Source organism: Carex rostrata, chromosome 13 (assembly GCF_964058835.1).
Source record: "Carex rostrata chromosome 13, lpCarRost1.2, whole genome shotgun sequence".
NCBI classification, from domain to species: Eukaryota; Viridiplantae; Streptophyta; class Magnoliopsida; order Poales; family Cyperaceae; genus Carex; species Carex rostrata.
Window position 1 is genome coordinate 1,482,460 of NC_135930.1, and position 144,179 is coordinate 1,626,638.

Below are 144,179 nucleotides of genomic sequence, written 5' to 3' on the forward strand. Positions count from 1 at the left end.
CACAAAGAGAATGAATTACAAATTAGGCAACAGTGTGCATTTAAGTTTGTTGTTAGGAGCCAATACATTGACGAGGTGACATGTGAAGTGGTACCTCTCGACATATACCAAGTCATACTTGGGAGCCCGTATTTGTGGGATCGAGATGCCATATTCTATAGAAGACGACAACAATGCTAGTTCATGAAAGATTGTAAAAATTACATATTCTCTCGTGAAAAAAAAACCAGGGTGCTGATTTGATCACAACTTGTCAAACAAAGAGGATAGTTAATTCCTCTCAAAGGTTTATATTACTTTAAATTGGCCCTTTCAAAAAGAGTCTAAAGCCAAAGTTCCAATCAAGCAGGACTTACAAATGTTGTGTGGAAAATTTTCAAGCCTTCTTAACGGTTTGCAAGTTCTTCCACCCAAACGAGAAGTGGAATATGAAATCAATCTCATTGCCGACTCAAGCCGAGCAATTCTCCATGTGGCTCACTTTTGGTCCTAGTTGCAAAGAAAGATGGAAGTTGAAGGATGTGCATTGATTATCGTGCACTCAACAAAATTACAATAAAGAATCTATACCCACTTTCTCGAATTAATGATCTACTCTACCAATTAAAGCATGCATGCTACTTTACCAAGCTAGATTTGAAGTCCGGCTACCACCAATTTTGAATTTGAGAAGACGACACTTGGAAAACTACATTCAAGACAACACAAGGTCTATTTGAATAGCTAGTCATGCCATTTGGACTTTATAATGCTTATGAATGATGTGTTGAGACCTTAGATTGATAACTTCGTCATTGTTTATCTTAACGATATTCTTATCTACAGTCCTACTTGGGAGCAGCATCTTGAATATGTTGAAAAGGTGTTTGAGGTGCTACAAAATCATCAACTTTGCTTGAATGAGAAAAAGTGTGAGTTTCGACATCAGGCTTTAATGTATCTCAGATTCATTGTTAGGAATGGAGAAATAAAGATTGATCCAATTAAGGTGAAGGCGATACGAGAGTGGCCTAGATCTTCAAATGTGACAGAGTTTAGAAGCTTTATGGGAGCTTGTCAGTATGCCCGGAAATTTATTTGAATTTTTTCGATCATTGCTACTCCTTTACTTGTCTTAACAAAGGCAAATCAACAGTTTGAGTAGACATAACAACATGATAATACATTTTGCCTTCAGAAATGTTGTATCATGTATTTTGATTGGAGTTTAGGGTTTAATGCATTCATTAAAGTCTAATGAGTGATAAGGAGATGTGAAACTTAATGAGAGTAAATAGGAGGTAGGGATAAAAGGGAGGGGGGGGGGGGGGGGGGGGGGGGGGGGGAGGGAGGGGGAAATGAGGGACCCACAAGGGCATTTTGTTAAATATTTTAGAAGAGGAACATTTTGTTTGAAAATTTTGGAAGGTAGCTAGGGCAATTTATAAAATTTTCCATTTGTGAACATCAATTAGTAATTCCGACTTGGATTATACTTTGACCAATTATTCAAAGCAAGCTTAAAGATGAATTAATTACTAATCATTATTATTTGCAAAATATTCAATATATACTTCTAATATTATATATAGTAAAACTTTAATCGTATTCAATATATTATTATCAAATGTCAATTTATTTTCATTTTTGTCTTTTTTGCATTGAATAAGATGCAGGTGTATGAGAAGGACCGGGAGAAAGTACTGCCAACACGAATCAAATGTCAATTTATTTTCATTTTTGTCTTTTTTGCATTATATAAGATGCAGGACAATTGCAGGTGTATTGTCATTTGTCATTTCCAAAGCTTACAAGTTATAGCATACAGATTGAAGTCAAAGAAGATCAAAATTGGTTGGACAGAGCGGATATAAACAAATTGATGTGATGTAGTAGGTGAGGGCTCACAATGTAAATACGTACGGTGTTTCAGGAATAAAACTGAAAGATATATCGATTACAAATAATTAATAATCAGATGGAACTTCAATTTGAAAAAAAATAATAATAATCAGATGGAAGGCGTACCTATATTTTCTACCAGATACATATACTTCTTAGCACCAGTCAATAAAATGTTAATTCTTGTTTCATTTTCATCCGGTAAGAAGTTAATTATTTGCTTCATTAATTTTCATCTAGTCAATTCTGAACGGAACTCCAATTTGAAAGAAACTAATTAGATAGCAGCCATATATACATATACATAGACTTCTTTCCAACTGGCAATAAAAGATTAATTCTTTGATTCATTTTCATCAAGTCTCTTCTTACATAGTTTCAAGAAAGAGCTTTTACTTTTAGAATTTTGTTGTGGTAGTCATGTTGTATATTTGTGGACTTTGAGTTGCTCAAGCAACATAATTCAAAGGGAAAATTTATTATTTGTCACTCCAAAACTTTCAAATTGTAAAAATGTCATTCCGAAATTTGAAATTATAAAAATGCCACTCCAAATTTCATTAATTTGTAATTTTGTCACTCCAAATAATTAATGACTAAAATGCCCTCCTCTTCTTCTTCTCATGCCTCCTCTTCTCCTGCCATGGCGAAAACAAGAAGCCTATTTCTAAGCAGCCTGTGAATATTTTTTTTACCACTCCAACCAATGACAGCTGATTTGCGCTTATCCTCCCTTATTAATTTTGGGCGAATCAGGAGGAAGGGGGAAGGAAATATCTATTTGACTATTAGAAGGGATGGGGAAGTGAGTGTGACCGTTGAATTTTTTAGCAAATATCTTCGTTTTGGTTTAGTATATGTCTTGCAATCTTAAAACGGACGACAAAAAAATATCTGGCTTGTTAGTTGTTACAGCCTGACAACTGTTATCCTTATCCCTTATCCAATAAGGCAGTAAGCATATTCTAATTGATTCCTTGTTCGCTCTAGGGATTTTTGGATGAGTTGACAGGCTGCTTAGAAACATGCTTCTTGTTTTCGCCATAGCAGGAGAAGAAGAAGAAAGGAGGACATTTTAGTCATTAATTATTTAGAGTAATAAAATTACAAATTAATGAAGTTTGGAGTGACATTTTTACAATTTCAAATTTCGGAATAGCATTTTTATAATTTGAAAGTTTTGGAGTGACAAATAATCAATTTTTCCTTATTTGAAACATCACATAATAGAGAAAACAACAACAAAAAAAAATCTTCTATTTAAAAATAACGAAATACATAAGAAAGGTACTATTTGGACTGTTTCACTCTGGTGCAGACCTATTCAAGTCCTCAATCACCAAAAGATTCTGACTGGCTTGCGTTCGGCGAAATCTTTGAAGTTTGTAAGTTGCTGCAGGAAACCAAATCCTTTGTGTGTGTTCAGGAGCATCGATGCCAGAATGATATGTCTGATAATTTAGCAAAAAAAAGGGAGATTTAATTATTGCTTGGGATCATCTAGGACACACTTTTCCGTGTTTTGATTTATAAGTTTGATATAGCACGCGTGCTGTAATGCAGTAGGCAGCGGGATGTTTGATTTAAATTTCTGAAACTCACTCCTTGTCTGATGCAATTGACCTCCAGGTTTTTTTATAACAAAAAAAAAGTGTGCATACATTAATAATGACTGAAAAATAACAATAATTACTGATGTGGAATTAACAACTTCATCTCTTTTTGAAAATTGCATTTTAATTTAATTTATATTGTGGTATCCTAGTGCATAGAAAATATGAGTTAGCTGAAGAGTTGGCCCAATGAAAAACTTCTCTTATTTATATTTTTGGATTTTTTACTATTTTAAATAATCGAATTTTACGAGAAAATAAAGTGAATGTTGTAAATTAAGGGATTGTTGTGAAAATAGTAAATACATATATGAGGTGATGTGATGTAGTGAGGGATTATTTTGTAAAAATACACATTGTAAACCTTTTGTTTCAGTAATAAACAGATAGATATAGTCACTTATTACAACGTTGTATATATTTTGCTGCTAAAATCTTAATTAAATCCCTATGTATTCACCGGAATTTTGATCAATCCAATAAATGTTACTTATCTCCTTTTTATTTTGATTTGAATTTTGTCAAGTGGGACTTGAACGGATTTCCAATATGAAAGAAATTAATCATATAACAAAATCTTCTATCAAATACATATACTTCTTTGCACCTGTCAATATTAAAGGTCAATTCTTGCTTCATTTTCATCTAGTATGATGTTAAGTCTTTGCTTCATTTTCATCCAGGCACTTCTGAACTGAACTCCAATTTGAATGGAATTAATCGTATAACATACAAACATATATCTTCTTTACACCTGTCAATATATAAAAGGTTAATTATTAGCTTTATTTTCATCAAGTCACTGCTTATATCTTCTTTAGACCTGTCATGTTGTATTTATGCGAACTATGGGTTGCTCAAGCAACATAATTTAAAACATCACAAAATAGAGAAATAATCTTCTCTTTGAAAACAATGAAATATGTAAATAAGGGCACTATAAACATCTAGATTTGTGCATAGATTAATGATACATTAAAAACAACAACAATTGCTGATTAGGAATTAACAGCTTCAACTCTTTTTGAATATTGTATTTCACTGTATATTGTGGGTGTTGTCCTTAGCAACACTTAGAAGAATGAATTGGGGACTTATAAATTTTAAACCCTACTCGGTTGATACCAAGTGTAAATATATATGTCGTTTTAAAGTATAGTCATGTTATATTTTTTCAAACTATGGGTTGCTCGAGCATCAGAACTCAAAACATCACATAATAGCGAAAACAAAACAAAAAAAATCTTCTCTTTAAAAAAAAAAACGAAATACATATAAAAGTTACTATAAACATGTAGATTAAAAGTGAGCATACATTAATGATGGATGAAAAACAACAATTATTATTGACGAGGAACTAACAACTTCAACTCTTTTGGAAAATTGCATTTTAATGTATATTGTGGGACCCTAGCGCATAGAAAATATGAGTTAGCAGAAGAGTTGGCGCAATGAAAAAGTGTTTTCTTATTTATATTTATGGATTGTTTTATTATTCTAAACAGCCGAATCCTATGAGAAAAAATAAATTGAATGTTGTAAATTAAGGGATTGTTGTGAAAATAATGAATACATATATGAGGTGATGTGATGTAGTAAGTGAGGAGTTACTTTGTAAAAATGTACAGTGTAAATGTTTTGTTTCAGTAATGGAACAGATAGATATACGATAGATATATCATTAATTTCAAAACAAGAAAAAGAAACCCATAACAATCATCGTATATATTTTGCTACAAAAATCTTAATTAAATCCCTATGTGTTCACTTGAATTCTGATGAATCCAACAAATGTTATTGATCTCCTTTAGCTTATGATTTGAATTTTGTCAAAATAGGACTTCTTTGAATCCAACAAATGTTATTGTCCAATTTGAAACAAATGTTATTGATCTCCTTTAATTAGCTTATGATTTGAATTCTGATGGATCCAACAAATGTTATTGTCCAATTTGAAACAAATTAGTAATAATCAGATAGCAGTCATACATATATCTTCTACCAAATACATATACTTCTTTGCACCTGTCATTAAATATGTTAATTCTTGCTTCATTTTCAATTCATTCGGTATGGAGTTAATTCTTTGCTTTAGTTTCATCCAGTAACTTCTGAACGAAACTCCAATTTGAAAGAAATTAAATAGATTGCAGACATATATATATCTTCTACCATATACATGTACTTCTTTACACCTGTCAATAAAAGGTTAATTCTTTGATTCATTTTCATGAAGTCACTCCTTACATCATTTCAGAGAAGTACTTTTACTTTTAGAATTTCTTTGGGTAATCATGTTGTTTGGATTGCTCAAGCAACATAATTCCAAACATTAAAAATAGAGAAAACAAAAAATATATCTTCTATTTGAAAAATAATGAAATACATAAAAAAAAGTACTATAAAAAATTAGATTAAAGGCGTGCATATACGTTAATGATGGATAAAAACAACAATAATTATTGATGAGGAATTAACAACTTCACCGCTTTTTGAAAATTGCATTTTAATGTATATTGTGGGATCTGTGACACAGAGAGTTAGCTGAAAAGTTGGCGCAATGAAAAAGTTTCTTATATATTTTCTTTTGGATTTCATTATTGTTCGAAATAACCGAATTCTAAAGAAAATAAATTAAATGTTGTAAATTGAGGGATTGTTGTGAAAATAATGAATACATATAAGGTGCTCGCTCTTGGTAGCACAAAAATAATGAGTACTGCTGCTGTCCCTTGTGACCGTTGTGCCTTACGTATTCCATTCTTGACTTCCATTTGCTTCTTCTCTGATAGATTAACTACATATTATAATATATATATATATATATATATTTTTTTTGCCAAGTATTCAAAGATGCTTGAAGATGCATTGTAAGTCCTTATATAGTTCAAATTGCTAATTGTATTATGTATAGAAATTCCAACAAATTTTATGGGCCCCATGTGTTGGGGTTTATAAAATGAAATAAGATGCCACCATAAGAAATTCTGACGGCCTACCTATATAATTGTCAGTTTAATTAATTAATTCATAAAAGATACATCATAATAAAAAACTAAGTTAAATAAGTTGATAACCAAACAATTTTGTGGTCTATATACATATGTCGTTGCAGCAAAAACAACCATATATATGATGCCTATAGCAATTCAGAAGTTATTATTCAATTGCAAAAGCAAATTCTAAAGATGTTAATTAAGCTTAAGACATGGTAGAGAACTGTCTCCAACAAAAAAAGAAAAAAAAGAAAAAAAAAAAGAGCAAACAGGAAAGAATAGGGAAGAAACAAATAATGCATGTAACGCTATATGTAGATATTCAATATATATTACTAAATTGTCCTGAAAAATATAACTCAAAATGAGTAAATTAGAAAGAACTACTCAATTGAGAAAAAGTAATTTAGTGCCCCTAAAGTTAATTAGCTGTAATCACACTACAATTTTCATCTTACAACAAAATTTTAAATTTGCTATAATGCATGAATGAAGCGGATTTCTGGACACATCTACCACAATTTGGTACTCGTATAATTAAATGGTGGAAAACAAATTTTAGTAAATGAGCTATGCGGTTTTCTTGCAGTTATCGAGGCAAATTAAATTAATTGTAGTCATGAAAAGTACTCTTACATTTTCTTATGCAAGTTGCCAAGTTTAACATGTATAGACTCATATTAGTGTCTTCTATTGAAAATTAGTTTCTATTGTAATACAAGAACAATATTTTACTGCTCTAGCCATTAAAATATTTAGAAAAATTTACGGACTTCTATATACAAGAGCAATACCTTTAGGATAACTGAAACAAATGTGTGTGTGTGTTTTTTTTTTTAAATATGGGTTGGGAGTTGAGCCATCCAATACATTTCAAATCCCTATGTATAATATAGATGATTTTTCTCTGTGAATTTTGAACTCATGACCTCCTATAACCGAAACAAATGTGGGAGATAAATTGAAGAAGGAAAGAAGACGAAACCTTAATTGGTTAATTTGTTAGGAGAAGTTTGGTGGATTAGTGAATAGCAGGAAGGTGTTTATATAGAAGAATGAACTGGTATATTTCAACGATGTTAATAACTACAGGTGGTATCGGAGGTGCCACGTCGATTTCCAATCCAATTATATATTTCACCTATTTTTTTGGCCAACGAGTCATGATCGCCCCCATATTTTTTCAATTCTCTTCCATCTTTCAAGGAAGCAGCTAACAATCCTCGGCTCTCAGTCTCTCGAAAATTCCCGGACTTTTTACACTAATTCTATAAACAAGTTCATTAGATCATGTAATACTATGAAAACAATCATATAAATAAGTTCAATGGATGTTCTGCAGATGAAACCGCGTGGTCCCAGATGAAAACGCGTGACAGCTGTTGGGGACCACCTTCTGTGAACATACACATAGTATCCTGTGAACATACACATATTATCCTGTAAATATACACATATTATCCTATAAACATACATATATTGTACTTGAAATTATGGCAGTTGAAATTATGACAGTTGTAGCAGTTGAAAGCGCGTCAGAACTAAGCTAAAAAGGAAATACTTTTATATAGGGAGATTTTCGGAGGACTGTAGCCCGGGAGACATTACATTTTCTCTTCTTTCAATGCAAAGTTTCAATCACAATTGCGCTTGTTTAGTTATCCTTCATTTACTTTTTTAGTGAGTACATTTTTTTTCATACCCTCCATATTTTAGGAAAACTCGTCCTACTTCCGAAACTTTTATTTTTACTATCTTTAAAAAAAAAAAAACCAATTAACTCTATTTTTCAAAAAGTCCCCATTCTATATATTATGTCCGCCAATTAAATTGACGGGCCAACTTGAGCTAGTCGTCAATTGGTTGTGTTTTCTGTACTAGTAGCATTTGAACTCTTGTCTTAGTTTTCTATAATACATATAAGTGTATTAAAATTTTGAACGTAAAACTAAATTATGTGAATAATTTGTGAATAGTTCGTAAAATTTAGATATGATATTGAAGAATAAAATTCGTTTAATTGGTATATTGATTCTTTTTTTCTTGACCATTCGGTCTATTGATTCTGTAGGTGCCAAAAATGAATAGTTCTCAAGTTTTGTACCATGCATTCGACATCTGACGCACCCTTTATCATGTACAGACAAATCCGTATTAAATATGTTTCAGGCCGTAGTGATAAATTAAAGTGACGTGTCGTGCTATTAAGAGCCGTGCCAATTCATATTTGGTACAAGTGTCGTGTAGTAATAAAAGTGACGTGTCGTGCTATTAAGAGCCGTGCCAATTCATATTTGGTACAAGTGTCGTGTAGTGATAAAAGTGACGTGTCGTGCTATTAAGAGCTGTGCCAATTCATATTTGGTACCAGTGTCGTGTGTATTGACAGGCTTATATAATTACAAGTGATGGACCGTGCCATGTGGCATTAAACACAGACAACACTTGTATTAACGTACGATACATATCATGTTTAGGGTTAATTTGGGCGAGTTTTTTTTTTTTTTTTTTTATGTAAAATGAATTAGTATGTTTTAATTATTAAAAAAAATTGAAAAAGTCCAAAAAATGTAAAAAATTAGTGAATAAAGTCAAATTCATAATTTGAAAAGTTATTTTTGTTTATCATTTTTTTTGCTGAGCTGTCATATTTTTTGGTGGTACTATTTTTGTTTCTGTTTTATATTTTTTGTTATGTCGATCTTTTCAAAAGCCGGAGAGGCATTTTGGGAGTTAGGCTGAAAAAACAAATATGAAAATTTTAATTTAGCCTCTCCGATCAATAAAATACATATATATTATCAAACATGTACTTTTACCAATTATATCTGTCTTCTAATTGTCTTATAGATAAGTCTTTATGCGGCCAAACATGTTTAGCTGTGTTCGGATTACATGTGTCGTGTTGTGTTGTACTGAAATTCACTAAAATGAACACAACACTTTTTACAATACAACACAGACACGTCTTAACACGACACTTCAAACGCCGGGGTGTTGTTTTCACGTGTAACGTGTTTTTTGTAATTTCCTATTCAAGAGAAGTAGGGTTCAATATTGATATTTAATTGTCTGCTCTAATATTCACGTGGATCAAGCGTGCATGCATCCTGAAGCAAATCGGATGGACGTGTTGATGATAGAAGATAGTTCCCTTATTATAGCGGTATTATAAACCTAATCGCGATATAATCAAAACAAACTTGTTATGTTGGTTGTGTTTTGAACTGTTAGAAGATAGAGCCTATAATTTAACTCATATTTACTGGATTGAGGTCATTAATTTTCACACTGCTTCCTGTCTAATCAAATTAATTTCTCTCGTCTCTATCATCTTTCTATTTATTTCTTCATCATATCTAATCATATTTCATCTTGTCTTCAAATTTGTTACCGTGACATTAAAAACAATTGCTAATTAATCAATTGTATGGATATAGGGGTTTTCAAATTAATCTCTCTTTACTCTTTGACAACTATTTGAAATTGCTAATCAATTTGATGGATGAAGAGCAATTAAATTTCATGATAATATTTGTAATGATAGTCCGTTAAATTTGATAAAGTCAACAATAATATAAAAACATAATGAAAAATGATACGTAGATATATATTATACATATATTATTCTTATCCTAAGTTAAAATCCCACTATTCGGTAAAAAAAATACAATGCAATTTTTTTCTATCACTTGCAGTAAAAAGGAAGCTACAACTTACAAGATGGTAATTGCAACATGTAAAATAGGATTTGTAAGGAAAGTATCTAAATGGAAAATAACCAAGGAACAAAGGTATAAAAATAGGGCTACATGGAGCTAGACATGGAAATAGTTGAAATCGGAGGGAAGAACACAAGTGAGTCCGCATCCTCTGCATCCGATCAGAATCCAGGCCAATCCGTCATCTACCTGTAATGCACGGTTGCTTTGAATATTCGTGCGGTTTTAATCGGTCGGTCCAAAAACAAACAAAAAATTTGAGCCTCAAAAAATATTGTTCGGATGTCAGTTTTGAACAGTCTAAACAGTCTAAATGTAGCTTCATTTGAACAGTACGCGTCTTCTCACACAGATCCTTTGTTTTCACTTTAACACACTTTAAGCAGACAATTTTTTTCCCGAAATTTTTATTATTACCATATTAAAAAAAAAAATCAACCAAAATACTCATGTTTCTGAGGTTTTGATTTTTACTTAGGCCGCACAGCTCAAATACTGTGGTCCACATAGACAATCTGCGGCCCCGGACTGAGGTCCAAACAATTTATTTTTTTGTTTACACAAACATTTATTAAAGTTATTGAATCACACGACGCGAATTCCAATTAATAAAATTATTTATAAATTTGGTTCTCAGACGACGCGAATTCCAATTAATAAAGTTATTTATAAATTTGGTTCTCAGACGACGCGAATTGTCAAAGTTTATTTCAGACAACGAATGATTTTACTATTAATCAATTTTATATTAATAAATCATAACGGCTTGGAATACGTACGGAGGCAATAAATCATGAATGCATAGGTTTTGTCATGTGGGTTTTGATTCTTTGAATTTGTTTCACACATGTATGAATTAAAAAAAAAACTACATAGAAAAATAATAATATCAAAAGTACATGTCAAAGACAAATTAATTTATAATTAATAATAATATCATTCCTCTCACTCCTGTTTCTCCATTTATCTCCGCACTATCTCTATCAATATTAATTTCCTTAACTGCCATTTATTCCCCATTTATTCCGCTAATAACTTCTATTTATCTCCGCATTAAATTATACTGTCCCCTAATAACAATCCCCGCTAATAACTGCCTTAATTAATTTTTGAATTAAATTATACTGTCTCCTAATAACTTCCATAACTGTCGATGGTCCCGCTAATAACTGTTGTTTGCCACTTTTGGATACAACTATTCATGAGACTTCAAAATTAGGATGTTTCCCAAAATTCACATATCATCAGTTCATCACTTTTTTCTTTTTACAAATTTATTTTACAAAATAGATTGTCTTAACAATGTGAATTTTTATCAGTTGGGCCTTGATTGTGGGCCGAAAGCCCGAAGAAATATAGAGGTCTTGGATAATGAAGTATGAAAAAGGATTTGCTCAGAAGAGGGAAGTTAATCAAGATTTGGGAAGCAGATGTTACGCTTGATTTTAATTTATTTTGTGTAGTATTTTCGCTCTTTTGATTGAACTGTGGTTTTTTCTTCTAGTGGATTTTGTTCATGCACTCAAATCTCACTTTGCCATCGCCGTTGAAGTAGTAACGTGATGCAAATGTTCTTCCTTCAAAATGAATCTTATAAGTGACAGAAGATTCTCGATCACGAAAAAGAAACTGATTGTCATCAGTACTTGCTAGATTAAGTTCAAGAGCCATGGTTACAAAAAGAGGAGTAGAGGTTGAGTACCGTAGTTGGTATTTGTAGACTGTTATCAGTTAATTGCTACCTGATTAGATTACAATAATGAAAAGCTTTAAGGGATGACTTGAGATGGCGATTGAAGCGATATGAAGTTGAGCGATGCGAGCAAGAGGAATGAGGTTTAACTTTTAAGCAAAGGGCAAGGTGATGTAACTTTTGAGCAGTACGCTTGAACTTCTTAATTAATTAATTAACTTTTGAGCAGTACGCTTGAACTTCCTCCGCTCAAAATTAATATGAGTAGAGATTACACGAACAAATATATTAGTCACCTAACCGGATACAAATTAAATAGTTGCATTACTCACATATAGGGCTGCAAACGAATCGAACCAAATCGAATCTGCCTTAGTTCGAATTCGAATTCGAAATAATTTCGAATCAAACCCAGTTCGAAATTGAAATAGATTCGAATCTAAAAGGCCAGTTCGAATTTGGTTCGGTATAATTCGAACTAGTTCGATTTGATTCGAAATTAGTTCGAAATTGGGAGCAATTCGATTAAATTTACACTGCAGTTCGAAATTGATGCAGTAGTTCGAAATTGAGGCAGTTCGAAATTGATGCAGCAGTTCGAAATTGAGACAGTTCGAAATTGATGCAACAGTTCGAAATTAAGGCAGTTCGAAATTGAGACAGCAGTTCGAAATTGAGGTAGCAATTTGATTACACAGTACTTTAAATATCAATAGAAACAATTCAAACAAATTAGTATAATCTATTACAAATAGGATCCAGCAATTCGGTCAAATATCAATTCTATCCAACAATTCGATTAAATATCAATAGAACAATCACAACAGTTTTAGAATTATTACAAACTCAAATATTAACCTAAATAAAAGCCATTTCTCTAAATCAACATAACAATCACAAATTAATACTAAACCTTTTGGTTGCACATCAGGTAACCTGCACAGAACAAAATTAAACAACTTTCAAAGCTGTCCTGATTTTAAGATCTAGCAAAATATCACATAATAATACAAAAAAACACATGATATTTTTTTTGGTTGCCCATATGCATCTCTCAGATTGTCATCATCTGCTGTAAAAGATTTATAAAATTTGACAGAAACTAATTGAGATAAAAAGATCTGACAGAAGCTAATTGATATAAAATTAGATCATACAAAAATAAAACATTTCTGTCTAATCTTTTCCAAAATAAAATATGAGATAAAAAGATCTGACATGATTAAAAGGGTTCTTTTGCAAATAAACCCTATATGAAATTCATGCTACCAGCAAACCAATCGCTTCAACTGTACCAGTAAACCAGTACAGCCATCTAAGCAAGCATCAAATTGAAATTGCAACCAGAAACTGAGAATGTACCAGTAAACTAGTAAACTGGTACCGTCAACCAAGCAAGCATCAATTTTTTTTATATAAAAAGCACTTGTCATCATTTCAATTCAGAAATCAGAAAAACTTATCAGTAGCACAAATTAAGATCAAAATATGCACATGACTTTGAGAATGGGATAGCATAGAGCCATAGAGGTTAGGCATAAAGATCTTACAATGCACCAAAGGCTATATTTTAGCCTTTTTTGTACATTACAAATCCGATTTCTGATCAGTTTCAGATTTCTGATTTCTGATCAGTTTCAGATTCAGATTTCTGGTCAGTTTCTGATTCAGATTTCTGATTTTTTTTTCTGGTCAGTTTCTGATTTCTGATCAGTTTCAGATTCAGATTTCTGGTCAGTTTCATATTCAGATTTCTGATCAGTTTTGGCACCATATTTTAGACCATATCTTAGGTTAAAGAGCTTACTCTCTAATCAGTTTTTTCCATCGGTATTTGCACTTCAAGGTTCTCCTCTTCTTTGGCTACTTGCTGAAAATATTAAGGAAAAAAAATATAAGTGCAAAAGTTATTGCAATATTCAAATAAATGACTAATAGATATTTATAAGCATCGTCTCTTACTTGTAAGGTGTGCAATGTGATAGTTGAGCTTGCCCTTATCCAATCACCTCCACAAACCAAAAGTTCAACCATATCTTTGGTTAGAGAACTTCTATAATCATCTAATACACGACCTCCGGCACTAAAAGCCGACTCAGAGGCGACCGTTGATATTGGAATGCCAAGGATATCTCGAGCAAACAAGCTCAAAATTGGAAACTTCACGCAATTAACTTTCCACCACTCCAACACATTAAAATTCTCTCCTTGGCCTACAACAAGAACCTTTTCTTCTAAGTACACCTCAAGGTCAGTTTTTGGATTCTCTTCGATTTGATTTTCAATCACAAAATTAAAATAGTCATCCTCGAGTGGGGTATCTAAAGAGGTACCATCTTGATTAGAGGTTGAAACAACTGGTAATTTATTAGAAGCCATATAATCCTTTTCATACTTCTGAAAAAGCAATTCAACCTTGCTTCTAACCTCTTCAATACGAGCCTCAACCTCATAACTTTGGTACAACTTTTTGAAACAAAATCCGATTAAATTCATTTTGAATCTTGGATCTAATATAGAAGCAATAGTCATTAAAAGACTAACTTCTCCCCAATACTTTTCAAACTTCTCAAACATGACTTGAGACATGGTACTCAAGAATTCATCCGTTGAACCATAAGCATCGCATATTGCTCTTTTAACCTTAAACACTTCATTAAAGAACAAATTTGAGGTGGGGTAGGAGGTTCCCGAAAAAAGATTGGTAGCTTTAGTGAAAACATCAAGCAACTTAACTACCTTCTCGGCATTTGCCCACTCTAACTCCGTGGGCAACCACTTAAAATCTGTATCTCTCTTGGCATACCTTTCAAGCGTGCTCTTGTAATAAATAGCCGATTGGAGCATGCGATGTGTAGAGTTCCACCTAGTTTTCACATCAGAACACAACGATCGCCTAGTGTTTATGCCTAATTGGATAGCTTGTTCTCCGAATTTGAAAAGCCTAGATGGGGATTTTCTAAGGTACTTGACAACCTCCCTAATCTTGATAATGCAATTCTCAATTTTACCAAGTCCATCTTGCACTATCAAGTTCAATATGTGAGCACAACATCTCACATGAAAGAAATAACCATTAAAATGCAACATGCCCGTTACCTCAAAGTTGGACATCAAAATGCTAGCAACCTTGTCATTGTTTTTTGCATTGTCTAGGGTAATTGTTCCAATTTTATCTATGATACCCCACTTCCTGAGAGAGTCCAATATGGCATCTGAGATTACCTCGCCAGTGTGAGGTGGTGTAAGCTCAATAAAATTAATGATTCTTTTTTGCATGTTCCAATTTGAATCTATGTAATGAGCGGTTATAACCATGTAACCAATGGTTTGATTTGAAGTCCAACAATCCGAAGTGAGTGATATCATTTTGGCATGCTTGAAAACCTTTTTAATCTTCTCTTTTTCAGATTCAAAAAGCTTTATGCAATCATTCTTTATGGTGGTTCTACTCACTTTTTGATACAAGGGATTGTTATACCTCATTAGGACATTAAACCAATGGTATTCAACAAACGTAAACGGTAATTCATGAACCATGATCATCTTTGCAATTATCTCCCGACACTTCATGTGATCATAACCCCCACTCCCTCTCACTACATCATAATCAACTTGGTTACTAGCTTGGAATTGCAACGTACCTGATTGTGATATTCCTTTTACTCTTTTGATTTCATAACAGGTTTCAATATGCTTTAAGAGATGAGAGGTACTACCCGTTGAGTTCTTACCATACTTTTTGTGACATTGCATACACTCTGCCTTGGCCACCTTCACCATTGTCCCTTTGGGCCCTTTTACATTCACCTCTACAGTTTTAAACCACCGCCACACTTCCGATTTTCTTTTGCGTCCGGCTTTCGACGGTTTTTTAGTAACCTCTTCTTCATTTGGGATAACCACCGCATTCTCATCAATATTTTCGAGGCTTTTCTCACTGCAGCTGTCGATATTTATAGCTTCATCTTCTTCCACCTCATTAGTGGGAGTATGAGAAGATTCAGCCTGCGACATCTTATAAAACAGCAAAAGATTTTGTTAACGTTACGGTTCAGATTTGTATATTGCTGAGAATCATAACAATTTAATGTTTATTAACTCATCTATAACTAGCAATAGACAAAAAAAAGTATATTACTTGTTTCTCAAGCTCTTTTGCTCGTGCCTCCGCTTCTTCGGATCTCTCTTCAGCAAATCAAATGGCTCTCAAATGGCATGTACTGCAGCAACAAATGAAAATATTTTTAATGAAATATTTTGCTAGTCCTGTACTGGTACAAATTACTTGCATAAAAAGATCTCATACTGATAATTCAAGTCTAATTCTATTAAAAGAGAGTAACACTACAGTCTTAATTCTAAATTTTGCATATTAATTCTAATTCAAGTCTAATTTTTCGTATCTAATGAGTCTGCCCCCTGTACTAGATAGCTGTACTACCCAGCTGAACATAACTTTCACAAATTTTTAAAACAACACTAACTTAAAATTGAAAAACAAGAAACTGTTTTTGAGACAAGTATGAATTGGTCTGGTATTGCTCACATAAATGACCAATAGATATTATAAGCATCGTATCTTACTTGTAAGGTGTGCAATATAATTATAATTGGGTGAATCTCTTAACTTAAAATATAGGAACTACTATATTAAAATCAGATTTGGTCAGATCTGTCACCAACAATTAATTAAGACAAATTTGGTATTTGTATATTACTTGTTTCTTAAGCTCTTTTGCTCGTGCCTCCGCTTCTTCGGATCTCTCTTCAGCAATTCATGCTACACACAGCTGCATTTAGAAAAGGAACTACTATATTAAAATCAAAATATTTCAGCAGGTTGGTAAAAAAAAGTTGAAGTTATTTATTTATGTATTTGCAACAAATAAAGTTCTTTTTAAGCACATACATGCACTAAGAAAGCAATTGTTTCCTTGTGATCAACAATCTCCTTCGACTGCCTCGCAATGCTCATCTAGAGAATAGACCAAAAGAAAACAAGAAAAAAGCATCATTAAAACAAGGTAATTAAAACTCAAAATGCTTTCACAACTCTTGGACTTTGGCTTACATACAAAATAAATGGTTTTTAGTAATGGACTTGGTGGTCCTCTTTGAGACTATGATCATTACTTTTCAGAAAAAATATGTCTGGAACCGGTACCAGTGTGTACTGCTCTGGTACCAAACCAGTATGTACTGCTCTGTCATATCAGTACCAGTATGTACCAGTATGTACTGCTCTGTCATATCCGGTACCAGTATGTACTGCTCTATCATATCAGGAATCGATTCCAAACCTTGTGCAGTTGTGCAGAACCCAGTACAATCACCTTCACTGAACTGTCATGTGAGTGGCTATGACTCAGCTCCTACGCCTAATACACCAGATGAAAATATGTCTTCTCCTGAGAAAAATTCAAATTCAAAAGAATATGAGTTGTAGTGTTGTACAATACATGAAACAAAGAAGATGAACTGTACAAAAAATTAGAGAGCAGTGAGCAATATTACACAGCGGAGGAGAGATGAGAGCAACGGCGGAGGAGAACGGCCGGAGAGAGTAAAGCAACGGCGGCGGAGAACGCGAAGCACAGGCACTGCCACGGCGGAGGAGCACTGGCACGGTAGAGGAGAACGCGAAGAAGAAGCACTGGCACAGCGGAGGAGAACACGCAAGAGCAACGGCGGAGGAAAGTCGCGTCGGCTAGGTTTAGGTTTAAGTGAGAGAGAGAGAATACTGGTGAATGGCGATGGGCGATGCCGCGATGGCAATGACAAACCTATAACCTTCATCGTAAACTAATGGACGGTCCCTGTTACGCGGAGATTCGAACCCAAAAAGATTCGCGAACTTATCGAATCGAACCAGGGTTGGTTCGAATTCGAAATTGAAATAATTTCGAATCGAACTGGTTTGAATTAATTTCGAATCGAATTAATTTCGAATCTAATTTTTTTCGAACTTTTTCGAATCGAACTCGAATCGAATTACGAATCTCGAATTTTTTGTGCACCCCTACTCACATAGGAAACATAGTTATTAATTACACCCACTTAAGATCTACTCAACTACGAGTAAGTTCTGACACCATACTCGTACAGTCATCCACTTACATAATACCAAAACAAGATAGCATTATACTAATTAAGTTCGAATGGCTATCACTGAAGCCATCAGAATATCTATCATATTGCCATTATCATAAAGGCAACAAAAAATAACTACTAAGAAAGTTTCATCATATATATCTTCCTATGCAACATTTCCATCTTTTTTGCTCTTGGTATCTCCAAATTCACCTTCATCATTATCAGATACACCATTATTTCAAAATTCACCTTCATCTACATCAGATTCACCTTTATCTATATCAGATACACCATCATTTTAGCCTTAACCATCATCGGTACAATGTGGGAGCTCAACAGGGTCAACTGGGTCTACTATCATTGGTATGATCCTATCTTTTTGGAAAGGTTTAACTGGATCTACCATCATTGGTGTAACCAAAATATTTTCTTCAGCGTTAACTAGGTCAACGATCGCTGGTGGGATCAACACATTTGCTGTCAATTGATATAATGTTCCAAATTGTCTTCCTGAAAAAAGTCAAATTGTTTTGATTTGTGTTGTGAGATAACCATATTTAGGTTGCCTTTACACTTATACACAACCGACCAATCACGTTGTTTGGGGTTTGCATATTCTTCATACTAAACTTGTATAGATTGGCGTTCAATACAAATGGTTCATACATGTCGAGCTTTGATTTCTGTTTGACCCCGAGAAGTCCATAGTTTGGAAGGTAATTCATTCCTTTGGTTGTGATGCCAAACCAATCACATTTGAAAAGGATGATTTGGTTGTTGGACCCACTATATTTAAGAATTACAACCTCTAAAATCCCGTAGTAGTCTTGCTATAGTGCTTTGACGCATGTCCCCCAATTAGAAGTTATTTAATTTCTCTTTGTTGTATTCTTTTTGTGTGAAATATATACCAATAGGGCTGAAATATATAGCATTTTTCTCTATTACTTGATATAAAATATTGTAAAATATTGAGTTATAAATGTCCAATTTAGATTGAACCATATTACTTTTGTTTTCACTTGATTTTGTAGAATTGCAGATTTCTAGTGTTTTTAGGGCTGAACTAAGCGTAAAACGAAGAATTGTGGACAACAAGTCTTTTTAATCCGGATGAATATTCATACTTCATATCTTCTAATTATTGCCAGACTTTGCTAAATTATCGAGGTTAAAATTTAAAGAAAGGGAATTTTGAAAATACTACCAACCTTAAGACATTTTTTTTTACTTATAATCCAAGAAAAATTTATTAAAATACCCTTTTTAAACAATATTTCGTTAGTCCAATATTTTATCTAACTTAAAAATAAGAGAAAATGTTTCTGTCCACTGAGTTTTGTCCACCATCTGTCCACAACCTTATCCAACTTCCATTCTAACTGTTGGTCCCCCACTTTCTTCTAACGAGCTCTCTTTCCGATCTCTCTTTCTCTCTTCTTTCTCTCTTTCTCATCTCTCTTTCTCATCTCTCTTTCTCTCTCCTTTCTCTCTTTCTGATCTCTCTTTCTCTCTTCTTTCTCTCTTTCTCATCTCTCTTTCTCTCTCCTTTCTCTCTTTCTGATCTCTCTTTCTCTCTTCTTTCTCTCTTTCTCATCTCTCTTTCTCTCTTCTTTCTCTCTTTCTCTCTTTCTCTCTTCTCTCTTTCTCTCTTCTTTCAATTGAATATCTCTTTCTCTCTTCTTTCTCTCTTTCTGATCTCTCTTTCTCTCACAGAAACAAAAGTTTCGATCTCTCTTTCTCTCTTTCTGATCTCTCTTTCCGATCTCTCATTCCCCTTATTCGATCCAGATCTACACGACACCGCCTATGACAAGATGAAGAAGGCGCTGGTGTTGAAGTCCATTAGCGACAAAGGAAGGGATGGGAATAAGACTTCCATCAATAAAGCGGCTACCAGTATCATTGGGAGCACATAGATATCCACATACTCAAGGTTACACTTATTCTTATAATTTTCTGTAGATTTATGATATTTTGACAAATTTCTTTCTGAAATATTACGATTTTGTGATTTTCCAGTTTAGATTTGCAATTTTGATATTTTAAAAATGTGAAGTACATTTTTTGTAGGATTTGTTATTTAAGTTACAACATTGAATGATGAATTTTACAGTATTGGTGCATATTGAAAGTTTCTGGATGTTTGAAAATTTGAATGACATTTTTTATAAGATTTGTTATTTAAGTTACAGCATTGAATGATGAATTTTACAAGATTGGTGCAAGTGAAATGACACTTTTTCTTTATGTTTTAAAAATTGTTATTATATTATTTTAAGCAATGTCCTAACAGGAAGGTCCTAACACTGATTCTTTTCAAGCAAGGTCCTAACAGCGCCAAACGGGTGGCAGCGACGGAGTACGAGCATACGACAGGTGGGGGCAGAGACTGGATTTGCTCTTGCTACTGGTACTAATACTTACAAGAGGGAAGTTAGGGCTGAAACTGGAGGGTTGCTTTTCGGGGCAAGAAAGGAGGTAGAATTGATCTACACGGCTTTGATTTTGCCGTTAAAGATCAAATCGCGGTGTGAATCCGAATCCGGATTTGATCTACACGTCCTTTGATAGATTTATATATGTCTCAAGGTAATTAAATGCAGTTCTTTTCTCTTTTGATCAAACCGATTTTGAATTTTGATATTCCTAATTAATGCATAGGTGACAAACGAAGAGGAACAGCAGCCTCAATCATTGATTTCCCTTCATCAATTTGTTGTTTGTTTTACCTTTGCTCTTCACGAATTTTTGAGTTCAATGGGATTGGAGATCTATTTTTAATCGTGTCTGGTAAATTTACTACAAATTTCGAAAGATTTTCAAGTTTGATTACATTACACAATCGTCTCTGGTAATTTTCAAGTAGTAGCAGCTCAATTGTCTATGGTAATTTTACATGATACATGGAGTAATTTGATACATGAAGTAATTTTACTTTACTGGATATATGAAGTAATTTTACAGGATACGTGAAGTAAATTTACAGGATACATGAAGTAATTTGATATATTAAGTAATTTTACTAGATATAAGAAGTAATTTTACTAGATATATGAAGTAATTTTGCAGGATACATTAAGTAATTTGATATATGAAGTAATTTTACTGGATATATAAGTAATTTTACAGGATATATGAATCAATTTTACTTTACTGGATACATGAAGTAATTTTACAGTATACAGGAAGTAATTTGATATATGAAGTAATTTTACTGGATATATGAAGTAATTTTACTGGATATATGAAGTAATTTTACTTTACTTGATACATCATTGATTTTGATTTGAATGTTTTTGATAGTTTGTTTTGTAGTTGGTTGAAATGGTTCTGAGTGTCATGCAATTTGAGACGCCTGTCAAGGATAAATGGTTCTTCATTAATCCTTATTTGTCTGTAAGTATCTTTTTATTTTTGCTGTTGAAATACTTGAGTACTCTTTAATGTGTTTTATTTTGTATGATACAGGTTTGTATGCATGATTACACTGCATATGCTTTTCAGTTAGGTAAATAACTTGTAAGATTATTTTGTAATTCTTATTTGTTATAAATCGAATTTGTTTCATTGTTTATTTTATTATTATGCAGAATGACATCTCAAAAGAACGTGTTGTTCTTGTGATGAGGCTTCTTATTCATCCGAACAATGAACACATGAGGTTTTTAATGTAAAAGTTATTTGTCCATAGTTTTTTTTGTTGCTATTATGCTATTTTGAATATTGCGGTGAATATTTTTATCTTGTGTTGAACAGATGTTGTTTGTGGTGAACAGATTTTGTGTGATGATGGATGTATGTATAGATTTAGCAATTTTATAGTATACATGGTATTATTTTATGGTTTATATTTTACAATTTTACAGTATACATGATTGTTTGCAGGTTGTAGTTTAAACTGAAATGTAGCATTTTTTACATTTTTTACATTTTACAGTATAGACAATTCAATTGAAAATTTACAGTGTTATTTGAAAATTTTACAGTATACAAGATTCAATTTTACAATATATATTTTACAGTATACAAGATTCAATTGAAAATTTTATTGTATACAAGATTCAATTTTACAGTATACAAGATTCAATTTTACAATATACAAGATTCAATTGTAAATTTTACTATGTAGAAGATTCAATTTTACAGTATACAAGATTCAATTGAAAATTTTACTGTATACAAGATTCAATTTTACAGTATACAAGATTCAATTTTACAGTATACAAAATTCAATTTTACAGTATACAAGATTCAATCCAGTGCAGACGCTAATAACTCTAACTGCCAATAACCGCTAATAACTAACTCTAACTGCCAATAACTCCCTATAACTGCAATTTTCGAAAGTACAGTTTGAAAGTACATTTATTTTGTCATATTGTGCAAGTTGGAATCTTTTTCTAACTATCATGGGACCACTTCAAATAGTTGTTGGATGTTTTGTGATTAACTGATATTTTTTATGTGATATATTGTATAATTATACAGCATGTAGAAGTAATTTTACAGTATTCGCGCAAGTCAAAGCTGTGGACAAATGGTGGACAAAAGGCTGTGGACAATTAGACGCTTCCTAAAAATAATACAATTGTCTTGGAGACTATGCATCTATTTCATTTTAGAGTTTGCCTTAACATATTCATTCAAATCATTTTCTTTGACAATCTCTCTGTTTTTTTTTTTGAAAGATTTTCTTTGACAATCTCACAAGTGTGGACTTGATTAAACTAAATTAATCCTCAATTAAGTTATTATACTCCTAAATGCAATTGCTAAAATCAAACATGCATAACGAGATGATACTTACATCTATATCCTAGACCACACAAACGAGAACAAAGTACACATCGATGAAAAAAGATAGTACATGCATGGTGGTACCAAATTGATGAGAAGCACAACCGTGTTTCCATTATTTATCATTACAATAATTAACATCTGTACCTCGTACATGCTTTTTATTTATTCAGCAATATCTGAAAACCAATGAAAATCTACCATATATTGCAATGTGGATGCCCCATCAACCACACCTACTGAAATGCAAACAAATTGATTGCACCACTTCCTAAATCACTAGTCTTATACATATATATATATATATATATTGAAATACCCATTAAATAAGGACAACACCAACATATATAGATGCAAACAGATTTTACAACTTCTGTTTGTACATGGAACCAAATCTCACACGTGGGCAGGAGATTCAATTCCAGGAGAATAATGCACAGTTTTAATTTAGTCCTAATACCGCCAATTACCAGCCTATTAATACCTACCAGCCATGAGAAAACCTCTCCTAATTATACAAATCATTAGAAAAAAACAGCAGACCTAAACATGAATTGTACCTGATATGCTCAGAACAGATCCGACATAAGCCAGCTGGTTAAGGATTCTAGATCGTTGCCATTATTTATATTCATGCAGGGGATCCTAAAATCAACAGTAGAATCACAATAAGACCATTCCTGTCCCAAATCCATGTCCCAATCCAGCTTGTCCCAATCTAAGAGGTTACTCATGTCAGTTTGGGCCGAGCCCACCTCCTCCTCTTGGCCCAATTGGGTTCCCGTAGGCTCGCTTTCTCTCTCTTCATTTACCATATCTGCCCCCCTCCCTCTCTCCTCATTCAATATCCTCTCTCTCTGTTGTACCCAACCCTCACTGCCCTCACTGCCACACAGAAGCATTGCATCCATCTCACTGCCAAGTGGGCCCGGGCTTAGGAGTCCCCTGATCATCTCATCTAAAATTGATTCAATACCTGGATCTAACACTACACTGAACCCCTCCTCGCTGTTAGATTGTGAATCAGCGAGCAGAACTTTGGTTTCTTTTGTGTTTTTTTCTTTCATTTCTTTCGTTGTGTTGTTGTTATTGGATTTCTTCTTTGAACCACGGTTGGTGTGCTTGGCCTTCTTGTGTCTGCCTGTTTCTGTGGATGCTGGCAAGTCGACTTTCGGGGAATCAGAGTCGGTGGGAGAGGACTTGCGGTTAGTGTCGACCCGTCGTCTGAGGTGTGAGTTCCAGTAGTTCTTTATCTCATTTGTCTGTTCTCCCTGGCAGGTGATCTGCTATCTGTGACCACCTACAGAGACACGAAATGAAGTAACAATTTTGTCAGATATACGGTCAAAAATTCAAATATATATTAAAGGAAGCTAGATTTATGTTAAATATTTTGTTTCATGCATGCACAGAATTTTGTGTAAATTCAGTTATATATTTGTGTATATCCTGATTAGATTTAAATGTGTTAATGCAGGATTGATATTATTGTACATGTCACAGTTATCTACTGAATATTCTTACATCCATTATTTTTTGGAAATATTATATGGTGATATTGTAAATTTCTTTTTTATGATATAATCATATAATACAACTTGCAGCTGAATCACGGTTTATAATATATGAAGTGTGTCAAAAGAAAACAAGCTGGCAGAGATCTGTTATAACCAGAATGATTGGTGTCAGTCAGAATCTCAAATAATTTATGATAAATGATTCAGATTTCTGCTTTGTTTCTCTTGTTCTTAAATTTTACAATAAGTGTGTGGAAATATTATAATCACCAGTTGCACACGTTTATTGCATAGCACATGACTAACTGATCCGCCTACAGATTTGAATCCAAAATACTTGTACAAGATGCAAAAAAAATATATATATATATATGTATGAGAGAGAACAAAATCAGTAGAAAGATACGAAAAGCGAAAGGAATCCAATTATTTTAATGTTTCCAGCTCTGTAACCGAAACTGTTGTGTATTTATAATATGCCAACTCTGGCAGAACTTTTTGTTCCAATTTAAGAGGTGGGACCCATCTCTGGCGGATCTGGCCTTGTATTCTTGCCGTGAACTAAAGTAAAATAGCTTTACATATGCCAAAGGACAAAAGGGGACAGAGCAAAGCCGAACGGAAAACAAGGTTCTCTATATATGACAAGAACTCTCTGTTTACAATCAGAAAAGTAAAAAAAAAAATAATTGGAAAACGGATAGAACAGAAGTACAGAACGAATGAGTTTCAATTGTGAGGATTGATAACTGATCAAGGATCTTCCATTGTGATTTGTCAAGAATGAATTGATGATTTTCAGGGATAATTTTATAATATTTCCCTAACTTAAGTACCTGTTGTCAACGGAGAGAAGAGAATGAATGACCTTGGAGTGTATTACCTCATGTAACGACTGAGGACTGATAACTGATCAAGGATCTTCAATTGTGATTTGTGATGAATGAAATAATGATTTCCAGGGAGAATTTTAGAATTTTAAACTTAAGTACCTGTTGCCAAGAGGAAGATGGAGCTTTATAATGGTGTCTTCCTCCTCTTTGGAAATGTTGCCTCTCTTGATATCAGCTTTCAAGTAGTTTATCCACCTGAGCCTACAGCTCTTACCGCACCTCAACAATCCTGGAAATTTCAGGTGCATACGATAAGAGACGAGCCAATTTCAAATCAATCTAGTTTAGAATGTGCAATGTAGAAAGCCAGGAAAAAAAAAATTGCACCAGCTTTCTTAGGTAGAGATCGCCATGAGCCTTCGCCATGGGTGGCAATGCACTTCAATAAGATATCGTCCTCTTCAGCCGTCCATCTCCCCCTCTTCAACCCTACCTTGTCGCAACATGGTGCTCTCCCCATTTCTCTCTGTAGGTTTCTTAGAGTAAGAGATAGAATATAGAGTACGCATCGACAGGGTTTAGCTCGCGAGCAAGAGAGAGAGAGAGAGACGTGAGAGTAGAGTGAGTCTAAACGAGTTGGTGGGTTCAGGGGGTAATTATAGACGATCCCATGCTATCCGCTTGGACTTTAGGAGAAGGGATGTTTGTTGCTTAGAAATAAACAAAGGGAATGTCGATACGGATAATTGATTGTAAATGGGTATGTGGCCGTGAAGGGGATGCGCTGCAAGTGGTCATAGGAAGAGACGTGAAAGAAATGGGCCATTTGTAAATTGAGAATTTTCTGGCTTGATCATCGACGGTACGTTGTATCTTTACACTTTCGGTTTAATTACAACTATTGCCCGACCCACTAGTGTGAGTGTTGGATTCTGTTTCTGTTTCCTTCTTCCCTTCTTTGAAAATTAAAATGGTAAAAAATATATATGTTAAGAAGAGAAAGAAGAATGCAACATTGTCTTAATTCGTAAGGAGATGTCGTTTTCTTTAACAAGCATTCAATAAAATTGTTGGTGGAAATTGACAGATAACTATTTCCTTAGTATTGGTTTCATATAACGAGCGGCTTAATCATCTTCATATATAGTATATATACTACATATGAAGATTTCTTATTTATAATAAAAAAATTTGGTCCATGCTCTTGTGATCATGTCAACTTATAACAAATAAGTACTATCCATATTTGAAAGGTGCTAATTATTGGTAAAAGATTGTATATACTTCTTTCTATTGAGAAATATAGGCTTTATTTTTATTTTAGTATAATTGGGTGAAATATCTGGAATAGAATGGTATTCAAACCTATATAAATATAAATTAGAAAATTATTTTTTATCTTAATAAAAAGGTGATCTATGAATGTCAACGTACATAATTAATTATCACAAGGACAGAGCTCACAAAGAAGAGAAAAACATAAGGAAAAAGAGAACATAAAACAAATTATTATTCCATTGATACAGTTAACACTAATTATGTAAGCATGACAAAAAGCTTTTCTCATCTTTCCTAAATAGGTATCCATATAATGGACAAGTAATGTCTACTGATGTACTAATATTTGGCCTACTGTCATTATACCTTCTGTTTTACACGTTGTTCCACTTTCAAAGTTGTAATTCGGATATACTCATTGCTTCATTTTTTTAAACTGGCAAGGCTAATTAATTAAGTGATAAACACAAACAGTGTTTGTATATGGCCTGCTACACTAACAATATGAAAGCTTCATTAGTTTATATATATATATATATGAGTAGAACTAGGGTGCTCTTAAGCTCACCAAAGTTTTGGTGAGCTTAACTCTAAAATTCATCAAATTGATTTCAAACGACGAATCTGAACCGTTGCAACCCGCCTATTTTACATGTGATGCATCTACATGTGAAATTTTTAAACATTCGAATTAATTTAGTATAAAGTCAAGCGGTCAAAATTAGAAGGTTAATAAATTAATTTTAGTGCATTCATTTTTTGAACGCTTTTGACCTCTTGACTTTATACTAAATTAATTTGAATGTTTAAAAATTTCACACATAGATGCATCACACGTAAGGTAGGTGGATTTCAACGGTTCGGATTCGTCCTTTGAAATTGATTTGATGAGTTTTAGAGTTAAGCTCACCAAAACTTTGGTAAGCTTAAGAGCACTCTAGTTCTACTCTATATATATATATATATATATATAGAGAGAGAGAGAGAGAGAGATGGGCTACGATGAGTTGCGAAGTAAAGCGACTATTTTACTTCACGCTCATATTTTGCAATTTTAAAGTTCAAAACGTCGATCCGAACCGTTTATATTGTTCTCCATATTGACATGTGCTTGGAGACCAAATTTTACATTTTTTGGAATTTGTTTACTATTTATTAAGTAATTTTGAAAGTCGCTGATCTGATGGTCCAGAAAATTTTACTGTTTTTACTGTTCACAGCAAAACAGCAATTTTAAAAAATGCTTAATAAATAGTAAATAAATTCCAAAAAATTTAAAATTTGGTCTCCAAGCACATTTCAATATGGATTAAACATCTAATGGTTCAGATCGGTCGTTTGGACTTTCAAAATAAAAATACGGCGTGAAGTAGAAATATATAATTAAAACATCTAATTGTAATTCGGATCGGTAATTGTAAGGACTGCTACACTAACAATTAAATGTAAAATTGTACTTCACGCCGTATTTCAATATGAATTAAACATCTAATTAAAACAATTGTTGTTGATAATGCATGCTTATATAATTTCTTAATAAAAAATTTCAATTAGAAAGCGCCAAAACAATTAGAAATATTCTTATGAAAACAAAGAAAGAAAGATTTCTTGAAGGAGACAACCTAAGAATTCCATTGAGAAACGGAAGCTAGTATTTAGGTGTAATATTCTTATGAAAATGATGTCTTTACTCCGAATATCATTGCTGATCTCAGTGAAAACGGCCTTTGAATGAAGAAAGGAGAAAATGACAATTGAATTGTCTTTATAAAACGATGAAAGTAAGTTTGCATATACGTGCAAATTAATATAATATTTGTTACACATTATTGTTGTTGAGTTGTTAATTAAGAGAAACATATATTGCTAAATAATATTACAATATATTTTACCTCGGAAAGTTGGCTACAATAAAATAACAAATATACTAGAAGATATTAATTAGGTTAATTTAATCCAACACTAAACCCAAGCTTATTTAGATAGCCCATGAAATACACAAACTATATTTAATTAGAGGAGGGATCGGATGACACTCTTTTTTGGTGACATCGAATAACATCGTGCGTTTTCAAAGTTTTTAAAGTCCAAACGGTCGATCCAAACCGTTCAACTTGATGGAAATGTTAAAATGTGCTTGCAGATCAAATTTTATATTTTTTGGAAATTGTTTACTATTTATTAAGTATTTAACAAAATCGCTATATTCAGACCGTTGAATTTTTGTACCCATCTTAATAAATAGTAGAAAAATTCAGAAAAATGTAAAATTTGATCTGCAAGCACATTTTAACATATCTATCAAGTTGAACGGTTTGGATCGACCATTTAGACTTTGAAAATACACGGTGTTATCCGATGTCACCAAAAAAGGGTGTCATCCGATCCCTCCTCATGTAATTATCTTATTATATAATAATGAATGTTCAGGTTTAATCGGTTTTAAACCGAACTAAGAGATTTCAGTTTAAATGCACCGGATCTTTTAATGCTCATATGCTAACGGTTTAAACCGATCTTAGTCTCAAGCCGATAAACCAACGGTGTTGTGTCAAGTTAGTGAATAAGCTCAAAAATAATTTTATCGATTGGGTCCTCGGGAGCCAATAGGAGAAGTACACCAATTTCTTTTGTCAGTTACTTTTAGTTTACCGACAGAAGATATTTACTATATTATAGGGCTATTATTATCCTAACCGATATAAAACATTTCATGATCTTCTGATATCGGTAAATAAATTAGTACCGATATAATCAAAACAAACTTGTTCGACTTGTTGATGCTTTGAATTGTTAGAATTTCGATACTTTAATTCTGTGCCTATTCACTAGATCGAGGTTGTTAATTTTCACGCTGCTCTTTGTCTAATCAAATTAATTTATCTCATCTCTTTCTTTTTCCTCTTTATTTTTTCACCTTGTCTAATCAATTGTCTTTAATTTGTATGTTGTTTATGTTGAATCAATACTGAATATACTTTAATTATGGTTATGTATTTTTAATGCTGCATATTTCTCATGTATGTTGTTTATATTGAATGTTGAATATTTTTAAGGTTTGAATTATTTGCAAAAATTGTATATGCTTCTTTCTGTTGAGAAGTATAGGCTTTATATTTTATTTTAGTATAATTGGAAATATGTAATCTGGAATAGAATGGTATTTAAACCTACATAAATATAAAAGTGAATTCGAAAATTATTTTTTCATGATACTAAAAAGGTGATCGATGAATCTAAATGTACATCATTAATTATCACAAGGACAGCTCCTAAAAGAGAAAAAATAAACATAAAGAAAAAGTGAATATAAAATAAATTATTATTCCATTGATACAGTTAACAATAATTATGTAAGCATGACAAAAACTTTTCTCATCTTTCCTAAATAGGTATCCATATAATGAACAAGTAATATCTACTGAAGTACTAATATTTTTCCTACTGTCATTATACCTTCTGTTTTACACGTTTTTAAATCTATCTAATGTTAAACTTCCAGAGTTGTGTTTCGGATTACTCATAGCTTCATTTTTTTTAAATGGCAAGCCTAATTAATTAAGTGATAAACACAAACAGTGTTTGTATATGGCCTGTTACACTAACAATATGAAAACTTTATTAGTTTTTCTCTATAGATTTGTTTAACTAAGCTAACGCCCTTACTCATATCAGATTTGTTAACCAGAAACCATCTCTTACAACTTACAATATGGCGTAACTAGAAATTTTAGATTGGGACCTGACAGATAAAATATATAATATGCGATATCTAGAATTTCAGCTCAAGTTTTCACAACGATAGAGTGGAACACTAGCCACTAAGCTACAATTATACATTTAGCATTTTATGAGGAGGCTAAATTATATAAAAACTCCTAGAAAAAAATTCATTAAATTTCAATTATTCATAATTAAAAATTTAAAAACATCAATGTGGCTAAGCATTTCTGGCTTGACAATAGATCCGCGTCTGACTTGGGAGATGTTTATAATATAAATGAAACTTTAGTTTTTATTTAAGTTCATATAGAGTCCCATCCAGCCAGAAATTAGATACACATTTAAAGATATTAAAGACAATATTTCACCAAATTTTCTTAAATTTCGTAAACATGAAATGTACAAGATTAATTAGTATATATATACGGGTATTTATGCATGAGGCCGAATATATTAATGCATCATGAACTAATATAATGAATTGTTGTTGATCATGCATAATTATATAATTTCTTTATAAATTTTTCAATTCGACAAAAAAATTATAAATATTCTAATGAAAACAAAAGAAAGACATATTTCTTGAACGAGACAACCTAAGAATACCATGGAGAGAAGGAAGCTAGTATTTTGTAGGTGTAATATTCTTATGAAAATGATGTCTTTACTCGTAATGTCATTGTTGATCTCAGTGAAAACGGCCTTTGAATGAAAAAAAATGAGAAAATGACAAGTGAAGTGTCTTTATAAAACGATGAAAGTAAGTTGGCATATACGTGCAAATCTAATATTTGTTAGACATGATTGTCGTTGAGTTGTTAATGAAGAGATACATATATTGCAAAATAATATAACAGTATAGTTTACCTCAGAAAGTTGGCCCATGAGTTACACAAACTACATGTAATTACCTTATATATTATACTGAGTGTTAATCGGGTCCAGTTTAATCGGATTTAAACCGAACTAAGAGATTTCAGTTTAAACTCTCCACAACAAAAATGAGATCTTCTAACGCCCATTTGCTGACAGTTTAAACTGATGGTATCAAGCCGATAACTAACAGTGTTGTGGCAAGAAGTAAAATTGGCATTTTAACACTGATATTTCATAGCTATAAAATTGGCAGACCGAAATAAAAAAAAAAATTTGGGTCTCCAACATAATTGGCGGACCGATATCCGGTCTGCCAATTCAATTGCAGACATGGTAAAAGCCTAAATTTTTTAAAAATAAAGTTATTTGGTTTTTTTTTTTGGGGGTAGGACAGGGCTTTTCCTAAAAAATGTAGGGGTAATGACATAAAATATACTCGCTAAAAAATTAAAAGGATAAAAAATTTCTTAAAATTACAAAAAAAAAAAAAAAAATACAAAGTGAAACCATATGGATATATAATTGGAGGCAATAAGACAAAGGATGTTGAAAAAGATTCGTTTCGAAAGAGCACATGTAAACAAAAATATTATAATGCAATCATAATTACGTAAGCATGGGTAATCGGTTCCCCTATAAAAATTTTTGGTATCACCAGTTGGAATGCCTCCATTTTTTGTGAATCAATTTGGTATAAAAAAATGGTTCAAATGCCTTCATTTTTTTGTGCCTCCATAATGCTACTATTTTAACGAACTTTAATAACTCAAAATTTAAAATTTAAAAGTCAAAATAAAACCGTTGGATATGATCTACATTATTTTATCTATGCATGTGTACAAATCGTGACATATCTGATAAATTTGAGTCAAGCTAACAACTTTGAGAAGAACTAGAATATTTATTTATTTTTGGAGGAGGTTACAGAGTGTTGTTTGATACAATAGCAACTTAATTATTTTGAGTATTATGTTGCCCTTGTTATAGCCGCCACATACAGCTCATATATCTTCCTAATTACAACTACTTATATATTTCCTTATTTTGTAATATTTTCTCCTTAATACAATATCTCTAAACAAGCAAATAAATCTAATAAACCTAAACTTCTGCTGGCGCATAAGAGAGCTGCTGGATTGATTGTGGCGCCTCTGACATGTGTATTCCAACACTCCCCCTCAAGTTGGTATACATATATCTGTCATACCCAACTTGTCAATTGAATCATAAAACATTTTGCTAGCCACCCCTTTCGTCAAAATGTCTGCTAGTTGTTCTTCTGATCTTACAAACGGGAGTCTCAAAATTTTTTCTTCTAGTTGGTGTTTGATGTAATGCCTATCCACTTCAACATGTTTTGTTCGGTCGTGCTGAACAGGATTCTGGGAGATCTCTATTGCGGCCTTGTTGTCGCAGAACAATGTCATCTCCTCTTTAGGACCATATCCAAGTTCTTCCAACAACTTCTTGATCCACATTAACTCTTGCAATCCATGCCGAATTCCTCTAAATTCTGCTTCAGCACTAGAAAGAGCTACTGTATTTTGTTTTTTACTTCTCCAGGTTACTAAATTCCCCCCAACAAAGGTAAAGTAACCTGATGTTGACTTTCTATCATTAACATCTCCTGCCCAATCTGCATCTGTATAACCCTCAATTCTAAGGTGCCCATTTTTCCTGAATTGTATCCCTCTTCCCGGTGCACCTTTCAAATACTTTAGAATACGATACACTGCTTCCAAATGTGTCTCATTTGGAGCATGCATAAATTGGCTTACTACACCTACTGCATATGCAATATCAGGTCTCGTGTGTGATAGGTAAATGAGCTTTCCTACTAGTCTTTGGTACCTTTCTCTACATACAGGTGCTTGATCAGGATCATGTCTAAGTTTCAAATTTTGAACAACTGGGGTGTCTACAGGTTTACAGTCAAGTAACCCTACCTCAGCTAGTAAGTCCAAGACATACTTTCTCTGTGATAAAAAAATGTCTTGTTTTGAACGACTTACCTCTATTCCTAGGAAGTATTTTAATCCTCCTAGATTCTTCATCTCAAATTCTTTTGCAAGTTGTGCCTCTAGTACTTGGATTTCTTCTAGATCATCACCTGTAATGATCATATCATCAACATAAATGATTAGTACCGTCAGTTTTTCTTTATTCTTTTTAATGAATAAAGTGTGGTCAGAGTCACTCTGACAATAACCATATTTCTTCATGGCACTACAAAATCTCCCAAACCATGCACGAGGGGATTGTTTCAAACCATACAATGCCTTTCTTAATTTGCATACTAGAGGCCGTGCACTAGAGTGTTTGTAGCCGGGAGGTAAATCCATGTAAATTTCTTCTTCAAGGTCTCCATGCAAGAATGCATTTTTCACATCAAATTGATGTAGCGGCCAATCTAAATTAGCTGCAAGAGACAACAGAACTCGAATTGTGTTAAGTTTAGCTACAGGTGAGAATGTTTCTTGATAATCAATGCCATAGGTTTGGGTGTAACCCTTGGCAACAAGTCTTGCCTTGTATCTTTCAACCTCACCATTTGCACCATATTTAATAGTGAAGACCCATTTACACCCAACTGGCCTTTTTCCCTCTGGTAAGTCAACTAGTTTCCAAGTACCATTTTTTTCAAGTGCTTCCATCTCAACTTTCATTGCTTCAACCCATTTAGGATCTTTCAAAGCATCATTTACCTTTTCGGGTGCAATTTCTGAAGAGATTCTAATGGCAAAACTTTTTATTGGTTCTGGTAAATTTTTGGTAGACACATAGTTTGCAACCGGATACCTTTTTTTCTCATCTATTCCACACTCTGAAATAAATCTTTTTGGTGGTACTCCTCTATTCTTTCTATCTGGTAACCTTATTAAATTTAAAGGACTTACCTCATGGCGAATCTCAGAAGTTGTTCGAGTTGATGACTCTGTTATGTTATGTTCTTCTCTTACATCCCCCAGATCAATACAGAATTTAATTCCAGAACCAGAATTTTCAGTAGCAGTTTCAACCACCACTTGACCTGAGTCAGCTTCTATTTTATCTTTCGAATTCGAATCTGAGTGTGGATTACTCACTTCGGCCTGCTTATCTTCATACAAATCTGAATGCAGTTTGCTGATTTCGGCCTGCTCATCTTGACAATTTTCAATTTGTACACCTTTAGATTTTCTATCCTCCTGAAAGTCAGTTTCAGTTGCTGCTGGATTTAAAGGAAAAGATGTGTGCCCAAAAATAGGAACAAATGTGTCACTAGAAGTCTCAGATTTTTCATTCCACCATGATTCCCTATTCACTCCAGTCTCCCCCTGAATAGGAATCTGATTTGGTTGAAAAAAACTTTCAGTTTCAATAAACGTGACATCCATTGTGACATACCATTTATCAGATTTAGGATTCCAGCATTTATATCCTTTTTTATTTGTTCCAAACCCTAGAAAAATACACTTTTCTGCACATGGTTCAAGTTTTGTTCTTTGAGTTTTTTGAACATGAACATAAGCTACACATCCAAACACTTTTGGTGGTAAGTTTAGAACAGAAGGAATTTGAAAATGAGAAGAGAAAGTTTGTAAGGGTGTTTTAAAATTATTTGTTTTTGACGGCATTCTATTGATCAAGTAAACAGCAGTAGACACTGCATTATCCCAAAAAATTTGAGGAATGTTGTTTTCAAACATTAATGCTCTTGCAGTCTCAAGGATATGCCTATTTTTTCTTTCAGCGACTCCATTTTGTTGTGGTGTCCCTACACACGATGTTTCATGAATAATACCTTTATTAAAGAAATAATTTTTTAATACTCCATTAACAAATTCTCCTCCATTGTCACTTCTCAAACATTTAATTTCTTTTCCAAATTGCGTGTGAACCATATTACAAAAGTGTTCAAAACTTTGTGCAACTTCATTTTTTGTTTTTAACAAGTATAGCCAAGTCATGCGTGTACAATCATCAATAAAAAGCACAAACCATCGAAAATTCATTTTTGAAGAAATGGGAGAAGGTCCCCAAACATCTGAATGAATTAAAGCAAACGGAACAATACTTTTACTTAAGCTAATAGGATACGATACACGATGGCTCTTAGCCTTAAAACAAGTCTCACAGTTAAAATCAACTTCATTTAAATTTAAAAACAGAGAAGGCATAAGTTTTCTTAGATAACCAAATGACGGATGTCCGAGTCGCTTATGCCACATCATGAGCTTATTTTTGTTTGTAGTAGAAGGGCCACTTGCCAAATTAGCACACCCAACTGTCATATCTTCAAGATGATACAACCTCCCTTGCTTAGAACCACGCCCGATAATCTCTTTCGTGAGAATATCCTGAAACAAGCAAAATTTAGGGTACATTAGTACAACACAATTTAGATCTTCAGCCAACTGACCTACAGAGAGCAACTTTGTTGATAAAGAAGGCACTAGCAATGTATTTGATAGTGTCATGGATGGAGATATTGGAACTTCCCCAGCTCCTTTGACGGGATATGAGACACCATTGGCATTTAGAATTTGTGTTCTTCTTGGCGGTACCATATTCACAAGATCCTTTTCTGAAAACGTCATGTGATCTGTTGCACCTGAGTCAATCACCCAATTGTAGTATGCATTAGTTGTATTATTTAGAAAAGGAGAATTTGACTTACCTTCACTGTTGTTACCATTTTCTAATGCACCTGAACCATTTGCATAAGCTCTACCCATCACATCAGCCGTATTAGTTGGTCCAAAGCCATCTTCATTAACTTGGGTTGGTCCAGCTGCCTGAGCCATTCCAGCCCGTGGTTTAGATGTTTGACCCCATTCTGCCTTCTTTTTCTTTTGATGCTCTTCCCACCAATCAGGGTACCCAATAATCTTCCAACACCCATCTTTTGTGTGTCCATTGTACCCACAATTAGAACATTTGATCCCGCCTTGTTTTGGTTTTTTATTGTTGTAACTTTTATTGTTATAATTTTTTCCATTAGGCCTTACCAATGTCAGGTTTGCTTCTACCTCTTCCTTCTTTGCTAGCATTACAACACTAGTTGGCACCTCCTTCTTTAGCATTACGGCTTGTCTGTTTTCCTCTTGACGTATCCGACCATATGCTTCCTCAACACCAGGTAGAGGTCGTATGTTGAGGACCATTGCTCGAGCACTATCCAACCGATCATCTAGACCATCCAAAAAATCATACAATCGATCTTTCTGGATAATCCTGCTGTATTCTTGGATGTCTTCGGCACATTTCATACTGTTTGGGCATCGATAGTCGATTTCTTGCCAGAGTCCTTGGAGATTGTTGTAGTACTCTTCAATTGACCCACCAGATTGTCGAAGTCGATTGGCTCTCCTCTTCAATTCAAATATTTTTGATTCGTCACTGCCTTCGAAATAAGTACGTTTGAGAGCATCCCAAACAGCCTTGGCAGTTGGATATAGCATGAAATTTCCAACCAGTGATGGATCCAATGAATTTAGGATCCAAGTTTTCACAATGGAGTCTTCAGTTTTCCACCTTTTGAGAGGGATAGGATCATCTGATGGTGGTTCTAGGTAGGTGCCATCAATATACCCCAATTTGTCTTTGCCGGTCAAGGTTAATTGAACCATCTGGGACCATACTCTGAAATTTTTTTCATTCAGTTTAATGGTAATGAGAGAGACAGGAATATCAATTGGAGGTTGAACTGGTGGTGTGGGAGGGTTTTGATGGCCAAGTTGTTGATTTTGAAGGACGAGTTGTTGATTTTGGGCTAGGATCATTTGTAGTGTTTTGGCAAGGTCTTCGAAGATGTTGCTGTTTTTGTTTTGGATGTCATCGGAAGAGTTATCCATACTCCTTCAAAATTAAGATATAAATCTGGAGAACAACAAAGAGTAAAATATCTTTAGTTTTTTTTTCTGTTTTTTTTCTGTTTTTTCTTCTTTTTATTTTCTTCTGTTTTTTTTTCTTTTCTTCTGTTTTTTTTTTCTTCTGTTTTTGTTTTCTTCTGTTTTTTTTTTCTTTTCTGTTTTTTCAATTTGCAGTTTTTTTTCTGCAGTTTTTTCTTTTATTATTTATATAGTCACACAAAAAAAATGAACCAAGAACAACAAAAAAATAAAATAAAATGAGGACAACAAAAACAAAAAAACAAAAGACCAATCAGAATGAAGGAAAAACAATGTTACCCTTTTTTCTTATTAGATAAATCGCCTTCCCTCTCTTTTACTATCTACTTTGTATACTGGGAAACAAAGTTTGCTTTGGAGACAACAAAAATGGAAATAAAATAAAATAAACAAATTACCAAGATAACCTAAGATTAATATAAAACAACAAATCCTCTTAACCTACCACAAAAAAAATATATCCTAACTTCAAAGAGCAAATTGAAGTGTGTGTTTTACTTTAATTATGCAAGTATCAAGATGTACCAACAGAAGGTTATTCTTAGAGAGACAAAAAATAAAGATCCTTTGGTAGAGAATTCAAACGTATATTTCTTTTTTTTGTTTTTTTTCTGTTTTTTTTCCTTTTTTTTATTTTCTTCTGTTTTTTTTTTCTTCTTTTTCTGTTTTTTTTTTTTTCTTTTCTGTTTTTCTTTTCTGTTTTTTTTTTTCTTTTTTTTCTTTTATTCCTTTTTTTCCCTTTTTTTTTTTTAACCTATTACAATAGTGCTCAGCTGATGTTACACAGCAAGTAAGAGAGGAAAAAAAAATAGTAATAGCAAGAGACCCTTTCTTTCCTTTTTCTAGTTTTCTTTTTCTTTTTCTTTTTCTTTCTCTCTGTGGATTGTAATTGAGGAAAAAATTCCTTCAGTTTTTTCTAATATGCAGGGTTGCTTATATGGGTAAGAATGGAATGAGATTCTGTTTTTCGCAAGAGACCCTTTCTTTCTTTTTTCTAGTTTTCTTTTTCTTTTTCTTTTTCTTTTCCTTCTTTCTTCCTCCCCTTTTTTTTTTTTTTTTTTTTTTTTTTATATAGATCGGGGTTTAAAGAATCACAAGGATTATAAGGTTTTTGCTGTCTATCAGAATAAAACAAATAAAACAAAAGTTAAAAACACCAATCGCAGAGATGATACCAGTTAGAAGAGAAAGGTACAAACTTCAATCTTCGAACTTCGATTTTGTTGCTTCAATCTTCAATCTTCAAACTTCAAGATCGTATCCGCTCTGATACCATGATAAATTTGAGTCAAGCTAACAACTTTGAGAAGAACTAGAATATTTATTTATTTTTGGAGGAGGTTACAGAGTGTTGTTTGATACAATAGCAACTTAATTATTTTGAGTATTATGTTGCCCTTGTTATAGCCGCCACATACAGCTCATATATCTTCCTAATTACAACTACTTATATATTTCCTTATTTTGTAATATTTTCTCCTTAATACAATATCTCTAAACAAGCAAATAAATCTAATAAACCTAAACTTCTGCTGGCGCATAAGAGAGCTGCTGGATTGATTGTGGCGCCTCTGACATGTGTATTCCAACACTCCCTCTCAAGTTGGTATACATATATCTGTCATACCCAACTTGTCAATTGAATCATAAAACATTTTGCTAGCCACCCCTTTCGTCAAAATGTCTGCTAGTTGTTCTTCTGATCTTACAAACGGGAGTCTCAAAATTTTTTCTTCTAGTTGGTGTTTGATGTAATGCCTATCCACTTCAACATGTTTTGTTCGGTCGTGCTGAACAGGATTCTGGGAGATCTCTATTGCGGCCTTGTTGTCGCAGAACAATGTCATCTCCTCTTTAGGACCATATCCAAGTTCTTCCAACAACTTCTTGATCCACATTAACTCTTGCAATCCATGCCGAATTCCTCTAAATTCTGCTTCAGCACTAGAAAGAGCTACTGTATTTTGTTTTTTACTTCTCCAGGTTACTAAATTCCCCCCAACAAAGGTAAAGTAACCTGATGTTGACTTTCTATCATTAACATCTCCTGCCCAATCTGCATCTGTATAACTCTCAATTCTAAGGTGCCCATTTTTCCTGAATTGTATCCCTCTTCCCGGTGCACCTTTCAAATACTTTAGAATACGATACACTGCTTCCAAATGTGTCTCATTTGGAGCATGCATAAATTGGCTTACTACACCTACTGCATATGCAATATCAGGTCTCGTGTGTGATAGGTAAATGAGCTTTCCTACTAGTCTTTGGTACCTTTCTCTACATACAGGTGCTTGATCAGGATCATGTCTAAGTTTCAAATTTTGAACAACTGGGGTGTCTACAGGTTTACAGTCAAGTAACCCTACCTCAGCTAGTAAGTCCAAGACATACTTTCTCTGTGATAAAAAAATGTCTTGTTTTGAACGACTTACCTCTATTCCTAGGAAGTATTTTAATCCTCCTAGATTCTTCATCTCAAATTCTTTTGCAAGTTGTGCCTCTAGTACTTGGATTTCTTCTAGATCATCACCTGTAATGATCATATCATCAACATAAATGATTAGTACCGTCAGTTTTTCTTTATTCTTTTTAATGAATAAAGTGTGGTCAGAGTCACTCTGACAATAACCATATTTCTTCATGGCACTACAAAATCTCCCAAACCATGCACGAGGGGATTGTTTCAAACCATACAATGCCTTTCTTAATTTGCATACTAGAGGCCGTGCACTAGAGTGTTTGTAGCCGGGAGGTAAATCCATGTAAATTTCTTCTTCAAGGTCTCCATGCAAGAATGCATTTTTCACATCAAATTGATGTAGCGGCCAATCTAAATTAGCTGCAAGAGACAACAGAACTCGAATTGTGTTAAGTTTAGCTACAGGTGAGAATGTTTCTTGATAATCAATGCCATAGGTTTGGGTGTAACCCTTGGCAACAAGTCTTGCCTTGTATCTTTCAACCTCACCATTTGCACCATATTTAATAGTGAAGACCCATTTACACCCAACTGGCCTTTTTCCCTCTGGTAAGTCAACTAGTTTCCAAGTACCATTTTTTTCAAGTGCTTCCATCTCAACTTTCATTGCTTCAACCCATTTAGGATCTTTCAAAGCATCATTTACCTTTTCGGGTGCAATTTCTGAAGAGATTCTAATGGCAAAACTTTTTATTGGTTCTGGTAAATTTTTGGTAGACACATAGTTTGCAACCGGATACCTTTTTTTCTCATCTATTCCACACTCTGAAATAAATCTTTTTGGTGGTACTCCTCTATTCTTTCTATCTGGTAACCTTATTAAATTTAAAGGACTTACCTCATGGCGAATCTCAGAAGTTGTTCGAGTTGATGACTCTGTTATGTTATGTTCTTCTCTTACATCCCCCAGATCAATACAGAATTTAATTCCAGAACCAGAATTTTCAGTAGCAGTTTCAACCACCACTTGACCTGAGTCAGCTTCTATTTTATCTTTCGAATTCGAATCTGAGTGTGGATTACTCACTTCGGCCTGCTTATCTTCATACAAATCTGAATGCAGTTTGCTGATTTCGGCCTGCTCATCTTGACAATTTTCAATTTGTACACCTTTAGATTTTCTATCCTCCTGAAAGTCAGTTTCAGTTGCTGCTGGATTTAAAGGAAAAGATGTGTGCCCAAAAATAGGAACAAATGTGTCACTAGAAGTCTCAGATTTTTCATTCCACCATGATTCCCTATTCACTCCAGTCTCCCCCTGAATAGGAATCTGATTTGGTTGAAAAAAACTTTCAGTTTCAATAAACGTGACATCCATTGTGACATACCATTTATCAGATTTAGGATTCCAGCATTTATATCCTTTTTTATTTGTTCCAAACCCTAGAAAAATACACTTTTCTGCACATGGTTCAAGTTTTGTTCTTTGAGTTTTTTGAACATGAACATAAGCTACACATCCAAACACTTTTGGTGGTAAGTTTAGAACAGAAGGAATTTGAAAATGAGAAGAGAAAGTTTGTAAGGGTGTTTTAAAATTATTTGTTTTTGACGGCATTCTATTGATCAAGTAAACAGCAGTAGACACTGCATTATCCCAAAAAATTTGAGGAATGTTGTTTTCAAACATTAATGCTCTTGCAGTCTCAAGGATATGCCTATTTTTTCTTTCAGCGACTCCATTTTGTTGTGGTGTCCCTACACACGATGTTTCATGAATAATACCTTTATTAAAGAAATAATTTTTTAATACTCCATTAACAAATTCTCCTCCATTGTCACTTCTCAAACATTTAATTTCTTTTCCAAATTGCGTGTGAACCATATTACAAAAGTGTTCAAAACTTTGTGCAACTTCATTTTTTGTTTTTAACAAGTATAGCCAAGTCATGCGTGTACAATCATCAATAAAAAGCACAAACCATCGAAAATTCATTTTTGAAGAAATGGGAGAAGGTCCCCAAACATCTGAATGAATTAAAGCAAACGGAACAATACTTTTACTTAAGCTAATAGGATACGATACACGATGGCTCTTAGCCTTAAAACAAGTCTCACAGTTAAAATCAACTTCATTTAATACAATAGCAGCTCAAAATTTGAGTCAAAATTGTGACATATCAACTTCATGCGTGTACTATTTTAACGAACTTTAATAACTCAAAATTTAAAATTTAAAAGTCAAAATAAAACCGTTGGATATGATCTACATTATTTTATCTATGCATGTGTACAAATCGTGACATATCAACTTTGTTTTAGTTGACATCAAGATCTTGTAAAAACGCTCTAATGTGGATAATTTCTAGACGTTGATTTTTCAAACGATTGATTCACGTAAAAACAAAATCGAAGTAATGCAATATTTTTTTTAATGAGCATATAGAGAAAATAAGATAGATCACATTTAACAGTTTTATTTTGACGTTTATGATTTTAATTTTAATTTATTAACGTTTTTGAAAATAGATGCATGATGGAGGCACAAAAAATGAAGGCATTTCAACCCTCATATATATATATATATATATATATATATATATATAATTGTAATTTGACAGTGACTTATGGGATAGAGAATTAAAAAAATATGGAGCGATAACTGCGTTGGCCAAAAAGATTGGTGAAATAATTGGAAAACGACGTGGCACCTTAGATTCCACCTGTAGTTATCAACATCGTTGAAATATACCAGTTCATTCTTCTATATAAACACCCTCCTAGCAAATTTACCAATTCAAGTTTCATCTTCCATCTTTCCTTCTTCAAATTATCTCCCACATTACTTTCGGTTATCCTAAAAGGTATTGCTCCTGTATTACAATAGAAGTCAGTTATATTTCTAAATATTTTATTTGCTAGGGAAGTAAAATATTGTTCTTGTATTAGGTATTGTTCTAACTTTCAATAGAAGACAGTAATATGAGTCTGCATATTGCGTGCCAAAATATTTATTTAAAGTTTATTTCATTTCGATACATGTTAAATTTTGCATGAATTCCTCTACAAACTTACATAAAAAAATGTAAGACTACTTTTCATGAATTGTTTTTCACCATTTACTCGATATCTGCATGAAGACCTCATAGGTCATTTACACGAAATTGTTTTCATTAATTGTTTTTCACCATTTAATTATATGAGTAACAAATTGAGGGAGATGTGTGCAGAAATCCGCTTCATTCATGCATTACAGCAAAGTTAAATTTTTGTTGTGAGATCAAAATTCTAGTGCGATTACAGCTAACTTAAGTTGACAGGGCACTAAACTACTTTTCTCAATTAATATTGCTTCATTCTTTAATCTTTCGAGTTATATTTTTCATGACCATTTAGTAATATATTGAATATCTACATATAGCTTTACATGCATTATTTCTTTCTTCCCTATTTTCTCCTATTTGGTATTTTTTTTACAATTTGCTTTTGCAAGTAAATAATAATTCTTTTGAATTGCTAGACATCATATTGTTGTTTTTCCTGCAAGTGACATCTATATATAGCTGACCTCAAAATTGTATGGTTATCAATTTATTTAACTTAGTTTTTTATTATGATGTATTGTTATGAATTAATTAAACTAACAAGTATATAGGTGGGCCGTCAGAATTTCTTATTATTAGTTGCATCTTATTTCATTCTATAAACCCCAACATATGGGGCCCATAAAATTTGTTGGAACTTGTATACATAATACAATAATTCTATAAACCCCATAAAATGCATCTTTGAATACTTGGAAAAAAAATAAAAATAAAAAATAAAATATTATAATATGTAGTTAATCTGTCAGCGAAGAAGCAAATGGAAGTCATGAATGGAATACGTAAGGCACAACGGTCACAAGGGACAGCAGCAGTACTCGCAATCGGCACGGCTACCCCGCCTAATTTCATTTACCAATCTGAATATGCCGACTACTATTTTTGTGCTACCAAGAGTGAGCACCTTAAAGAGCTCAAGGAGGAGTTCCAGACAATCTGTAAGATAAATGCCAAGAGCAATCAGTTTTCATATGTTTTGTCTGATATTAGAAAACCTACAACTAAAAAGATAAATGCCTAACTGAGAAAATGAACAAAGTTAGCATCATTCACGCCAAAATATTTCTGGAAAATTAAATTCTTATTACTTTGTACTTAATTCTTTGTAGGTGACGATACGAAGATTCGTAAGCGTCACTTTCACTTGACAAAGGAAATGCTTGAGAAGCACCCCAAGATAACTTCACATAAGGATCAGGAATCACTGGATGCCAGACAAGACATTGTGTATGGTGAGGTGCTGAGGCTCGGTCTCCAAGCAGCAGAGAAGGCCATCAAAGAGTGGGGACAGCCAAAGTCAAAGATCACTCACCTAGTTTTCCACTCCACAACTAGCAGCATCGACATGCCTGGTGCCGATCGAAGGATGTTAGAGCTTCTTGATCTTCCTTCCTCTATCAAACGGTCAATGATGTACCACCAGAACTGCTCCGGTGGTAACACAGTGCTTCGTCTTGCTAAGGATATTGCTGAGAACACTCGTGACACACGTGTCCTTGTTATATGCTCAGAAATCACCTTGACAGCCTTCCGTGGGCCATCCAAGGGGCACAACGACACTCTCCTACCTCAAGCAATTTTTGGTGATGGAGCAGCAGCTGTTATTGTTGGGTCCGAGCCAGACCTGTCAGTTGAGCGCCCACTTTATGAAATCATTTCAGCTCGCCAAACCATTCTTCCCGGCACAGAAGATGCATTCATTGGCCACATTAGGCAAGATGGCCTCACGTTGTACATGTCACCTCCTGCACCAGAGTTTATCTCTAGCAGCGTCATTGATACTCTCTCAGAGATAGTCGAACCACTCGGGATTATTACCAACTGGAACTCAGTCTTTTGGGGGGTGAATCCCTGTATGCCGGCTATCCTAGAACAAGTGGAAGCTGAGTTGGCACTAGACAAGGAGAAACTGAAAGTGACGAGGCATGTGCTTTCTGAGTATGGAAACATGATGAGTGGGACCATTTTTTTCTTGCTTGATGAAATGAGAAAGAAGTCGGTTGGAGAAGGAAAGAAGACGGTTGGAGATGGAATGGAGTACGGGGTTCTGTTGGGATTTGGGGCTGGAATCACCATGGAGACAACCGTCTTACGCGCCAATGCAAATATTTCCGTTGCATTAGAGACCGAAGAAGATGATGTCTGGGTCATTTAAGTATATATATTTACATATATTTTTGTGTGTGTTCTTAAATAAGCTCATGCAATGAGCGAGATGTTCGGAATGGCTTTCAAATTTTAGTTGTTCTAGGTGTGAACTTATGATTTTGCTTTGTAATGTAGAAAAAGGAATAAAGAACTAAAACGTTATTTCTTAAGAATCGTCCAAATGCTAATGGTTGGAGAGGTCTAACAATTGCACCTCGTCTAGAGGTCAAACACTTACACCGTCTTATGCCAAAGTCAATTCAAAACTTAAACAACTGTAGTACTGAACTTAATACCAGATTTAGTGGAGTTTGTCATGGAATACTTGTTTTCTTGATAGATAACCAATCGTATTTGCGAGCGTGAGACTAAACTCTAATGGCAAGAAGCCCTTCTTGACGTCTAGTCATGAGAATAAGTCTTACAAGGCTTCAAGACTTTGCCTTTGAGAGATTGTCCAAATTTCTTATTAATCTCTTTTCCCTCTCTCTCATAGATGGTGAAACAAGAAGGGAAGGCCACATATTTATATTTTTGTAACTATCTTTTAGATTTTGTGTTGTGTTATGGTATCTTGTGCTTGTGATATAGATCACTTTTGCTGGACAATCATACATGACAGCATAGAATTCATAATTATATCACATATATGCTAAACTTTGAATACTATGATTTAACAATCTCTCACTTGAGCAATATGTCAAACCTTTTAATTATGTCTTGTTAAGCCTTATGCGCAAACAAACTTTTCAGTCGACTTTATGTATTCTCAAATAATGATCACATTGCTAACACAAGTGAATACATGAATTATGATGTAGTTGTGTAGCACATAAATTAAACACAAAATTGTGATCTTATCGTGCATATTTCAAATTTGGTCTCCCCTTAGAACTTAAAACTAAATGTCATAAACTTGTTGTAAAATACACAATCTAATAAACCATTTGGAAATTACATATCCAAAATAGAGATCAACATCAAAATACAGGAATAATGAAAACATAATATCTTTTTACCAAAACATGCATAGCCAGACAAACTTGATGCCAGTTACATATCCAAATTAAAACAGCAAAATCCCACTAATTGAAATTACACACCCATATGAGAAACATGCTCACGAAACTTATTGGGTGTCAAACCCTTAGTAAGTGGATATGCTTACATGGAGACTATCTCTATATGTTATATAGGTAACTAACAATTTTGTGTAATTTCCTTTACAACAAAAAACTTAATGTCAATATACTTGGACTTTAACGAGCCCTTGTTGTTAGTTACATATAGCAACGCTGAATTGTTGTCACAATATAATTTTAACTTTTTTCTCAATTGAGTTCACTATACGCAACCTAGTAACAAAATCGTGAAGCCACACATCATGAATCGATGCTTCTTGAATGAACTCTACAGTCATTGTGGAAGATGCTAATAGAGACTGTTTAGCACTCTTTCACAAAATAGCTCCTTCAGCTAACATAAAATATCTCCGGTTGTTTATTTCACGCTATCTTGACATCCTCCAACATCAAAGTCAGTATACCCAATGACCTCAATCTTTTCCGACCTCTGAGACGTGTGTACGTGATCTTTTGTCATTGCATGTACCTCAAGACCGGCTTTTTTTTTTATCATTGGAAAACAGCGATTTTGAAAAATTCTAAATATAATAATAAAAAAATGTCAAAAAAAATGTAAAATTTAGTCTCTAAGCAGATTTTATTATGGAGATCACATTGAATGGTTCGAATCAACTGTTTAAATTTTAAAATCACAAAAATAGCTTGTAAAAATATGGTGTCAAGTTGTGTCACCTTGAAATGGTGCAATCAGATCCATCAAAGGTTTGTTCTTCACATGTTATACTTTGATAAGCTTGTCCCCTGACAAGTTGATCTGACATGCTCGGTTTAATTAGGTGTTCATGATAGTTTTCATATTAGTATATGACCAAAACATCAATTTATCATTTGATCATGGAGTTTAAACACAAGTAGAAAGATTAAAGATAAAGATATCTCCCTTCATGTTCATTGCGGTTACAGAGTATCTCTCTCATTACATAAACAGGCAAATAAAAAAAGTAAACAGAGGAACACAGCAGATGCCATTCCAGCTGCAAAATCGTTACAACGATAAAACTGCACTAAACAGATCATCAGAAGAAAGATCAAATTAGAAAAATAAATAAACTTAACAATCATTTTTTTCTGGGATAAAATAAACTTGACAATCAAATTGAATTACAACTCCTCCAGGTACTCTGTTCCCAAATACTACAACTCATCCACGCTTTGCATCACCATTTCTCTCCCCTTATTTCTCTTCCCGGCTCCTCTTTTCCTCATAGAATGCCTCCTCTTCAACTCCAAGACAAGTGATCCTTTGTCGCTGCTCATAACTCCCTTGAGCGACTCACAAACTTTCTCAACAGGGAAATTAAGCACTGCCATCGAGCCACGTATGGCGAAAGCCGCTTGATCATAAGCTAAAGCGGCTGCTTCGGCACTGTCAAATGTCCCGAGCCAAACTCTGACTCCATGTCTGGTAGAATCTCTTATCTCAGCAGCGAATTTGCCCCAAGGCCGTCGTCTCACTCCGCGATAACACCGACCTTTCGGGCTAGTGGTGAAACTATCTTCACCTTTTTCGCCTTTTGGGGAGCGAGATGCGGCCTCTGTTTCTTCTTGTTCTTCTTTCGTCGGTCTAGGGCTTGTCTCGGTGGTTGCCAACATGTAAAGGAGCATCATCTCGTCGGAGTCATTTGGGTTGAAAGGGAGAGGATTATAATCTCCAGAGAATTGCAGGAAGTCCATTGTATGTAAGTGGAGATGTAGTATTTGATCCAGATGTTTAAGTTTGTTTTGATTTGTAAATGCTCTCTTTTCTCTGCTTTTGACACTTAAAATGTTGGCGCTCTTCCCCTTTTATACTTGTGGAGAAGAAGGGAAGCATTAAAAGTTGAAATATTATTCATATGTACCCTCGGAAGTTTTGAACTTGTAAAGAGGTTGTCATAAACTACTAACTAGTGCGTGGCAATTGGCAAGGACAGATCTTGAATTGATCAAATAATATCAATAATTTACTATTCTCTTCAAGAGTTAACTGAAAAAGTTAATGATAAAGGGATCGACAACTGAAAAATTTTACTGGGATGAAATTTTGAATTGGTCCTAAAGGAAACAAATAATATACAATCATCTGGTGTTCATCCTATATGAGTTTTTATTTTTGTTTAATTTAGTATTCAAATAAGTTGAATAATCAATTGTTCTTGAACTGTACTAAATAAACAAAAAATATGATATAGAAAGACGTAGAAAATTAGAAAATTACTTTCAATTTCAAAAAGATCTTGAATGGATTCTAACGTAGCAAAACAATAATAAACAATTTTCAAGTGTTCTGATTATCTGAGTTATATTCAATTTACATAAATAAAGTTTTGTTTACACTAAATTAAGATTATATTTCTCATAGACTTATTCGGTTCATGATAACAATGGTACAATGTGGGTAAATGGAAAGGAAATGGAAAGATTCAAGTGGTGGTATAGATATAATGACCCTAAGATCCAAGGTAAATGGAAAGCTTTATTATTAGCTAAGTATGGTTCACACTGTTCTCAAACCAGAATTTCTTACTTTTGGAAAGGAATTACAGCTGAATACAGGTTTTATGAAAGAAATTGGGAATGGTATGTCAACATCCTTTTCGTAAGATAGATGGATAGGATAATGAATTGGAAATTGGGAATGGTATGTCCACATTTATTCTCAATTGTGAAAGATGAATTGGCTACTGTAGCTAAGGTGTTAGGTCAAAACTTGAATTTGTCTTTCTCTAGAGTGTAGACAACTGACAGGAGTATATAAAGAGAGAATGGTTGTTATCACAACAACAAATATCTGTTATCTCTTTAGATCATTGGAGATGGTCAGCTAATAAACATTTTCAGTTTATTCATTGTATACCTAGTTGGATTTTGGTGGCATTCCAAATTCTACGTTTGATGTTACTTGGAAATCAACAATTGCCCTTAAAATTAAGGTGTTTCTTTTACTGGTTCGGAAAAACAAAATACATACAAATGTTAATTTATTTAGAAAAGGGTGGTTAGGTTGTACTGCTTGTCTTTTATGTGGCCAACCAGAAACTACAACTCATTTGTTTGTCAATTTTACACAGCACAAGGTGTCTAGCTAGAGCCAGCCTCGAGACAATACGGCCTGTCACCCCAAGACAGGATGTATCGTTGAGTAGTGTATAATTGAGAATGTATAGCTAACTTTAATGGTTTTACTTATAATTGTGATGATTTTCAAGATCTGAGGTTCATAGATCTACTTAGTAGAATTAATTAGAGGAGTTGCCTTGTGGACATTATGGCTTAATAGAAATATTTTATACTTTAATAATATACCTACATCGATCAGTTAGAAAGATTGATGCTCAAACTATATCATTAGCTTCCTTCTGTTGTAAGGCTAAGTCTAATAATTCTTTCTTCAAGTTAATCCTTATTCTACCAGGAGATGTCCTCTGGTTCGGGGGGGGGGGGGAGGGATCTAGTACAGTAGGAGGTCCTCAATATTTGATAAACATGCACTTGCCCTTGAAACAAATGGTAGAGAGCAGCGAGGACGTTTGATCATGCGACCCAATAGAGATGTTCTGGAAAATCTTTAGTATTGGATGTTATATTGCAAGCTTTTTATTACACTGCCAACTGGAATCATCAAGTTTAATTGTGATGCCCCATATTCAAGTCAAAGGTACCAACAAAACAGTAAAAGATCCTGCTGAAGTCCATCTCCAGGTGACTAGGTTAGGTTTACTCAAAGAATAAAATGTATTATCAAATCTAATAGACTAATAGTAGAAGATAAAGAATGCCATTCTGATAACATGATACTAGTTAATTGTCTGTTGAATTGAAAGCAGAGACAATAGTGATAGTTGGATCTAAAAGAAATTCTAAATAAATTACGATATAACTAGTATAAAGAGCATTCATCATACCAATAACTCTATAAATTTCCATATTAAATACCAAGATAAGATAAAATGCCAGACCAAAAAGATGAAGTCCTTAATTAATGTATCTAAACCAGTGGGACCATATTTATCAATAAGAATATCCTTCCATTTATCATTAGCTGTAGTCCTTGAACCTAGATCACCACTTAGCTAGCCAAAAGGGAAGTATTCATTCTAGTCAAGTCTAACACTCCAAGACCCCTTTGTGACTTACATAAACAAACAATGCCCCAAGTTATCAAATGATATTTTTTTGTACCAAGGGAACTACCACACCAAAGAAAACTTTTTTTTTATTTTGTCAATTTTGTTATTAATAGCGAGAAGTATTTTGTATATGGATAGCCAATAAAGACGAATGACTGAAAGAACAGAGTTTAGTAAGGCAACTTTCCCACCTAATATGAGTAGATAGCCTTTCTAAGTTTATAATAATTTTTTCAATTTTTTCTACAAGTGGGGTCCAGTCAGATAGTTGTAATTTATTCCAATGAAATGATACTCCTAAATAAGTAATTAAAAAGACAGAGACTTTACAACCTAATTGGCTTGCTAGCGAGTCAGTAAAGGATGGTGAGATATTAAAACGAATTAACTCACATTTATCAAAATTTATTTTTAAACCTAAACTATTTTATCTTGCAAGCTTTTGATTGGCTGACATTGTTAGGTTCATATTGTGATGTTTAGTATGCTTTGACTTGTTAGGTTAATTCTGTGATGTTTTGGCTTGTTTCATGCATGCCTTTCCTATGATGGCATCAAATGAAACTTTGTAATAACTTTAGTAACTGTACATTTGTCAGGTGCTATGTACCAGATATGTATAGAAATGAAACTTGGTACTGTTATTCTGTTGGAATGGTTTTATTAATGAAATATGTGGGTTTCACCCACTACGTAAAAAAAAAAAAAGTAATTGTCAAGGTGAGAAAAGAAGCAAAAATTATTAGAAGAAGTCTTTGAACAAACAAGTTAGACATATTTAAGAAGGAAAAAAATGACTTGGGCAATAGCGCCAAAAAGCGCAGTATAAAAACTATAAATGAAAAGCGTTTTATTTTGTAGGAACAATCCAATAAGATTAAATAAGAAAAAAGAAAGGATCCTCATAATTATTTCTTCAACTCTATTCCCGCATTATTTCTCCACTTAACTTCCGTAATTACTATGGAAGCACTAAAACATTAATAAAAAGGGAACTATTTAAGAGGAAGCGGAAATGAGTGTGGAGATGAATATAATTATTCAAAAAAAAATACCGTGGGTTGGGTTTATTTTAATTTTGTATTTCTTTTTTTTATCAGTTCAGTTTAAAAGTTGCCCCGGTGCATAAGATTTAGGACTTTGTCCCACCAGTAAGGAAGGGATCAGTATCCTCCCACGTACCTGACTGAATCTGATTGAAATGGACCGCCGGATCTACTGCCTCTGATGTCAGAGGGAGAGGTCAATCTTTTAGAGGAGCATGTAGACCAAGTGGAACTGGTAGGGGAACCCACCCCAGAGGTACCAGGTGTTTCAATCCCTATGCATGGTATAATCCAGGATACACGGGCTGATATTCCATTTACTTGAACACAAGATCCAAGAAGACCGAAGATTAAATATTTTGTTTAGATGATAGTATATGCTAATTTCTACTTTTTTGTTCTTTAGTTCTACTACATCTCTTATGGCTGTTTTGTATTAGAGCTCAACATTCCTTTGTTTAGCAGTGCTTTTTGTAAACATGCTATAAGCTCTAGTTGTTTGGAGTTTTTTTAGCATTTGACATTTATATTGGTTTCTAATGAAATCGGTAACTACCCGGATATGTGCAGGGGCAGTATTATTTGTGCTTTGTGATTCGTGTTAGTTTAAAAATCTGGGCTGAGAATAAATCTGGGCCGTCCATTTCAGTCAGATTAAGTCAGATATCTCGGAGGACACGGATTCATAAGGAAGTCTAGCATGTCAATGAAGCACAACGGCCTGGTCAAAACATGGATTCGGATTAATGTGCTGGATCTCATGTGGCTATGGAGTGTGTGATATGAACTGTCATGATGGTGGTGATAGGATCCAGTTTCAATTGATACAATATAAATCGAGTACAAATATTTGAAGTATATTAATATTCGTACCGATTAAGAATTACTTTATCTGTTAAGTATTACTACTATTTTTCTTAGCTGAATATATCCCACACATACATTTTAAAATTAACAAGCAACAAACTAATAAAGATCACTTATTATTATTATAATAATAATTATAATAATAATAATAATAATAATAATAATAATAATAATAATAATAATGATAATAATAATGATGATAATAATGATGATGACGATGATGACGTTGATGACGATGATGACAATGATAATAATAATAATAAGCAACAAGCGTACTTTACCTTTATCTGATATGCTAAAATTATTTCTACCCCTTACCCTATGCACTCTTAAAAATACATTATATATACCTGTCTTTTCTAATACAAAACAGATTTTAAGCAGTGTTTATGTGTGTGCGCCCCTATGACGTGTCAATTAATAGTAATTTGAACATGACATGTAAAATCTCACTTAAGAGGAGTCCTGAAAAGAACGGACTCCAAATCACGATCGATTTCTTTTTCAAACTCTGCTACAGCTGCAAGGGCCCTTTCCGAATGCCACAAATGCCTTACAAAAAAGAATAACACAAAAAAAAGAAATAAAAAAAATTGACTCCGAGAAAATACTATTTAAACATTAATAGTAATTTGAATATGACATGTCAATTAATAGATAATATGAACTGTCAATATTAATAGGGAATATTTTATTCCTAATGGCAATGTTGAGAATCTACAAGACAAAAATCAGTCGTTATTTAAGACAGCTGCTTGTCAGTGAATCATATACAATAGTTTCTATATTCATAAAAGATTACGTAATATTTATCATGTTTGGGGGAGCATTGATCACCAATTTAATTTAGGATTAAACATATTTACCAATTTCGTGATAGCACATCAATATGTATTACGTATATGAGATAGTGACATAGCATGGAGAAAGTTTGAATTGAGAGGATAGGTTAGAATCATGGAATAGGCTAAACGTCACGCACTTAACACATTAATTTGAGCCATTCATTTGCAAACGTAGTTGCGTTTGCACGGACACATAGAAAGCTGTAACAGGCCATAACAGGCTTAGGTAAAGCCTATAAACCTTTTAATAAATCTAACAAACTAAGGTAAAACAACGATGCTAGTGTCTATTAGTTGCTCGGATACTCCATCTTAGGCACCTTACCCGTATCGGGTGTGTATCCAATAACAATACGCATCTGATACGGGCACGATATGTATCTGATATGCCAGCTAGCGTATCGGCTTATGTGGCGTATCCTATATCACTCGATACGGTCTCTGATACGTCTCTGACTCGTTTGAATACGGATCTGTCACATCTAGATACGGCCTTGATACGGATCAGACACGTTGTGCATAATTAGATCGAGCGTGCACCGATGAACAATGCTCAGGCCATAGACCGCGCGTGGACCATCCACCAAAACCCAGCTATTGTATTTATCCATAATTTATTATATTTAATGTCAAACTTGAAATCCAAAATTATATTTAATGTATACAAGTGTTTTAATAATATAATTAAAATAATAAAAAATAATATATATATAATTGACATATCGTATCTTTGATTTTTGAAAATTGTCGTATCGCCGTATCCATGCAACATAGGTCTTCAACAAATGTTAGTATTTTATTGGCTGTTGAAGACAATAAATTATCCTCGGCTTTAATTTTTTTTTTAAAATAGTCCTTATAAAATTTATTAATTATACTTTGATGATGTGAGCATCGGGTCTATAAATTATCCTGCATACGAAATATTTGATCAATTTTCGACGATAGCAAAGGGTGTGTCTTTGTTAATTAATTTTATCTTACCCAATTAATAGAAATGGGTCAAGCGCGCCATAGAGAGAACAAATCCCGGCTCAAAGTACTAAATGTGAACTGAAGACATATATAGGGGTCTGGGCTAGACAGTTCATGATTGTAGGATGGGCTTTGGTCCATGTACTGTAACGGTGCCTTACTTGGCTCCTGATAGTGTGTGCATGTTTTGCCAAAAATCAGTTGCTGCATTAATTAGGACGATGGTGAGAATTGGAAATTTTTCATAATATGGTTGCAGAGAGAAGAGATTGGAGACATGTTCATGTGTTATATATATATATATAGGACCAGCATAAGAGATTTGACCATAGGCATCTGGGATGGTGGCATCGGACGGTGAGTTTGTGCGCAGGTTGTGTATGAAGCATGCTACAGGCATCCTGGACACGAATACTGGCAACAATCAGTGGGTTGTTGATCGGTTCAAAGTGGGTTGCACTTGGATTTGGTTTTGAGTTTGATTAGGGTTGACTCAGACTTGGTTTGGGGTCTTTGAAGTTTAATTTGTCTTTGCTTGAGTTTGATGTGAATTTGGTTTATGAATTTGAGGAGTTTGGATTTGATTTGTCTTTAGAAACAAACTTTATTTCGGGTCTTTGGATTTTTAGTTGGTCTTCGTTTGGATTTGGCTTGAGTTTGTTTTGCAACTTTTCGGAATTTAGTTTGGAATTTGGTTTTGGTTGGGCTTGAGTTGAGCTTAGTTTGGAGTCTTTGGATTTTAACTAGGCCTTCGTTTCAAATTGACTTGGGTTTGGTTTGAATTCTTGGGAAATTTGGGTTTGATTAGGCTTGATTTGGACTGAATTTGAATTTGGAAGTCAATTGGTCTTGATTTGGGTTTTATTGGGATTTATATGGAGTTAGTTGGATTGAATTTGGGATTATTTGGACATATTTTATTTGGGCTTAATTTGGGTTTAGAATTGAATGGGGTTTATCTTGGATTTCTTTGGATTTAATTTCAATTTGAGATTGGATTGGATCTGATTTCAGGTTGTTTGGGGTTTATTAGGGCTTGTTTTAGTACTGAAATTGTTCTAAATGGGGTCTTAATTGCGTGGGGTTTTATTTAGATTGATTTCGAGTTAGTTAGGGGCCATTCGGGATTGATTTAGATAACTTACAGTCAAAAAGGGATTGCTTATACATTCTAAAAGTCCACAAGGGCTATTTTACAAAGTTTGAGAGTTAGGTAATAATTTTCTGATTTCTTAAGGGGTTTTCTGCAAAAGTAGTATTTCTTCCATTCGGTATCTCTTTATTCTGGGCCTTCTTCATCATTGGGCTTTGCCAATTTATTCTTCGGCTTTGGTTGCTTTTTACTTCTCTTTGGTGGGTCAGAGTGCGACATGGTGGGTCCCGGTTGTTAGCTTCTTAGCATTTTTATCAGCAGATTCCATGGTTCAAAGGGTCGTTGAGATGCGTGATTGAATCAGATTGTGCCGCATCATGAGATCGGTCATATGTGGTTGTAAATTTGAAGTGTTAAGACCAAATATTAATAAAAGACCGGTTAGTTATAAATGGGTGTATAAAATCAAATATAATAGTGATGGTACTATAGAAAAGTATAAAATAAGACTTGTAACTAAAAGATTTATCCAAACTTATGGCATAGACTATAATTAAACATTTGCACCGGTTGCAGAGATGAATACCGTAAGAATTTTATTTTCTATTGCCGTAAACAATGATTGAAATCTCTACCAAATAAATGTTAAAAATGCATTTTTTTCAAAAAACACATGAAAAAGATGTGTATATGACATTACCACCTGATCATAAATTGGAAATAAATTCTAACTTTGCTTATAGGCTTAATAAATCAATTTATGGATTAAAGCATTCACCACGGGATTGGTATGGCAAGCTTAATTAGCTCTTATTTAATTTTTTATAATTTTAAAATTAGTAATACCGATCATTCTTTATTTACTAAATGTGACGGTAACAATACTACTCTCATTTTAATATATGTAGATGACATTATAATTACCGGAAATAATTTTGAGCAAATTCAAAAAATTAAGAAACAACTGAAAGAAAATTTTGACATAAAAAATTGAGGATATCTTGAATATTTTTTAGAAATAGAGGCCACTTCAGATTTGTTAAAAAAACAAGTTAGGATGTAAAGCGACCTCCACCCAAATTGACAACAAATGCAAATTAAATAGTAAAGATGGTGTACCTTTAAAAGACATAAATCAATTTCCGTCAGCCAAATTAGTAAATTCTCACCAAGAACACCACATTTAGAAGCCGTAAATAGAATTTTGAGATTTTTAAAAAGTAATCCCAGCAAAGTTATTTGGATGAAAAATAATAATTTTAATGAGATGTGGTCATTCCGATGCAGATTGGGTCAGAAGCTTCGATAGAAAATCGATAATCAATTTTTGCACATTTGTAGGCGGAAATCTAGTCACATGGAAAAGCAAGAAACAAAATGTTGTAGCACGATCAAGCGTCGAAGCCAGATATCGTGCCATGACATCAATCGCAAGCGAATTAACTTGGATCAAACAACTCCTATTAGACATGGGATTTAAAAGTCAAACTCCGATTAAAATGTATTGCGACAACAATTCGGCACAACACATAGCTTCCAATCATGTGTTTCATGAGCACACAAAGCATATAGAAGTATATTGCCACTTTATTAGAAAAAAGGTTCAAGCAAAACAAATTGAAATATCATACGTAAAAAGTGAAGATATATACATTTGAGAAAATTACAAGCAAGCTAGGATTGTACGATATCTTCACTAAAGGCTTGGATCCGGGTCCATTTGAGAAAATTACAAGCAAGCTAGGATTGTACGATATATACATTCCTAGCTTGAGGGGGTGTTAAAAATAACGGCTAGTTATAATTTTTGAATTATAACGGCTAGTTTAGGGAGTAGTGTATTGTAATTTTGTAATTAATAGGTTAGTAGTTAGTGGTTAGTGGTTAATAGTTGGTGGTTGTAATTAATAGTACAACGGCTGGTTTTTGAATTTTTTTATATAAATAGTGATACATGTAAAGCTCAAAATAAGATTGCAATAATAAAATTATTTTCTTACATCTCTTCTCTCTTGCAAAAATTAACAGAATGACATCAAACAATGCTAGAAGAATTTGTCGCAGCAAGAACAGTGGAGCTCAAGCACAAAATCTGTGAAGAAAAAAACACATGCATACTTACAAAGGCATTGGCACGAGGCAAATTAGAGCAATTCCGTGATTAGCATTTTCTAAAATTAGTTGTCAGAAGATATAGTTAGCATATTTCTATATCTAGCATAGATAATTAAGGAGTATGTATCAATTTTAGTACATAGTGGAGGTAGTGATGGTCTAATATTATCAAGCGATGTATTAAATACAAAAGATAAAGTTTATGTTTTTAATCAATTTAGAGAATCAAATATTTTCTTTGCATGAAACAGAATTGTACGTATGAGTTTTGGTAAAGTTTTTTTTGGTAGAAAGTAGAAAAAAAAAAATTGGTAAAGTTTTGCTGCGCATATAGAAAAGTTTTCAGCATGTATATGCGGTATCCAATGGAAACACAATACTAATAGAGTGATTTCAGATTTAATACCCCATAAAGAAACCCAGTCGGTTGTGGGCAGAGCGTAGCAGGACCAACAGGCATAGGATACCTAGATCCGCTGGTGCAGTGATGCATGCGCCTTCTTTGCAAATACAATTCACATTACCACTTTGATTGATGGGGGCACAATGTGCGCTATATTGATGGTGCAAGAAAAGTATTTGATGAAATTCCACGTAGAGACATTGCCACATGGAATGTGTTATTATTTGGTTTTGTGCTATGTAGCCATTGTCACCTTCAACTGAATCCTAATGAAACACTCAATTCGACTACAGTTATTGCTGCTCAAGATGCGTCCAGTCAGCTAGGCACAATTGTTGATAAAACTGTCATTCACAATTTCAGGGATTGTACAAAGAAAAAAGCTTTGCCTTACAATGCTATGAAACCTTCATTACAATGCTGTTAATTTCATTATTTTATTGCAGAGAATAAAATAATAAATTATTGTAAACCTAAATTATTCTTCTCCTTATTATTTGTATTTTTGTTTCTACTTGAATTCCTTAAAAAAAAATTTATCTGTATATTATATATCGAAAAAGCTTTCAAGTAATTGGGTTTCTTGCCTTACGATTGTAACAGTAGTTTGTACTCTTTAGTTTTTTACAACTTGTTTCAAAGAGAGATACAATATTCTCATTGTTGGTTTATTTTATATTAACATAACATAACATAACACTATAGTCCTTTGATGATTGGTTGAGATGAATTCTTAATTTCTTGCAAAGATGAAATTAAGCTTTTCCCAAAATTAAGTTTTGTTTTGTTCCTTGGGCTGGGTAAAGATTAAATATGCTTCCAAATGCTTTAATTTTTTTAAATCTTGTAGCTATAAAAATGTGAGTCCAATAAATATTGCTACCGAAATTACGTTTGATATTTGGTTTTTCTGCAATTATTCTTAGAACCAAAAATATTATATATATACAAAAAAAAAATTAAAAAAAGAAATGGGGGTCAGTTGACCGCCATACACATTTAATGTAATTCTGCCTCTGGTTGGCATACACAGGTCATGTCAGGTTTGGTAGCAGATTTAATTATTTACTTGTTTAGGGTGGTCAATTTAAGGTGAAATTTAAATGTTTGAACTAGTGAATCTCTATATATTTCAGGTCAATTTTAACTACTCAAGGCATAGATCTAGAACTTTAACCTCAGATATGCTGGCATGTACAGGTCATGTCAGATTTGGTAACAAATTTAATTAGTTTCTTGTTTAGCGTGGTTAATTTAAGGTGAAATTTAACTCTTGAACTAGTGAATCTCTATATACTTCAGGTCAGATTTTACAAACACTCTAAGGCATAGATCTAGAATTCTATAGGTTGTTAACCTCAGATATGTTGACATGTACAGGTCATGTCAGGTTTGGTAGCAGATTTAATTAGTTTCTGGTTAAGGGTGGTTAATTTAAGGTGAAATTTAACTCTTTCAACCAGTGAATCTCTATATATTTCAGGTCAACTCTAACAACCACTCTTAAGGCATAGATGTAGAAGTCTACAAGTTGTTAACCTCAGATATGAACAAAGTATTGAAAAAAAAAGAAGAGAAAGCAACAAACTGGAATAGGTGAATTAGTAGAGCTAACAGCGGGGGTAAAAAATATTCTGGGTCAAAACAGTTGGTGAAAAGAGGAGGGAGGGAAAGAAGGGTAAATGTGGGTCCCACTGGGATATTTTGTTAAAAAAAATTGAGGGGGCATTTTGTTTTATATTTTCAACAAGTAGGGTATATTATAAATTCCCCCCTTTGCTTCTTATGTTGGAAATAAATTTGCTGTTATTCTTGAGGAATAACAGGAATCTGTTATTCGGATCCCAGCTGTTGATATTGTTGAGATTTGGGCATGAATTTTTTTTGTTGAGATTTGTGCATAGAAAAATGTGAACGGTTGAGGTCGTAATAGCAGGTTCCTGTTATTGCTGAAGAATAACAACAGATTTATTTCCTCTTATATATGTTACTTACTCTGCTTCTCTCTCCGCTTTTGTAATAATAACATCTTCACTCATCGCCTTTGAGATAAAATATTACAAAACATATATAGTTCATACCATACTTTTCAAAAAGATTGCTTCTATAGATATTTACTTTTGTTCATGATTGCTCTCTTCTCAGTCTCAGCTCATGTTAAAAAATTATCTTCATGAGAAAAAAATAATAATGACCTCCTAATGCTTATTTCAAATACAAAACAAGTCTATTTAATCGGATGCGGGTTTGATAGGTACCGGTCACCTTTTTCATATGCGGGTTTTTATACCCAATTCGTAATTTTCTTTTTATAATGCAGCCAAACCTAAAAACTCGTTTAGTCAACCAGGCAAATGGACCATATCTCAATTTTGCGAAAATTTTTCAATTTTCCCTTTCAAACTTATCCGATTACTGTAGCCCAATTCAAAACAAACTAATAAAAATCTCTAATAAAACAGAAACCTACTTCATATCTACTCTTTCAATCAAATTCGCCTACATATCCCTTCGATTTTTCATATGAAATTATTAAGCCAAACCAATGTCAAACGGGCCTCTGAGGTTAATGGAAGCATTTTGAGCCAAAAAGGTTCATCCCTCTCTCTATCTTCTTCTACCTTCAAGGAAACACAAACATACAACTTGACGATTCAATTTTGCAAGAACAATGACATTAAGATTTTAACAACATTGACCATCTTTCTTCGGCTTTCCAAGCTCACAGATCTTACCGAGGAGGATGACACAGGTTATACTGGAGATATTAGTAATGTAATTGTGTTAAGTAGGAGGTAATTCCAATTTTTTATTAATACCCTAAAAAATAATAAAAATATCAAATATGCCCTCTAATTTTTTTTTTTCAAATCTGCCCTGACCGCCCAAATGTTGGGTGGTGTTTTTCTACAAAACTGCCCCATGTTGGTGCAGTCAACTTATTTTTTTACCAAACCGCCCAGGGGCGGGTCAGCTACAGTAATTTTTTTTTTTTTAGAGACCTTAATATTTTCCTCTAAAAATGAGAAATGAAGATTATATCAACTTTTAATGAATATTATTTGTTAACTTTTAATATATCAACATTTAATGAAGATTATTTGTTAAATTTCGAGTGCACACATATTAGATCAACTATAAAAGAAAATGACTTAATACGTATGAGACGATAATAAGAAAATAATTGAATTTTAACAATAATAAATAAAATATAACATATCAAATTATTTATTTGAATAAAAAAACTTTTAAATATTTAACATATATATGAAAGTAACTCTTTTGTTCAACCCAATAAGCCACACCATATACAAAGGCATAGCCATAAATTAGAAAGTTAGAGAAAGTTAAACCCTAGCGACATGAGAACAAAGAAACTGGAAATGAAAAAATGGTACTGGAGAGAAGGATAAAAACGATGGGGTAAAGAAATTAAAAATGAGGTGGCAGCAAGATCAAGTATAAGCATATTCATAAAATATAAGATTGTTGATATAATAACCATACCCAATATTAAACTGCTGCTCATTTTTTTGCTCTATGGCCTACGGCCCAGAACATTCATCTAAAAATGAAAACATGAGATACCTTGATTAATTAATTAATACAATACCTTTATTCTTCAAGGTTACCAATATTCAAGTTTATAAGTTCCAGTTTCATGATTTGGGGATCCCATTTAATTTAGTTTATAATTTTGTAAATTTCATTATTCCTATTTCAATTTCAGTTAATAAAATAGACCTGATGCTAGATGTTTAATCAATTAGTCAGTTAATATAGAAACCTCCATAGCATCAGAAATTTTTAAATTTGAGCCTATATTTTTTTTTACATTTTTACTATTGTCATTTTTCAAAATTCACAATGTTATATAAGATCTCTAAAAAAAAATTATTGTAGTTGGCCGCCCGGCCCAGGGGCGGTTTAATCAAAAAAAAAGAAAAAGAAGTTGACAGCCCCCGCGCGGGGCGGTTTGGTAAAAAAACCTGGCCAGCCCACGTTTGGGCAGTCAGGGCATATTTGATATTTTCTTTATTTTTTAGGGTATTAATAAAAAAATTGGGAGATAATTAGTGAAGATGTTTTGAATTAATCATAATCAAATCTATAAATAGGACTCGTATTATTTTAATCATATACGCAGAATCAATACAAGATTCTCTCTTTCATAAAGTCTATTATTGTCTTTCTCTGATATTTTTGGTGATGTTGATATCAATATTTAACACATTGATTATTATAGCCTCACAACAAATAATATTTTTAATTAGCATAAGCATGTCCAAATCACTGAATTAGAAATTTTAGCTAGTGGTATTATAGTTAAATGATCAAAACATTCTAACTCAATTTGTTAATTTTAGCCATAGCTATAGTACAATTTACCTTTAGCTGAAATCAAGCTTCTAAATAGCGTTTATAGCGGTGTAGCGGGGAGACAAAAAAAAAAAGCTTTAGCGAATAGCGGAGCTATAGCAAAAGCTATTATAAATAGCATTTTTTTATTTCAAAAATTATATTTTATATTTCTACTAATAGTAAAAAGAGTGATGCTTCTATGGACATAAGGGCTTATTTGTAAAATGAATATATTTTTATTTTCAAAGTTCAAACAGCCGATCCGAACCGTTCATCTTGTTCTCCATATTAATATATCTTTGGAGACCAAATTTTACATTTTTCTGAATTTATTTACTATTTATTAAGATGGGTATAAAAAATATCAAATTCATACCATTGAATTTTGTACCCATCTTAATAAATAGTAAAAAAAATTCAGAAAAATGTAAAATTTGGTCTCCAAGCACATATTAATATGGAGAACAAGATGAACGGTTAGGATCGACTGTTTGAACTTTAAAAATAAAAATATGTTCAATTTACAAATAGGTCCTTATGTCCATAGAAGGCTTTGCCTAGTAAAAATGTCTCATCAAGAAAAAAAATATCAAATTAATTAAGAAGTTCTAATATTATTCATATTAAACCAATACAAAGTTCAAATTGTCATTCAAAATATCCCTAATTCAAAAACTATCGATATATTTTATATTCAAAATATACCACTACCATATATTAATGCATGATACAAAATTTAATTGATATAGCGGTATAGCCCGCACATGTTCCATTGTATTGATATAGCTTAATAAAGTAAAAAAAAAACAATCTAGATATTAAGGCCCATTAAAATTGCAAAATCATATTTTCAGAAAAAAAAATTGCAAAATCATAACCCATGTAGCATAGCGGACCGCTATTACCGCTATAGCGGTCGTAGCTTGATTAGCACAGTTTTAGCCCGTAGCTTAGCTTTCTGGGTCCAAAACCGCTATAGCGGCGCTATAGCTTCGCTATAGCTAGCTATTTAGAAGCTTGGCTGAAATACAAATCAATTAGCGGGTGTCAGGTGATATAAGAGAAAAAAAGGAAGTGGGAAATAAAAATATAACACATACAAAAGGTGTGGGGGCATCGATGAAAAAAGAAAGAAAATATCAATTGAAAACAAGCAACTTAATTATCAGAAATAGGAAAACTACATCATCTCAATGGTGAAGTATTGGTTATGTGATGTATTGGTGAAGTATTGGTTACCAGAAATAGTACTATTGTTGGTTATGTGACCTTTCGTAACCAATGAAACAAACAATAATTACTCACAAGTCACCAGTATTGGTCTTATGAGCATTTTTTCAATTAAATTTTCTAATTATGATGCATGCGAAGACAAAAGGTTGCTTTATTGACACACTTTAATCATTATTATCCATATTTGCAAGGAAAAGGGTATATAAAAATCCAAGTTCAAGTCATGCGTACAGCTGATGCATTTGATTTATTACAATATATACAAACATTTCTTCAAATAGGTATAAATAAAGGGGAGTGCTATTTTAAGGGTAATAATTAATTTTTTGAGAGCTGAGAGAAATATTTTCTATTAATTCCAGTTTTATCCTTAGTTTAATTAAGAAATGAAATGGACCTTTACTCTCTCTCTCCTCTCTCTCCAGCTAAGTTAAGAATCATAGTTAACAAAAGAAGTTGGTTCTAGGAAATCTTATTTCTTTCGTATTAACTAAAACTTTTTTATGAATATATCTAAATTTTATCCAATTCATAACATCAACTCGATTCATAATAAGTTAATTATTGGTTTTACCAGTACAAAAATGAGATGAAATAACTAGAAAGTTGTAGATACTACTCAAGGAACCGGTTACATACTAGTACTATTAATTAGAAAAGGCTACGTGTGAAATAACAAGGTTCTGAAACTCGGAATCGGAATCAGAATCGGATTTTTGACCGCCAAGTCAGAATCGGATGAATCGGCCGGAATCGGAAGAATCGGATCGGTAACTCGGGTTTTTTTGGCAAGACCTTTGTTTTGTAGCCAAAAAATAGGAAAAAATTGATAAAAATAATTTGTAAAAAAATATGTTAATTAAGACAATATTACACTCACATAATTTACTAATTATATAATGTATTACAAACATTACAAATAGAACACACTTTTATTGCCAGAAGCTATGCCGAGCTGGCTCGATCATCTCATTATCCTCTGTATTAAAATATGAATGGGGATATTGTTGTACAGAGCCAAAAAATGAAGACATTAATGTAGTGTCAAATGAAGAATTATTAGTATCCTCATATCCAACATATAGATTGTATGTGCTAGAAAATTCTGGATTACTACTTGAATTGTAGTCTGGTTGTACTCCATACGTAGATGAGCTTGAATTATATCCCCCACTAAACTCTGAGGTCCCATACATGCCATCATAAGAATTAATATTTCGATGCCTTGCTGTTAGTTCATTGACATCTCTATATCGTCTTCCTGTATGTTCACTCTCTGAGGTTGGGCCCTATGGTTGTTCCCTTCGCTGGTGGATTGGTTCAGAATCTGGATTTTGAGTTTCCAGATTTGTAATAGGGACACCATCACTACCACCACTGTCACTCTTTGAATTGTTATTATTGCCCTCATCATCAGAGACATCATCTAGCCACTCGTTGTCTTCTCTGATATTAAAATAATGATTAGAATTAATAAACTAGTTGTTTCACAAGTTTTAATGTATAAAAATAAATTCCATTACCTGATCCAAGTTTGAAGCGGATCATCTTCATGAAATATTTGATCAAGATCAATTATCTGGTTCGAATCATGATCATATGTTCGTCTCAGTTGTCTTTCTCTTAGGCGCATGTTGTAGTGGCAAAACACAAGATGCATAAGCCGGTTCATTTTCAAACGATTTCTTGTTTTTGTATGGATCAAAGCGAATGTGGACCAATTTCACTCACAATGTGAGGAAGAGACCGTTTGGCTTAAAATTCGAATGGCAATAGGTGCTAAATTTAGACATTCTTCTCGTCCATAGATATTCCACCATTCAGCCGGAGGGCACTATTTTGCTGCTGTTAACATTTTCTCGGTAGAAAATGTTCCTAATCTTCTACGATACCGTTCAGCCTGCAAATAAATTTATTCTCATAATATATAAATATTAGAGAATAATAATAGTGAATATTCCATATCAATAAAGTTTGGACAATAATAATTTGCCTCTCTTTCTGCGCTAATTTGTTTGGCCAAATCAGGTTGTAATCTTTCAATGACATTTCTAAGGCCTCTCAATACTTCACTGTCGTTTTGAACTGGTTGTGAGAATTGAAATCGCGGATTGAGAAAATATCCTGAAAAGTTAATGATATTACATAAGTATTAATAAAAAAATATAAAATAGCTTGCTATTTTAAATAAATATTTTACCTGCTGCATGTATATCTCGGTGAAGTGTTCTTTCCCATCTTTTATCAATTATTTTCCACCATTGTTTGTTGCGTCTTGCACCGAGACTCTTTTTGATTTGCTCTTTCGCACGATCCATTGCTTCATATAAAAAACCCATTTCGGCTTTATCGTCGCAATCAACCATTCGTAACACTTTAACTAGTGGCTCAAAGAGTTGAATTGTCTTGGCAACAGAAATCCAATATCTTTCATTAAGCAAAAGATCTGTCACATTTTCAGCACCTTCTTTGTCCTTATTTGTTTTCAACTTTCGAACTTGTTCAATCCAGTTTGACTTTAGACCCATTTGTACAAGTGCATCCTTAAATGTGTATATGCTCTGTAAAGTAATGAAATTTGTTGCAAAGCGTGTGATACCGGGCCTGAGCAACTCCCGATTGTTGGTAGCTTCATGCATCAAGTTAAGAGCCCACTGATGATTATATATAAAATTTGTAAAATTTTGTGCTTTTTGAACAACATTTTTTATTTCATCAGTGTTACCAATATCTTCTAACATGAGATCAATACAGTGGGCGGCACATGGTGTCCAAAATATGTGATTGTAATGATCCATGAGAAGGCTTCCTGCTTTCTTAAAATTGGCACCATTGTTGGACACCACTTGGACAACACGAGTGGCACCAACTTTTTCAATCACTTCTTCAATCAAACCGCAAATGTAATTTGCACTTTTGTAATGATCTGTCGCATCAACAGATTTCAAAAATACCGTTCCTTCGGTACAATAAACCAAAAAATTAATAATATTTCTTTTATTATTAGTGCTCCATCCATCACACATTATGGTACAACCAAAATCATCCCAGTGGCTATGAAAGTTTTTTATGTGGTTTTCAATTTCACTAACCTCCATTGGTAGATATTTATTATAAATCTCATGTGAATTTGGTGCACGGATACCAGTTCCACATGCCTGTGTTGCTTCAATGGTCTTTTTAAAGTAGACACTATCTGCAACATGTGCAGGGATACCATCATGGACAAAGAACTTTGTCCACGCTCGACCTAAATATTGTTTTGCATCTTTTATACCCCTTAGAACAACATTAGAAATTTTGGGTTGTCGATTTGTTTGTTTTGAGTATAAATAATTATCGACTCTAGGTTGCCTATCAGACGGCCCGATCCCTACGTTCAACAGTCTCTTATTACGACCAAACCCTTCAGGCGCACGCATAGAAGTAGAGCGCCCTAACTCCGCTCTAGAAGAGCCTTCGCCCCCTCTACGTTGAAATTGTTCAACCCTTTGGGACTCTCTACTTTCTCTTAGAGCCCTATAAAGTTCGGGATCCGAGACATCCTCATCCGAAAATTCTTCTGGGACTCTTGTCACCTCATCTGCTATTAATTCTTCTCGTGTCCTTGTTTTTTGTTTATCTAGTTTTTTTTCCTCGAACATGTTGATTAAATTGAGCTTGAATTTCTTTTGGAACTTGAGTACATACCGCAACATTACCCTTTATCCCACCTAAATATTCTTTTCCTCTATGAATTCCACCTGACATGATCCTATGACACCATTTACACTTTACCTTTTTTTTATTAGCATCAACTGCGTCAAAGTGTTCCCAACCAACATCTTCTACTCTACATGTCGATTTGCCTCTATTAGCCATATCTAAATGAGGTAACAAGATATTATAAATTAATTATTATGTCTATGATCATAGTGTCGAATAAAATTATGGAGAACAAAATTAGTAATTAACTTAGGTTTGTATACTAAAATTTAACTAAAAAAAATATAATAAATTATATTATATTAAAATTTAACTAAAAAAAAAGTTGTTATTCGAGATATGAGAAAAATAAACATCACCCGTTACTTCGAGGAAGAGATAAATTGCACAAATAATCAATCCAATAATTCACAAAACATTATAAATAAATATATTAGGCATCTGTCACCATATATCTTGGACAATTATGAGCACATTTTAAAAGAAAAAAAATATGAGTCAGATTTCTAATTTACAAATACAAGTTGCACATTTTTTAGGAAAATTAATACTAAGAAAGGGCAGTAGATGAGAAAAATTAATACTAAGAAAAATTTGAGTACCTGAATTAGCACCTGAAGCGAAAAAAAAATGAGCTAAGTGTGCAAAGTGTACAACGGGTGGAATGACAATTGATTCTTGGCCTTTTCCAATTAATAAAGAGTAATCTTTAACTTTAGTCTAATCAATTTCGCTGTAGAGTCACAAGAAAATTGTAGAATGACAATTTTTAATCTTTAACTTTAGTCTAATCAATTTCGTTGTAGAGTCACAATAAAACCAATCAACAGAATCAATTCATCTTTAATTTGGGGTAAAACAAAAAAAGAGTAAAAATGTAAAATGTAGAGGGGCCATCTGTAAATTTTCATTTCTCTTCCCTTCCGACATTTCATCTCTCCCAGCATCTCTCCCATTCTCTTCTCTTCTCCTCAGCATGGAGCACAGAGCCCTGCGCATATCAGCTCCCCCATCGCAACTCTCTCTTCTCTTCTCCTCAGCAGTCAACATTGAGCCCTGCGCATCACAGCCGACCGATCTCTTCTCTTCTCTTCTCCTCAGCACAACTCAGCCTACGATAATCGGACAAAACTCGCACAGGTTAGTGAGAATCGGGCAAAATCGGGTAAAACTCGGCTGACTCGGCCGAAAAAATCGGAAAACTCAGCTGACTCGGCACTGTTCATCCGAGCTTTGCCGAAAAACTCGCACGGGCGCGAGAATCAGGTAAAACTCGGCCCGGACACCGCCGATTCTGAGTCGACTCGGCCGAGTCAACTCGAAATCGGCCGATTTTCGGAACCATGTGAAATAATACATTTCATCACTGCTACAAATTATAAAAATAAAAGTTTAAATAGAAGTACATTGTTTTCTAGGAAGAATGCTATTCAACACCTTGCTTTCTTACATTATTATCATTTCACAATAAATAAACATAATGCTAGGTGAAATGATAATAGTGTAAACCTGTCAAAAGTAATAGGATTTATGTATACTCTATTGTAATTCAATATGAACAATGTGGGCATGTGCCGAGAGGTATATATGTCTAATACTCTAATGGCTGCAAGCAATACCTGTGTGGTGGTCTGAATATCTTGTATATATATATCGGTACCTATACATTCTGGATGGCATGCACAATTTACCATAGACATAATCAGTACTACCTCCTAGACATGATTAGCTTAAGTTTCAACTTTCCCAGGTTTGTTGGTGGTAAGGTAACAGTTTGTACCAGCTGAACCAACATGATATTGTAATGAGATTAGACAAAAAAAAATGATGAATAATATCTATTGATTAGAATTTCTGTTGATGTAATACTTTGTAAGCCCCATGAATGTTTCTCTTTCTTTTTTTATTGTCAAAAGTTTTGTATTTCTTTGTAATACTAGTAGAAAACTTGACCTGTTCAAAAGCATTATTCATAGAAAACAATGTACTTTTTTTATATACTTTTTTTATAATTTGTGGCAGTGATGAAACGGATTATTTCATTATGTAGCCTTTTCTGATTAATGGTACTGCTCTGTAACCAGTTTCTTGAGTGGTATCTTCAATTTTAAATTTATGAATCGAGTTGATGTTATGAATAGGATAAAATTTAAATTTATATTATTCATAAAAAACATTTAGTTAATACGAATGAAAGAAGATTTCTTCGGACCCACTTCTTTTGGTAACTATGATTCTTAATTAAGTTGGAGAGAGAGAGAGTAATGACCCACTCTATTTCTTAATTAAGCTAAGGGTAAAACTGGAATTAATGGAATATATTTTCTCTCAGCTCTCAAAAAATTAATTATTTCCCTATGAATAGCACGCCCCATAAATAAAATATAGTTATCATATTTACAGTAAATGGCCAGTGGGCCACCACACTTGATAGTAATGTTTTTGGAATAATTGAAATAAAAGGGTTGTAATTTTCTTCCTATAAAAACCATCCATGCATCTTCTCTAAAGCTCACTAAACCAAATTTTTGGAATAACTACTGCTCTAACAGTCTCCTCGGAGGAAAAACAACCCAACAAAATATTGAGCAATATTGCTTTCGGTTTATTTTTAATTTTCAAGCACCATGCTTTTGAGTAGTATTTTCTCGTTATGGCCTATAGCCGCCAGTCTAGTGCTATGCTGTTTTTTCTCCATCCCCTGTGGGGCCAAGGTTCATCACCGTACCTTTATTGTAAGTGATTTCTCTGCTATCACATTTCACAATGTCTGATAAAATTGTTATTTCTTATATTTAAATTCACGAGTTATAGTTTGAATATTCAAGAAATAAAATAAAATTTTCAAAGGAAATATAGGACTTGAAAAATATAACTTACTATAATTGAGATCGAGATTTTGCAATAGGCATTTTTTTTTTCTGAAAGGGCAATCCAACTCATGAGCTCAACACGTGAATACTGGAGTGGAGAGTAGATATTTTATATAGGCTTCAACTTAAGACTTTAAAATACATTGTGGGACTAATTTGAAAACCGGACCGGAGCTCATGATTGGCGGCCAATTAAGACAGGAATTCGGAGTAAATTGGGAGGAGCCAATAACTTGTGGAGAATTCTTTCCGAATTCTATCCACCTTTATTCCTTAAGGGGGCGTTGTTTCTAAATTATATAGAAAATTTTAAAGTTACAATTAGCATCTCAGAAATTTGTGTTTATTAACTTTTATTTATTTAAGATTGATATATAGCCCCGGACAGTAATTTTTTTTTTCACATATTTAAATTTGGTTAATTAAAATTTGTATCTTAAAGTTCATATATATGACTCAATTATTCGACATTTATTCATTTCATATTTGCAGGTTATCTGCTATGTCCCGTATTTGTTTAAGACGGATTTTTTTTTTGACAAAGAAAAAAGGGTCTAGCCCTTGTTTCATTAATCATTTTGGAGTTACAAAAGATATGTAACTAAGTAAGAAAAGCAATTCTTCTCAAAACATTTGAGCATAAAGCAAATGAAAAGAAACTAAAGAAAACATAATAAAATAGAAAAAAAATCAAAATTTAAGTACGCATAGTAAGTAAAATAAGCTAATTCATTCTTGTTGAGCTCCTGTTAATGAACTATATCTCCATTGTGCTTCGACTTGTTGGGCTAGTTGTAGTAAATTGCAGTATTCTTCTCTAAAAGAATTTGACATATGTTTACTATCTGTGTCTTTATTCATATCTGCACATTGAAAGACAGATACAAATTTGGAATTAGCATTATCCTCTCCGAATTCGCTTCGTTTTCACCCTTTGATCAAGGCACTATACTTGCATAAAGGAATGAGTCAGGTTATGGTACTTGCAAAGTACTATTGATGTAATATTTTTGTTTGTAAAGCAATCGATATGAACCGCTTAATATAAGACTAACACGCGCCAACTAGCGCCAGCTGTAAATGAACTACTGGCCTTCTAGAAGGTGGTCCTTTGACTAGGTAGTTGGAGGATTTAACCAGAGATTGAATATGGGGGACAGTTGTCAGGTTCCTATAATAGCTGAAATTTTTTGTTCTTCATAAATGTTGAGAAAAATTACAAATCATATTGTTCATAAATAATATGGTAACAAAGTGATTTTATTCACGTAGTTCAGTGGTATAAATATTTTTTTATTTGATAAAAGTACAATACAATCCATACATACACAAATAAATTAGAACCCGATTGATAATTATATAAATATAAAAAGCTGTGTATGGAACCAATTTAAGGATTAATCAAGTAATTTCTAATCTTTGCTCTTGTTCTATATTGCAGTGACGCCATTCTATATTGTCTTTCTTATTTTCATCATCTCTCTAACTTAATACTGCATTTCATTCCGAATTCACAATCGCTACATCTCTGACCATCACAAGATCAACATGGGTCAGACGAGTTGTTGGAAAAAATTCGCTCAGGCGAGAAACTTCCTAGAAACCAATTAAACAATTAAACAATATAATACATAATACAATGAAACAATATAATAGACTCAAGCCCTTCCGAAAGGAAACAATGTGAACTTAAATAGTGGAAAAAATGGTCAAATCTTATATAAATTCTCGGTTTTTTCCTTGGAACAGATTCAAGAAGCTACCTACACCCGGCTCTGCAATAACACAAAGAACATTCTAACCGTCAACGGATTATATCCGGGACCCACTATCTCCGCTCGCAAAGGAGACATAGTCTATGTCAAGGTCATCAATAGAGGGAACAAGAACATCACCATCCACTGGTACTATACACACATAATACATACATAAAAAATATGTTATTTGCACTATTAATTAAGGAATTATTTCAAGCCATGCAAGAGTAATATATATTCATCTAATTTCTATAGGCATGGCGTAAACCAGCCAAGGGACCCATGGTCAGATGGACCGGAATACATTACTCAGTGCCCTATCCAACCAAGAGCCAACTACACACAACGGATCCAATTAATGGAAGAAGAAGGCACACTGTGGTGGCACGCACATAGTGAATTTGATCGTGCTACTGTTCACGGTGCTATTGTTATTTACCCGAAGCTCCGAACCACCTTCCCCTTCCGCAAACCCCATAAAGAATTCACATTGATTCTAGGAGAGTGGTGGAACCAAAACATAACAGATATATACCAAACTGCAGTTAAGTATGGCAATCAATTTGAACTATCTGATGCCAACACCATCAATGGACAGCCTGGTGACTTCATGCCATGCTCATCAAATGGTAAATTATTGTTCCTTGTACAAGAAGTTGTTAATGCTAAATAAGAAGAAAATTCTCTTTGATAATGTTTATTACTACTCTATCAATTTTAACAAAATTAGCAACCAAATTTATTATTTTTTTTCAAATATAGTGTGGTCTAATTACATATATTTTTCATTTTTTTTTTTTTGCAGACACTTTTAAGGTGCAAGTCGAACAAGGAAAAATGTACCTCCTCCGTGTAATAAATGCAGCCATGGAAAATGCCTTCTTTTTTGCAGTTTCCGGCCACAATGTAACGGTGGTTGGAACCGACGCCAGCTATACGAAGCCTTACGTGAATGAATTTATCATGATCACCCCGGGCCAAACGATGGACCTCCTCTTATGGGCCAATCAATTCCAAAAGTCATCTTCTCCCTTCCGTTATTACATCATCGCGGCTCTATACTTTGATGGAAGTTCAGCAGCCTCTAGAGATGCCAATATGACTGTAGCTATTCTAGAATACAAAACTAATCATTCTGCGCCATCAATAAGACCGGTTTTCACCTCCTTACCAAAACACAATGACACTAATGCATCAGCTGCGTTCACTAGTGGTCTTCGCTCACTGGCCAACTCAGATAACCAAGCTGTCCTAACCCAAACTGTCAATGTCAAAATGTATATCACGTTATCTGCGAATGAACAATTATGCCCTAATAGCTCATGTGCTGGCCCAAATGGTACTAGGTTTGCTACTAGTATGAACAATGCTAGTTTCCAAAACCCGAAAATTGATGTGCTAGATGCATATTATAATTCTATTGCTGGTGTGTACACCACTGACTTCCCAGACCAACCACCGCTCTTCTTCAATTTTACTGATGCACAATATCAAGAGAATGCAAAATTTGTTGATAAATCGACAAAAGTGAAAGTGCTCGAGTATAACACGACCGTGGAGATTGTGTTTCAGGGCACTAACATAGCAGACGGACAGGTTACCCATCCAATACACTTGCATGGCCACAGCTTCTATGTCATCGGAAGAGGAACCGGCAACTTCGACAACACAACAGATCCTCTGAGTTACAACTTGATCGATCCACCACATCAGAGCACTTTGGGTGTGCCAAAGAACGGTTGGGCAACTATCCGCTTTAGGGCATCTAATCCGGGTGAGTTTATTCATTTTCCTTTTTTCTTTTAAATATCAAATTTATTGAATCTTTGTATTGATTTAATTCTGACAATCAAAGGTGTTACTCAACTACAATGAGAACGACCTGTTTAGCAATATTTGACTAGATAGTTGATCCAGACTAATCATGTAGCTTGGCAAAATTAATCAAATAGTAGATTAGTTATTGTTGCAAATTGTTGTTTTGACTGCTTTCCAGACACTAATCCTCAATATATTTTGGTTTCGCAATTAAATTAGGAGTTTGGTACATGCATTGTCACTATGAAACACACACAATCTGGGGAATGAATGTTGTGTTTATAACAAAGAATGGTAATAGTACAGAGGCAAAAATGCTGCCACCCCCTGCCGACAAGCCTCCTTGCTGATTTAATTTACTCAAGCATTGTATTACTTTTTTTTTTTTCCAAAGGTGAGTTTACCCTGGTTAAATTGTTGTATATTAACAAATACTTCAGAAATATCTTTTCCTCGTTAAAATTATGGTTGGATTTTAATTTGTTATACATTTGTAAATGGATAAACAGATGAATAATGATAATATATGAATAAGACAGCAGAATATAAGCTGAATTGGAGAACAGGGAGTCGCAAAATTAAAAGGTGGTGATAAGAGTTATCCCATAAAACTAAATCATAAAATTAAATAGAGTTTATTGTTACTTGGGCTTCTTTTACTTGTACTCCCAATTGATGAATGGTTGTGTACCAACAAACATATATGCATTGATGAATTGTTTCTAGGCCTAAGATGGTGCATAAGTAATTGGGCTCAGATAAAGAATTATCTTATGGAAGAAATATCAGAGTGATAAAATGGGACAAAGTTTGACTTCATATGGCGCACCAGTCATATATTTTTTATTATTTAATTTGTCTTTAATAGTCCTGCAAAACCTTCGGAATTGATCTGAGCGTACCAAAAAATTCTCAATTTAGAATTCAAAAAAATATATATGTTTCTTCGTACACAACGAGTGAGGTACTGAATTAATTGTCGTCACAAACTAACAAATTAGAAGATTAAATAGAAACTTTATAAATTTAAAATGAGTTTTAATATAAAGGCCATTATATTAGGCCTCTGATTGGAATATACATACGTTTTTATAATGAGTTTTTAAAATTTAGAAAGAAAAAAATAATAATTTCACTAATTTTACAAAATATGCATAAATTTTTCGAAAAGTCCCTAATCAAATCCTTTACAAGAAGAAGCAAGCTTAGTGTTATCAAAACCGACCAAATACTCTGCAGTCCTGACTCGTATTTTCTATTCAACTCTCCGTTTCAGCAAACTAGATGGGTTTGTTGTCGTGTGCAGAATTGGGAAACAACAGCTGGCCATGAATCACAAGATTAGGAAATATATTATTTTGTTGAAGATTTTATTTCATTATATTTTTTCTGTTATTTCTTTCTATTTGGCAGATAAGACAAATTAGGAAATAATCTCAATTAGCTTTGTTTCTGTTTTTATAAACAATTCCCGTGTATTATATGGCTGTTCTTGAAGAGAACATTGTATCAGAAAAATTAAGACAATCAATAAAGAAAGGGAGGGAGGTTTGGGGAGTCTGGTGTTTTTTATGATATTTTTACATGGTATCAGATCGAGCAGTGATTATACCAATAGATCAAACAGAGTACTGTCATGAATGAAGCTGACGAAAGCGTGACAGGATCAGGAGATCAAAGTGGGACCAATGCATTCCTTGAGAAACTGGCACAACTCCTCACAGCCAAGAATCAGGTAGTACCAACTCCACAATTTGAAGGGTCTGCTGCACCGATCACGATCAAACTCGATGGAACTAATTTCGGGTTGTGGTCGCAAGTAGTAGAGATGTTTGTACTCAGCAAAGACAAGTTGGGGCACTTGAACGGCGATCGGTCACAACCACCTGGAGGCAATCCGGCACACCACAAGTGGAAGATCGATGATTCGATTGTAAAAGGTTGGATTATCAATTCTCTAGCACCAAATCTAATCGGAAATTTTATTCGTTTTTCAACAGCAAAAGAAGTGTGGGACGCCATTGCTACCACATTTTTTGATGGCAATGATGCATCACAAGTTTACGACTTGAAGAAAAGGGTATCCCGGCTGAAACAATCGGGTGGGCAAGTTGAAGAATACTACAATTCATTGCAAGCTCTATGGCGGGAGATAGATTTTCGACGGCCAAATCCAATGAAGTGCAAGGAGGACATCGAGAAATACAATCAGGTGGTGCAGGAGGATCGTGTCTACACCTTTCTCGATGGACTTAATGACAGACTTGATGGGGTGCGGGCGGATGTGCTTCAAATGACTCCCTTGCCGACGGTAGAGCAAGCCTATGCTCGAGTACGGCGAGAAGATGTGAGGCAATCTGTGATGTTGGGTAAGGGTCAAATTGTGCCGGATTCTATGGCAATGATCTCAAAAATTTCTGCACCACATGAGGTAAAAAATTCCAGCTCTTATAATCTGAATTCCAGCACTAAGTTTAGTTCAAATGGGAACCGAAACCAGACTCAACCTGCCATGGGTATTGGGTGTACTCATTGTGGAAATCCCAAACATACAAAAGACACTTGCTTCAAGCTTCACGGCTATCCAGAATGGTGGAAAGAGCTAAAGAAAAAGAGGCAAGAATCGGAAAAAGCAAGGGCTGCTGTGGCTGTTTCTGAAAATTACTGCGTATTTCCATCGGGTGAGTCAGATGTGAAAACTGAACCAGCAGGTATGGCAATTTTGTCGTATGACTTTCATAAGCATAAATCTAGTACTTGGGTAATAGATTTGGGGGGCCACAGACCATATGACATTTTCTGACCAAGATGTAGTAGGAAAGGGAAAACCTAGAAGGGATACAATTTTTAATGCAAGTGGAGGTAAATGCGTTGTTACAGGTGCGGGAGATGTGAATGTCTCTCCGTCTCTAACATTGTCCAATACTCTCGTGGTTCCCGCTCTGTCTACTAAACTGATCTCCGTGGGACAACTGGCAGAAGATCTAAATTGTATAGTACTTATGTATCCACATTTTTGCATTTTTCAGGATATTCTGACGAAGGAGATAATTGGGCGTGGTACTAAAAGAGGAAGGCTGTATCACTTGGATGATTGGAAGGATGGGAGCATGAATCTAACAAAGAGCATATCTACAAACCGTGAAGAAAAAATTTGGAGATGGCATAGAAGGTTGGGACACCCATCATTTGGGTATATGCGAAAACTTATGCCAAATTTCTTTTCGGATTTAGATGTATCTGTGTTTGAATGTGAAACATGTATTAAGGCTAAAAGTCATCGTGTGTCATACCCTATTAGTACTAGTCGGAATAATTCTTTATTTGACTTAGTTCATTCTGATGTGTGGGGGTCATCCCCGATAAACTCAATCCTTGGTTATAAATGGTTTGTTTTGTTCATTGATGACTGTACTCACATGACTTGGATTTATTTGATGAAAGGGAAAGATGAGGTGGCAAATATCTTTAAGGGATTTTATAATATGGTAGAAAAACAATTTGGTAAGGGAATTAAATATTTAAGAAGCGATAATGGTGGAGAATTTATTAATAATAACTTAAAGGATTTCTTCATGTGTAAAGGGATTATTCATGAGACTTCATGTGTGGGAACTCCGCAACAAAATGGGGTTGCGGAAAGGAAAAATAGACACATACTTGAGGTTGCTAGATCCTTATTATTTGAGTATAATATGCCGAAAGTTTATTGGGATTGTGCTATAACAACTGCCATCTACCTAATTAATAGAATGCCCTCCAAAATAATAAACTTTGAAACCCCTCTTAAAAAGTTGTTCACCTTCGTGACTATCCCTTCAATCCTTAACCTTCCTCCAAAAATCTTTGGATGCGTTGCATATGTTCACATACCAAAGAACCAACGAACCAAAATTGAACCGTGTGCCATGAGGTGCGTTTTTGTAGGGTATGGGGCGCATCAAAAGGGATACAGATGCTACAATCCGACTACTAAAAGAATGTTTGTAACCATGGATGTAACATTTGTGGAAACCGAAAGATATTTTCAAGAACCTCGGTATCCTTCTCAGGGGGAGAACATGGTAGAGAAGGAACCATGGTCGTGGTTACAAGTTGCACAATCTCCTGAAATTACAGAAAACGAAGCTGCTGAAAACAGGGCAGAAAACAGGGGTGGAAACAGCCCAGTTCGGGCTGAAAACAGGGCAGAAAACAGGGGCGAAAACAGTCTAGTTCGGGCTGAAAACAGGGCAGAAAACAGGGGCGAAAACAGCCCAGTTCTGGCTGAAAACAGGGCAGAAAACAGGGGCGAAAACAGTCCAGTTCTGGCTGAAAACAGGGCAGAAAACAGGGGCGAAAACAGCCCAATTCGAGCTGAAAATAGGAGTGAATCTGGTCCAGTTCGGGCTGTAGAAGACAGGGAAAGTGAGGACCCTAACCAGGTCAATAATCGTGAACCTTCATCTCAACCCGAATTGAGGGTATGGATAGATCTAAATGAAGAACTCTGGGACATAGTGATACAGCCAGAAGATGTACCACAAGATCCAATTACTCCTGAGGAATATCCTGAGGTAAGTTCTCTAGACTCTGGATTTATTTTGCCCCAAAGAAATAACCGTGGAAAGCCACCAAAACGGTATGTTCCAGAGGATGGAACAAGTAAAGAAGTACAATACCCAATTGCCAAATATGTGACAACCAAACAGTTACCAGAAAAAATCAAGAATTTCACAGACGAAATGTTATCCATTGAAATCCCAACAAATGTAAATGAGGCCCGTAGAGACCAAAGATGGGTGAAAGCCATGGAACTAGAAATGGAAGCCTTAAAAAAGAATAATACTTGGGAGATGGTTGAATTAGAAAAAGGAAAAAAAACTGTCGGATGTAAGTGGGTATTCTCGGTGAAATATACTGATGGTAAGGTAGAGAGGTATAAAGCGAGATTAGTTGCGAAAGGATACACTCAGACATATGGTATAGATTTCCAAGAAACCTTCTCTCCAGTAGCAAAACTAAATACTATTCGAGTTTTACTATCTTTTGCAGCTAACCTGGATTGGCCTCTCCACCAATTTGACGTAAAAAATGTGTTTCTACATGGAGATCTCGAAGAAGAAATTTACATGGATCCTCCTCCTGGATATGTCTCATAACCCAGTTCAACATGATAGAACGAAGCATGTGGAAGTAGATCGACATTTCATAAAGGAGAAAGTTGACTCGAAGGTACTGAAGTTGTTGTTTGTTAAATCTGAAAGTCAACTAGCAGATATACTTACAAAAGGGGTGTCGAGCAAGTTTTTTGAGAGAACACTTGACAAGCTAGGCATGACAGATGTGTACGTGCCCGCTTGAGGGGGAGTGTTTTCGTGTGCAGAATTGGGAAACAACAGCTGGCCATGAATCACAAGATTAGGAAATATATTATTTTGTTGAAGATTTTATTTCATTATATTTTTTCTGTTTTTTCTTTCTATTTGGCAGATAAGACAAATTAGGAAATAATCTCAATTAGCTTTGTTTCTGTTTTTACAAACAATTCCTGTTACATTTCATAAAATAAAAATATGATATTAATAATTAAGATTGAAATACGAACGTCGAGTGAAAATTTTCATAAATATGTAACATTTAAAACAAGTATTATTCTCGGAACATATCGATAAGATAATTAATTTATTCTAAAGTAAATTATAATTCATTGGATCGTCTCAAAAAAAAAAATATATATTTAACTACATATAATGTTAATCATAAATTTTAAAATATTCAGAAACTCTCAAATTTTGAAAATTTAGAATTAATAAATCCTAATAAATTCTAAATTAGTTTAAGGAGTTTAATTATACTATAGTTATTAATTTAATTAACAAAGGAATAACTTCTAGAAATATATATATGTATGTGGGCCGATTTATACAAATGTGAGATTTAAGAATATCTTATTTACAAAACTGACAGGTGGGACCTGCTCCTTTAACATCCTTATCCGATAATGATATATTATAAACATATTTATCTTCACCGCTCATAATACATCTCTCTCTTCTATTTCTTACTTTTTTTTTACCGCTGACCTCTCTCTCTTTCTTCCTATTGTATTTGTATATGATTTATGCATTCATCTCTACTCCTCTCAATTTCGGTTCACATCTCACCTAGACTAGTTTGGGGAATTAAATTCTAGAGCTTGATAGAGTTTATATGCCGAGCTTGAACTGACCAAGAAAGATAGTGATTAGTTGCACCAAGTGAATCCATTGGTATTCAACTTTCTATCTTATTTCTTTTAGACCTGATTTAAATATTTGAATAACTAAAGATTACTTCATGGTTTAGAAGCACATATGACTTTCTTTCTTGTGATTTGATACTAGTTTATGAATTTCTACAAAATTAGGTAACCAAATCTTTTGACCATTAAAATTAGATGGCGTTGTTTCATTTATTTTCTTACAACTCTGGTAAATTAAAACTTAGTACAAAGCTTAATTGAAATAGTACTCAAATTACTTTGAAGGTGAATACAAGTACAATATGTAATACACTTATATAATTATATAAGAATTACTTTCTTGAAGTATGAAATTCATTCCATGTTCAGTTATGGCTGGATTATTGTAGCTTAACTATATATTATTTTGAGAGAAGAGTAATGGAACTTTGATTTATATAGTAATTATTACAATATATGCATCTATATGTAAACTTATTATCTTACATATGCATGAATAAGGGGCGTTTCTATTGGATGAAGATTGATGGTGGGGCTTTGGGGGGGTGACTTGAGAAAGAGCTTACTATTAAAAATTAGCTTGGGATTAGCTTTAATTTCATGGTAAAAATGATGTAAGGATATATGAGTAATTTCTAGAGGCAACTTAAAAGATTCTATTTCAACAGGTATGATATAAATTGGACTTTAAGAAATTATAAATTGACACGAGGTAATACTAGTTACAGCATAATTATTTATTACTAATTGCATCATAGATATATCTTATATTTACATATAATTCTTGTCTTTTGAAACAGATAGTTCCATTAGAGTGATTCAATTATATGTAGCTTCAGTTATTATCAATGGATAAATAACTTTATATTAAGCATAATTTCTAAATTATCATGTATCCTACCCATTTTTCTCACATGTACTAGACGATATGAGTGCTACTTTCTTGCTTTTATGAAAGCTTGCGATGTTAAGTTTTTAACTCCAATTCTTAATTCTTTTTATACGTAGCTATCAAACTTGGCATATAAATTTAGTAAGTTGTATGACACGCTTGCGGAAATGGTGAATTTGATTCAAGTTTCATCACGCCCTACGTTATCAGGTGCGGGGTTACTGGACTTGTTTGATATTACATTTTTAGAATTAAATTATTATTCGTTTTTCATGTTGAACAACTAATTGTTGCATTATTTGAGATGTGTGAATCATGTGCATAGCCCAATCAAATTATAAGTGGATTTCTGTGATACTGTTGACCTATCATTTTGAATGGTTTACCGTTTGTATGAATCTCCTATTTTGAATTATGGTTGAGTCACCACAAGTTTATGTTTATGGAAATATGTTGAGCTCTGCAAAGTCTAGAGTCATGACTAGACTTTGGTTACGGAATCCTTATGCACATATGGTGAACGGCCCTCGCTAATCCCAGTACCGGTTGGGAGAGGGAATCTGATTCTGATTCTGATTCTGACGGTGATTATGGGTGACTATAAAGAGATATATGATTAATGTCATATCCAGTCTGGGACCGGAATGACAGGTTTGTTTAATGTATTGAGAATTACTGATTCTGATTTTATTGCATACGAAATATTATCTGACTATGAACCAGACTTTAATTAATGGTATGAGCCTAAGCACATCAGATGAGGGTCAGTGGAGGGTACTGAGTACCGGCAGGTGTGGGTTTAGCGTGGCCACCTGCATGACAAGTTGGCGGGTCATCTGTTTGTGTTACCAGACCTAATAATCTGAGTTTAAGCCAAATATATCTCTGTTGAGCTTTATTTGAGATTCTGTGAGTTGGTATTCGATTAAATATTGTGATTGAGCATATGCATTCATTTATATATATATAAACTGAACTAATAATGTCAAGTTGTGAGGATTTAATTCTGGATATGGATTGATTGCAAGTCCAGTGGCCTAATTGTGGCAAATTCGCACTGGGAGATAATATTTATATTATTTCTCACCCCGACCCTTTGGGTTATTTTCAGGTTTATTATACGAATACAGAGAGACGGTTTTGGATCGCACCTGACAGCATAACCACATGAAATTGGGGATTTGGGATGTTAAAACTGACAGGATGCGGGAGATATTTCTAAAATATAGTTTGCCGTATTCTGTCAGATAAATTTTGTAAGAAACTTTGGGATGTGGTTAATATGTAATGGTATTATTGGTAATGCATATAAAAGATCCACTGCCTTACATATATGTTTTTAATAAATATACGTGGCAGGCTGTTATACCCGATTTGGGGTGTGACAATTCCCGTGTATTATATGGCTGTTCTTGAAGAGAACATTGTATCAGAAAAATTAAGACAATCAATAAAGAAAGGGAGGTTTGGGGAGTCTGGTGTTTTTTATGATATTTTTACAGGGTTGACTTCCTACCTGTGTGGCAAGGTTATCCCTATTTCCTCGGATAGTCTTGTTGAAATCTTTGGTTTACCCAAAAACAATAACTCAAAAATTTACATAACTAACAAATGGCCAATGAACAACGAGGCTTTGCGCTACCCAGAGACGTAGGCATTTTAAGTCGAACTCCGTTATCATATAGCTTGTCAATTTCTCTAACTCTTCTCTATTTAGATTCCATTGATTGATTGATTGCGGGTTGTCGTTAGCTTGAGTACTTGTGCAAAAAATGTCAAAGGTTCTGTAAGACTCCATATTCACACCTCTATAGGTGTCGTTAGGGACAACAATTTGTTCTGGAAATTATTTTGACAAATTTGTAATACTGGTAATTTTTCTGAATTGGCAAGTTGTTGTGACAGTGTTCTACCAAATTTTTTCTTCACTGTTTGAGTCTCAATTTTATCAATAAAATTCTGAAATGGAGGAGAGTATTAGTAGTGGTCCCATGATTAAATTGACATCATCCAATTACTCTATTTATTGGTAGTCCAGAATGGATGATCTGTTGTACTGTAAGGATACCTATGAACCGGTCACCCATGATTAACCAGTAGATGGCATTGATGTTGTTTGAAGCACCAGAAACCGAAAGATGGTTACCTTAATTTGGTAGTGGGTTGATGATTCAGTGTTTCATCATGTCTCAACTAAAACCGATGCTAAGAAACTGTAGAAAAACTTGAGAGTCTGTATGAGCGTAATACATCCTAAAAGGAAGCCTATTTAATCCGAAAACTAGTGAACATGAAGTATCATGAGGACTCATTGGCGAGTGAGCATTTGAGTCAGTTCTAAGATTGCGTGAATCAGCTATGCAATATGAAATTGGCATTGGATGAAGATTTTCAAGCCTTGATTCTTTTCAGTTCCTTACTAGTTAGTTTGGTAATTCTTATGGTGTCATTGAGTAATCCGGCACCTAATGGTATTGTGACTTTTGCCATGGTGAAAGATAGCATGCAATTTAATGAGAAGTTGAGACATAGAGAGTTGGGCATTACAAATGAGCCAACATCTCTTGTTACTTGAGAACCATGAAAGGAGTTCACGTAGAAACTCCCACGATCATGACCACAATGATAAGTCGAAAGGGAGATCAAAGCCTTTTAAAGGAATTTTTATTATTATTGCCACATGCTGGGCCACATAAAATCATAGTGTAGAAAGTAGAAGGAAAATGGCAAGAGAGACCAATCAAGACCTAGATCTGATGAGAATGAGAAGGAAAGCGCCACAATCGTCGCTAGTGATGAAGGGTTTGGCAATTACACAAGTTAAGACTCCACTTGGGAGATAGATTCAGCAACCTCATTTCATGTCACTTTTTGACATAACTTGTTCATTTCTTAGAAGCAAAGTGGCATTGGAAATGTAAGAATGAGAAATGATGGGGTATGCAAGATCTACCATATTGGAGATATGTCGAAACTAATGTGGGGTGCAATTTACTTCTCAAGAATGTTCGATAGTGTAGAATAAAAAATACATGCTAGCTTCTCTCTTTGAAGTTAAACTTTCAACGAAACTCACCTACCTGCAATAAAACCCTTTCATCTTTTTTACCGGATGCAAAACTAAAAGACAAATACATGCTACCTACCTACCTCCTCTCTATGGAAATAAATTTATAGAAAGTCACCTACCCAGATCTCACTTCAATAAAACTCTTACCGTCCATAAAAATAAGAATACCTACCTCCTCTTTATGAATACGGCATGTAATATCAAATCCCATCATCTCGCAAACACATGCTTTTTTGTGTAGTCCTATGAAGAAGCTCCCAACTAATTATTCGCCAGTTACAAGAATAGATGCGCAGCTACAATTTAATTAATGATATGGCAAGCAAAATTTATGAGACATGTAAAACATATGTGTGATTGCTTTCGTTTGGTTAAGATTTCTGTTAAATGAAGTATCGCCACTCTAACGCTAATAATCATTGCTTGAAAAACTTTCAATATGCATGATTGTTAAGTTAATTTAGGATATTGACCTAAATTTGTTATTGATATTATTTTTGAATATGAAGTTTTTTAAATTACTGCATGTTTCTTCAAGATAGAGTAATTAGTAAGTATTGTTCTTTTAAAAATAAATTTTCATTAACAAATGTGAATGAGGGGATAAAGAGAGTGTATAATTGAGTCTCACAACAATATTTTATTATTTAATTTGAAAGATAATATATTATGTTTGATGATTTTAAAACAACAGAGTCATTGGACATATAGTCAATTGGAGGTTGTGGAGGAGTAATCTGAATGAACATATCTAGTTATTCTAATGAACTGAATGTTGTGTGGTGGGGGACGGGGGGGGGGGGGGGGGGGGGGGGGGGGGGGGCGGGGAAGGGGGGGTGTATTAGCTACCAAATAATTACCAATTACACTAAATAGTCACACATATATATTTCTTTTCTTTTTTTTGAAAACTTGGTAGTAGCTACCAAGATTCGTGAGGGGGAATCAAACTCTCAACCTTTGGGTATAACAACTCTATGACATTTTTCTAGCCAATTGTGCTACCTCCCCTTTCTCTACATATATATATTTCAAATTAGGTTTAATCATCATCTATATATTTTATTTGGGTTGACAATAATATTTAGCACTTTGAAAAATTATTGGAAGTTTTTATTTTGTAATAAACGGTTAAGGCTATTAATTTTATATATAGTTTGTATATATTTTATACAAAACATTTACATAAATACTGCTGCAAATTGGTAAAATAACTAGGCAGAAGTCATGTAGGCTTCTAAAAGAATTGGTCCATTAATATATATTTATTTATTTTTATTCTGGGTGTGGATTATATTTTTCAGTTTTGGGTTTTCAGACTAGGCCCAAATAAATTTGGGCTCTCTCCAACTTTTCTGTTCTCTTCGGCCTTATCAGATGAGCTCGTCCAATCAGTCCGGATCTCTTTTAATTATTCGTAATCCTCTCGTCTCTTCAATTCTGTTTAGCAAACATTCATCTTCAAATCTCTATTTCTCACCTTCTTAGCAAATACACGTGTACTATAAAAAACATCTTAAGAGACATATTATTCATACACGAATGGCTCTTAACAACGATATCTTTTCCTAGGTCTTTATTGTTTTTATTGAAGAATAAAGATCATTAGCCTCAGAATATTCATCATTGGCAGTTTTAGGCAACAAATAAAATAGCCTCCAATTGTAGAACTGTTCAACTATTTTTGGTAAATAGATTGATTCATGTAACGGCTAGTGAATCTTTGTAATTAAGACACAATTAGAGTGTTGTAGATTACAGTATAGGTAATTTAGGAAATAGTCCAACGGCTAGTTAGAATTTTAGTCTATATATACTCATGTGTAGACCATGTAAAAAAATATAACAATCAATAAAACAGTATTTTCATCATTCTTCTTTTCACTCTAAATTTCAATAGTTTTTATAGTCATGGCTTGACAAATCGGCTGAATAGGAGTAGGATTGATTGGTGGCGCAACAAATTTCTGGCTAGAATTGTTCAGAACGCTGTTTTCCATAAATCGATGCTAAACAGTAGATTCGGTCGAGTTTAGCACGGAAACTCGGTTGAATGGGTTGAATTGGCACATGCAGTTTGGCCGGAGAAATCAACTTTGTAAGAGATTATAATTTCCAAGACATGCGTGAAACGATTGAAAGAGAAATGTCTGGTGGTGATCCTACAAAAATAGGTCACTATCCGCAAGGGTACCCGACAGAAAAAATATTATTTTTGAGCATACCGATATTACTGACATAAGTATCTCCAGCGATATCATCAGCAAAAAAACACTTTTTAATGGCCTATTTTTTTGTAGTGTGAGTCCTGCTGTCATTTTACCAAATCATGTTGTAGGAATATTTGAGCTGACATGGGTTTATATGCGTAGGAGTTTGCTTAGGTTTTCTAATAGATAACAGTATACGTGTGCTTAAATGGCCAAAAGTTTATACTTCTTATTTTTATTTATATTTTGGAAATAAGATCGGATTGAATTTAGAAAATAGTCTTTATCTACACCGTTATTCATTTAGTTAACGAGAAATTTCTTTTACTCCTACTAATATTCAATAAATTAACGAGAGAAAAATCCTATCCATATTCATTTTATCAAATGAAATATGTAACCGGATGTAGTATTTTATATTTCATAGACAAAGACAAAATTGGAGTTCGAAGTCGACAAATCTAAGTATTTGGAATAACCGGACTTGGTAGAGCGGAATATTTGCTATTGAGATCATGGCCAATAACTAGAATCAATATCGAATTTATTGGGATAAAAAAAAAAACATTATATTTGTTCACCATCATTATGAAGAATTTTAAGTTACATACAATTTAAATAATGTGATCGTAATTAATTACTTCATTCTTATTTGTATAAAATGGCTAAAAAGTTGGCTAATTAAAGGTATACTAATGATTATTATTTTTTCGATCAATTTTAAGTAATATTTATTTCTATGAATTAAATTACCAAAATAAGATGAAGATCTACTTATTTTGCTTGTGTTTCGAAAGGAGAATGTTAATAATATATACCTGCCTTGAATATAAAAAAAATTTTAAAAAGGAAAAATAACCTTTCAAAAGGAGTGCCAATATACTAATCTGTCCAAACCAACCTTCCTTGAATATAAAAGTTTTTCTTTTTTTAAATCTCTCATATTTAAATTTAACCTTTGTACAATAAAATAGATGTGATAAAAGCTGGGCGTAAGATAGAAATTAACACCATAAAAGAAATAACAAAAAATGATCCCACACGCCAAGCTCTCGTCCTAACAAATCTTAGAAACTTAAACATTAATTAGCCTAATTATGGCTCTTAAATGCACACTAAGCCTCTTAACTACACTTAGGGACTAAAAGATAACCTTAAAATTGGTGCTATAATTTACAAAATTAGCGTTGAGATGATTTATATCGGGTTGATCTAAGTCAACCTGTCGAAGTCATAGAAAGGAAAGGTAAACAAATGCCCAGCACAATTGCTTTTGCAATAGAGACATCTCTCGTATTGTTTCGGAGATTTGAAGTTGTTTCTTTCTGTCAAAAAATTGCCACTTCGGTAAATTGGATGACATATGTGATCGAGAGAATCCGCGTCTGATCTGAACAAAATACAAAAGAGTATCCGTCAGACACTTGAAACAAATGCCGGTTGTAGAAAACGATATCATTTGTCTTTTTCTCTACACGCTACAAAATCGTAGGTTTAATTTTAATGTACCACCGATAAGATTGACAAGGCTCGAAGTCCCACCATTGCTACTTACACCATTGGGATTTTACAAATCCATAGCTGAAAATATTGATAAGTTTCCATTCACATAAATATATAACAAATTGAGCTGGTTGAGTTCACAGCAGCATTGAATAAAATATATATATATATATATATATATATATATATATATACCAAACAAACCATTAGAAGATTTAAATTTCACATGAAGTGATGTCGGCATAGATTAGTTTTAGTATATCCCATTACTGAACTGACTGGTATATATGGTATAGACTATAGAGTACAATATGGTCATGACTAGATAAAGGCTTATTGCTAATTAAGTACGTACAGTGCCAAAACTACTATCATAATAACTATAAAGTAAAAAGTTGCCTGAAAGTCCTCACCATTTAGTTATTTCTTTTCAGTGTAAGTTGAAAATTCTCCACAACTGGGAAAGATGATACTGCCAGGTGGGCCCAGCACTTGAATCGACTGTGCCATATGTGATCCAGAAGCATTAGAATTGGCAACCTACACAAGCACAGACCGATTGCTATTTTAATGAATGAAAAATCAAGTACCACAGTAACTATCCTCAGGAAACAACCTTAAAAGTTAAAACTATTTATTTCAAAAAGAAAAAAATAAATAAAACTTAAGCAGATACAAAACTGTATAAGCGTTTGCAGATTTTGAAGGAATTTAGATTAAATGCGACCAACCTGACTAGCTTGTTGCCCTCTTTCCAGTGCAATGTGAAAATTCTGCATCTGGGCATGAAAGTTAGAGGCTGGATTTAATGTGGGGGACACAAATTGAGGTAAATGATTTGGCACAGAGTTTAATGTGGCAAGAGAAGGGTTGACGGAGGCTACTCTTGGCATTTGAACAAGACCTTGAATCTGAGGCTTGTTGGCTTGGTTAACAGGTCCCATAAATGCCATTAATGGATTCACACCTGGATACATCATTGGAAGAATCCCACTTCCCATCCATATAAACTGTTGTTAACTTTAATTTCAGTTAAATTTATATAAAGAAACTGCAGTTCTTAAAATTTATTGAAATTGAGAATTATCGGACCTTAACTTGCATTTGTAGCGATTTTATGTATTCTATTGCTTCATCTAATATTGATGCCTTGTTGGTCTGAAAGAAAACTAAAACAATTGAGCACCTGATTTTAGGTTTTAATTGATTTTTTTTTAAGTAGTTAGAAGTTACTTTGTTGCAATGAGGAATGAGTTCTTGCAATGCCCGCATCTTTTCATTAATTCTCTGTCTTCTTCTCTAAAGGTGATAAAAAATACAAAGAAACAAAATTGGTAAGTTCCATTTAATTCAGCTTATTGAAAAATATGTTTTCTGAATTATAGAAAACAGAAAGAATCATTTCAGTTCTACTTATTTAATTCAAATTGTAGAGTAAACATGACCATGTACCAGTGTCTAACAAATGAAATTCTAGGAGATTTTTTAAATATAACTGACCAAAACTTTTTCTCTAATAAAGGAAGAAAACGTTATTTATGTTTCAATTAATCTCATTTAAAATCACCTTAAGTGAAAGCTTTTATTTTTCTAAAGATAACAGATTACAAAACTATCTCACTCTTTCAGAAAGGTTATGCACTTCAGCTGCTCTGCTTCGTCTTTTAGATGTTCTTTTGTTGACAATTTTACTTGGGATCATTGCTTCATTGTCATCAGCATCCTAGAATTTGATTAGCTTAAGTGGTTTGTTATTAAAAAAAAATGAAAAATGTCATGTCTAACACGCATGCCCCATAAATATAAATACAAATATAAAAACCATCTCACGTAATTGCAAATAATTTTTCAAATGCTGTAAAATACTACTCACTTTTCACAATACATGAAACATATATTGTTGCAGGAATTAGAATAAGAGAGAATACCTCACTATGGCTTTCAGAACCTTCACCTTCTTTCACCTTTTCCTTCCGTTTGCTATCATTTGCATTTAGGTTCCCAAATTTTCCAAAATTACCGCCGGAACCACCAGATGATGATGTGGTGCTCGTGTACATCTTTTCAGATGAAATCCTTGTTGTGTCTGTGTCCTCTTTGAACCACAGTGACCCTCGCTTGACCATGGATTGTTCTGGGTTCCTTGTGAAAATATTTGTGACCCATTTAGATGACTCTCCCAATTCAGAATGGACCTTTTCTTGGATTTCCTCCGACATTCCAATCGGCTTTGAAATGTTAGTGAAATTAGTGTAATTCATAAGATTTCTGGGGTCCACATTTTCTACAGCTGAACTGCCTCCTAAGGTAGTGTTGAAGTTTGGTATTACAGAGAAGTATTCCTGGAACAGGTCTTTTTCGAGGGAATCCTCAAAAAACCGGGAGGGGCTCTCTTGTTGGGTTTGATTGGCCTGGTTGGTAAGACCTGACCCATTCAATTCCAGTCGGATGTTGGGTTCATTTTTGGGGTTGCTGTTGCCTTGGGTTTGTAGCTCCAAGAGCTCATTATCTGGCCTAAAAAAAATTAATACCGCAAAATAGTTTCAAATTAAAAATTCTATATACCCCAACAAGATATCAGAAAATTTATGTGATGACCCATCAATATTTAACAAAAAAAAATAAAAAAAATCTGAAACCAACATCAGTCAATCTTATTTTCTTGTAGGGAGAGAATTTTGTTTTTAAGAATTTGAAGAGTGTTTATCAGAGATAAGCTAACCTGGCAGGTTTCCTTGGATTTGGGGAGCCAAAAGGATCTAATAACGATCTTGAAGTATCCTCCATGCTACTGCAATCAGGAACAATGTGGTTAATTCCTTAATTCTCATGGGCAAATCAATTACTGAATCTTATATAAGAAGGGGTAAGCCAAGAAATTATATGATTCGTGCATATTTTTATTATAATTATTCTTAATTTCTTATTGTGCATTCAAACATGAGCTATTTTTTGAACACATGTAAAAGAACTTATTTATTGGGTAAATGAATACCTATTTAGATGGTTGTTCTATAGTTATTGAAAATAGATAACATAATAAAAGAGAGTATGCTAATTGAAATAGGCACCAATTTCAACATATGCACCCAAAAAACATGCATGTAGAATTGCAGATATAGATAGCACAATAACTTAATGCAAATAAGTTAACTTGTACAGAGAAGAAAAGTTGGCCCCTTAAAAGTAAAAGATGTAAATTTTCTTTTATATAATAAACACAAAAGGTAAGAGCCTAAATGACATAAAAAGTTCAGTCTTCCTAACTGAATAGGCACAAGTAATAAATGTTAGCAAAAGTAGTTAGCTTCTAACAATATTAGCTCAAAAAATGAGAACTCATGTTAAGAAAAGACAGAGAAACTCCCCCCTCTTGTGTAGGTCTTCAACACAAACAAGTCAATTTTGCAGAAAAAAAAAAAAAAGATCTTGACGTGCATTTTACAAAAGACAGCCCGTAGTGCAAAAAGTTTGGGCCATTCTCTTATAAACCACACAAGCACACACACAAAATATTCACCCAAAATCAAGATAAAAACTCTCTAATAGAGCACCGGTATCTCGCAAATAGAACAAGCGAAGAACCCACGATATTTGGGCATCTAATTAGATTGAAAAAATAAAAAAAAATCACAATCACTATATTTCCACCTATAACAAGCACCAAATTCTTCACATGAGCTTCTGAAATCTCAATCCAACCAAGAGTAGCAAGCAAGCGACCTCAGTAGGTTATTCGATGATTCCCAGCTCCACTCAGCCCTCTATGATTCTTTGAACGGGAAATCGACCGACTTTAAAAACAGACGCAGCTCTCTCTCTCTCTCTCTCTTTCTTTCTCTCTCTCTCAGCAGCTCTCCTCTCTCGTAATCTATTTTCCTGCGGGCTAATGGGTTTCTATGCTTGATTTGACACACAGTGGGGTGTGCTTGGTTTTATATTCATCCGGATGACGTCACGATAGTATTATGTGATCTTTTCTATTTATCATGTAATTAATTATTAATAATGTTTTTGTGTACTCAGATTTAGAATAATAATTCACTCGGTAGACCCAGATTCCCTGAATCTCGCTCCTAGTATAGTAATTAGTAGTCTGTGTTTCAACTCGAAAACTTTACGATAATTTTTTTAAATGTAAAGGTTAAAGGTTAAACTGACTAACTATTTAATATGAAATTAGCCCTTTGTTACTAGATAAAAGCTGATTCTCATGTGATACATCCTATCTCCAAGGAGGCTACACCGTATTTTGCGAGAATTGAAGTTGGTAAGGTATTAGACTCTTCCTTATGGACACCTTGTGTGAATGAAATTGCCCCTGACTCGGCTGAGTCCGAGGTCTTATATAGGTCATCCCGTAACAGTCGCATAGGATCAGTTACAAGAGACTGTGACCCCATAGCTGAACAGATTGTGAGGAGGGATCCACTTATACCAAAAAAAACACTCTACATTTTCAAAGTCCAAATAGTCGATCCAAGCCATTCAACATGATGGATATATTAAAATGTGCTTGCAAATTAAATTTTATATTTTTTTGAATTTTTTTTATTATTTATTAAGATTGGTGCAAAAATACAATGGTCTGAAAACAAATGATTTTGTAAAATATTTAATAATAGTAACAAATTCAAAATATCTAAAATTTGATCTGCAAACACATTTTACCATATCCATCATGTGGAACAGTTTGATTGACTATTTGGACTTTGAAAACTTTGAAAATGTAGAGTATAATTTGGTGTCACCAAAAAGGATGTAAGTGGATCCCTCTTCATTTTATATTTCAGTTTTTAAAGTTTATAGTGTCGATCCGAATCACTCAACATAATATCTATATTAAAATATACTTGTAGATTAAATTTTATATTTTTTGAAATTATTTTACTATAAGTACAAAATCACTATTTTTTTATTGTCCAGAATCAGTCATTTTTGTACTTTTCTTAAAAATTCTACAAGAATTTGGTTTAAAGGCATGGAAAAAAATGACTATTCCCATCGTTAAGACCATGGAAATACCTATTTCCATGGATTTAGTTATTACCAACGGGGTTAGTCCCGTGGATACTGATGATAATAATCTATATATTGTATCCACACTTTTAATACAATTTTCTTGTAGTTTCAAAAAATATAAAATTTGGTCTTCAATTATATTTTAATATGGATATATATTATATTAAGTGGTTTAGAAATTAAATTATATAAAATATAAGACATAATGAGGCATCAAAGTTATGAGGTATTTGAACCCTCTTCCACTGAAAATGAGGCATCAATATCTTCAGTACATTGCGAACAGTGCCCAATCTAAAACGATTTAGCAAAGGAGGCAGCTTTGCTGTGCAAAGTTACTATTTTGCTAATATAACAATTACCCTTTCAAATAACGGGCAATTCTCATGTATATCCCTCAAAAAATTTGGAATTATGTATTTCACCCTCTAAAATTTATAATATCATACTTATCCTTCTAAATTCCAAATATTCACAAAGTTACCCAATTTATGGCATTAAAACTCATTTTAGATTTAGAAAGTATACTCATTTTTCCTTTATTAAAAAAAATAGAGTAGCAAACTATTTGTTCTTTGAAACAGATCAAAAGACTGAACATTTTTCTTATATAGCCTACATATTATTATTTGTTAAAAAAGGGTGAATGGGTATTTTGCAAATTTTATATGATAATAAAACAAGAGGACAAATCCACTTACAACATTTGTAAGTTAATTACAACATCTTACAACAATTCGGTTTTGCGATTTTAAAAGTCCAAACAATCGATACAAACCGTTTAACATGATATCTATATTAAGATATGCTTGGAAATTAAATTTTATATATATATTTTTAAATTTGTTTACTATTTATTTAGTGTTTTACAAAATTGTTGTTTTTCAGTGATCCAAAATTGTCGAAAAAAGCATTTTTGTAAAATACTTAATAAATAATAAAAATATTAAAAAAATATATAAAATTTGATCTCCAAGCACATCTTAATATAGAAATCATGTTGAACGGTTTGGACTTTGAAAATCACAAAATTAAATTGTTGTAAGATGTTGTAACTTTAAAATGTTGTAAGTAGATCCCTAATCCCTCCTCTTAAAACAATAAACTAGGTGTAAGTTGTTGAAGTTTAGTTTTTGTTGCATATATCAAGAAGCCCAAAATTAAGAATTTGGATGACGAAGAAATAGCTGACGTAATAAGGGAACATGAGTGGCAGGTAGTTGAGCATACCATCAATATTGATCCGAATTTATAAATAGAACGAATGAAGATGGTGAAGAATCTGTCGGGATAGGAGCAGTCTATGGGCCGAATTTATTGGACCCTCTTTTATTTAATATTTATTTTAAGTTTTCATTCTAGCAGCTTCAATTGGACTGTAGGCAAGCCTTGGGCCTGGAGAGTTTGAAGCATATATAGTGCATCACCCTTTATTCTCATATTTTCTACATGAAATAAAAAGGATTAAATTATAAGTTTTTCCTTGACTACTTGTAATTAAGTTGAATTTCAGTCTCAACTCACTTTCTCCTCTACTTTCAAATAGAATTATATGAAATGGAGGTTTAATTTGAGCAACTAAAATCTTCTTTCATTGAAAGAACTCTCTGACACTTACATTCTAGCTAGAGATTTGCTCCCTGTTGGACTATCAAAATAAGAAAGGTGTGATATTCCCACCTTTGACACTGATTAGACTTCTGTTGTTAGGTGAGGTAAAAAAAAAAGGAAGACAAGGACAAAAGAGAAAAAAAGGAAAACAACGACGGAAGAGAGGTGGATTGAATAGCACAAGGAACAAGCTGATGAAATTTTGGCACAAATTGCACTTGAAGGAAAGATGAAGCGTAAAATAGTTTTTTAAAACAAAATAATATATTTGTCTATTTAAATTTTAAGAAAATTAAAAATAAAATGTGAAATATATAAAGGAGAAAGAAAAAATAACATTAAGTTTTTGTGGAAATATTGGATATTATGATTTTTGTTACATCTAAACGCTTACTCAATATAATTAAAGAGAAAGACAGACACCTTTTTTAGTTAAGTTAAATTTGTTAAATCTAATAACTTAACCAAAAAAAAACAACCCCAATTAAAGAAAATATAATTATGCATATAAAAAGTTTTATAACCGTTATTTTTATACAACATTTCTTCTTCCATTTATAGAAATCTGCCTGACATAAATCACTATAAATCACTAGTCAGGATTATATTTCGCCTTCTTTCTCACTATAAATCACTTTCCCCCTTTTCTATTAAACCCCGTCAAAATGGTAATGAGGACAATATTATTTAACATTTATAGTTGCATTCATATATTATGATTGATGTTTGGGATGGAACTGTGTGGCAACGTACGCGTGCACATACAATTACAAAGCTATGTTGAATTGATTGATTTATTAAGTATTCGTTTGTGAATCACAAATGTACAAAGCTATGTGATATTTATACATATTTGGGCAATACAGCCGGTGGAACTAATTAAAGCAATATTTCAAATTAATTAAGGAAAGTATATACAACAAAATTATAGAGCAGCTAGTATCTTTATTAGCACGTAGCTAGGGATAGTTAATTGAATGTAATCTGAATATTTCTGCACTCCTTTGATATGTGTCTCCAAGAATTCCATCTCCAGTTGATATATTAATTAATTACTTTTAACAGATATTGATATTAGATTTATTCAATAGTTCTTTGCTTTATTTAGAATACAACTCACTAATAAATTAAGTACGAAGCTGCTGAAATTCATGATAAATAAAGAAACACACATGAAATACAAATTTGATATTTATGAGTCAATGCCCATAAGTGGATTATCATCGGCACTGTTTAATACAATCTGACTGTACTATATAACAATTATATTTATGTCGTCGATGCACAGCACAACAATAACACGTTCCATAACTACATTGTTCGCATTTGACATAGAGAGTTAGAATATTGATTTTGCTTGTGTTCTCTCGTCTTACCTGAGTCATATTCCAACCGATAGCATGACCACACCAATTCTGAATATTGATCTTACTTGCACTTATTTTGCCTCCTTGCATGCGCAGATTCCGACCTATCAATCCATCACAAAAAAATAAAAAATAAAAATAAAAGAAGAAGTGCATGTGAGCCTATATTTATGTTAAAAATATTACTTGACATTAAATAGTAGATGCTTATAAATTATTTAACTCACTTCAATTTAGAAGTTCATCATTATTTAATAGCTCAGTTTAGTCATGCCTAGAAGGATTAAGTGGGCTTACTAGATGTACTTTTATATATCGAGACTCTAAATATTTTTAAAATAACAACAATATATATATGAATCCAGAGGGGTTCAATTGCTAGAACAAACATTACCTTCGGTCAAACACAGAAGACAAATGATGAGAAAAAGATCGAAAAGCTAGAATATGCAACTTAGTGTTCATCTTGAACTTGATGAAGACAAGTGATGAGGATCAAGTGTTTATATATTGGTAGCATCCAACTTATCTAAATAACATTTCATATTATCATGACATAATATTTTGTGATATTTTGATACAGTGACTCTCGACAGAACCGTAGCCTAATAATTGGAAACAATATTTAGATACAGTCACATAATATTTTGTGATATTTAGATATATATATAGTGATTCTTTGCATAACCCTATAGCCTATATCTTAAGAGATATATAAGCTTCATAGAGAGATATGCTTCACTAAAAATATTTTAAATAACATCTCATACTTTTCTTTTATCAAAAACATAATATATCATATTCATCTAAAAAATTTAAAAAATATAAAAAATAATTGTCATATCCTTATTTATAGCTAGCGTTGATTATCACTTAGAGAATTCCTAATAATCTCTACAAATGAAAATTGGATTAAAAAAAACGATCCCTGTTTTTGGTTACGTCTAAAAGTTTTCTCAATATAATTACAGTGAAAGACATAAACCTTTTTTAGCTTAGGCTAATAAAAAACTAACCCCAATTTAAACAAATATAATTAAGCGTACAAATATTTTTCAATCCGTTATTTTTATACAACATTACTTGTTCCATTTATTGAACTTACCTGCCTGACATAAATCACTCCTCCAGGTGAAAAACTAGTTAGGATTATATTTAGCCTTCTTTCTCACAATAAATCCCTTCTTCTCTTTCCTATTAAACCCCCTCTTTTTTTCAGAAAACAAGAGCAAGGTGATTTAAGACGAACATCAAAATGGTGGAAGCTGCTGAAGTTCCTCTGTCAAGCTTTGCTAATGTCGGTTTCGATCTCGAGGTGGCAGGATGCATCATTTTCATCGTCCTTTTCATGCTTTTCTTATGCCGACTTCCGAACCTTATGAAGACATACCAAACCAATCACGAGTATGAGCGACTGCTGCTTCCGCAACACAACGTTAACACTAGAGCCACCACAACAGTTGTAGCGCATCGATCACAGGCGATCGTCCCTGAGCCCCGCGAGCGACCTTCTTATTGGACTTACGGAAAAGGGATCTGAGGAGTGATAGTCTAAGATTTTATTTTGAATTTGTATAAGTTAGTAAACAAAAAGATATTCTTGATAGCCATTATTTAGAATGCACAAGTGTCAGATTTTTTTTATTTTAACAAACATATTAAATATTTGTTGGAAAGGAGAAAGATGAATTTTTCTCATTATGATAGAAGGATTTGAATTATTCATGATTAGATCATTATAGATGTTGTATGCAAATTTCGTGCGTCATTTACATACAAAATCAAATGAACCGAATTAATGACTTGATATCTCAGAAAATGTCTAAGAAACAAAACCAAAGATTCAGTTTTTGTGTACCTTAGAAAATAATTTTCCATCTTTTGATTCTTCATAAAATATTTAAAATATTTCTAGAAATAAAATAATCTGCACATGTGTCTCCTCATTTGTTCTTCTTCTCTTTAGAGCATGTTCCCTCATTATTTTACTTGTACAAGTATGAACAACCCCAATGCATTTGCCAGTATATTACTTGAGTTCTAAAAAATTATGAATCTACCAACACCGACACCAGTGCATACGGGCTAGTACCATGTACCTGGTATGATGTTGACATATTTGTTCTTTTATTTACTGGTGATATTAATGGCTTAATTGATTGCGCTAATTTAGCAAAAATAAGAATCAGCATTTAATCTAGTGGCAAAGGCATTGCTCTATCTGTGGGAGATTGCAAGTATGAAACCCAAATAGATAAATTATTTGTGAATATTAAAAAGTTAGATGGCTTGACCTCCAACTGTTACTCAAAAAAAAAACAAAATTGCTAGAAAACCAAATATAATAACTATCTAGCATTAGAATATTGTTCTAGAAGTTACAGGTGGTTACTTTGTTGTATTTGCAGTATGAGTTGTATCAGCATTGTTCTTCATTTTATACATTCGTCTGAATGACAAATTAAACTGCTACGCAAAGATAATATTGGCTGGTAACGTGCTACGGATGATAATTTCTTAAATTATTTTTTCATTTTTTGTATTTTATTATTATTTTTTTTTTGTTTTTTCAAGATTTCTATGTCCTCCAATTTTAAAGATCATACTACAGGTTTCTGTTCCAGTTGATAATAAGGTTAAGTGCTTGAAAACAAGTTAAACAGTTGATAAACACATGAGCGTAGTTTCCATCATGCCTCTACTTTTTAATTTTTCTAATAAAAATTTTATATGTCAAGACAATACTTAAAACCAGTGCTCTGGTAATTATATAAAATATAAATTGTATGAGCTAACCATTTAATTAATGAAATATAAGAGAGAACAAGGGAAATTAATTATGTCATAAACTAAAACGGATATCATAAAAGGAAAACCCTACAAATTTTATCAACTTAATTTAACCTTTTATGGCCTTCACTATGGAACCAACATTTTTAATCTTTAACCTTTTATAAGAATATGTAACCGACATTAACAAAAAAAAAATACAAATGTTTTTTTTAGCCTCTTCTCTTGTTTCTTTTTGTTAGAATCGAGGCCTAGATTCTTTTTTATTGCATCTTCCTGTTAAATCAAAACACAATTTCAATGTCAACAATTTGAACTAATTTTAGAAAAAAAATCAGAAAATGAAACAATACAATAAGAAGAAACTGAACTTGAGACTCTCTGGTTGTTTTTTCGACTTTGATGTCTTCATTTTATTTTACAAAAATCTTATATATCACCAATTCATCCAATTTGATAATATCTAAAAAGGGAGAAACTTATATATCACCAATTCATCTAAATAAGCTGAAATTTTATTTTATCTAGAAGCAAAAGATAATTTATTATTTTTCTTAAATCTGAAAATAAAGCGAGGGAACCGCTGAGTAAGGGCATCAGTAAGGAGTAAGGACATTTAAAATCCCTACTTATATCCTAATAAAAAGTAAAATTTAAATTTACCGCCTCAAAATTATGAAAATTTTAATCATGCTTTAAATAAACAGATCAGGAAACATATTAGGAATATTAAGAACAACACTTCGAGACACATCCTAAATAAACTAATTTAAATTATGTAAAATTATAGTTAAATTTGAACAAACGTGACAAAAATAATTAGTCAAATTTGGATACATCACATGTTGTGACAACGTTGTCCTAATCACAGCGTTACTAACGTGTTATGACTATTAACATGATGCAATTATTTTACCTAATTTAGTCATGAATCTTTGTGGTGTAAAATTTTATAAGAAACTCACCTACTCAGGTCCAAGCAAATGTGCAATAAACATCTTTACCTCTTTTACTAGGTGCAAAAAATAAAAGAGAGATAAATCCTTCCGGAGATAGGATTAGTGGGTTTGATGGGAATCAGACATACTTTTGAGTTCAATTAGTTCCAATACCGTACGATCAGTATTAAGATCTGTGCACATGAAAATTAAAGCAGATATGCACAGATTTTAATATAAAATACACGAATCTTAATATTGATTAAATTAGAGTTGTAATAATACCCGTTAAGGGTATACCCTACCCTATCCGCCCGTGCCCGAGCCCGGGTATGGGTCGGGTACTCGGGTACGCGGGTACGGGCAAAAAATGGACCGGACCGATTTTTTTGGACAAATACCCGACCATACCCTACCCGACCATACCTGTACCCGACCTTACCCGTACCCGACTTTACCCTACCCGGATACCCGTCTACCCTTACCCGTACCCTTATACCCGACCCAATAATTCAAACCCCAAATTCAAATTCCCCCCCCCCCCCCCCCCTCAAATTCAATTTAATTTCTGTTTTTAAAATTCTGTTTTTTAATTTCTATTTATAAAATTCTGTTTAATTTCTGTTTTTTAATTTCTATTTTTTATTTATATTTATATTTATATTTTATTGTTTCAAAGTAAAAAAAAACATAACAAAAACAGAAAAAAAAAATAACAGGAAAAAAAACGGAAAAAAAAAACGAAAACAAAAAAACCAGAAAAAAACAGCAAAAAAAAAAAAATACCCGTACCCGGACCGCCCTACCCGTCAAGGGTACAACGGGTACGGGTATAGAATGGGTAGGATATGATTTTTAAAAAAAATACCCGACATACCCGTACCCGCCCGCCCATTAAACCACTAGATTAAATGGTGATTAAATCCATCGAACTAAAATAAATTTGATGGACATCGGACCCACTCTTAATTCATCCTTCCTACCTCTTCTTTAAATATGGAGCACAAATTCAAAGAAGCTCACCGACCCAGGTCTGTGTGCAATTAAACTCTCTTTTTTCTTTTTTCTGGATTTTTAACCTTCTCCTTCCGCTTTCGGTAACCTTCTTTTACGTGGAATATCATATATACCCTTCAAACATTAAAATTACATATTTCTTCCTCTAAATTACGTATTATTCATTTTACCCTTTATTAAAAATAAAAATTACTAGTAGTATCTTTCTGAAAAAAATATCAATTTTCAAATTGATCGATTTCCAAGACAAATAAGTCATTTATTTCTGAAGTGATACAAATTTAGATCTCACTATGTAAGCATATTAAACATGTTAGTAAGCATATTAGACAAGTATTTCTGAGAAATAATCCATTTGTTCTCATAAACAGTCCACTTAAAAGCGTGACACTTTTTTGAAACACATTTTATATATTATTTTTTAATCAAGGATTAAATGGATATAACAGATTACCCAAGTCACAGTGTGACCGGCCATTTTTATTAATATCCCTAAAAAAATCAAAATTTTAAAAATGCCCATGTTTCCCATTTTTTTTTAAAAATGTCCTGACCGCCTGGGCCCAGGGCGGCCCAAAATTTCCCATGGGGCGCCAGCCCCTGGGGCGGCCCATAGCACAAGTGAGGCGCCAGCCCCCAGGGCGCCTCATGTGTGTGTGTGTGTGTTTTTTTTTTTTTTTTTTTAGAGAAATCTTAGTATTTTGATTTGAATAATTTTGTGAAAAAAGTTTAGGGTTTATGTATATGTGTATGTGTATGTGTATGTCAAAAAATAAAATATTATGTGTATGGCTACCGGAAGCATTTCGGCCGAGGTGCTTTCGGGGTTATATTTTAGTGTGTATCAAACAACAAATCTAAACCGTTAGATGTTCAATCTATTATAAAATATGCTTGGAGACCAAATTTTACATTTTTTGGAATTTTTTTACTATTTATTAAGATGGTTTGAAAATCGCTGTTTTTATTAAAATTCTGCACCATTAAAAAATTCAACATAATGCGCGCCAATGTAATACAGCAGTCCCATAGTAAAAATGCTACAGTCAGAAATATATTACAATAAACAAAAAAGTTCACACAAGCAAAATAGCAAGTTTATCTGCCCCTACTACGACGTCTCAATAAACCTAACAAACGACTAGTTGTACTGGTATGAGCTGCAGGTGCGGCATTACTTGTAGAGGCTTGGCAACTAGATGATTGGCTCGGAGAAGGGGGGGTTGTGTTCTACCAGTTGCTTCAGCAACAACTCTAGCATTTTCTCTTTCGTTGTGCGCGTTTATGGCATCTGAAAATAAGAATACAATTCAGTTAGTAATATAATAAAATCATAAATGAATTTCGTACAATGATACATACCTGCCGTGCGCCTGTCAGAAACAGAACGGCGAGCCCGATTTCCCGACGGTCGCTTACCACCCATCTCGTCCATGGTCATTACAATACGCTTGTGTCTCCTCCTCCCCTTTCTTATCCATCCTTCTGAAGGGAGTATTCTATCACCGACATATGCAGGCCACTCGTGCTGATCGGGATAAGAATGGAAAGATCCACCCCAAGTGGAAGCAAGGTAATCGGTACGGTACATGTCAGCAACATAGTGATCCTCGCAGTAGTTCCTCACTCGGCATACCACCATCACGTGACTGCAGGGTATGTGACTTAGTTGGGGTCCCTGGCATGTACAGGTTACCGCCCTGGCATCTCCGAATTTAGCCACGTACTTGCAAGCCCTCTTGACAAACGCCATAGTCCCATCTAGTTTACGGCTAGTAGGAACGTACTCATTTGGATTTTTCACTTCGAATTCTGTTCCATCATTACCCATCGGGATAACGGTCATAGTTGCACCTTTGTCCCTGTGTCGTCTTAGTTTCTCCTCCACCCTTGTTGAAAATGACTGGTTCATCCTTATTAATTCTGCGGCCTTAGCACGCCGTTCCTGAAACCATGCATTTAACTTGTAGAATGTGTCCTCTACAATTGCAGCCACAGGCAACATTCGGCTCTACTTGAATACTGCATTCAGCGACTCGAACCCGTTGGTTGTCATAATTCCCCAATGCCAACCTCCATCACGGGATTGATATATTTTCTCGTATGCTGGATCTTTGTTGACATCTCGGGGATTATTTTTGTCCACCTTCATTAGGTAGAGATTTGCCTTTGGCATGTACTACACAAAAAATAAGGAAATAGAATAATGTAAGTAAACAATTGTACTGAGAAAATCGTTCTCTTAAAATACAATAATATATGTAAACAATTGAAATACATGTACCTTTGCAAAACTGCTAGTCATCTCTACCACCCTTCTCGGCTTTTTCTTTCTGCAATTCCATCTAAATGTTTGTTGAACCCACTCGTCGCCCCCGGTTGCCTTGGAAAGGTTCTCCGCAACGTGTTGCATACACAACCTGTGCACACACTGGCCATTACGGGTTGACCAACCGTAATCTTCATGATCAAAAACATATTTTATTCCTTTGTGCTGGTCTGATATCACGCAGAAAAACTTCCCTTCCCCAATCACCCGTCTTCTTAAAAACTGCATAAAGAATCCCCAGTTCTCGCCGTCCTCTTTATGAACAATTGCAAACGCCAAAGGCAACAGCTGGTTCTCAGCATCATATGCGCATGCTATCAGTAGCCTCCCCTCGTAACGGCCAGACATGAAGCATGCATCAATGCTGATAACGGCTCTGATGTATGGCACAGCCTGGATACAAGCACCGAAAGCCCATGCTATGCCCTTGAATTGTTGAGCTCCCTCTATTAGTACTCCGTCTTTATCAAAAAAAGGGTCATGCCATCGCTCATATACGGTGCCGACATTTGTACTTGCCATGGCCTGGAGCAATGGTGCCAGATAGCCATACGAATCCTTCCAACTACCGAATATCCTGCAGATATCAAGTTCACGACCTCTCCACAGCCTGTTGTATTTTGGGATTACATATTTGTATTTGTGTCTGACGGTCATAGCCACCGCCTTGATGCTCATCGATGGATCCAACTTAATGTCCTCCTCAATTGCATCGGCAATTAGTGATGTCGTCAGCTGCGCATGGTTTGTCCTTGTGGACGCAGACTTGCATGTATGAGGTGGTTCACACTTCTTAATCATCCATGCTTCCCCTGAACCCGCAGGGGTTGCAAAAAGGCGGAACTCGCAGCGCGGGTGAGTTTTACACAGCACAACTAACCTTGTTCGGTCCCTTTTGTGTATTATACATTCCCAGTTGCCGTGAACATGAGTCTCATTTATTTTCTTTACAAGTTCGTCTATGTTGGTATAAACTTGTCCTGCGGCAAGTTCTTTATTGTATTCAACACGAGGACTGAAGAAACTAATGTCTGTCTCTTCGAAAGCTGTGGTGTCGTTGAATGTGGCGACCGGTTGCTTACTTCCCCGACCTGTAATCGGGAATTTTTCTGCCCTGGATAAACCTGGTACATTTGCATCACCATCTGATAAGTCATCAGCTTCCCAAACCCCTTGGTATTCGTCCCCCGTTTCCATTTCCCTTTCTGGTATGGCATCAATAGCATCAACATCAATATCAATATCATTTCGATTAACGGGTACCGGTCCTGACTCTGGCATAGTTGGAAATCTAGGGATTATGGGTGTCTGTCTGGGTGGTGGTGGCAACTCTTCAGTATTTTCTAGGGAGTTGTGGTACCCCTGGTTGTCATAACCGGGGCTGTGGTACCTCTGGCTATCATATGGGGACTGCTGGTGATATCTCTGGTTGTCATAAGGGGATTGCTGGTGGTACTCCTGGTGGTCATAAGGGGAGTGCTGGTGGTACCCTTGGTTGTCATAAGGGGAGTGCTGGTGGTACCCCTGGTTGTCATAACCCGAATTGTCATAACCTGAAGGTCCGGCCCTCGTTCGGGGAACCCTCTTCGAATATATGTCCATTACCGGGACCCCACAAGCTACAAATTGATTATACACAACTCTCCACAAATTGACATCTGTTATTGGAAACTTAACAAAGTAAGGTCTACCGGGTCGCGTGAGTTGTCAATCCGTGTAGCCAATTCTATTTCATACCTGTTGGGATTTACAGATGTCTTTTCGTATATTAGCTGCTTCAGTTCCTCAAATGTGGTATTTTCATTAATCTCGAAGCCAAATGCGACTTCTTTCGTGTAATGCACGCCATCTTCATCCCTTTCTAGCTTGCCGCCGACATACAGTGCAACTAACATCTCTTCTTTAACAAACTACATTTTAAAAAAAATTTACAAGTATTACATGACATAATAATGGGTACAGTAATAAATGACTAATTGAAAAAAAATTAAAAAAAAAAATTACAATTTTGCTACAGTACGATACATTAATTACAACAGTCAGATACAGTAAATGTACGGTACGCTACAGTAAATGTACAGTACGCTACAGTAATTACAACAGTCAAAATTAACTACAGTAATGACTAATTATCAACAGTAATGACTAATTATTATAATTAAAAAACATATCTATTCACTCAGTTTCTCGCCTCGAGCGAAATTCTCAAATCGGAAAGTGACAGAGACAGAAAACGAAGGGTTTAAATCAGATTAAATATGGGGCGCCCGGCTGTGTGGCGCCTCACTTGGCTTATGGGGCGCCCCAGGGTGTGGCGTCTCATTTATCTTGTGGGCCGCCCCAGGGGCTGGCGCCTCACATGGTTTTTGGGCCGCCCTGGGCCCAGGCGGTCAGGACATTTTTAAAAAAAAATGAGAGACATGATTATTTTTAAAATTTCTAATTTTTTAGGGATATTAATAAAAATGGCCGCAGTGTGACTAACTACGACACAGCATGTAATTTAAGTTACAGTATGATTAAAAAATTAAAAAAAAATGCCTTATGTCCCGTCATGATTAACCATAACATATCAAATCATGTATTATTAAAAGAATAAAATATCGTACGAAGCTCACCTACCCAGATCTCAGTGTGCAGTAAAAAATTCAAAGCTCACCCAGCCAACTATCCGCTGTCTTGTCTCAATTCAATAAAACTTTTACCCCGTTTTTTTCTTTTTTCAGCTCAATCTCGGTGTAGCTTGTTTTTAAGAGCAATTCGGTCTGGATACAGCCAGAGACCGGACAATTAAGTGGCAGCTATTAGCTATATCTAAACCAAAACCCAGATTTTGTGTACAGCATTGCATGATTAGAAAGCTATGCGTAAACCAATAGAAATTTGAAACAAGAACACAATTTATGATGCACGGATCGAAGACAAGAAATGCGTGATTTTATTGTTAGATTTAGCTTTCCACTAATTGAAGCACTGCCAATCTAATCCAATAATAACACTCGTGATGGTCAACTTTATCTTCGATTTGTTGTAAAATATTATTATCCATATTGAAGCAAATTAAATCACAACCTAGTTAATTCTCTCTCAATCTTGATCGTCTCATATGTATTTCATGCCAATATTTGCGGAATAGATGTACAAAAGTATTCTTTTAATTTGTTTTTACAAAATAGAACCGAAATCAATAAATTAATAGGTGTGTAACAACTGAAATTTAGCATTTGCATCTTAGACCATTTTCCATCAAATTGTTTAATAATAATTAATTTATCAATTCGCTATTAATTAATTGTTATTAAGTGTGTAAATTATGATTCATTATATAAGCTTCCAAGAAAACAAAATTTCTTAATCAGATGATATATATACGCATTAGATTTAGAATTGAAAATATTATGGCGATGTTAATGTTAATTAGATCTAAGAACTAGCTTTTGGTCTAGTGACAAAGATACATGATCTCTATGTGAGAGGTCATGGATTCGAAACTCGGATGGGGAAAATCATTTGTTATAATAACAAGGGTATTAAATAGTTGGGTGACTTGACCTCCAACCTTTACTCAAAAAAAAAAATGTTAATTAGACCTATTTATTTCTTTAATCTAATTACTACAAAAATTGTTATATATGTGGTTTTTTTTTTATAAAAATTGGTTAATTATTGAATATAAATACTTAAACAAAAATAACAAAATTCAATACAAACTCTTACTCCCATAGATTTTCAGATTTTAAAACATAAATCATATTTCTTACAATATTTTATGTTAAAAATAGCAACTGCAAAATAAGAAAAGTTCACATTTAAAAAATGGCCAAATTTATTATTTAGTAATTATCTGTATTGGAACATGGAACTCTTAATTCCATTTTAGTTTTAATAATGCCAACAAACTTGTCTTCTTGTTAAAATTTTTCGTTGTTGATTTTTTTAAACCCGTTTAATTGTTAAGTTTAGCTTGGTTTAACAATTTTTAATTAATGCCGATTAAATCGAACCGATCAAAATTTTTGAGCCCTTCCCGCACCTCAGACTCTAGCAATCGAACCCCTCTCTAACCCTCACGTCATGCCAGCTCAGTTGCAAGGCATGCTTCACGCTAGTGATTGGTAAACGGGCCGGGCCGGGCGGTCCGGGCAAAACCCGGGCACGGGCACGGGTAGCCACGGTCACGGGCGTCACGGGCACACGGGTACAACGGGCCGGGCGTCACGGGTTTTTTTTTTCAAAAATCCTGCCCTGCCCGTTTAATACCCGTGCCCGTCACGGGTTCGGGGGCAGGACGGTCTGGGTACCGGGGGCCGGGCGGTCCGGTCCGGTCCGGGTCCGGACCGGCTTTTTTTTTTTTTTTTCTGTTTTTTGTTTCTGTTTTTCTGTTCTGTTTTTTTTCTTCTGGTTTTTTTTTCGGTTTTTTTGTTCTGTTTTTTTGGTTCTGCTTCTTTGGTTCTGTTTTTTTGGTTCTGTTTTTTTTTCGGTTTTTTTTCTGTTTTTTGTTTCTGTTTGTTTTCGGTTTTTTTGTTCAGTTTTTCGGTTCAGTTTTTTTTGTTCTTTTTTTTTTTCGTTTTTTTGTTCTGTTTTTTTGTTCTTTTTTTTTTTTGTTCTGTTTTTTGTTCTGTTTTATTTTGCTGTTTTTTTTTGCTGTTTTTTTGCTGTTTTATTTTTGCTGTATTTTTTTTGCTGTTTTGTTTTGCTGTTTTTTTTTTTTGAAAACCAATATATTATAAATCCAAATTCATACCAATTTAAACTCATTGGACATGGTTGTATATTTGAACTCAATAATTTTTGTTATAATAAAATATATTGGGGCATGGGGGGAATGAGGGGGAGAATTTGAGTTTAAATTTTGAATTTTACACCAAAAGTAAAAAAAAAAAAAAAAATTCTGCCACGGGCTCACGGTCACGGGCACGGGCGCACGGGCTCACGGGCACGGGCGTCACGGGTACGGGTTACGGGTACGGGGGTCCGGGTTCTCACGGGCATTTTTTCAAAAAACCGGGTCCGGCCCGTTTAATACCCGTGCCCGTGTGCCCGTGTACCCGTGCATACCCGTGGCACGGGCACGGTCCGGTCCAGGCACGGGCACGGGCGGACCGGTCCGGGTTGGGTCCCCGGGGGCATTTACCAAACACTACTTCACGCACACCTTCGCCAGGTTTTTTGTCACTGTTTGTCAAAAAAAAAAAAAATTAACAAAAAAAATTAATTTTATAATTAATTTTTTTTATTTCGGTTCAACCAAATAAGCCAAATTTAGTTCAGCTTGTTTATTGCTTCGATTTTAATTCGGATAATAATTATTTTGATTGGTTATTTACATTTTTTTAAAAACCAAAATGAAATATAATTTACCTAATTTATTTCAATTTTAACGACCCAACTGATAAACTGAATTAATTAGATGGTCCAGATTGGCTAGAATTGACAAGTCGTCAGTATATATCCACCATCGAGATGGGGCTACCAAAAGATATCCACGATATCCAGGAGTCAATATATTGTGATCTAAATATATTATAAAAATGTATTCATAACATGTATATTTGCTGTCTTTCTAATTTTGTAATCCACTAGTACTGTACATACTGAAATACTCGAGTCGAAGCTAATTAACTAAATCTGTAGAAACTGAAACCGATCACAAAATTTATGATGACATGCAAAAGTTATGAGGGTATGGAAAACAAGAAATGTGTGATTTCTTTGTTAGGTTATGTTTCCTATTAAATCGAAACAATTCGAGCTATCTAACATAAATAGTGTCATTGCTTTAGAAATTTTCAATATGCATAATAATCGATTTTATCTAGTATTTATAACTAATATTATTTCTGATATAATTTAAAAAAAAATACAATTTTGTAAGATATTGGAGAAAGTCAAAAATATCCAAAAGTTCGTACTCAAATAAAAACAAAATGAGATTTACAAATATTAGGATCATGTGTAAATCAATTTATATAAAATTATTAATTATTATTTTGAATATATTTCAAATCAAATTTTTTTATAACTTAATATCATTATTAATTGAAATTGTTAAATATCTCGAATAATTATCTCTTAACCGCTATTGTTGTAAGCCAAATGATAAAACCATTCAAATAATCCGTGAATATTGTCAAGATTTGCATTGCAAAATGCAATAATAACGTTGGATTATTATGCAAAAGAGCTTAATAATGGAACGTGTAAGATAAATTACAATTAAGCTAGAAAAAAACATTTGTTATCCTAATATTATATTTTATTGAGACTTTAAGGATAATTCTCATACGTGATGTGTTTGTAGATAGGTTTGATAATTTATATAATAGAGTCATTATTGATGCAAAATGTATAGATTTAGCTTAAGAATTAGTTAATAAATTATGATGTATTTCTTTCTGGTCAATATTTAAGACAAGAATTTTAATTGTTGTTACACAAAAAAGGAACCCGATTATAACAGATAGAAGGTGTTCTTCCTAGCGGGACAGAAGACTCCGGAAGAGAAATTTGTTCGGTGGACTTAACATGGGAGTCGTTCAGTGATGGTATTAATTTTTAATTAATAGCCTCATGCTAGTGCTTAACCTGTCAATTGTGGTTTCCAAATTAGAATTGCATGCAGATTGACCAGAATCATGTGCGTCCTGTACTAGTATCAAATACAAATATGAAAACTTTTAATCCTATTCTAGTGCTAATCACAAGTACACTATAGAACTCTAACTCAGAAGGACTGGCAAGAGAATGGTACCCAAACTCACCCTAATCAATCACATAAATATCAATGATAAGTCTCCATGATAAAGACTATAAGGATTTAATTTCACAGTTACATCTTTTTTAATAACGCGACGTTCGTCTGCAGATCTATAATCCAATAGATTTCTAACTTAGATCGAATCACAAGTGATCAAGAATTACGTCTATTGGTTCCTAATTGGTCTACCTTAATTATACACCTACCATGATATGTACAGCATCATGATCAAGAAGTTAGCACACACCAAGTTAAGTAATAATACACCAAGTTAAGTAATAATACAAAGAATAAACATAACAAACCAATCTGACCTAAATTCAAACGGAGCGATTAACGCAATGATATAAATTCTGAACGGATCAACGACTTGCTCGGAGCCTGGGACGACCGCTTCCTTGCCCAAATGAAAATCCAGTGCAATACCTGACTGAGTACAATCATATCTGAGCTGTCAGTTATCCGTTGGCACGCATCTGAAAATGAACCTCCTACATTTACATAGGAACCGAATTCCAATCACTCAGCTGGAAGCTCATTTGAGCTAATTAATTGTACCCAGTCAGATACTCGATCAGGCCGATACGGATTCTTCCTTACCCCTAGTTTATTTCCAACCTCTTGTCAAGCCGATTTGTATTAATACCCTAGTTAATTAATAATATATTTTTTTTTAAAGTTATAGATGTAGCTGGTCGTAATGAATCGTTACGATCAGAAAGAATGTACAAACAAAAAGTGATGCTACCGATGTACATGTCGCGATCCTGTTATTTTATTGGTTCTAGAAAGATATTCCTACCGATGTAATTAATGGTTTTTTATGATATACCTAACACTCGTTTTTCAACAATTATACCTACCATTTTTTTAATTTGTATTATGTTTGGTTTAACATTTGATATTTGTCACAAGAAATAACCAAACTTATTTGTAATTAGCGTTTATGAACAAATTCTCAGTTTTTATTTTCATTTATATTTTACTGTGTATCAATGTAACAAAAATAAAAAATAAGAAGCATATATAAACTTGTGCCAGCTTTATTTTGTTAAAGATTCATGATTTGAAACCAGTAATATTTTATAATACCAAACTTAATAGGAAATAATTTGGATAAGGTCGAACTTTTTTAATTCTTCACGGATCGTCGAGAAAATCGGATAAAAAACGTACATATTTTTAGATTCGCAAAATTCATTACAGATCGTCGAGAAAATGGATGATAATGATAAGAAAAAAAATAAAAAAAATATATAGATTTAGAATTTTAATGCTTGCAGATAGAGGTTTAAATGCTTATAAGTAACATTGTAAAATATTATAAACAGAGCTCTAAATGTTTGAATATTAACACTGGAAATGGAAGTTATATAACATTGGAAGTTTTTTCTATTAAATTACTTGAGGGACGCGCTCGGAAATTTTGTTTGAAGTACAATTATCAGGCTCCTAAAATATATCCTTTTTATGGTACTGGTCATCATTTAAGGTTTCGGATAGCTACTAGCAAATTGCAAATGATGAATCAACAAATTTGGGTTGCAGAAAAAAAAAATCGCAGAGATGGTTGTCGGTTGTGAATATAAATAAAACAATTGGCTATTTGGGCAGATTGAGATGTCTGAGACTAGGCCAAAAAAGATTCCAGAAATAGACAAGAATTTAAATACACGTTGATCTATACTTAGTTTCTAAAATCTACAGATAAACAGTTGTCTGACTCCGCCACTGTATAGAATGATAGAATCACAGAATGCTAAAATACCAATTTTTTTTGTTTAGCACATCAGACGTGTATGTGTGACTTCTTTAGTGTCATACACAAATAATTTATGTTTTGCCTCATAAAAATATGAGAATCGTTCAATGATCTAATATATTAATATTAGTATTATTTTTTGATAAAAATCAACACAAGTTATGTAACTACCTTAAATATTTGGATATTTGTAAACATACGATCTTTTACACGGTAATATGAATGAAAATAATGTGTGATAGTATATATGTTTCTTCAATTAATAATTATATCACTATTTGGGTAAGAAATGTAAACAGGACAACTATGATTTTTTTTTTTCTTTCCATTTTATAAGATTAATTTGTCAAAAATTAATTTGTTTACAAGCTGGACCGTAAGAATAAAATATATTTCATATAGTTACAAATCCTGCAAATTGAAGTTCCTAACTTAGTTCTGGCGAAATTTGATATATATCTGAATGTCCACTGTGGAACACTAAGTTACTGTTATTATACAGTAATCACGGTGGTAGGATGTTGATAATTGAATTGCAATATAGTTCAACTATGTCCATTTATGTATGATGCACTGAGATATATTATTAATTAACAAAAATGAAAGCCGAAGATAATTATTATTATGAATTTAATAAAAGTTGTTATAACATGTTATTATTTATGCATAAAAAAATAACACAAATAGTAACAAATATTTGTACATCCTTAATTAATTTTTGAAAAGTTCATCATTTATTTAATTGAGGATGTGCTGCTAAAATTAAAAAATATACAAAATTTGATATTTATTGAGATTATTTTGTATAACATATTTTTAATTGTTTTTGACTTCCGTTAATATCTTATTTAAAAAATTGTCGTTTCTTCTTCAAATATAGTAGTATATATTAGTAATAATATTTTGCAACAAATCAATGATAAACTTGACACTGTTTCAACTAGAGCAATGATATTAATCAGCAAACATTAGATTGACACTGCTTCAAATAATGGAAAACTTAATAAAAAAAAAAAAATCATGCATTTTTTGCATACTATGCATTCCTCATGAATTTTGCATGTCATCGTAAATTTGTGATTGGTTCCAATTTATACTTGTCAGTTAGCTTATACTCATGGCAGAATTATCAATATTATTAGAATCCGACCGAATATCGTCCCGATAAAATTCTGGATGACAGCCATTTATTGATCAGAATTCATAAAATATAATAAATTCTTTTCATTTACTTTAATAAAATGTCAATTGCAGTAATTTGTATCACTAGAAACCTTAATTTGACCATAATTCATAAAATATATCAAGGTTCTAAGTAGTGATACCGCATCATCGCACAAAGACTAAAAGAAAGCTATCGTGAATAGTGTAGCTAAAGCGAAAACTATCTAAATTATGATCTATATTTATATTAAGTAATACAAAATTGATTAAGGAATTAGAATATTTATATTGAACCAATGCAAAGTCCAAATTGTTATTCAAAATATCTCAAATTATATTATAAATTATTTATCTTTTTCTATTCAAAATAACATAAGTATCATGACATAAACTATATATATTTTTCCGTTAGAAAAGAAACTAAACAACATGGCATAAATTATCTATCTTTTTTTTTATTTAAAAGCAAAAGCAATTTGGACCTTAAAAAAAATTGATTCTTAAAAAATTCAATTTGGGCATTTAAATAAAAGCATATGTAGCAGAGTGTGCACTATAGCGCATAGCGTGTAGCACAAATAGTGGATCGTCATTACCGCTATAGCGGTTGTAGCTAAAATAGCGCACTTTTATTCCATAGCTTAGATTTTAAGGTTGGAAAACGCTATAGCACCACTATTGCATCGCTATAGCAAGCTATTTAGAACACTGAAATATATATTTGACATGATAATATTTATATTTTTATATTTCAAATTTAGCACAATATTATTTTTAATATCTTATATAAATCATCAAATTTTTTTCTCTACATTTTTTAAAGCCAGCATTATATTTATATTAATATTATACGGATCCCAGTGGAAATATATCAAATAGTTCCTACAGATTTACTGACCCAGTAACAATTACTGATCCATAAACAAATAATAGATATCCACATAGCAAAAATGTATAAGAAAAATTTCACTAGAAATGATATATAGAAAAAGAACCATTAATAAATCATAACCAACCGGAGTAGGAGCAACCAACTAAAACTGCTATCAACACTAACCAAGCCTTGTTTTTCTTTTTTTTTTGAAGAGAAACATATATAATTGATTGTTTAAGAGAACCTAATCTGATAAGTGACCGGATTGTGTTTTTTTCTTTTTCTTTTTCTTTTTTTTTGAACGGACTGGTCGGGTCTAACTATGATAAAACTGAGTACACAATAGGGTAAATGTATGAATACATTTTTTAAAATAAATTTAGATAAGAATATATTGAATTGTGGATATCGATTGATAGCCCCAACTCCGCAACCCACATAGTTCAATAATTTGTAGTGATTAATTGCCAATTCTAAACCAATCTAGATAACTTAATTGGATTGAATAATCAGGATAATATTTTTTATGAATAATGCTGATAAATATTTCTAAATTCCATATAGACCAATCAAATTCATTAACCAATTATTCTATTAAAATAAAAATGAAATTGATCAGAGTTCCATGTTCTTTCACTCATATTCAGCAAAGAAAATTACGAAATAATATAATTTGACCAATTTTGAAATATGAAAAATGCTGCGTTTTACAATTATATATCCTCCACCGCCATCTTTCTTCCACCACCTACATTACGAAATTAAGTACTGTATAATGGAATAATTTTATGGAAAAATTCTAATCAATTCTAATTTCACACTTCCACAATTTTTTTTTTAATGTTAGCTGGCTTTCGCCACTAACAATACATTGATAATAATAAAAAAAAAAGTTATTTACAATCGACGTTCCCTATTTACATCTCGCCTCCAATAAGAATATCTATTATATTCTATTACTAGCTCAACTTGTCTTAATTGCCATTCATGTACTTCAATTGTCGTATCATCTATTAATAATGACACGATTTTGAATATGTGCGCAAAGATCCTCCTGTTTCTCTCACGCCATAGTGTCTATGTTCTAGTCACCCATATCATGATATCCCAACGTGATCTAACTATCTTGTTCAGACTTTTCCTCGTGGTTACTGTGAATGGAATTAATTGTGGGACATAATATAGAGCCGATTGTCGAGAAGAATATAGTGTCTTCTTAGATTTCATTTTGAAGTGATTTACTGCAAAAACAAGATCTTACTTATTTTAGTAAGCATGGATTGGTTCGTTTCAGATTATTATCTCGATATATAAATTGTGGTTATTTTTGTACACCTTCGACTATGTCCACTAAGATGCATATTGTATATATTTTTAATTTATTATATGTTTTTAGGCTATCAAATGCAAAAGCATGATCCACCAGCTATTACGTGTAAATACTTGTGCGGATTACTTTATATTTACAAATATTTTAAATAGTTTATAAAGAACTAAAAAATGAAAACATTTTTTCAATGAAAAGACCCACATCATTGATTCGGTTCCTTAGACATTTTATAAGATACCGAATTATTAATTTGATCGGTTCTTTAGAGTTTGTATGTAAATCAAACTTTTTTGTAACTAAGAATAGAAATTTTAAAATAATTGTTCTGGAGAATACTGTATGAATATCTTTAAACCAACCATAAAAATATGCGAATTTAAATGCTACAATAGATTTAGTTTAGTTTTTGAGATATCCTTTCTCGATCTGTTAGAATTTTTAGCATATGCTTTAACTTCTATTATTTATTTGATTTTCCAATCCCCTCCATTTTTTGTAACAATGGAGACATGGAGGTCACATGAAATGGGAAAAAAAAGGAGGTTTGTAAATTGCTTTTCAAGTTACATCTAAATTTGGAAAGGGGAGGTAACACAATTGGCTAAGAAAATGTTATAAAGTTGTTGTATCCAAAGGTCGAGAATTCGATTCTCCCTCACGACTTCGCAGCCTCTGCGAAGGTTTTCCAAAAAAAAGTTACATCTAAATTCATAAAAGTTTAACATCTTCATTCATTCCTGCATTGCTCGGCAGAAATCGCATGAATTTGCATCAACAATATACAAATTATCATACAATTTCTTCCGGAATACCTATATTATATTCATATAGAAAACGTGGATGTCAAAAAGTTATATATATATATAATTTCATTTTAGGTTAAACCTCTCTCAAATGAAGCATAGCTCACAGAATGCATCCTCCTATATATTTAATTGAAATTTTCCTTTGTTATATATGTTACTAAAAACTATATATAATATACTTTAAAATATATATAATAACTTTCTCTGTCCTTCATTATTAGTACAATGACTTATTAAATCATTTATGCATGATAAAAATATATATATCAAATTTAATGTCCGTTACTTGAAGAAATGGAGTGAATTCTTGGAGAAAACGAATATAACAAATTAGATATTTAGATCAAAATAATGTGTATTTAGATCAGGATCGGATTAATTTAAGCCTTAATTCTGGCCCACCTAAAAAAATCAACAATATTATATGACTGCTTGTCATTTTTGTTTGAACCTAGCTAGTTAATTAGATCAACTTGATTTGATTGAATGTCAATACTATGTGCACAAAATTATATTTTCGAATATATTTTAGGTAACTATTGACCTCAAATTATTCTTAAATTTAATCCCTATATTGTAGATATTATGCTACTACAATCAAGCCTTAGCTTTGATGGCTCTATTAAAAAAAGAAGAAAGTGTTACTGTACAAATTAAAAAAAAATAGTGGTTCTAGTTATAAATAATATAAAAATAAATCCGGATACAAATTAAACTATTTTACTTCACCACACGCTTTCTGTCGTGTAATTCTGTCGTGTAACAACTAAACTTGTCACTTATAATAAATTCAAATCACATATAGGATGGATCTCAAAGCAAATTATATATATATTAATTAAATCAATTCAAATCATATATAGATCTCAATGTAAAAATGCAAATTATATAGCATGTACATTTTTTCCACTAAAGACTGTAGGTTATATTAATAAATATTCTAAAGTAATTTCGATTTCAAATTCAATATAATGAATTCAAATTCTATCTATAGCAACATATATTACAAAAATTATATTATAAATAATCAAATTTAAAATCTCCATAATTAAACTGAATAGGCGGTATGTGATTATAATATATTTCATAAGTAGTGGGAACAATGTAATATTTGCAAATTATGATATACACTGCTAACTAAATAACAATAAGGAAAAGTCCAAATCTATCCTGAATTTTTTCAATTAAACAAAAATATATATGAATTTGTAAAATACACTAAAAAGAAAAGAAAAAATTAAATTATATTTTTCACAATATAATAACCAACATATATATGTTATGCTGAAGTATGACATTTATTAGCCATATTGTGTCGTTTGTAAGCCAAAACAAATTAATAATTAATTGTTCCTATTTGTATATTATGTAATATATAATTTTTAAAAACAAATATTTTTTAAAAATATTAATTATTTTAGAAGATTTTTTTTTGTTTTGATTTCATCCAATATCTTAGTTAAAAAAATATTTAATTTCTACAAATATAATACCAATAATAATATTTAGCTTGAAAAATTCTTAATAAACTTGACACTCATGAGTATTGAAAATTTCTCGCGTTAAAGTGGGATTGCTTCAATTAATAGAAAACTTAATATAACAAAGACATCATGCATTTGTTTCCCATGCCTCATAAATTTTGCACGCATGTCATGGTAAATGGTCAATGTAGAGCTTCATCACAAGTTCTACATGTCATGATTAATTAAATTCTAGGTGTGCATCATTTTCATGTTGCTGGTGAATTGTTCCATAAATACGGATACCGGTATCATATCTGATACGATATGAAATGAAATACAGCGATACAATATAAATTTTATAACTCAACCATAAAATTTTACCATTATCAATATATAATTATTATACAAATAAATTTTATCATTACTAATTTTTACTCAAACATTATTATATAGTTTTATTTTGTATAATTACTAACGGCTGGCTTCAAGATCTGTTACATGTACTAGCCTTGTTACTGTTGTTACGTACTTACTCCGATTTGTTTAAAATTTCTTGCTGCTAATCCTGCGTGTCAGCAATAATCCAAAAAATTCATATAAGTTCCTTAAATTCGCGTTGTTGAAATGTGAACAATAAGGGCCACAACATTGAGCTAGGTATCATTGGCAAATGGAGAGGAAGAAGATCAAGGATAACCAGTGGTGGTGTAGTACACCTTAAAATCAGTACAGTCTTAATCCATTTGGTAGTACAATTTAACCGGGTGTCGAATTGACAGCATTAAAGTGATAAGATGAATCCGTATCCCCTTAGATTTTCAGGCAATTGTAGGTATAGAAGGTCTGTCTGAAATTCGTATCAAAGTTTTTTTTTTTTTTTTTTTTTTTAGATTCATGCAGTGGCGACCACATATTAGATTTGTACGTACCAAAGTCAAAGAACAATATGCATGGATATATTAAGTGTACCTCACATACAAAGGGGATGCGGATTCCGATAGGATTAATTTGAGGAATTTCGATGTACTAATTAATTGTGCGTATTCACCATCCCACAATTAAATTTAGTAGGTATTGTGATGGTATGAGTAATTGGTGCATTAATTTAAGTTATTTGCATGATGCTGATTGGCTCCGTTCCGTAAGTATATATCAATTTATGCAGTGGGCGTAACATCAATTTTACAAGCAATTAATTATTTTTTTAAGAAGTGGTCTTACTTATATAGATGAAATTGTGAGATTGAATAAAAGTTTATGTTATAGATTGGACACCATGAGTTCTACAGAGACTCTTTTATTGCTAGGTCCTTTTAAACATTAAATTATTCAAATGCCAAACTTGTAATATATATTTGAAATAAGTTAAACAGCCGGAACTAGATTTAAGTATATTTTAATGAAAATAAAAACATAATCAATATATTATTTATTCATTAGAATATATTGTTAATCCAAAATATATTAATTTCATTCTAATTAATGGATGACACTTATCAGAAAATAAAAGAAATAAAAAATTATTTATTTTATAAATATGTAGCTTACACCAAATTTCTCATAGAAGACTATCAAAAAAGAAACATGGTGAAAGAAGTCAGACTTTAAATTAAAAAATTTAAATCATTTTTAAACTAACCTAGGCTGTTTTGATTTCCTCAAATCTCACAGGCAAAAAATTACAGTCCTTTTCTTCGAAAAATAATATTAATTTTTAGTGCCATGCATATACTTGATCGCTATTAGTAAAAGTTTATCTAAGCGGTCATAGATGGCATCGGGTCATTTAATTGGGATGCTTGTTCTAGCAAAGAAATCATGTATTTTCTGTCGACTCCCATGCCTCATCAAATTTACTATTATATGAAGTTCTATTCTCTTAGTTAGGGTCGTCATACATTTCATTTCCTGTAATGTAGCTAGTGAATAGAAATAACAAATTAATGTTTCAAACTTTATTACAGGAATTAAGCGGACTAAAAATTTGCATAAGATCGATGGGCTATACAAATTTTTTAAAAATCTAAACATAATTCCTTAAAATATTTTTTTATATAAAAATAAAATTTATATAACACAAGAGAATAGAGATGCAAGTAGATACACAAAATATAACTTGAGAGATCTAATTAATGTATATAAAAAGGGGAATTTCGTGTATTCCCTTCATTTCTAATGTATATAAAATGGTGGCTTGCTCGTATATATATATGCTCGATCATTTCTACAACGCCATATAGCCAATGCCGAATTGACATAAAACCAACCATCGTTCATTTTCATGGCTATCCGACACCATTTGCAAATTAAATAAACCAACCATCGTTCATTTTCATGGCTATCCGACACCATTTGCAAATTAAACCTGTTCAAAACTACCTTGGAGATTGTCTAAAAAGGACATAGATGCAGCAGGTGGAGCGCGTATTTTAATTGTTCAACACATGTGACACATGCAGCAAGAGTTGTGATTTGGGAATCTACGCTGCATATATATATATAGAAGAAGCTTAAGGCAGCGCCTTATGAAGTAACTTCCAAAGAAAAAGGCGGATCCTAGGCAGCACATCAAACAAATTGGTAAACTTTAGAATTCGTGAGTTCAAATTTTCGCAAGCAAATTTCTTCATTTTGCATTTAATTTCCTCTGTTGTACCACTAAATGGAATAATTAATATACTTAATAATTGGTCTTGACATTCAATCAAATGGCAAGTAGCCTTATAAAAGTGTTGATATTCTTAGGTGGGCCCGAATTAAGAGTTTAATTGATGATCAAGAATCCGATATCGTCTGAACCCACATTATTTTACTTGTTACACCCGTCGTTCAAGAATGCACTCCATTTCATTAAATAATGGAGATGTCCATTTTTGTGGCAAACTAGTTAGTCCGGTGACTTCTTACAACCAAGTTTTTGAAGCAATTTTTATTGCTATTCACTCATTGCATGCGCTAACTAAAACAACAGAAACAGCCGAGAATCATTTTAAAATGCTGTAAATCAGTAAGAATTAGTTATATACCAAATTAATTCTTCAAAAGCTCTTGGTATTTTTCAAACAATACTTAAATTACATTAAATTTGATTGTTAGGATATCTAACATAAGAAATATAGCTGGAGGTGAGCATTACATTTTGGTAAAATTCAAACAAATGCTTGCCAAGTAAGCCAGCTTAATTATATCATATCCAATAATCTATTTCGAATAAATGATACAATTGCTATATTCCAATAATCTATTTCGAAAAAAAAAATTTAATATTATGAAAAAAATTAGACATTTAATTCCATTAATAAATTTAACAGATCAAGCCAGAAGAAATGAGGTTAGCATTGTGTATGCCGAGTAAACATTTATCTTCACTAATAAACAATAACAATTCTTATCTCAGTAGTCATTGCAATATGTAATCAACATTATCTCTTGTGCTATTGAACCTTCTTACTACCATCCTTGTGAGCATTGGATGAAATTAATTGACAAGCAAAATTTAGATTATATGGTGAGATGGAGGAGCTATTAATGTGAAAGCAAACATTATTGAACAAATCATTCGTGCCAAATTTATTAGCTGTTTTGACAATTCGGTTTAGTAAATAATTGCATTGTTCATTGTTTTTTAGCATCTAATAATTTTGCTTGGTAACAATGGAACTGACTGCTCTAATTAATTATATAAAATGTAAATTGCGTAAGCTAAACAATGAATGAAATATAAATAAAAATAAAAGTAATTATCATAAAACCCTTTCTTTTCAAATATTAATTTTTTATATGAATACTATTTTTGTGAACATAGACAACAATAGAATTGGTTGCTCCAAATTGTACACAATTTTCTACTCACGGGAGATCGTAGTTAAATCATTATTATTTTTTAAAGGAACGACTGCAATTATTTTATCTACTTACTATCAATTTGTTTAGAGGAGGGTTCAAATGCCTCCACCATGCCTTCATTTTTTAAAACTTTAATAACTCAAAATTTAAAATTTGAAAGTCAAAATAAAATCTTTAGATGTGATCTATGTTATTTTCTCTATATGCCCATAAAAAATATCACATTTCAATTTTCTTTTTATGTAAATCAATAAGTTGAAAAATCAACATCTAGAAATTATCCACATTAGTACGTTTTTACAAGCTCTTGATGACAACTAAAATAAAATTGAAATGTCATTTTTTTTATGAGCACATAGATAAAATGATCTAGATCATATCCAACGGTTTTATTTTGACTTTTAAGTTTTAAATTTTGAGTTATTAAAGTTTTAAAAAATGGAGGCATGGTGAAAGCACAAAAAATAGAGGCATTTGAACCCTCCTCATTTGTTTATCCTTCTATCACAAAATATTTTTGATGACAAGTGCTTATAACACATTGCGTAACAATAAAAAAATATGAAAACTGAATTCCACAAAATCTTTAATATTCAATGTATCATATAAATTAAAATATAAATCGTGTATATATATGTTTAATATAAACACATTCGAAGATCGACTAATTTTCAATTTTGTAATATCGAACTCTATATATAATCTCTAAAGCATGCAGTTTCCAAGAGCTCATTTTAGAGGATCTCAAAAAAATAGTTGCGTTAATTGTTTTATAAGATAATATAGTTATTATTCTTTAATTTATATAAGAGTTTTCAACTGCCTACTTTTTTTATTTCTTTGTCGGTAGGAATGTCAACATTCAACATATATATACTGTATATACATATAAATAATTCAAAAAATATTATTTCAAAATTCAACATAAACAACATACATGAAAAAATATTCAACATTAAACTTACATATCATAATTCAACTAATATATTCAGTAAACATAAAATACCTACAAATTATAGACACTATATATAGTTAGACAATATGAAGAAATAAAGAGAAAGAAGAGAGAGATAAGAATTAAATTAATTTGATGAGATAGTGAGCGGTCTGAAAATTAATGACCTCGATCGTACGAATATGTGCGAAATTAAAGTCTCTAATTCTAACGGTGCAAAACACAACAAACACAACAAATTTATTTTGCTTATATCGTTACTAATGTATTAATCAATATCAGCTAGAAGACCTTCAATTAATTATATCAGTTAGAATAAAAATACGCTACAATAAGTGCAAAACTTTCTATTGGTACTGGTAGAAATAATTTGTGTCCATCTTCTATCTGTCCTGAGGGCGCAACCGATAGAGTAATCTTCCATGTGATTTACTAACTTGTCACAATTTCTTTTGTTTATCGGCTTGAGACAATAAACGGTCTAAACACTTAGAAAATGAACAACAGAAGACCCTGTTTTTGTAGTATTGTTAATTAAATATATTGGTCATATAATTCCAAACTTTGTCCAAAATTTTGAAATTAGAAAATACTTCAACGAAAAAATTCAATGAAATTATTATTATTTTATATAATAAAAATGAAAATAAAAACAATTTATTCCAACTAAAATATACTATTAATTAATTATATCTGCAGTATGAATAGTCTTAAAAAAAAGAGTAAAGATGCAAGCAAACATTATATTATTATGGGCTTTGTGAAATGTATTATAGCATAGGTTTTATGATTAGATGTATTTTCATATTGTTTTAGTTAGCTTCATGCAATTTTAGAGAGCCTAAACATCATTACAAGAATTGAGCAGACTTTGAATATATAAATAGTAGTGGCAAAAAAGACAAAATGATGGAAACCTATCGTTAGGGGCTAAACATCATTTAAAAGTTTAATAAAATATAAATGTTATATTACACAAAATAAGATTTTTCGTTATTTTATATCTTAAAAAAATAAGATACCAAGTTTATTATTTAGTAATTAATTATCTTTATTAGAAGAACATGGAACTGTTAATTCCATTTTTATTTTGACAGTGCCTAACATGTTTTCTTGTTAAATTCGTTTTTCTAGTTAATTTGTTTTTGTAAAAAAACTTGTAGAATTGTTTGGTTCGGTTCGGTTAAGGAATTTTTAAAGAGAAAAGGTAATGTTCCCCGGGCTACAGTCCCCCAAAAATCCCCGTGTATAAAAGCCTTCCATTTTTAGCTTAGTTCTGACGCGCTTTCAACTGCCATAATTTCAAGTACAATATGTATGTTTACATGATAATATGTGTATGTTTATAGGATAATATGTGTATGTTTACAGGATAATATGTGTATGTTCACAGGATACTATGTGTATGTTCACAGAAGGTGGTTCCCAACAGCTGTCATGTGTTTTTAACAGCTTTCACGCGTTTTTAACAGCTGTCACTCGTTTTTAACAGCTTTCACGCATTTTTATGTTGACAGGATTTGTTGAATTAGTTTACAGGATTTAGTATTGATGTTTACATAATTAGTTAAAAATGTCTAGGGATTTTTGAGAGACTGAAGTTGGAGGACTGTTAGCTGCTTCCATTTTTAAAACTAGTTAATCCAAACTGACCAAAACATCTAAATCCGTCTCGCACTCAAGACCCCACAATCGAACCCCTCTACCTCTCGAGTCGTCCTAGTGCAGTCATCAGGTGCACTTCATCCACAATTTCACGGGCACCTTCACATATATACGTCTTCGCCAAGTATTTTGTCATTGTTAGTTAACATTTAAAAAAATTAACAAAACTTGTTCTCTTTTATGATTATTATTTTGATTCACCGAATAAACAAAAATTTAGTTATTTGTTTATTGGGCCGGTTTTAATTCAGTTAATAAGTTTATTTTAAATCGATTCAGTTATATTTATGAATACCAATTAAAATTAAAATTTATCTATTTTATTTCGATTTTAACTGAATTGAACCAATAATCAGAATTAGATAATCTAGATTGGCTTGAATTGACAAGTACGTTGTCAATATAAATTATTGAATTCTCCAGGTGACCGAGTTGGGGCTACAATCAATATTCTAAATCGAATATATTAAGATCTAAATATATTCTATTAATTTATTCCTAACATTTGCATTCGCTGTCTTTCTAATTTTTTAATCTACTAGTGTTGTACAGCATTACTCGAGTTGAAGCAAATTAACTAATAAAGTAGAAACTGAAATCCAATACAAAATTTATGATGACATGCAAAAGTTATGGGGCATGGAAAACAAGAAATGTATGATTTCTTTGTTAGGTTAAAATTCCCATTAAATCGAAACAATGCCAGCTACTCCAACATAAATAATGTCATAGCTTTAGAAACTTATAATATGCATAATAATCGTTTTTATCTAGTATTTACAACTAATATTATTTCTTATAGAATTTTTGAAAAAAAACTACATTTTTTTAAGATATTGGAGCAAGTCAAAAATATCCAAAAGTTCAAACTTTAATAAAAACAAAATGAGATTTACAAATATTAATTTGTGTATTAGCATAATGTCATGAATCAATTTAAATAACATTATTAAGTATTATTTTGAATATATTTCAAATCACAACATTTAATAATTTTATATAATAATTAATTGAAATTGTTACATCCCTCGAGTAATTATGTCTTGACGGCTATCGCCGTAAGCCGAATGATTAAAAACAATTCAAATAATCAGTGGATACTGTCGAGATTTAAATTGTAAAATACAATTGATTATGCAAAAAATTTTATGTAAAAGAAATTACAATTAAGATTAAAAAACATTTGTTATGCTAATATTATCTTTTATCGAGACTTTAAGGACAATGCCCATACATGATATGTTTGGAGATAGATTTGGTAATTATCATGGTATAGTTATTATTGACGCAAAATGTATAGATTTAGTTTAAGAATTAGTTAATAAATTTTGATCCATTTTGATCCGATCAGTATATAGGACAAGACTTTTGATTGTTATCAAACAAAAAAAGACTTGGCGAGTCAAAAGATTATGAAAATGGGGTTGGTACTGGAGTTATCATTTGAGTCTTTCAGTTGTTGTATTAATTTTTAATTAATAGAAGACATGTAACAGGTATGGTTTTATAATTTAATTACATTTAAAGGGAATTTGTGATACAGTGTTGCAATATTATGTCATGTCAATGAAATTTTAAATTTAGTTTAATCAATGTTTTTGTTAACATTTGTGAAACTAAAATTCATATATCTACAAATCAGCAGAGAGTTATTTTGTATGAATATTTTCAAGTTTAGGAATTTATAGAGTAGTCAACTTGTTTTCTATTCTTAATTGTAACAAATAAATGAGAATGATTTTTCTTTATTTTATATTTTTATTATTTTATACAGTGCTTTTCAAGTTTGATATGCCTTCATCAGATGATGTAGTATCTGTAGACTTGAAATCTACTAGAACTATCTCAGAAGGTATCACATGCCTACAATTTACAATTCTTAAACATTTAAAGCTAGACATTGACCTTTTATTTTTCTTTTCCTCTTGTAGTTGATACTAGTACAGAAAACACGATCATACACAACATATATATCACACACGGATGCAAAAACATTCCACATTAACATTGTTTAATGGAAGAAGGTTGTTGCATGAATAAAATCTCATCCATATGAATGATCAAAATCTGAGCAAATAATATTTATAAACCCTAATTGTCAACTTTATAATCAATTCACAAGCGCATTAATATATCATAATAGTATAGATTGGATTGTCGATTCACAGAGATATTATATTAAGAGGTCTAACACTAATCAAGTATAGGTTTTTGATACTTTTCATTATTTGATTTGGTTGTTTGGATTGTTTAGTTGTAGGAAAAAACTAAAACAGTAAAGTAAATGTTTTGTGTATAGAAGATGGACTTCTAAGGATAAGGCTATCTATCATTCTTATCGTGTAATCTACTTTATGGTTGTAAAAGCAAGTGTATACGGTGTTGTCACCAACCTCATGCAAGTGCGTAACCTATCAATTGTGGTCTCCAACTCCAATCGGAATCGCATGCGGTTTGATCAGAACTGTGTGGGCCTTGTACTGGTATCAAATGCAAATATGAGAACTTCTAATCCTATTCTAGTGCTAATCACATGTACGCTATAACACCCTTACTCATAAGGACGTACTGACAATGGGATGGTACTCAAATTTCACCCTAATCAATCGCATAAATAGCAATGATAAGTTTCCATTATCAAGACTTGAAGGATTTAAGTTCACAGTTACGTATTTCTTTTATACCTTCTATAGTTGAAATAATCGAAATTACCCCACTATTAGTCCATAGAACGCGTCGTCCGTCTGCAAATCTATATTCCAATAGATTTCTAACTGAGATCAGATCACAAGATCTCAACAGTTACGTCTATTTTCCTTACTGAAAATCTTGGATAATTGTACACTACTATTTCTAACCAGTCAACCTTATACGCCTACTATGGCATGTACATTACCATGATGACAACGTTAACACACATCAAGTTAAGTAGTAATACAAAGAAAATCCAGTGCAATACCCGACTGAATACAATAATATCTGAGCTGTCAGTTATACGTTGGCACAAATCTGTAAATGGATCCTGAGGCCATCGCTCACATGATGTGTGTCACGCCAAATAAATTGCTCTTATAAAGGGAACGACCATGCATTTGCTTTCTGGAGTAAATCACTTACGGCCTAGGGACTTCACCTCAACAATAGAAAATAAAATGAAAACGCTAACAAACACGTGTGAGTTGCGGTACCCAACACGGCGTGTTCTTTGCCCCCATTATTTTCTCTAGTGCATCATTGAAAATCTCGTTTCATACTAGAGGTTTGAAACACTATAAATTGAAACTGATATATTCTTTTAGTAAAAATATGGGGCAATGCCCGTATTTGATTACCAAAGTAGTGTTACATTGGTGGTGTAACAAAAAAACAAAAAAAAAAGTGGCTCAATACAGTTGAGTCATAAAAGAGAAATAAAGATATTAATTGGAACTGATCTTTATTTTGTATGTTACTTTCAACTCTAGTGCATCATTGAAAACATCTTGGTTCAAACTAGAGAGGTTTGAAACACCATAAATTGGAACAGATCATTATTTTGTAGGTTACTTTGAACTCGCTATATATGTGGTTGCAACAAGATGGCTGGAATAAAAATTGTTAATTAAATTTGATGTTTTAGATTTTGGAATTAGATCAAAGAAATACATAATTGCTAAGTTATCAATATCGTATTTTTTTTTTAAATAATGTGGATTCAATTTGATCAAATCCACGAGTCTAAAAACATCCAATAAAAAGAAAATTTATATAGTATGCATCATAATGCATGTATAGTCAGAAGATAAACAAAAAAATAACCACAATGCATATATGTTAGAGATGAGGAATGGACCAATCCATATTTAGTAATTTTTTTTTGTACTAAATCACTTCAAAATTAAAATATAAGAATGTATTGGTTGCAATAGAAAAATGTAACCAATTTCTATGGTCGCGGCGGTTAAGGCCATCTTGCCCCTTCTTGTACCAACTCTATTGTCTGCTTCAAGTACGGTAGATTGGGTTATGGTTATTTCCATTCTTGATCATCAACCTTTATTCCTAGCACCACCTCCGTTTCTTGTACTAAATCTTAGATGGATGATGTAAATCGACGTCTGCTTATCAAAGTCTATCCTAATCAAGTATATAGACAGTTTAGTTAATCTTTATTTAACAATATTGGTCATGTCAATTTTATGAAGAATGGAAAACAAGAAATGTGTGATTTCTTGGTTAGGTTAAAGGTTCCTATTTAATCGAAGCAATGCTATTCTAACATAAGGAATCTCATTGCTTGCGAAACTTTCAATATGCATAATAGTCCACTTTTATCTAGGATTTAGAATTAATATTATTTTTGATATAATTTTTGGCAAAAAACAAACCCTTCAATTTTTTATGATATTGGAGCAAGTCAAAAATATCCAAAAGTTCAATTATCAAACTCAAATAAAAACAAAAAAGGAATTTAGTAGTAGGAATTAGTGTATTAACAGAAATCCACAAATAAATTTAAATATCATTATTAAATATTATTTTGAATTCGAATCAAAACATTTAATTATTTATTTTTTTCATTAATTAGTATTGAAATTTTTAAATCCCTCGAGTCATTATGGCTTTACCGCTATTGCCATAAATCAAATGATAAAAACCAATCAAATCATCCGTGAAAATTAATTACGGATTTAGAAAAGAGTTTTTTAGATATTCCGAAACAAAAATAATATCTAAATTTTGAACTAAATTATTTGGTTTATACTTGAACTTAAATTGTCTATATTTGTATTGCAAAATGTAATAAAAATGTTGGAGGATTATGCGAAAAAGTTTAATAATTTAAACACGTAAGGTAAATTAAAATAAACCTTGAAAACATTTGTTATTCAAGGATAATACCTATCCGTAATTTATTTGAAAATGAATTTGATAATTATCATTATAGATTAATTGTTGACAAAGAAAGTATATATTTAGCTCAATATTGGTAAATACATTCTCATGTGTTTCTATCTGGTCAGTATTTAAGAAATGACTTGTAGTTAGTGTTATAACAAAAAAAAAAATTTGATTGTACCAGTAAATGGGATTCCCACTCGTGGGTCAAAAGATCTTGAAAATTGCGATATTGCTTAAGTTATGAGAAAGTCATGCAGTGGTTGCATAATTATTTTTTAATTAATAGAAACCGTGTAAAAGGTTTGGTTGTACAGGTCAATTACATTTTAAGTAAATTTATGATACAGTGTGACAATATTTATGTAATGTTAATGAAATTTTAGGTTTAACTAAATCACAAGTTTCTATTAGTGGAACTGAAACTTGTAACATTCCAAGTTTACTTAATTTTAAGTAAATCACATAATTGAAGAAAATTTTATACCGCAACATGTTGAAACCGATATGGAACTTTCGTAAAATAATCTAAAATGTCTAGAGTATTTGTTAGTGTTACATTCTGTAAAATACAAACATAATATTAGTAACTAAGTCTGATATACGAAATATCAAATGAATTTTTTTTATTTCAGAAAAATGCATAATATTTTAAAATAAGCATTACTTTCTGAACATATAATTAAGATAATTAATTTTAATTTATAGTTAACTGGGTTCATAAGATTATCTAAAAATCTATTTATCTAAAATAAAATACATCTTATATTAATCTGAAAATTTTCAAATACTTGTAAATTAGAAAGGTTGAAAATAACTAATTTAATAGATTGAGATGCACAAAATTTAATTGCAATATTTTATACACTAACTAGCAAAAATTAAGAATGGATCTTTTAAGTGGGACCTTATGTCATTCTCTATAATTCCAATCTCTATAATTATATATATTTCTTTCTCTTTCTTTACATGCGTGGCAAAAGCAGAGTGTTCCAGCGTGTTACCCATATTTGACTAAGTGAGGTACTTGCTAACTACCGTCTAAGATCTATCTTATCGCTTGGTTGTTTCTCGAATAAGGTTCTCTCTCCCTCTCTCTTTTCTCTGTTATGAGTGAGATTACCTGAGAAGAATTCATATCATCATGTCATGATTTTTGGATTTCTTTGGTGTGATTGTTCTTGTTCCATTCCACCGCACATAGCTACTAGGTATATACCTCTCTCTCTCTTATTATTCTTATAACTTGCTCAGAAGTATTAAAAAAGTTAGTTTTTAAGCTAAAGTATTAATTATTTTACTGTTGAATTAAATTAGGAAGCTTGCTTAAAGGCTGGAAGCCTTCTAGTCTTATATATATATATATGTACATACAAGTCTTAGTCCAATACCTTGCTATAAGGCAGTTATATAAGAGTATGAATCATTAATCCACGTACTACTTATGGTCTACAAAGTACCCATGAATTTCTTTTATGTTATTTGTAATAGTTTGTTAATTTCTGGAAATTTTGATAACCAGTCCCTCAACGATTAAAAGGATTGTCTGGATATATATTTCACTGGTGTCTGTACTAAGTTTGTTACAGTGCTTAATTTGTACAACCCTGGTAAATTGGAATTTAGGAAAATGCTTAATTGAGTTAGTAAGCAAAACTTTGAAGGTAAATAAAAGTACAATATGTATATAATATTATATAGGAGTTACTTTGTTGAAATATGAAATTATTTTCATGTTCAGTTATAGCTGAAAAATTGTGACTTAACTAAAGTTATTTTAATGAAAATAAACGAAACTCTCTGATTCATACAATAGTATTTATTTTAATGATTTCATCTAGATTTAAACCTATATGATGAGTTTATATGCTAGAAATGTCGCAATACATATGAGCATCTTAAAGAGATCTAATTGGTTAACTAATTAAAACCGAATATTAATTTTGTATCGAAAATTGTTTTATACGTAGTTATGAATTCGACCATTCAAATCGAACTGGCTTGTCAGATGTGCCTACAGGATGGTAATTGTGATTTGAATCACATCGTACCCTACGTTATCAGGTGCGGGGTTACTGGACTTGTTTGATATTACATTTTTAAGAATTAAATTGTTATTCGTTTGTCATGTTGAATGATTATTTGTTGCATTATTTGAGATGTCTGAATCATATACATAGCCCAATCAAATTATAACTGAATTTTGTGTGATATTGTTGACCTATCATTTTGTATGGTTTACCGTTTGTATGAATCACCTATTCTGAATTATGATTAAGTCACCACAAATTTATGTTTATGGAAATATGTTGAGCTCTGCAAAGTCTAGGAGCTATAGACTAGAAAGGCCCTCGCTAATCCCAGTACCGGTTGGGAGGGGGAATCTGATTCTGTTTCTGATTCTGACGATGACTATGGGTGACTATAAAGAGACGTCTTATTGATGTGATATCCAGTCTGGGACCGGAATGACAGGTTTGTTTAATGTGTTGAGAATTACCGATTCCGAGTTTATTGCATACGAAATATTATCTGACTATGAACCAGACTTTAATTAATGGTATAAGCCTAAGCACATCAGATGAGGGTCAGTGGATGGTACTGAGTACCGGCAGGTGTGGGTTTAGCGTGGCCACCTGTGTGACAAGTTGGTGGATCATCTGTATGTGTTACCAGACCTGACAATCTGAGTTTAAGCCTAATGTATATGTTGAGCTTCATTTGAAATTCTATGAGTTGAGATTCAATTGAATATTGTGACTAAGCATTTGCACTCACTTATATATAAATTGATAAATTGAACTGTTAATGTCAAGTTGCGAGGATTTAATTCTGGATATGGATTGATTGCAAGTCCAGTGGCCTGATTGTGGCAAATTCGCATTGGGAGATAATATTTATATTATTTCTCACTCCCCCCACCCTTTGGGTTATTTTCATATTTATTACATGGATACAGAGAGACGGTTTTGGATTGCATCTAACAACATAACCACATAATACTAAGGTTTTGGGTTGTTGTAATTGACAGGATGCGGGAGGCATTCCTAAAACATAGTTTGCCGTATTATGTCAGATAATTTCTTAAATATTGGGATGTGGTTAATATATAATGGTGTTATTGGTAATGCATATAAAAGATCCATTGCTTTGCATATATGTTTTAATAAAATTACACGGCAGGCTGTTATACCTGTATTTTGGGGTGTGACAGTTAGCTAATGTATGTCAAATTTGTCAAAACTTTTAAATGTTAATAAGTTGCAAATATATATACATAAATATTTATGTAACATTGTATTAATTAAAAGTTTGAATCTCAACAAATAAACTGTGCGGATCTGGATTTGTATGCAAGTTTTCTAAAGTGGAGGACACATGTCACCAATTTGACAACTAATTTTCTTTGTTACCTAATTAACTTCAACACCGTTCAACTTTTCTCCTTTAATTTGATCATTGGGGATCCGCTTATTGAAAGAAAATAAAAAAAAATTGAAAAGAGCGAAATTTAGGCCCTAAATGAGTCGGGCTGACTCATGGGCTTTGAGCTAAACTTTTGAATGGGTCAATATTGAGCTGAGCTCAATTCGAGTGAGCATGAACTTGGCTCAAACTCAAAATAATTCATCTATTCATAACGGAGTCGATCTGAGCTGAGCCGAGCCGAGCCGAACCCATCCAAGCTCGCTCAATCCTTTCATCTATTTGAATTTAGCTGGGTTAAGATTGGTATATTTTCTAAAGTCTTCCTATACATTTTATGAGTCGATTTTAAGAATATCAAATCATTGTATTCATGCATATCCATGGAGATAAAAAAATTGAAAGTATCTGAACTATTAATTTAGACGACTGAATTAAGTTGCAGAATGAAAACTAATATTTATCTTCATCAAATATATATATATATATAGAGAGAGAGAGAGAGAGGGGTTGGCTAAGATCAAAGTGGTAGTTCTTGAGCTTTGGTGCTACCAGTTCGTTTTTCAATTATCAAAGTTCAAAACGTCGATCCGAACCATTGAAGTTGATCTCTATATTAAAATGTGCTTGGAGACCAAATTTTATATTTTTCTGATTTTTTTTACTATTTATTAAGCCACTTTGAAAATCGCTGATCCAACGGTGGCTTCTGATTTTACTGTTTTGTTAAGCCACTGTTGGATCAGCGATTTTCAAAGTGGCTTCATAAATAGTAAAAAAGTTCAGAAAAATGTAAAATTTGGTCTCCAAGCACATTTTAATATAGAGATCAACTTCAATGGTTTGGATCGACGTTTTGAACTTTAAAAATTGAAAAACAAATTTGCGCGCAACGATGCTGACACTTACATCAAATTTGCTTTATTTTTAAACTCAACTATAAAATTTATCGAATTGACTTCAAATAATGAATCAAACTATTAAAATCCATCTATTTTACGAGTGATGCGTGCGAAAATTTAAAATTTTCAAACTAATATAATATGAAGTTAAGCGGTCAAAATTAAAAGGTTTATAAATTAATTTTAATGTATTCATTTTTTCAAAGTTTTTTTTACCACATGACTATATACAAAATTAATTTTAAAATTTTAAATTTCATATCTAATAAACACATCACTCGTAAGATAAATGAGTTTTAACAATTCAGATTTATCATTTAAAACCAATCTAAAAATTTTTAAGCTTGCAATATTGAGTTCACAAAAATTAATTAATGAACTTAAGAACATCCTAGTTTTACTCATTGTTGACTACTTAAAAGATGGTTATTCCTTTCTACTCTTTGTAGTATTGAATAGATGACACGTTTCTGCTTTTAGTATTGAAAAAAAAATCAAACAAAAGAACGGAAAGACAACAAAATCAAAGCTACAAAGTTTTTCAAAAGTGAAATGTTTACAATGGTTTTTCCATGAATAATTAATTTCATATTCAGAAAAGTTATAACATATAACAAAACATAAGTTATTCTATAGAAACATTTATTCAATCCAAGCTCACCATATAGCCCTAATTTTAGGTTTTTAACTCAATTATATAAAACTAAAATTATTCCTCATACTTCATTTTGAAAATAATATCATTTATGACTAGTTCGGCTAGCGTCAAAACGTTTGAATTTCAATCTAAGTTCAAACTAGTCATTATTATGATATCAAAATCTAAAAATTCGATCTGAAGTGCTTAACACGCTCTCCATATAAAAATATTATTGGAGACCAAATTTTATATATATTTTTTTTAATTATTTAATATTTTTAGAAATTTTTAAAATCACATTTTTAAAAATTATTTATTTATAATATAATAAAATGAGTTTAATTTTTTTTTTGAAAAAAACAGTAAATTTATCCTAAAAATGTATAATTCAGTAGAGAACTCCGAGTTTAACGTTGATCTCAATTCGAAAAACACGTGAAGAGACAAAAGGGCATGGTGATCCGGACTAAAGCGCCATTGCACCACAAAAGTGAAATGTTTACCTCTGCGGTGGACAACGTGTTTTATTGATTAATGTTGCTGATTTTTCAGTCACGCATGAATTATATATACTTTGCAATTTCTTTGACAGTAATCTTGTATGCAATTATTAAAAAAAAAAAAATTAGTTTTAGATGAAGATGATGATGTCCTTACTATTTTATAGTTCAACCTGATGATCAGTGCATTCAAACAAAGGAGTCAACTTATGTATTTTAAGCTGCATCCAATCCAAACAAAAGAGTAGTCAAATTTGAAAGAAATCTAGCGACAAACTTTGTGTTTTGAAGCTGCATTCAAACAAAGGAGTCAAATTAAACTTTGAAACAATATATATATTCTTGTGACAATCCTTGTTTTTTAAGCTAGGCGGCACGACTTTTTATATGAATTCCATCTAAAATTCTTGGCTCACTAATAAGCAATTCTATTCGACAAGTATTTTACGTGATGATCAGTGCTTCTTTGTTTTTCTTGACTGATGACTAGATACTATATATCAAACTAAAAGACTTTTCATAAGTTATGGAGAAGACACCTATCTTTGCAAAGGCTCTAGGCTTCTTTTTCTAGTCAGTCTTTTGCCTTTGAATTGCGTAATGAATACTCTGATCCCTCTTTCGTCTTTTCAGAAAGACTCGGGGTGTCTTTCTCAGATAAAATTCTAGATAAATTAGATTTGACTTATGACTTCATGGCGTCAACGTATGGACTGGAGCTACGAAGAACATCACGATGGGAAATGCTCCATTACACTTTTGGTAGTTCAATTGCGTGATAAATACTCTGGTTTTCTCTTTATTTAAGTTTTCTTTTTCGGAAATATTTAACAATAATACTACGGGGAGTGTCTTCTTAAAGTTTACTATGGTAATGTGGAAAATAAATAATATATTCTCTTATATAAATGAACAATTATAAAAGTTATTTTAATATATATATATATATACTAGTATCGTGCCCGTGCATTGCAACAGAAAATTTGAAGAGACTTTTTTTATTTGACATTCACACAAAATAAAAAAATATATATTTAAATGAAAATAAAAGACAAATAAAAAAAACAGAAATTCAAATGATAAATAACAATAAAAGAAACAACAACATATGAAAAAAAAAGAATCAAATATAACATAATTAAGTATCATTGCGATTTAATATCTAAATTTCTCCACAAACAAGATAAGTCGTTAAATGATTTAGAAGAGAAATGGTATGTAAAAAAATAAAATTGAAAAATGTATAATTAAATAATTCAAATAAAAATTTTCTCTACGTATATATTCTTGATAAAATTATTTTAACAATGAAAATTTCTCTACACAGTTCTAAATATGCTTCATTTTCTCTCCAGATCAGATAGATATGATTGTTTCCATTAGCACAAGATTTGTTATTGATCTATTCACAAAGATACAATAGCCCTAGACAAAATTCGGAAATATATGATTGTTTCCATTTTCACAAAGATACAATATGATTTGTTATTCCATCAGCACCATCGATATCGTACGCATTACTTAAATCTTGGTGGTGCCTAGAGTCAAAGAGAGATAAGTATTTCTACCATGGTGAGAGGGCTTAATGAGACATGAGAATTGATATATATAAGAAAGAAAATACTAAGAAAATTAAGAGGGTATAATGAGTAATGAACTTAATATTGAGAAAATGAACAAGACATGACTTAAATTGATTGAAGACGAAAAGGTGAAGAGGTGTGTGTATAACGAGGGGGCGGCCCGTCTATAAATTGTTTTTTACAATCGCTTGGTTTGACAAAGCGCGAATGATATGTACGTCGTTAATGACCAAAAACGGTTTTTGGATATTTAACATTATTGTAGAAGGTTTATTCCTTAAAGACCATGTATATTCATCTAAGAGCGCACACGGTTCAGTATTATTAAACCGTGTTCCTATAATCGTGACTTCCGAACACGGTTCGGTACTAATGGTTCGTATGTGTATGTTAGAGGTTTTTTCCGCATGAGCGCCTCCTTCCATTACACACAGTTAATGTAGAATATTTTCGCATTCGTGGCTGATATATATGCCATGTATGGTCACGTTTTCTGTACTAGTGTGAATACAAACAATTGTTTTACATGTGTATTCAATGCATTGAGATCCATGATTGGAGAAAATCTACACATAATTTTGTTTGCTGGATTAAAATTTTACAACAAAATTTCTTAATATAGCATTTAAAGATAACAGTAGAAAAAATAGACATTCAGTGTTGGTAAATATAACATCAAGTATTATTATTCATTTGAAAAAAAATAGACATTTGGTGTATAATATTTTGCGTATACCATCAACTTTATTGTAATAGTCTCTTTAATTATACTCGCTAATGGTTCTCTAATTATTATCTTTTACCAACATTAATTTCTTTTAAAGAAATAGACATGTGTTCGTTTCCCTTCAAACAAGTATTCAATTTGATTTAGTGAAATGAGCTTTTTGAAATGAAGTTCAATATATAAGTTTTTAGTTTCATTCGATCAAAGAGCTAGATCAAGACAAGTGTTTGGTTTTGCGATCCGACTAAGTATTCTAATAATTCCAAAATGCAAAGAAATTTCCGTGAATGCTCTTTGACTAAGGGAGGAAAACCATTCACAGGAAATTTTCATTTACATATTTCAAAGGGACTAATTATGAGATAGGAGTAGGTCCGATGGGCATGGGGCCTACTTTTAGGTTCAATTAGCTCTAACACTATCATGATTAGAACTAAAATCTATGCGCACGGAAAATGATACAGATACGCACTGATTTTAATACAGAGCGCACGAATCTTGATGCAATCAGATGGTCACGACACCCATCGAACCAAAGTAGTAGGTCCGATGGGCATCGGACGTACTCTGAACACACTAACTGTATAAAGTATAATGATATATTTATTTAGATGGTTATTTCTTACTGATCCACTGCTGCAAATATATATTCCAAAGATATCACAGTACAGAATATCACTTCTTTTCTTTTTCTTTTTCTTTTTTTTGCAAACGACAGAATATCACTTGCAATCCAGCAAGCACTGATGTCATTCATAATCGTTGAAACACAAATAGGAGGGCCCCACACTGTTTCAAAATTCTGTCATTTATAATTTTGAAAGCTTTCATCAAATCAACGCGTTTTCAATAAATTAAGCTGGCAAAAAGTTCCATTCGGATTTGCTCTTCACGTCGCCTCTTCCACCTCCCCATCTCTTCTTTCCAATTTTTATTCCAGTAAGTGCAAATTGACGTGGAAAACAATAGAAACAAGCAGAAACGTAAGGGGAAGAGCAACAAGAAGAGGAACATCACAGTGGAACAAACCGCAACTCTCAACTATGTTAGCAACTGGACTTTCCCCTCCTCGGCCACAAGCGGTACTGGCTCTATGTATTTGTTCAGTTGTATATTCTTTGAGTTTTATACACATGTAATATTCTCCCAGCATATAATTGACATGACAGCCCATCAGCAACAGGATTCATCAAACTTGACACAGAACAATAACGGCAACGACAGCAGGGTGCATGTAAATGAAATGACCTCCCTTCAGCAGCAGGATTCATCAGACTCGACACAAAACAATAATGGTGACGACAGCAGAGCTCATGTAACAATTGAAATGACCTCCCATCAGAGGATTCATCAGGCTTGACACAGAACAATAATGGCAATGACAGAAGCCTTATGTCGCCTGATGTAGGAGCACAGGAGAAGCTCATCCCAATAACAGCGCTACTGGAGATGGGGGCCAGAATTCTGGGTGTTCTGGTGTGTGGGTTGCCAGTGGCGGTGCTGGTGCAAGGTGGGATTGTCACCACCGTTGAAACAGAGGATTGTGTGTTCATCACTGTGTTGTTCTTCTTAATATGTTTCCGCTACTGGGGCTACTTCTGTCCCCAAGCCATTTGGTATATATATATATATATATATATATATATATATATATATATATATATATGACAACTTTTTGCTGAAATTAATTACAAATGGCTCTTTAATTTTTCATGTCAATATTTGAAGGTCTTTAACAGAGGCTACTCAGTCCTTGTCAGCAGACAACTTGAGTATAGCAAACGATATCCAACAATTGGCACTCCCGGTTCGTTCCATCATCAGATTCTTTTATTGGTACAAGCTCGTCTCTGCCATGACTTGTGTTGTTCTCTCTATAATGCGGTTAGCCTCACAGAATTTCGGCCAAACAGAAGTGGCAAATCAGATGGCTCGGGACTTCGCTTTAAATGTCTTTTATGGCCTGGCACTCGCAGAAGCATTGGTGTTACTTTTTGCACTCACGTTCGTTCCAATAATGTCCATGCAGCGAAAAGCCAAAGAGGCATTGTTTGAGAGGGTTAAGCCCTCCCAGCCTGCACCGCTGCTTGATTTGCTCTCCCTTAGAGAATCTGTGAATTTCTCCAACCCACCAGAATCCGAACTGCAAGGTTTGCTCTGTGGAATTAATCACCATCCACCCCGAGTGCTTGATTTGCTCCGTAGAGTGCCCCGAGTGCTTGGTTTGCTCTGTGGAATCAATCATCATCCCCCTTAGAAGATTACTCTGACGACTCTGAGGATGACCTTCCTCATTTAAAAGAGGTTTGATGTATCAGTATTGTTTGTCAGTAGCGGAACTAACTTAGAAAATTTAGAAAAAAATTTTGTTTTTGTTGAGAATAATTAAATAATTGAAGGGTAGAATTGTAAAATAGGAAAAAGGGTAGTATTGTATGTAAAATAGAAGTTACCGTTAGATACCAAATGAGTACCAACAGTATAATATTAATAGGATAGAGATGTATAAATACTCATCTCCTCTCTTGTAACAGATATGCAACAAAAAACAGAAATATATTTTTTGTCTTCTTAAATTCGCATCTCTTTACAAAAAATAACAGTTTCCTTTTCTATTTTACTAGAACCGTTCATCATTTGAAGAAAGTTTTTAGTACAACCATTTGTGTTCAGTATCGTGTGAGGCGATTTTGACATGTTCAACCATTAATATATATAGCTCAAATCAGACGCCAAACAATCTTTGTCATTTTAGGCTTTGCCCGAAAATAAACTTCTCTCAGACAGATGAAAATAAAAATAAACCATAGTATATATATACCAAATATGGGGCCACAAGCGCCAGAACCGTTACTCTTGATTTCCCTTTTCTCTTTGTTTTTTTATTTTTAAGTTAGGCTTTCCTTTTCTCTTTGTTTCTTTACGAGTGACAAATATTTTCTTTTACTATCTCTAGCAAAATTCCGCTTTAATTACCGACAGAGAAATATTTTCTTGACTTTGATTTTTGGATTGACTTAGAATGGTACACTCAAATCAAATACTTCTTGATGACCACATAATTTCCTTTACCTTATCTTTTCTTGTGTCTCTTGTTGAACAAGTTGCAAGAAAGAAGGCCTATGATGTTGATAGCGGGCCCTTGCTTTCAATGAGAAACAAAGGACATTTTGCTACTTTGTCAGTGGGGTGATTTAATTGCTTTGTCAAAGATGTTAAGATTATTAATGAAATAAATATAATTATTTTGCAAAAAAATAAATAGAAAATGCCTATAAGATATTAAATAATAAAGTACGGATGAGAAATTGCAAACTCTGTTTGAAAGATAAGTAGAAATTTGAAGCACATACTTAAATTAAGCATCGAAGATGTCACGGTAGTAATCTTGTAAATATTATATTAGCAGAATAAGAGTAACTTTAGGGTCTTGTACATAAAAACTTTTTTTATCAATACATTTGTTGACATAATATTTTATGCCAACCATCAAAAAAAAAAAATTAAGCATCGAATATTAACTTTAGACGAGTATAATTGAGGATTTGTGGCAGACGACTAGATATATTTGTCTTATATATAAATGAATAGTTGAATTAGTTAGACATACATTTCTTTAGGTTATCTGGACTGGAAGGAATAGAATGTCTTCTTATAAGATTCTTTGTAAAGTGTAAAAAGTTTAAGAAGGGCTATAATTAGCTTCATTCTTTTACTCATGTTGGGTTGTATCAGACTATTCAAATACTTTAATTTGTTTTGTTGATGAGTTTTGGTGGCATCTAGTTAGAACAATTTATTAGGTCATTTATTGTAATCATTTTCCCATTGGTATCGCCGTGTGGTACCACTTTTTTCATTTGTAGTTTCAAATGAAAATCAAAATTAGCATGGTCATGAAGGAGGCTTTCTTTTTCTTTTTTTTGTATTTCAAATTGTTCCCCAAAACTATTTGTGCTTAAGACACGAACCCTCAGTTTTTGATATAACTCTTATAATTAATTCGAAATTATTTTAATGGTGTTGCCTTTTGTAATTAGAATTGTACCATCCCAAAATCATGAGTCATGATATTTATTGATTATCTATAACTTTTTACTCTTATTTCGCTACAAAAAAAATTCTATTTGCAATATGAAAAAGTAGATTTTCTTTCATGAAAGAGTTTAATTGGAATTTTCTCAAAAATAAAAAAGAGTTTAATTGGAAAAAATAAAACATTTCAGCGATTATTTCCATAGATCGTACATTCTTGATTTGTTCCGGTCAATGTGTTTACATCCGTGGTTGCAATTGAATTTTGTCCACATATATTTTATATTAGAAAATATATATGTAGAGAAAATTCAATAGAGAGTTAGAATAATTAACATGATGCAATTAAAATGGTGTATTTAATTTCTTTTTAATTGTGATTGTAAGCTCCACGGAAGACTTATCAAGTGTTGAGGTAGTATTGACTGTTCCATTTAGAGGGAGGTGAGCAACTCGGTATTTTATTTATTTTTGAGAACTATTCTGGCCCGTGAAACTGAACCTCCTAGACAATTTCCAATGCCATTTTCATTTTTTGAACTTTCTTTCTCTCTCTTCCGTCGAAAATTATAATTCACAAGGAATTTATGATTGGAGATAGCATCAACCAAAGTGCACTGGAGATAAATTTCCTTTTGTTTTATTTATTAATTCATGCTTCCTTTTCCTTTTTGTTCCTGAAAATTGTGTTCTAGCTTCTCCGACTTAAATAATTTGCTCAGGCTAGCAGAACTGGATACATGTACGAATTTTTTTTATAAACCATAATTAACTAAACTATATTTAGCAAAGCAGCATAATTGTTTTTTTTTTTTACAAAAACCACAAAGACTAAATCCCCAATTCGGTCTCCTTTTATTTTGAAACAAGGGCTGTCCGTGCAAGAAACAGCTTATTCCTGGCGGAAACAGGGGTTGTTCCTGGCGGAAACTGCTTATTCCTGGATGAAACATGGGCTGTCCCTTGCTGAAACAGGAAGAATCAGGGCCCAAACAAATGAAATATATCACAGAAATACAGGGTGTTCGAGAAAAGCCGAAACAGGCCGCAACAGGGACCGAAACAGGAAGAAACAAAGGAAAATGTGGAGAACGAATCCCCAATTCAGTCTCTCCAAAAAGTAAAATTTAGAGACCGAATTGGGGATTCGGTCTCTGTGGTTTTTGTAAAAATAATAATAATCATGCTGCTTTGCTAAATATAATTTAGTTAATTATGTTTTATAAAAAAAATTCTACCCATCTCATTTCAAAACTATTATATTACAAGTTTTATATACCAGCTATTTCCATGGGGGATAAACAGGTTACAATCCTTACGAATGGAGGCGGGACAGCTTTGGATGATAACTATGGACTGCAGTTGGTGCCTTGGGCGTCTATGGAAGATTGAGAGTCTTAACTGCTATTTTCTACTTTTATAGTTTGTTGTTATATTTTGTTTTGTGTTTTTCTGTTTTGTTGTTTGTAGGTTTTGATATAATATTGGTCTCTCTGTGGGTATTCGCTGCTAGGGTATTTTTGTAAGAATTTTGTGGTCTGTACGGTTACATCTTAGAGGTACCGGTGATTCTCTGTAAAACTTTGGTTTTCATGTTAATGAAAATCGGTGGCAATGCCACTTCTCTCAAAAAAAAAAAAAAAAAAAGTTTTATATACCAGATAAATTCACATATATATAATTTGAGCACATTTGTATAATTATTCCCATAATCCCTTGTTTAACTAATTATGGTACGCATTTAAATTAATAGCATCCTATAATTAATTATTCCTAATCTTCTTCGTAATCATTTAATAAACTCCATTGGTCCTTAAAATTTTAAACTTCACTCTTAATGAAATTGTCCAAGAAATCTGGTCCACTGTTCCAAAACTCTGATGTCCTAAGCCACAGGCCTTCTTTTCTTCTCTTTTGAATTTCTGAACCACTCAAACGAGTCAGCCCAATTTAATTTTCCTTTTTCTTTCTCATTTTTACCATTCAAGATCAAATGAATTTCCAAAGGCCCATGTCCAAATGAATTTCCATTTCCCGTTTTTAATTTTCAGAGCCAAAATCAGGACCCTACCATTTTGCCAGATCGTCCCTCTCATAAGGGGATAATATAGAAATCACAATAATTTGCGTGCAGCCCTCAAAACTTGTGAAATTCATAAAACAGGCTCCTCAGAATTATACCAATGACCAGAATGCACTGTTACCACTGGTACCAGTGTAAGAACTCCATCAAGTTGCTGTAACTGTATCCCAACAGTACCAACAATCTCATAGAGGCAACAAGGCACTGGTACAGTGTGTTTATGAATCAATACCAAGTGGTATGAAACTATGAATGCTTAAGGAGCAAAATAAATGCTTATTCACAACATATATTTTGTCACGTTTAAGGACTGGATGAATGCTTAGAAAGGACCAGTATAAATACATCTATAAGTTAGACGACTTCATAAAAATAAAAATTAAGTGCTTGTGAAATCCTATCGGAATCCGCATCACCTAGGTACCTGAGGTTCCCTTAATAAATCCAGATCATTCTTTGACTTTGGCACGAATCTCAAAACAGACCCCTTATAAATGCAATATGTACTGAATTCCTTTTCACTTGGCTGGGATTGAATCCAAACTGTTAAATTTCCTATAATTGCCTCAAGTACGTACCTAAGGGGCGGGATCTTTCACTTGACGACTTGGATCAAGACTGTACTGATCCCCAATTACCAGAGCACTGATTTTAAGGTGTACCACCACTGATTCTCCTCCCTTTGCCAATGATACCTCAATGTTGTGATTCTTATTGCTGGAATTTTAACAATTCTGAATTAAGGAACTTTTATGAATTTTTGGATAACACCCAAGATTAGCAGCAAGAAAAAGAAATGTCACACAAGTCAGAGCAAGTAACAACAGTAATAAGTCCTTCAACAAACTCTGCCTTTTTCTTCAATCATCTCCAGTTTCTGATCTAGATTGACTAGAAATGACAAACAAGTGTAACTTGTTAATTTTTTAGGAGGCCCGAATTAAGGTTTAGGTGATCTTGTAAATAGACGTTATCATGTTTAACTACTTACACACAATAATTAAAATAAATACAACTAATCTTTAAAGTTTCGATAGCGGAATTAAAAATCATCAAAAGCAAATCAAAGACCTTAGAATTCAAAGTCTCCATGTGTAAATCAATCAAATAGATTATATACCTTTATCCATTGTAAACTGTAGAACAATTCTTGAAACGTTCTTCGCAAACCGTCAGAAGAACTGTAAAGTGATTTCTCTCATCTTTCTCTTTCTAAGCAATCACAACTTGTTCTTCGCAAACCGTCAGAAGAACTGTTAGAATTCATTTATCACATTGCATGTTATTAAAGCAATATTTATAGGGGAGATGCACAGGATGGACAGCGCAGCACAAGTGAATAATGCACCCTTTAAACAATATATCAACGTGCAGTGAACCTTGCACCCTTTAAATTAATATTGTGTGGATATTTTTTTTTTGAAAGAAGTGGAAATATCCACCGATTTCCAATAAAATGAAAACCTCATACAGTGTTTATCGGTACCAATAAACTAGTACCAGATACAAGAGTTCATCTACTGGTATTGATCAATACCACTATATTCTCTAAATCAAAATAGGACAATCCATATGTAAAGCAAAAATCAGTTTTCTTATCTAGTTATATGACAATTCTAGAAAATAAGCATAAAAGACCCTAGAATTTTAAGAAATTGCCACAGATTGTAAGGAGCTGCAACACCCATCAGAATCCTCACTAAACGAGTCCTCATCACCATTGAAACTGCTCTCTATTCCAAGCATAGGGATTGAGCCCTGCGGCGCCCCCATGGAAATGGCCACCATAGGCCCTATCAAATCCTTCAAATCACAAGGGAAAATTAGATTCAATTTACAAGAAAGATCTGTTTTTTGATTTAAAGCCCAAAATCTAGCTATCGTTAAGATTTTAGACCCTAAAACATGTACCGCTTGTACCTGTCCTCCTTGAAAAATAATTCTGTTTTGATCCAACCATAGACTCCACAAAACTGAACCCCTAATAATTTCAACAATATTTGGTTCTTTCAAAGGAAAGCAATACTCCATTTCCCACAAAGCTTCTATATTATCATACACAAAATAGAAATTATTATATTGAGCAATCCAATTCCAAATTGATCTAGCAAAATGACAATTCACAAATAAATGATCAATTGTTTCCTTGTATGAACAATAAACACACTGAGTATCACCTGTCCAACCTCGTTTACTTAATCTATCTTTGGTTAAAACCCGCTTCTGTCTAACTAACCATAAAAAAATTTTAACTTTTAAAGGTATTCTAGCATTCCAAATACTATTGTAGGTTATATCCTTAATTCCACCAGATTCTAAAAATTTGTAAAGGGAATTTACGGTGAAGTTACCATGTGGAGTCCATCTCCATACTAATTGATCTGCCATATGGCTTAACCTAACAGAAGTTAATAAACTAACCAAGGCTACCCATTCCGTAAGGTAAGTACCTGTCAATTGTCTAGCTAATTGAATATTTAATCTACTATTATGAAAAGCAACAGCTATAGATATATCCTTGTCATAAGCAATGTCAAATAAATTAGGAAATTCAACACACAACAAAGATTCACCACACCATCTATCTAACCAGAACCGCACTGATTCCCCATTCCCAACCTGCCATGAAGTATTTCCCTGCACAATACTACGTAATTTTAAAATATCATTCCATAAAGGAGACTTCACTCTTTTATCTCCTGTATAAGAATATTTCTCAATAATGATATCTTTCCAAGTGCCTACTTCCTTATTATCATAAAATCGAAATAGCCATTTTGCCAAAAGAGAAGTATTCATTCTATGAAGATCTAATACCCCAAGTCCCCCTTGACACTTGCTCTTACAAACCTTATCCCAAGCAATTAGT

General features: G+C 32.9%; 5 protein-coding genes and 3 pseudogenes across 6 annotated transcripts; 3 read left to right on the plus strand and 5 right to left on the minus strand.

Annotated features, from left to right (window-relative positions):
* Nucleotides 1–13,705: 13,705 nt before the first annotated feature.
* LOC144564361 (zinc finger BED domain-containing protein RICESLEEPER 2-like) lies at nucleotides 13,706–15,926 on the minus strand. Its single transcript, XM_078313966.1, has 2 exons — nucleotides 13,868–15,926; nucleotides 13,706–13,775 (listed from the first exon to the last, which is right to left on the minus strand). The coding sequence occupies exons 1-2, from the start codon at nucleotides 15,920–15,922 to the stop codon at nucleotides 13,716–13,718; spliced, it is 2,115 nt and encodes a 704-aa protein (XP_078170092.1). The 5' UTR covers nucleotides 15,923–15,926; the 3' UTR covers nucleotides 13,706–13,715.
* A 7,349-nt stretch (nucleotides 15,927–23,275) lies between these two features.
* Nucleotides 23,276–25,751, minus strand: LOC144564313 (uncharacterized; annotated as a pseudogene). The gene is made up of 3 exons (XR_013514596.1): nucleotides 25,539–25,751; nucleotides 25,311–25,440; nucleotides 23,276–24,101 (listed from the first exon to the last, which is right to left on the minus strand). The product of XR_013514596.1 is annotated as an uncharacterized LOC144564313 (transcript).
* Nucleotides 25,752–42,124: 16,373 nt separating this feature from the next.
* On the plus strand, nucleotides 42,125–44,766 carry LOC144564706 (stilbene synthase 4-like). Its single transcript, XM_078314305.1, has 3 exons — nucleotides 42,125–42,205; nucleotides 43,195–43,383; nucleotides 43,555–44,766. Exons 2-3 carry the CDS (start codon nucleotides 43,206–43,208, stop codon nucleotides 44,598–44,600), a joined length of 1,224 nt encoding a protein of 407 aa, XP_078170431.1. The 5' UTR covers nucleotides 42,125–42,205; nucleotides 43,195–43,205; the 3' UTR covers nucleotides 44,601–44,766.
* Nucleotides 44,767–46,843: 2,077 nt separating this feature from the next.
* LOC144564707 (ethylene-response factor C3 pseudogene) lies at nucleotides 46,844–47,479 on the minus strand (annotated as a pseudogene).
* A 16,596-nt stretch (nucleotides 47,480–64,075) lies between these two features.
* Nucleotides 64,076–66,484, minus strand: LOC144564433 (uncharacterized; annotated as a pseudogene).
* Nucleotides 66,485–69,069: 2,585 nt separating this feature from the next.
* On the plus strand, nucleotides 69,070–73,320 carry LOC144564657 (putative laccase-9). The gene is made up of 5 exons (XM_078314263.1): nucleotides 69,070–69,226; nucleotides 71,114–71,268; nucleotides 71,377–71,750; nucleotides 71,927–72,895; nucleotides 73,159–73,320. Exons 1-5 carry the CDS (start codon nucleotides 69,119–69,121, stop codon nucleotides 73,287–73,289), a joined length of 1,737 nt encoding a protein of 578 aa, XP_078170389.1. The 5' UTR covers nucleotides 69,070–69,118; the 3' UTR covers nucleotides 73,290–73,320.
* A 1,255-nt stretch (nucleotides 73,321–74,575) lies between these two features.
* On the plus strand, nucleotides 74,576–76,309 carry LOC144564434 (uncharacterized). The gene is made up of 2 exons (XM_078314032.1): nucleotides 74,576–75,650; nucleotides 75,969–76,309. The coding sequence occupies exons 1-2, from the start codon at nucleotides 74,576–74,578 to the stop codon at nucleotides 76,004–76,006; spliced, it is 1,113 nt and encodes a 370-aa protein (XP_078170158.1). The 3' UTR covers nucleotides 76,007–76,309.
* Nucleotides 76,310–86,535: 10,226 nt separating this feature from the next.
* On the minus strand, nucleotides 86,536–90,696 carry LOC144564435 (uncharacterized). Its single transcript, XM_078314033.1, has 10 exons — nucleotides 90,633–90,696; nucleotides 90,489–90,560; nucleotides 89,560–89,628; nucleotides 88,766–89,351; nucleotides 88,459–88,560; nucleotides 88,071–88,136; nucleotides 87,934–87,995; nucleotides 87,569–87,854; nucleotides 87,251–87,377; nucleotides 86,536–86,724 (listed from the first exon to the last, which is right to left on the minus strand). Exons 3-9 carry the CDS (start codon nucleotides 89,622–89,624, stop codon nucleotides 87,258–87,260), a joined length of 1,287 nt encoding a protein of 428 aa, XP_078170159.1. The 5' UTR covers nucleotides 89,625–89,628; nucleotides 90,489–90,560; nucleotides 90,633–90,696; the 3' UTR covers nucleotides 86,536–86,724; nucleotides 87,251–87,257.
* Between the last annotated feature and the right edge of the window lie 53,483 nt (nucleotides 90,697–144,179).

What these genes read in the sequence shown, in the direction of transcription:
- LOC144564434 (XM_078314032.1), top strand. Translation starts at nt 74,576, where the DNA reads ATGAATGAAGCTGACGAAAGCGTGACAGGATCAGGAGATCAAAGTGGG. An exon ending in TGTGAAAACTGAACCAGCAG is followed by an intron (nt 75,651 to 75,968) that starts GTATGGCAATTT and finishes TGCATTTTTCAG; the next exon opens with GATATTCTGACGAAGGAGAT.
- LOC144564435 (XM_078314033.1), bottom strand. Translation starts at nt 89,624, where the DNA reads ATGGAGGATACTTCAAGATCGTTATTAGATCCTTTTGGCTCCCCAAAT. An exon ending in AATCCAAGGAAACCTGCCAG is followed by an intron (nt 89,352 to 89,559) that starts GTTAGCTTATCT and finishes AATTTTTTTTAG; the next exon opens with GCCAGATAATGAGCTCTTGG. An exon ending in TCATTCCTCATTGCAACAAA is followed by an intron (nt 87,996 to 88,070) that starts GTAACTTCTAAC and finishes GTTTTCTTTCAG; the next exon opens with ACCAACAAGGCATCAATATT.
- LOC144564706 (XM_078314305.1), top strand. Translation starts at nt 43,206, where the DNA reads ATGGAAGTCATGAATGGAATACGTAAGGCACAACGGTCACAAGGGACA. An exon ending in GGAGGAGTTCCAGACAATCT is followed by an intron (nt 43,384 to 43,554) that starts GTAAGATAAATG and finishes AATTCTTTGTAG; the next exon opens with GTGACGATACGAAGATTCGT.
- LOC144564657 (XM_078314263.1), top strand. Translation starts at nt 69,119, where the DNA reads ATGCTTTTGAGTAGTATTTTCTCGTTATGGCCTATAGCCGCCAGTCTA. An exon ending in TTCATCACCGTACCTTTATT is followed by an intron (nt 69,227 to 71,113) that starts GTAAGTGATTTC and finishes TCCTTGGAACAG; the next exon opens with ATTCAAGAAGCTACCTACAC. An exon ending in CATGCCATGCTCATCAAATG is followed by an intron (nt 71,751 to 71,926) that starts GTAAATTATTGT and finishes TTTTTTTTGCAG; the next exon opens with ACACTTTTAAGGTGCAAGTC.
- LOC144564361 (XM_078313966.1), bottom strand. Translation starts at nt 15,922, where the DNA reads ATGTCGCAGGCTGAATCTTCTCATACTCCCACTAATGAGGTGGAAGAA. An exon ending in TCACATTGCACACCTTACAA is followed by an intron (nt 13,776 to 13,867) that starts GTAAGAGACGAT and finishes TAATATTTTCAG; the next exon opens with CAAGTAGCCAAAGAAGAGGA.